The sequence below is a fragment of the Chlamydotis macqueenii genome, chromosome 2, assembly GCF_036417535.1.
Source record: "Chlamydotis macqueenii isolate bChlMac1 chromosome 2, bChlMac1.mat, whole genome shotgun sequence".
In the NCBI taxonomy this organism is placed as follows: domain Eukaryota; kingdom Metazoa; phylum Chordata; class Aves; order Otidiformes; family Otididae; genus Chlamydotis; species Chlamydotis macqueenii.
The window spans coordinates 138,056,226-138,200,404 of record NC_141557.1 but is presented as its reverse complement, the minus strand read 5'-3'; the positions used below and the strand labels follow the sequence as shown (position 1 = coordinate 138,200,404).

The 144,179-nt window shown below is 39.8% G+C and overlaps 1 protein-coding gene and 1 long non-coding RNA gene across 2 annotated transcripts; one reads left to right on the top strand and one right to left on the bottom strand.

Annotated features, from left to right (window-relative positions):
- Positions 1–72,866: 72,866 nt before the first annotated feature.
- On the bottom strand, positions 72,867–74,912 carry LOC147601835 (uncharacterized). The gene is made up of 3 exons (XR_015257944.1): positions 74,823–74,912; positions 74,150–74,270; positions 72,867–73,015 (listed from the first exon to the last, which is right to left on the bottom strand). It is a non-coding gene; the product is annotated as an uncharacterized LOC147601835 (long non-coding RNA).
- A 475-nt stretch (positions 74,913–75,387) lies between these two features.
- TRIQK (triple QxxK/R motif containing) lies at positions 75,388–140,192 on the top strand. Its single transcript, XM_086741009.1, has 5 exons — positions 75,388–75,476; positions 77,709–77,805; positions 93,131–93,211; positions 123,960–124,045; positions 134,931–140,192. The coding sequence occupies exons 3-5, from the start codon at positions 93,151–93,153 to the stop codon at positions 135,042–135,044; spliced, it is 261 nt and encodes an 86-aa protein (XP_086597135.1). The 5' UTR covers positions 75,388–75,476; positions 77,709–77,805; positions 93,131–93,150; the 3' UTR covers positions 135,045–140,192.
- The last annotated feature ends 3,987 nt before the right edge of the window (positions 140,193–144,179 follow it).

Genomic DNA, 144,179 nt, shown 5'->3' with positions numbered 1-144,179 from the left:
GCAGGGGAAGCAAAGGGAGGTGAGCCAGGGTGACTGTCCGGCTTCGATCGGAGGCTGTAGCAGATGAGACAAGTTCAACAGAGGTTACTTCTTCCTTTGGGGTAAGGTGTAGACCTACAGAGGAAGGACAAAAAGAGGGAACAAGTAGGCTGTTACCACCATTAACACAGACAAATGCAGCATGTGCAGTTTGCCTTATGTGGTGTAGCTGGGATTGCAGAGCCTCCATCTGTGTGTCACCGGATCTGGCCCACGAACCCATCTAAGAATGGAACAAGAGTTCATAAAAAGGAGGACAGAAGGGTGCTCCTGTCATTGACACAGAAACAGCTGGATTAAAATGGGGAAGCATGGCCCCATAGCCCCTACATACATGTGGGGGAAAAGGAACCGCTTTCTATTTTGATGGTCCCCAGTTGTGAAAAGAGAGTTCCATCTGAACAGAAAATCCTGGGTGTGGAGAAAAGTGCTGCCTTTAAGGGCAAGGAGTCTTACACACAGGCAAAGAGGAGCTAAGAGGAAACTCATAGAGGACTAGTGCCAACATCAAATTTCAGACAGTGAGCACAAGTTACGTTCAGAGCAGGGTCTGTAATGCACTCCCACAGCCCAGAAATGTTGGGTGGAGGCACCATACAATACAAAGAGGACTAAAACCAGCATTCAGCAAACGTTGTGTCACGTTTTCTTCATTTTATGTTTAAATCAGTTTGGCTCACTTCTTTTGATGTGTGATTGTGACTGTTGAAGAAATCGCAAAGGTAAAGCTCACATTGTGCTCCTACATGGTGTGTGTCTCAGAAACCATCCCACAGCTGAGCTCAGGAGAGAGACCAGAGGTCTTCTCTGCTTGAACTGAAGCAGGAGCACTGCATTAAAGCTCTTGTGAGTTAGATTCTGTGAAGTTTGCCACTCACCTTAAGCAGGTGTTTTCAATGTAAAATTTTTGTGTTAGAAATAGCCATCTCCTTAAGAGCACTAAAATAGTCTCTTGTTTGTTCCTAGGATATCAAAATATATTTAATAGGGAAAGTGAATGGTGTTGTATAAAAAACTTCTATGGCTGAGAGAAAAATATTGTCAAAGATTTTGTTCCAGTGTAGTGTAAAACTGCCTCAGTTGCCATCAATGCTTGTCACATAGGAACAGGAACACGTTCTAAGGTCTGAGATACAGAATACAAATTGGTACAGATACCAGCAGTTTCCTCATTTTTCTTTTAAACTATTTTTGGCTGTTAAATTATCTTAAAACTGCTTCACAAGTCAAAGACTATGGAATGCCAAGAGCAGGGCACCTTGAATTCTGTTTAAACTTGCACTGGGAATGTTATATATAATTTTTCAAGAAATATCATTCAATGTTTTTAAATCCATCTTCTGTTCATTTAAGTGAAAGAACACTCACTAAATTTCTAGCACAACACTGTCTCATGTGTTTGTTCATAAGCTTTAAAACCATAAAGTCTTCAAAATGAAAGTATTTTAAACTGTCAGATATTTTCTCTCACCTGTGGAATGAATTAATTTTTTTATTCTCTGATTTATTCTGTGAAGTCCAGACAGCCAATTTCACTTTGATTTGGAATTATTTTCACATTTGATTTTAGCAAAGCTAGCAATATCTGTTTTCCTTACTGAACTTTTCTTAAGCTGTTAAACCCTAAGCTCGCAATAGCTAGAAGGTCGTCCTCGCATTAACGTCACTTACTTAATATTGTCCCCGATAGCTCTGAAACCCTGAAACAATTTTACTTGATTATGTATAGTTTTATCTTGAATAAGAAACAATCATCACATGAGATGTTTTGACAGAATTGGGTACCTGGTTCCTTTAATTATAATTTAGCTCTTCAATCTGACAGCGGAGAAAAGGGGAATCTTCTGCCACTCCAGAGGCTGTGTCACACAGATAATAACCCATTACAGCTACTCAGCTAGCTCAGAGACAAGAGATCTACACTACGAAGCTAACCTCAGCTGACAGAGCATGCAGGGATCCAGCCGCTGGCATTTTGGTGGAGAAAGGGGAAAGTTCCATTTTCCCTTTTTTAAAGGAAATAAGAAAATTCAGCCCAAGAAACCTACACAATAAACTCACCTTTTGACTGGCTCTGTAGGTGTCTTATTGTGGTGGAACCTTGTAGTTACAATACATACTATGCCACTTTCCCTAAACTGTGGTTATGTTTTGGCTTGAGGTCTGTACAGCTTCAGATCTAGCTGCAGACTATAATATAAGGTTGCTGTGGGGGTTTTGTGCGTGCATGTGTGTTTTTGTTTTTCCTCAAGCAAGAGTTTTCATTTCTTGTAATGGATACTGTTGTGCTCTTACAAAAAGGTCTGCGTGGAAGTGCTGTGATCTGGCTGCCAACGCGTGCCCCAGCCATGAATCAGGGCATAGATATTTAGGATCACAAAGGCAACTGGGAGGTATACTGCTACACAGTAGATGGCACAGAAACTGGTGTAAGAAGGCATTAAAACCAAAGGGGAAAAGTGTTGTTTTAAACCTTCCTAGGGGGAGCTCTTTGACCCTGCTAATTGATAATAATAAAGTGTGAGAGAAAGCAGACGTCAGTTGTTGTAAAACACGCCTCTGTAAAGAAAGCTGGAAAAAAAAAAAGGTTACATTTCAAAGCAACTGTTTAAATCTGTATTTGCAATGGATTCAGTCTGCAGTGAAACCAACTGGTGCATCATAGCATTTGTGATTTATCGCAGCATCATAAGGTGAGCATGAGTTGGCAAAAGACAAATGCTGCAGACTGCATCAATCAGAGGGTTCTTTTGGGTAAAGGAGATTTTTTTTCAGATAAGCTCATTAAGTCACTGAAAGATACTGGCCACTCATGAGTGGTGCAACAAATTTCAGTGGACCTACAGCAGAATCTGGTTTTGCAGCTGTCTACTGACACTGCTCTGCTCAGAGCCAAGGCAGAGCAAGATATTTATCGCAAGGCATTTTGAGTCAGCAGTGCTGCAGAGACAGAAATGAACATCATAGAATCATAGAATGGTTTGGGTTGGAAGGGACCTTTAAAGGTCATCTAGTCCAACCCCCCTGCAAGGAGCAGGGACATCTCCAACCAGATCAGGTTGCTCAGAGCCACATCCAACCTGGCCTAGAATGTTTCCAGGGATGGGGCATCAACCACCTCTCTGGGCGACTTGTTCCAGTGTTCCATCCCCCTCAGTATAAATTTTTTTTTCCTTATGTCCAGTCTGAATCTGTTTCCTTCTATTTTAAAACCATTACTCCTCACCCTATCACAACAGGCCCTGCTGAAGAGTTTCTCCCCATCTTTCCTATAAGCCTCCTTTAGGTACTGGAAGGCCACTGTAAGGTCTCCCCAGAGCCTTCTCTTCTCCAGGCTGAACAGCCCCAGCTCACTCAGCCTGTCTCATCTGCTTGGGAAGTGCTTGCTGCTTGTGAGAATAGCCAGTCTAAGAAATAGACTGTGTATTGAAACACTGATAGATCAATATATGTGATATCCAGCCATTAATTACTTGTATTGGTGCAAGAGAGCAATGTGTTCGTAAGTTTTAATGTGTGTGTGTGACATCTGTTCAGAAGATCCTAATGGACTTTATGTTTATCAGTCTAACAGCTTTTTCAGGAGGTCGCACATGTGGTGAGCGACCTGAGTTTTACTGTTCTGAGGCAGATTAATATTCTAATTTGTCTTACGGTTACTTTGAAGCATCTATAACTCCTGAACAAGGCTTTGGGATGTATATCTGACAGACAGCAGATTGCTGTGCACATGTATAACATGGGTAGATTCTTCCTATATAATTTTAAATTCTAAATTTAAAGGTTTGATACCTGACTTTGTGCAAGGGATTAAAGTGTGTGCTAAGAAACAACTAAAGCAAATATTGCAGCTGTGATTGAAAATGAAAATAATCTCAAGCTTGTTACTAATCCAAGATACAGGAAGGGTGTCCTCCTTCATTTTCACTGGGAGATAGACAAGGCAGCACCAACAAGTCAAGAAAATTCACTCCATTCTGAATTACTGATAAATTAGCCCACTGGCAGTATATTTTTAAGTTAATGCTATTAAGTATTCACTTTGAACCCTCCTGCTATGACTCAGTCCGGGGGAGACTTGCAGAGAAGTGTGAGCTGACATCATCAGATATGATATGTTATAGTTTTCATGTTTCAGGCTGGTTCCAGTTGGTCTCAGCAAAGATCATAATAAACTGCTTTCTTGAAGGCAAAATGAATGTGACTAAAAATACTGAAATGCTGGGCAGAATAGAAGCAGCTGCAGAAAATCAAAATGCCTTTTGTTGGTGCCTGCCTCTTACTCTGTCATCTCTGAGGTTTTAATCTAGCCAGGTAACATAATAGGTGTCACCGTCTAGCCAGATTATACCATTGTGGGGATGGAGACAGTGAAAAATCACAGAGAAAGCCAAGATCTGCCTAGCAGATCTTCTGTGATTGGCAGGTTTCATGAGTTCGACCTACTGCCTTGCCAGATGAAGAAAACCCTTGTTTGCCAATGGAGTGATGTAAGGCGCTTTCACAGCTTAGTTTCTTGTCCTCCCCAAGGAAGGTGGAGACCAATCCTCCTGTGGTTAATTGAGAGGCCATGGTTTGCCAAGACTGCCTCTTTAGAGAGCCCAGGCACAGGGCCAAGGGTGCCCTCTCCTTCACCTTGCAAGCTGCAAGGAGCAGCGCATGGTGGAAATCTCTCCCAGGAGCCTCCACAGCCACTCGGCTCCTCCTTGCTGCTTTGTGACACAAGTTGTTTTTAACAAGGTAAACACTGTTACGTTTCCAGCAACAGATGTGCTGAGGGAGCTAGAAAGCATCAGGGGTTCCTGAGCAACGTAACAGTAAAATCCAAGTCTGAATATGGTCTATCATCTCAAGCCTTCAGCCACAGTCACTTTCTTTCTGAAGAGTCCCTTGAAACACTTTAGTCAAGGTTTCTACCTCTTTGCTCTAGTGAGCTGGAACAGCAACAATGATTTGCTGTGCAGAAATGAGGAGAAGAGGCATGATAAGGTGAGCTGATCCCCAGCAGTACTGGGAGATGCCTCTTTGGTCAAGCTGCTCTTTCATAGCTCTCATCCTTCCCTTCTGTAACTGGACTTAAGCAGGGGTCAGTCCACTGCCTTGATTTCTGGTCCCACAGTCCCAGAACGCATTTGCAATGCCTTAGTTTTCTGGAAAGTAGGTCATTTCTCTTGGCAAGGTTGTGATGAGTAGTAGAAACCTTGGCCTTGGGGAAGGGAGTCAGCCTTGGGCACTGGGGATGCAGAGAGTGCAGCGAGGTGGAGATTCTTTGGCAATGATGTGTGTTGTTTTGGGACACAACTACAGTGAAACTGTAGTGGAATAGATGACTTCAAGCAGCAGAAAGAGCTTGAGAAAGATGAAGAATATGGATGTCTCTTGGGCTGCTTATCTGCTACTTTTTGGACTCAGGAAATTCATTCAGGAATACAGCTTTAGGACAACATCGTTAGTTTGCACAAGTGTAAAATGCTGACTTTTTTTTTTAATTAAAAAAACATAAATCCTGAAAACATTAAAAGCCCAAAGATCTTTGGACTTTAAAACTCAGACTTATTTTGCTGTCTGAGAAAATCTTTGAGGTTTTTGCATTAGATTGTTTAGATGCAGATATTTGTTTAGATGCAGATTTTTCCATAAGAGCTGGATACTTCTGGGATCTCTTCTGATTCCAGCACTGAGGAGCCCTTCCACGTGCCAGTCCTCCTCTCACTGAGACGGAGGGATATTCTCCAAGCCACACCATCTCTCCTTGTTTTTCTCAAGAGCAAACACAGCTTTCTTGCAGGTTCTGGTGGAGACAGACAGTGGCCTTCAAGGGCTGAGAGGAGGTGAATCTGCAGTGGGAAGGATGCATAGTGTCCTTGGAGGATCTTAGGTGCAAACTGTAATACAGCCCAAGGCTGTGTTATGTTTCTCATGTAGCCTCCCACTTTGGGGATTACACTGGCTGCGTAGCTGGGGGGTGCCCCCAGAGTGTGTTTTGGCAGAGCGGCGCTGCCAAGGAGAAGTGTGAGGGCAGTCCTAAAGGCTGGCTGCCGGGCATAGAGCCAGGCCAGAGACCCAGCTCCCTGGCGATCCGCTCAGAGTGAGAAAAGGCAAGACTTTTTAACAAATTAAGTGCTTCTCTGATCAAAATAAAAAGTTCCTTTTTCCAAATTCTGTTTTATAATGGTGTGTTTCTGATTTTAGGCCAGCATCTCTCATGATCCAAAGGATTATATTTTTCACTTGTGGCTCCGCTGTTCAGACAGGCTTATTTTGCTAGCAATTAAAATCGGAAAATTATTTTCAACAAAGGGAAGGAGAGAGAAAAAACGAATCCATTTCAAACCTTTCGAGATGGAAACGACTCGTATTTTTCTGCCAGGAGCTCTGCCTGGACTCCACCAGATGTGGGGCCTGGTCCCCGGTGGAGAGCAAACCTCGCCCTTTGATGGGATCCATGGAGGCCTCCAGGAGGGACTGCGGGATTTTCTGCCTCCAAGCCCCAGCTGTCACTTCTTCTGCCGCAAGGATGAGCCGGGCCGACGGCAGCTTTGCTTTCGCCGTGGATTTCACGTAGGGAGTGTTCCAAAAACCTGCTGATGGTAGCAGTTTTAAAATCCACGGATCGATGGATGGAAATGACTTCTGGGACAAACCAAGCGCATTACCCATGTCTTCCTTTCTTTCACAGGATGAAGCCCCTCACAGTACAATAGTTCTTATTGTTGCTCTGATTATTTGCTCAAGACACCATTTTGTTCTATTTTGTACCTTGTTTATGTTTCATAGTTCAATTTCCTTTCCTTCCTAAAATTCAAGTCTTATCATTCACAACCTTATTCTCTGACATGGGAAGTCATATTTCCTTTTTGCAAAAAAAATCTATGCCTTTGAAAGTCCTGCTTGAAATCCCCTCTACGGATTCAGTGGCTCTTTATTAATAGCAGAGAGGCAAATCTTTAGCACTTCTCCCGTGTGGGAAAGGTAATAGCCCTTTGCAATACAATGCTTCTCCTCTAATTCTTAACACATGTGGGATGTCCTCCGCAAAGTGAGTGAGAAGACAACTTTGTTTTGTTTTTTTTTTCAACTTTACTGAGATAAGCAATTTGCAGTGGCACAGACAATCTGCTCTGTTAAGAATCTGGCACCATTTACAGTGGCTGGAGCAAGAGTCTCGGCAGTAGATTAGTGCTAATTTCTCTTCACACAAACAACGGCACTGATGACTCTTGACCATGTGACAGGTTTGTGAGTGATGAGCCCTGAGACTCCAGTAGTGACACTTTTCTTTCTCCACACTGGTAAATTATTCATTATTGGTGCAGCCCTGGGAAAACATAAAAAGAGAGAGCGGGAGAGAGGAGGGATTATGTTGCTAATGATAGAAACTGCTGACACGTCCATTGGGGTTGGGGCTGGGGGTTGGAAAAAAGCTTGCAGTATATGGGCAGGTTGAGGCATTGTGTTACACCCATTTCAGAATATAACATCCAAGATTCATTTCAATAATCTTCTTGAGAAGTGCAAGCAAGGATAAGTGTAAAACTGGCAATTTGGGGATGCATAATAAAAATGCAGGTGCTACTGGTTTACACCTTGATCTGATATTAATTCTAAGTTGGTTTTTTTTTTTACTCTATTTATGTGAAAATCCCATTGTACTTTTATTAGACTCCTTATTTGTAGTGCTTCTGAGTGAACACCGTTAAAGATTTTCTTCATTCCAGATGATGACTGGATATATTTGAAGCTGGACAAAGAATTTCTCTAATAGAGAATTTGTGAGAAGCTCTGAGCTGAGGTTTGCTGAAACCTGTCTGAGTGATAGAGCATCATACATGTGAGATCCCATGGCTGCTCCTCTGGTATGTGTGCTGTGCTGCTTGTGAGTCACCACAGGTTTGAAGTGTGTGTCGTTTCTTCACAGTGTAGCTGCTGAAGCACTAATTAAGCAATACTAGACTTATCCAAGCAAGACAATGGGGGATTTTACCTGTCTTTCATTCCTGGCTGCTAATTTTCCATGTTCTTTCTTTTTTTTTTTTTTTTTTCTGGAAAAGTACAGCACTTGGTGCCATTTTTCTCACCAGCCTGCATGCAGTAGTGATTATTTTTAACAAGCTCCTATCTGAAGCATCTCTACTCTGCCTAAGATTGCTCTTTGCTTCCTCTTTACTCCCATGGGCACACAAAACAAACCAGGAGCACAAAAGCAGTGGCAGCCCAATATATGGAGCTGCAAAGCTTTGTATGCAGTAAGAGAAAAACCCACACTGCAAATAGATTGGGATGACCTAATGGGAAGAGGATTTCTGCTCCACTTGTACAGAGTACCATGCTGGTACTCAAGCCTGCAATACTGTAATAAAGTCAACCCTGAACATCTTTGATAACTGATAACTTTGATAACTGATTTGGGCATAATTTAGGGGAAGACGTGTGATGTGCTCCTGCATTCCAAGAAGTAGTGAAGTGGCTCCTCCATGGCTGGTAGGTAGCAGTACCTGGGGTGCCCTGACAGCAGCAACAAGAACCACTCAAAATTGGATGTGGAAAAAGAGTACCAAATTTCCAACTCTCTCAGCCAGTCCATAGTAGTGAAGGAGTTTGGCTATACAGTTTCAGGGGCTCCCAGCCTGGAGAAGACACCTCTTTTCAGGAGATGCTATAATCTTTTCTCAAGGAAACAGAGTTTCTTCCATGTTTCCCACCCCCTCACATTGAGCCATGGTGGTTTTTACCCCCATCTCTGTGAAGTGTCCATCTCCAGTGCAGCTCTCTGAATGTCAGGAGCTATTTTGGTCCTCTCTAGGAAGAATTCCTACATCTCCCATCTGTGTCTGCACCTGATGGCTGTCTGTCGTGTTGAAGTCTAACCAAGAGAGTGCTTGGAGCTCAGGAGCAGCCTCGCCAACCCTCCACACTGCATATAAATGCACAGCTTCACTTGCCTGCCGAAAGGACTGTTGTCTGGGCACAAGAGCTCCTTTCAGATGAATTTATTCTGTTCCCGTTCTGCATCCCATCTCCATACGCTGATTTGATGCCAGATCTCACGCTGAAGGTGAAATGGTCCCCCTCCTCCTCTGAGCTTCCGTGTGGCAAGATCAGAGGGGAAAAGGCAGCCTCTTTCAGTACCTCCAGAGCCTAATCTTGATCAAAGCACTTCGGAGGATATTGCAGTCCCTCAGTATCCCATAGGGTCATCGCTGGCTCTGCCAGGTGATGCAGCGATGTTCAAGGCTAGCACAGCTGCTCTCAGACCTGGAAGGGCTTGAAAGCAGAAGCAAAGCAGGCAGTGGGCTGATGAAGGGAAAATCTCTATGAAAACAAATTAGAACAGGAAGCCAGACAGTAACAAACAAAATCATTGGCGGGATGCCTTCCCTCCCTGTATTCCCATCCTTTGTCTCCTCCGCAGTTCCTATAATCTTACCATGCTTGCAAGGCAAAGGAAGAAATAAAATCTCAAAATTAACTCCTTGTTAACTAAAGAACAGAAAATATCAAAATACCTTCAAACTTGAAAATGTTCTGATGCTAAAAACAGCCCTGGTGGGTTTTTTTTTTTATTCCCTCTTCTTTTTTTTTCTTGCAATTAATTATTACGAAGAATTATAAAAATCAGCCTAGTTGGTTTCTTTAAATCCTTGTTTAAAGACAGTTACTTCAGAAAAACAACCCTTGATTCCAAACATTGTTTTTTTTAATATAATAAATTGTAATTGCCTTTACCATACCTGGAGAAAAAGAGAGATGGAAAGACAAGAGAACAAGGGTTGGTTTCATATTCAAGGGAGAGGGACTTGGACATGGGAGCCCCCTTTCTGCTGCAGGCTGTCTTTATTGGCAACGGTAGCACTATAGAAACCCTCCAAACAGCCCACAACATGGTGGGGGCAGCTAAGGAGGAATCTTCTCCATCTACTCCAACTGAGTTAACTGCTTCTACCTGTTGCTTTGGGAACAGAGGACATGTTACTGCCATAACCCACATTCCCATTTGATTTCAGGAGGAGTGGAAACAACAGTCCCTGTATCTTTTCTCAGGGTTCTAGCTAGGAGCTGGCACAGATCAAAGCTCTATTTTTTAATACGCTTGAGTGATAAGCACTTGAAAACGGAGGCAGATGAAACAAGCGCTTGGAGCTCCTTGCTACTGTGTCATCATAACTATGCAAATCTGCAAAAGAATTGATTGCTAAGCGGAGTAAAGGACAAGTTACAAGCATGTTGTTCTGTTTAATCATGCAGGTGTTTTTGTATACAAATATTTGCCAGCCAAACCCTGGAAAATGCTTATTCCTTCAGACTATAAACTACAAGAAGAAGAAAAAGAAAATGATGACACAGTTCTCAGGCAGTGGAAGCCAGAAGGAACTCCATTTTTCATTTTTAGTACAACAGTAAAGGGGTTTTTTTTCTTTTTTCTTTTTTTTTTAAAGTTCTTCAAGGTGATTCATAGTGTTGGTACTTAAAGAGATATATGAGCTCAAGGCTACCCATTTAAAAAGCCTGAGAAACTAACTACAAGGAAAGATCTCTGAACAATCCATTTGAGCAGGTATGCTGCTGCATCTGGGTGGGTTTGCTTATTTATTTATTTTATAGTCGAAGTGATATGATAATGCTGCAGGATTGGCTGAGGGCTGTTTAAAGTTTGAGCTGATGTCAGAAAGCGCCAGGCAAAATGACAGGGGAAAGTGCATCCCTTATTCATCTCATGCAATGATGGCTGTTTTGTTTGGAGCCACTGAAATGATGCAAATAGAGCTATTTTTTTTAATGTTTCACAGCAGTCTCTTCCCACGCTCTGATGCTTGAAAGGGCACCCCACAGACAAAATTTGATTTATACTATTTTTGATTTATATATGTGGTTTTGTTTACTTATTTTATGAAGCTTTTTAAAAAAAAAATCTTTACAATTCCCTTACCCATGCAGTATCTTTGTGCTTATTAGTACATATAACAGACAAATATTTGTCTACTATATGAACAGCCATTCGGTTTAATTTCTGAAATGTTTAAAATATACCAAAGTGATTCAACACAAAAAGCATTTTAAGAAACAACATCAACAAAACATCAAGTTGGTTTGGCCAGGAATACAATAATAGCTGTTTGTTTGCTTTGCATTTCCTTTTTTTTTTGTGTATGTGTAAGTAGGAAGAAGTGTTTCAGTCACAAAATAGGGTGGAGAAGGCAGAGCTGGGGGTCTTCTTTATCCCCTTCTATCCATGACCCAGTATTTAGAGCACATTAGATGGGAATTGCTGTATGAAGCACCGGACTCAGGATTTCCCTTCTCCCAGGAGGATCAGGCGAAGGGCTGCTGTAAGGTATGGGGATTGCTCAATCTGCCCTGCTGACACTATGTTACTAGGGATAAAGGACAAAATATTCACTAGACTGGGCTCCAAAGCACAAGTATCTCATCTCCTCATTGTTTCTCAAATACCAAGCTTGAATGTCCTTCTTTTTTTGCAGGGTGGAGTAGGGGGGTTTTGTTATCTGTAGCAGCTGAAATAGCATCAACAGGAAGACTTAAGTAAAGTTTTGCCCAGGAGAACTCAGTAGCATGTTGATGCTGGTGATTCTCTGAAAAAAAAAACAGGCTCAGGTGCCCCTCAGGAAAGGAGGGAACTGATCCTGAGTCTGACACCTCTCGCCTGCTTGGATCTCAGGGGTGGACCAAAGGGACAACAGAGGAAGAAGTGGCATTTGTGTGGTTCCTTGGTTTCTATCCTTTCTTTAAAGGTGGCATAATAAAATGTGCATTTTTTTATGGATTTAAGAAAGACTGGAAAAGAAGTAAATCTTATACTCAAGTCAATCTGAAGTGATTTGATGATAGTTGTATTCAGAAGGGCATACAAACCAACAGTCAGTCAGTTACCTGATCCATCATATAACATCAGGGCACCAGAGAGAAAGCTACAAGGAAAAAAAAATCCAAAAAGTGTTTGAATTGCCAGGCAGACCAGCAGTGCTATGTCTGTAATCTGCCTTCTGTGGGTAAGAGGTATTCAAGGAGGCACTTACAGCAAGAGGGCAAAGTTGGACCAGACTGGCTCCCAGGCAGACCACAGGAAATGAGAAAGAAGAGCGTGCCCCAAAAAACCTCAGCTTTAAAATTACATTTCCATGGAGTGTGAAGCAAAGGATATAATTTGTTCCTTCTCAACACTCTTCATGCCATTGTCTGTAGCAGATTAATTATTCTATGGCCACAAGATTACAGGAAACTTGGGGTGGTCGATAAAGTGTTTCAGTTATTGCTCCTTATAGGCTTCTGTTATTTTTCTTTCTTGCCTGCTCGAGGTAATATCTTGATTGCCGCCAGTTTGTTTGATGTCAGGGCCAGCACAGTGCTGGTTTGACATGTGCACTAAACATGCTGACAGCAGCTAGGAAGTTCATTGACGCTGGTATGGCAAGAAATGAATGGACTCCAGGAGCAGTAAAATGCACTCTTAGTACATCACAGTGGAGGCTTCACTTTCCCGTGAGATACTGGGCTATTACTTGTCTGTGAGACACACTTCAACACATCATGTCAAACGGCAGAATCATGAGAAAACTTGCGAAGTATTCCCATTAAGGCTAATTGATTTTTAAATACTCTATTATCCAAAGTTGGCATCTAATTATTTCTTTCAAGATCCTGACACATTTCTGGTAGTCGTAAGAAGCAATGATTGTTCAGGACGTAGCACTGCGACGGGCAGCAGAGCATCCGTCTGAAAGGGAAAGACGAGGCTTTTTGTATTTTTTCTTACGGACATGTCTGAGGCTGCTGCAAGAGGAATTGTGGTGCAGTAAAAGACATGTGAGATGAACCGATGGGAAGCTTGGGGATGTAGTCAGGCTCCAGCTGGAGTAAGACTTCTATACAGAGATCAAACTGTTCTGGCAGATAATTTATTACCTTTCTCAAACAAATCAGGTTGGCCTTAGGGTCGTTAATGTTTATAGTGAAGTCCTAATTAAGCAAATATAAACCTTATGCTCAGCAGAGATCACATTAAAAAAGAAAATAATCACAGACTCTTTCTTGTACTTGCCTCTCCCTCTGATTTCGTGATGACAATATTAACCAACTAATGGTAACAGAAATTAGATCAAATGTTGGCAATACATCAGGGCCACCTAGGGTCATCGTATACAACAAGCACAGACTAAGTACAGCGAGCCGCCCAACCCGGCTCTTCTCTGACTTGTGTTTTGAGCAGTGGTTTCTGTCTGTACAAGAACAGTGTGAAATGCCATTAAATCAAGAGGCTGCATTTCACATTCTGCAAATGACTTCCCAAGGTGTCCATGCTGTGAGACCGGCGACTGGGAGCTGTTTCCTCACTGCTGCTCTGCTCCTCCCTGAGGAAACCACCACTTGCGTCTCCAGGAGCTTGCTGCTCAGAACTCCTTTTGGTAATAAGAAAGTGGTAAAGGAAGAACAAAAGCAAGTAATCTGTGTGATGATTTGGCCCTCCTTTGACCATATATGTGAATGATGCTCCAAAAAATGACAGTGCATATGTTCTCTGTAGGGGGAAAGGACACAAAATGGCAGCTTTGTAGCAGACTTCTTACCATTAAAACACATAGAAAAATAAAAATATGCTAGCTACCTAAACCATTGCTGTAAAATATGGTTGTGTAGCTCATATTTAATCACAGAAAAAGACAAACAAATTGAAATTGCTCACATCTTAACAATTTGCTCTTTGAGATACAACAATTTCTTCTCAATGTCCTGACTTGCCATACTTGCTGCTTCATACTTAATGTTCACTCATGCGGGCCAGCCAAAAATAAAGTATTCCACAGATTAAAACTGCCTCAAACACATATGGGTTTGGTTTAAGAGAAATAGATGGAGTTTGAAACTATAACTATTTCAGGAAATGAAATACAGTTTTGCGTTTTTGTAAGGTCTTTAAATATTTTATGAAGTACCAATGTTTGCTTGTATTTTTAAAAAAAAACACCCTCTTATATATTTTATTATGTACTTTAGTTGGAAAGACACCAAAAGGAGGGGGAGGAAGAATCTTACACCTATGTACAGAACTGAGTTACCAACCTGTATTACTATAACAGGAATATAAGGACATAACAGGGCAAATAATGTTAATTTATTGTGTTTATTTGTTACACACGTTTCTTTGATTAAAAATACACAAATATTTGGTAAGGGAACATTGCCTTGGGTAAGATGAAGTAACTGTGTAGACTAGGTATGAAATAAATGTTCTGTAAAAGTGTCCTTTAATCCAATTGCCTAATTACCTTTGCTCTTTGTCTGGAAAGACTCACAAGAAGGTGTTCAGGACAAGTGATCATGCTGGGCTGGTAGGAGTCTTTTGGATCACGCGACGGTAGGTAAATGGGTAAGACCAGACCAGTTTTGGCATCCACATGCAGAGGCATACACTGTAACTACAAAACAGCATGTTCTGAGTCTGTATTTTCTCTGGGTAGCAGTAGCAGGAACACTGTGTTCATTTAAATTAAACCAGTTCCTTGGATAATAACAAAGTAATTAAAGAAGCCACCAAGGAAAAAGAGCCAATTTATTTGAATCATGTTCATAAAAACTACAAGTGCCTGAAGGTAGAAAATAATGTAGTTAAGATGGCAGATTGATGATTTTTAAAAAAAACATCTTGATATTAATTTAAATTATTGTCCCTAGTCCGAGAATAATAATGGATGTGAATATTTAATTTTAGGACAGAGATGATTCCATTATTTAAGTCAAATTCAGAGAAAAAGCTGTCATGTTTGTTGTAAGTCCACTCGATCTCCAAAACACTATATTAAAATCTGGTCATTTTAATCTATTCCTATTTCCATAACTCTCACTGTAATTGCAAGAGAAGTAGACACTTGGCTAGATGACTCCAAATTAATATTGTTTGATCCTGCAAATGTCAAATGGAACACAAGAAAAATTCCACTTGAAATCATGGGGAACCTTCTATTCTGCATAAGGTTCCCTACAGTGAATTTAAGGTTCTCATATCAATCGTAACTAAAGGCCTAAACAAGGGCGAAAGGAAAGGTTTAACATCTTGCACCTCTCCAGAGTTTCACTGGCATTCCTCTGGTTTCATTTTGTTGTCCACTCATTGAATCACAGATGATAAGACAGTTTTGTTAGCCAATTCTTAACAGTTTGCCTGAAGAATGGGCCATCTATAATAGCCTCACATCAAAACACAAATCAGGCTGACTTATTTATATTGTTTGTCACCAGGATGAGGTTGTCTTATATGTCTGTTCCTTCTACATATGCTATCCAACCTTTTTACAGGAAGGTGAGCTATTTTTGTTCAGAGAAAGCTCTTACCTTGGGAATAGTGGGCTCCAGCCCCACCAGAGCTTTATAGACTTTGGTAAAATGTTTCTTTATTATTCTGCGTTAATGGTGACAAAACACAATTGAGATTTGAGAGAACGCTATGGTGCAAAAGAACAGTGACAACCATTACAAGTGGTAACCTGTGAGCCACCTTGTAACCCTCTCCTACACGCCTCTTTTGGGGCTCAGTCTGAATTACAACAACTAGCTAGCATCCATCCATTTAAAAAAAAAAAAACATTACTAGCACATGTTACAGCAGTCGCCAGTGCTTGTGTGCCTGTGCAGTAGCCCTCTATGGAGATTTCCCTGGCTATCCCCAAGCTTGGTGGTCCCAGCACAACTGTGGGGATTCCCAGCCTCTAGCAAATTAGACAGCTTGCTAATTTATACTAACATTACACACAACATGACAAGGAGTCAAAGACTTGGGGACTCGTGTATCATTATATCTCTAATGAGATATAGCTAAGCAGAAATAGCTAATGCTTAATTCAGGGAGGGAATCTCAATATTTCCAGCAGTACCCAACCTCAGTTTTTTCTTCTCAATAATCTGTCCCGAATACATAATTTCAGTTCATCTGCCATCTACCGTCAAACCTGGTATTCTAAAGCAAGCTCACAGAGAACTCCCTTACAAGTTTATTCATGTTAATCTAGGGTCACAGGCGGTACAGACACAGGCGAGGGCAGGGAGCTGAATCTGTCTCACTGGCACTGATGGATGACTGGCACAGAAGGTCTGTTGCTGTCAATGGATACAAGGGAGAAATCTATTCTTATTCTCCTTAATATCTTTGCAGTATTTGGCACTGGTGACCTTATGTCAAGTCTGACAGGTGGCATGAATCCAAAGTAAGTCTTCAACTAGACAAAGACCCATTCTTTCTCTAGTCCCTTTCAACGTCTACATGCATCCAGCTACTAAGTGAACTGGATTTAAAAGCCAGTGATATACAGACGGCACAGAACTGTACTTCTCCTTCCCTATGCACAAATTCTTTGTTATCGCTGAGGTTTCTGAGTGCTTGGATATGGTCCAGTGCCTTGCTTTTCTAGAATAACGACAATCTCTGCAGTAAGAATAACTTATTGCCACAGAGGAGACAAAGCTCATCCATGCAGCTCAAAGCCAGATACAAATAATCTTTCAGTTGTTGAAAATTCTTTTAGGGTTCTGGTTACAAAACCAACAAGAAAAAAAAAAAAGTAATTTCATGTAACATAGTACGAACTAGTTATTGGAAGGATACATGCAGTAATTGTTGAGGATAAAAGAGGGCATAGCTCTACTGTCTTGAATATTTAGGGCAGAAATGGATGCTTCACTATCACATTTGGGTTTCATTATGGACAGTAGGCAGAAATATCAGACATGCTCAAACAGAGAAATCTGAATCTAAATATTTTCACCCTATTGCAAATCATACTCTGATGAACTGCTTTATTACTCCACCACTAAGCATTGCGTACTGATTGATGACAGATAAAGACTGGCCCCAAAATCTCATCTGGCTGCCCACAAAAAAAGGGCAGAGAACATTTCATAGTAAAGTGCTGCCTTGCATCATACAGGTTTTAATCCTAAATAGCAAGTAAAGACAAATTGCTCTGGGTCACTGCTACTCTTTCTTTACCTTCCTGCATTGTAAACCACAGGTGTCCCACACAGAGCAAAACCCAGTGTCAGATTTGCTGTCTAACCTTGATCTGGCTCTGTTCAAGCCCAGGGTTTGTTTAACAGTTGTACTGAAGTTAAACAGGTGAAGTTCTTTGTCCTTAACCCCAGCACTCACTAGGTATGAGCCACTGTCTACAGAGCTTTTAGCACAGGGCACAAGGCATACTTCTGCAAAGTTTTACTCTTTGGCACATAATTAATTCTGGGTTAATTCTGACCTATAAGGCCCACCCTGCTTTGAATCCTGTATACATTAATAAGCTCATTGTATCTCAACTTGGCAGATACAGAACCTAAAGAGACAAGACTTGATGTGTACATCTGGCTGGGGGTGAATGCACATGGGATGGGCTTGCAACTGTGCAACTGCCAGCTAACCATCTGGTATGATCTGTAAGTGAAGGTGATGTCAAAGTGCACCCTCCTTGCCGGGTCTTCTGGAAATTCGCACCTGCGTCTCAGTACGGGACAACTGCAAGAAAAATAGTTCCATTATCTAGAACTAGTTTCTCACCCTATGCTTAACATAGCCTAGGTCTGTTGTTTCTCAAGACAAGTTTTAAGACTAATTTTCTTTCCCTCAGGTGTTATTTTTCAGTTTTTTCAGTAGAGGTTCTTGTGACGAACAAAGGTTTTCTTGCATTGATGAAGCAGGTTTGGCTACACTGGCTAACACAGGATTAGCATCTGTCTAGCAACAGGGATGCACTGTGTCATGTCTCAAGGACAGCTGCAGAAAGAGTACTTTGTACAGAGATTTTATACATCTCTGTTAAAGAGTGTAACCTTCTGTACATGCAGTCTATATATACACAGGGTGAATAGTGTCCCTTTGTAAAGTATTTCTGTAACTCTCTTTCTCTCACCTCTGCTACCTAATGGTTCTGCTGTTTTTCAGGCTCTCTATATCCATCCAAGTGAGACAGGATTTCCTGTAAAACTAACACCTCTGGAGCTGTCTTTTTTTTTTTTTTTTAATTTCACTGGAGCAATTTATTTACTTATTTTAAAATATTCCCTTTGTGAAGCCCTTACACAGGGACTATCATTAAAGTTCCTGCTACCTTTGGCAGAAGGTGGGTTTTACAAGTATGAAGAACACCATGAAAAGACAGTCTCTTTTCCAAAAATTGCATTTAACTGAGGATTCCAAGTTTTCTGAAAGCCTTGCTGTTCCCTCACACTCTGTGAGCCCTTTCTTCGTTGCCAGTATCATTCATAGACTTTTAAGGGAATGATAAGGGTGACTATGCTAGTCAAGGTATCTGGGCTTTTGGGGTACCAGCAGCCCTTCCTGGACCTGCCCAGCCTCCCCTGTCCTGGCCCTGCCCAGCCTCCCCTGCGATCTTCCCTCACCCCTGACCATGGCCCAGGACCCCCTTTCAGCTCAGCCCCAGGCCACCAGCCCTTGCCCTGTAGCTATGCCCTGCCCAACTCTGCCTCCTATTGTTTTGCCCTACAGCTGATTTTTCTAAGATACCCCTCAGGAATCAATTCAGTTTTAACCTTGCTGATACAATGCCGAATGTTCCTATTATTCATAAATATTTCCAGTTCTCTTCTAGAAAGAAAAAAATCATGCTCCTATATATTTGGGTTTGTACTACTTCTGGTTACAAGGTTTGTGGTGTAACTGCACTTTGTGATAGGTAAAATCATGTACTAGCCAATGAAGACTTCAGTTTCATGTGCAGTTATTAGGATGTTCAAAACAGGATGGAAAATTATACGGATAATATATTGGAGTACAAATCAATGTTTCTTTCAGAATGCTTCTCTCCTACATGAGCTTTCTCTTCTTATATGGGGTGCAACAGGCCTAGCACGGATATGGAAAACACAGACAATACAGATATCACAGATATCTGCAGTGTTAACACATTTCACGTTGATCTGTTACACTGTACTTCTGAAACAATATAAAATCTCAGGCATTGGTTTTAAGTCAGTCTCTCATTTTAGGGTGTTGGATAAGTGTTCTGCAGAACAGAGTTTTGCATTCACCTTTCGCAGAAGTTGTTTCACTTTCATTGCCACATGTGGGATACTGAACAATGCAATCGGACACTTGATTCTGTATTCCTTGACACTCACTGACATTTCATTTCCGGAAATATATGTGTGCTGATTTTGGGGGGTCTTTGTTAACAGAAGAACATGGCTTTTCAGGACAGGAGAAACAAAAGGAGTACTACCTTAACTGTTGATTTGCAAGACTTTACTCTTAGTGTTATTTCCACTTAACTACTATCCCGTTCTAGTATTAATTTAAGAATGTTCAGATTATTTCCTTGCAAGAATTTATCATTTAAACCTAACAGAAACCTTTTTGTTTCTATTATTGCACACATTTTTGTCATCTTCCCTGCAGTGATTCAGACTATTCAGATATAGAACAGCCATCGATAGCAGACAAAGTATTGAATATAACATATAATTATTGCATGCAGTAAATAAATAATAGCTGATTGATAACAACTAATAAAAATAAAAATATAATAAATTATTAGCCCAGATTTTATGTGGAACAAACTCACATTTCAGGTCCAAAAGCTTTGAATTTTTCTTTGATAGTTCAGCAACATTATTTGCCAGAGACCATAATGAAAAATCAGGAATTGTACTGGGCTGCAACTCCATTCAGCCCATGCTATGAACTGCAGATAGTGTTGTGCAATATTGAACTGGGCATCACTTTTTGGGACAAAGTAGTGGAGCAATGTAACAAGAAACCTCATCGATACGAGGATGCCATGAGATCAAAAGCTACCAAATTGTTTCAAACTCCCAGCTATTACCAATTCCATCTGAAAACACAGAATATGCAATGCCTTCTGCTCAGCGCGGCCTCTCATAAGACTGATAATTGTATTTGGTAAAGTTTGAAACACCGGTTAAGTGAGAATGGATACCTTTCTGTGCCCTTAAGGAGAAAGTGCCTGGGACTCAGACCAACTGCTAACATTACCAATATGCATGATTGAGAGACACACAGGTTATTTATAGATGCAAGAAAGCAGAATTTTCAGCTTGAAGGTAATTCATACACTTCAAAGCATGTTTCAGAACTAAATATTTAAATATGCTTTTCCCTAGAGAAAAAGAAAAGAACCCTGATAAATTTTCCCTGTGGAAATTTTGATCTTGCAGAAACTGCTTTTCTGTCACAAAAAAAAAATTGATTGAAAAAACTCTTGAACTGCTCTGGGTGCTCACATGAAAGTAAGGAAGAGAATATGTATCTGTTTAAGTATTTTATATGAATGGACACAAAGCTTTGGATTCTTTTTCAAGAACAGAATCATTCACTTTCAAGGCCATTTATTTCTTTGCATAGGAAATTTGAAAACAATCTAATCCTCCATATTTTTTTCACTGAATATTATTTTTTTCAACTTTAAATATGAAAGTTGCTTTTAAAAAGCAAACAGTCTGTGAGAGTACTAATTGTAAAAAAATGTTCAGCATTGTTCAGTGTAGTAATGTGGGAATGAGGAATTACCAGGACACAGTTCAGAAATTCTGTTGTTGAGTCTTTTGCAATAGGGAAAACATATCAGATTTCTCATCACATAGGGTTAACACCATATGAATGAATCCGTAGGATAAAGTGTAGCTGATTTCACTTTATTGCAACATGTTTTAACTTTTGTCATCTGTTGATTTTTCCATTGACCATGTGCAGTAATTTGGGTAAGTTTTTTCAGCTGTTTCACCTCCTTCACCAGAACTCGAGTTTTTTAAAGGGCTGAAAATAGTGGCTTTTCCCTGTGACAGTAAAAACCACATCTATTAACCTACAGCAACTAAATCAGTCTTTCAAAAATTGTGGCCAGAATTTAGTAACATGAATTCTTTGCTTGCTGCCAAGCAAAACTCGATGGAAATGTAATGAAAGTATCTGATGATAGCAGATATGGGCAGTCTCCCATGAGTACTTTATCTATTTGGAGAGACTATGTATGGCAACTGTCTGCCCTGACTTTAGCATTGACCTGATGAACAACCTTAAACCAGGTGTCTTGACCTCTCTCCACCTTTGTTTCCCCTGCCAATCTTTGTCTGTCTGGCTTGCTAAAATTATGCACATTTTATCTTATGTGTTTGTGTAGCATCATTTACGCAAAATTCTGCTTATGCTCAGAGCTACCTGGTGAAATCAATCTATGCTTAATGAGGGTAACGGTTGTTCCACAGAGATGCCAAAAATTTAGTTCCTTCTCATGCGAGATGCAGTCTGGCAATTGCCATTACTAAAATGTTAATCTTCTTTTTGGGTGGGAGAAACCACAGAGGAGAAACAACCCTGTGGGAATTGCTGTGAAGTCTACATACATTAAAGCTTGTTGGTACAATCTGTGCTATGGATTTTGCCCCAGTTTGAGTCTTAACTTTGCCTCCTAATGCACCTGTTGATCATAATCAATTTCCTGAGCCTAGGCTGCACACCCTGAAGTTCGAGTTTGCAGCCCTTTTTGGAAGGAGAGCCCAAGGAGATGTGGTTCACCACATCGCTCTGATCTGTTTGAATGGGATATCAGGACACAGCTGAATGGATGCATATGAGGTTTGTTGCAATGCCTTGTTGTCTAAGTTTGCCTTTTCCTAGAGAGCAGCCTAGGAAAGAGGAATCATAGAATCATAGAATCATAGAATGGTCTGAGTTGGAAGGCACCTTCAAAGGTCATCTAGTCCAACCCCCCTGCAAGGAGCAGGGACATCCCTGACTAGATCAGGTTGCTCAGAGCCTCATCCAGCCTGGCCTTGAACGTTTCCAGGGATGGGGCTTCCACCACCTCTCTGGGCAACCTGTTCCAGTGTTCTACAACCCTCATTGTAAGAATTTTTTTTTCCTAATATCCACTCTAAATCTACCTCCCTCTATCTTAAAACCATTACCCCTCATCGTATCACAACAGGCCCTACTAAACAGCCTTTCCCCATCTTTCCTGTAGGCCCCTTGAGGTACTGGAAGACTGCTATAAGGTCTCCCCAGAGCTTTCTCTTCTCCAGGCTGAACAGCCCCAACTCTCTCAGCCTGTCCTCATAGGAAAGGTGCTCCAGCCCTTTTATCATCCTTATGGCCCTCCTCCGGACCTTCTCCAACTGGTCCATGTCCTTCTTATGTTGGGGGCTCCAGAACTGGACACAGTACTCCAGGTGGGGTCTCACATGGGCAGAGTAGGGGGCGGGGGGGGGGGGGGGGGCGATGCTCCCACCTCTCAGGAGTCAAAGCAAGGCAGAGCACACAGGTAGTAGGCTTCAGTCTGCAGTGAGATGTGAGGCTGTTCATTGCCACCTCCCAGCTGATAGCAGCACAGGCTATTTCTTCCACTCCATCTGTATCTGCTGTCAAGGTTAGTTTAGTGTCCTGGAAGAACGGAGCAATGTCAGAGGAGCTCATCTTGCCCAGTTCTACTTGAACAAAGAAGCAGTCACTGCCTCTCACCTTTACTACATCTTGCCTGTGTGAGTCATTCTCCATTTAAGACAAACTGTTTGACTGATAGCAGCACTTTTGGTGGAGGCCTAGGGCATGGTGCCTCTCAGAGGTGACCAGTGGAGCACACCAGGACTGTTCACACACAGAGATCCTGGGCTTGGTTGAGGGGTGGTCATTTTGAGTGGTTCCTGCTCTGGTGAGACCCATGTTTGAAAATTTGTGGAGTGTCAAACTTTTACAGACTGGAGAACTGCAGTACAAGCATATGCAGAGGGCATGAACTGCTCCTGCTGTTGCCATAAACTTGCAGAGCATGGCTCAAGTTTTGCCAGTCTCATGTTCACAGACTCTAATTGAAGACTGACTCCTTGAGCCTTCTCTCAATCCTGCACCCTGACACAGCATACAGAATAAACTACCTCCATGCTCTGTGGCTTCTTCATGACCTCAGCCTTTCTCCCACCCAAGGCAGGTTTCCTGAATCTCTTTCAACAGCACATCACATTATAATGGAATGGATTTTTTTTGTCAAACTTTTTTTTTATTAAATCGGACATACTGTGAAGTAGATTTGTATTTGCTTTTTCATCATTACTTTCTCAAGCCTAAATGTATGAAAAATTAAAACATTGCTTATCAAAAAAGAAATAATTTCATGTAAATACTCTGAATTCAACTGCACCAGAGTTGTGCAGCCAGAAAACTTGGGTATCATTCTTTCAGGCCTGTAATGCAGGCCACAGGCACAAGGTGACAGAAAATGTACTGATCATCTGTACAGTGAGGCAAGCCCTCTGCAGTGTTTCCATGTGCCTGCTAGCACATATAAAAATTAGCCAGGCCAAATGAAATGGGTTAGAGCAAGACTTGCTAGATGTTTAGTGAGTCAATGTACCTCTTGGGAATGCTCTTCATGAGATACCCAGGGCTGAAAAGCCATTTGCACTTGTGCAGTTGCCCTGAAGTGGTAGCAGGATATAATACATGGTAACTCAGTTTGCCAACTTGTTACCTGGCGAAGCTTTAAGCTGTTCTCAGTTCTTGCCTTCCCTTCAGTTTTGGTTACTCTGATGTCTATGGGAAGTGTCACAGCTGACATCTGAAAGTGCTGAGTGAACAAACTGGGCAGAAACAGCAGCAAAATGGGAGCAATGAGAGGACTCTGTCCTGAAGCAGCCTTCTAAGAGTTTCCTTTGAGCTCATCAGGTATACAGCCTAAAGGGGCACTCAATCTCCCATATAACATCTTCTATTAACACTTAACATTTACCCTTTGCTGTAGTTTAGTCCCTCTTGGGACCAAGCTACACAGTCTCACATTTGCTCTTCCCATCTTCTATGGGGAAGATAAAATAAAACAAAAAGCTCGAGGTTTGAGATAAGGACAGGGACAGATCATTCAGGTTACCATTACGGGCAAAACAGACTCAACTTGGGGAAAACTATTTCAATTTATTATTAATAAAACTAAGACAAGATAATGAGAGAGAGAACAAACACAACTTCCCCTCACTTCTCCCTCTTCCCAGGCTTAACTTCATTTCAGTTATCTCCACCTCCTTCCCCTCCTGAGAGGCACAGGGGGGAATAGGGAATGGGGGTTGTGGTCAGTTCATCACACATTGTTTTCTGTTGCTCCTTCCTCCTTGGGGGAAGAACTCCTCACATTGCTCCCCTGCTCCAGCGTGGGGACCCCCTTTCCTTGGGCTATGGTCCTTTGTGAACTGCTCTGTTGTGGGTCATTTTTCCACAAGGTGCAGTCCCTCCAGAACCAGCTGCTCCGGTGCAGGCCCTCCACGGGCCACAGCCTCCTTCAGGCATCCGCCTGCCCCAGCATGGGGTCCTCCATGGGCTGCAGGTGGATCTCTGCTCCTCCATGAACCTCCATGAGCCGTGGAGGGGCACAGCCATGGACTTCACCACAGGCTGCAGGAAAATCTCAGCCAGAAGCAACTTTAATCCTTCCTGTCCTTCTTCACTGACCTTGGCATCTGCAGCCGTTCCTCTCACAATAAATTCTTCGCAATCAGCTCAGGCAGATGCCTCTCAGGTTCTCTTCACATCTGCTCTCTTCCTTTCTCTCAGCCAGGCCGGGCCAAGTTGGGCCCAGTTGGCCACCCAGCGGGAGGCCAGAGGGTGAGGCCTGCAAGGCCCACAAGACTCGTGCCTCCCCCTCTCTGCCCACGCTTCTGCTTCTTCAATCCTTTTTTTTAATTTTATTTTCCCCTTCTTAAATATGTATCACAGAGGCATTATCAGGGAACATTCTGCCACCAATTGGCTCAGCCCTGGCCAGCAGTGGGTCTGCCCTAGACCTAGCCGAGTACACTGGACAAAGGGGAAACTTCTAGCAGCTTCTTGCAGAAGCTGCCACCATAGCCCCCCCACTACACAAAACCAACACACCCTTACACTGAGAGTTGATTAATATTTGTGAAAGGGTGGCTAATCAGGCACCTTCCAGGCATCCAGTGTTGACTAAGCTTCATCCACAGTGTCAAATGTTAGTTAACTTACATTCTCAGTATGAGTAACTTCAGCTATTATTTTCTGTTCAATTAAATGGGGAGTTTAAGGTTCTTTGGGATTCACTATCCAATAATCTCTCTACTCTCCATGCTATTTTTCAGTCTATGTTGTTTTAAAGAATCTGAATTTAAGGAATCGCATTTCTTTGTGACGCATCTTCTCTAGCCTTCACATAAAGTTTAAGACTTTTTTCAAACCCTAAAATTCCAATTTAAAACTATGTGCACAGGACCTGAACACTGTGTCCCATATTAATCTTTTCAGTGTACTGAGAGATATAACCTCTTTGGCCCATCTAGTTACAAAGCTGAAACTAGTTTCCTCATGGCACTGCATTGGAAGCTCTTGTTGGGTTTCTTGTCTTTTCCCACCTTTGATTTCTCTTCTGAGTCCCTAGTTTCTAAGGTGCCATCTCTCATCCTACAGATGTATCCTTCCTGCTTCTTAAATGTAAAGAGGGTGTAAAACAGTGGATTCAAATAAGTAAGCAGTCCAGATTGATTTGAGCGACTTACACTCATCATCAAATGAACTAAGTAGGAAATGCCTTCTTTGGAGCATCAGAGAAGAGAAAAAAATCTTCATTGCATAAGTCCACATGTGATCAAAACACTGAATCACAAATATTTGTAGATATTTGAACAGGGGCCACATCCTCAGCTGGCATCTTACCTTTGGATTTCCATGGAGGCATGGAGGTGGTCCATAAATATGTGGAACATTGCAAAGCCTGAGTCATTAGGAATTTAAAGGACTCTCTGCCTAAAAGCACAACCTCTTTTGTATTTATTGCATAGTTTATGAAAGAAAAATAAATAAGATTTTGTTGATTTTCAAGCTATATATTTTCTTCCCACTTCTCCCCCTCCCTGATTTGATCAAATTTACTGAAGTGACACATGAACGTTTCCCCATTGTGACAGCCATAGTTGAAACATGCAAATCCAAGAAGTTGTTCCAGAGAAAGAGAAATGGAACATTAAAAAAAAAAAATCCGAGACAAGCAGTCAAATATTTATGCAAAATGAGTGTAGCTTTATACACTGGCACTGAACAACACAATGCTCTGTCTCACACAATACTATCATTCGTGTGTGTACGTACTGCCACAGGCAAAAGTCCCACACGATGTATTTTTATACAATTGCTACCATATTTCATTACAAGTTGTTTCTTTTAATTTCCTTATGCAGGGGATTCTCTTGATAGAGACATTCTGTCTCCCCAGAGTTTTCTAAAAGGAAGAAAAGTTACAATATAGAATCTAGAGAAAAATCATGGAAGAAAACACTAAATTTCAGTTGTAAATAGTGTTAGGAAAGAATATTGTTATTAATAACAAAGGAGATGGAAAGAAACTTTTCCTTCCCTTAAGAGAATTCAGAGCACACAGAGTTACATTTTGTGTTCTCACAGCTATCATGTAAACAATTAGAAATACAATGCAAAATAGACAGAATTGCTAGTATTAAATTGATGACACACAGCACATTAGGACCTTGAAATCTGTTAGTGTAAATAAGAACTGGAGCAAACCTGTGCAAGTGAAGCACAGGGCAGAATGACCACCAACCTCTCTACCTCAAGAAGCAAATACCTGATATCATTCTATCCACCCAAGTACCAGTGATAGGATTGGATGTGATAGGATGAGAGGAAATAGCCTAAAGTTGCATCAGGAGAGGATAGATTAGATTGGATATTAGGAAAAAAATATTCACCAGAAGGGTTGCCAAGCATTGTAACAAGCTGCCCAGGGAAGTGGTAGAGTCAGCATCCCTGGAGGTATTTACAAGATGTGTAGGTGTGGCACTTAAGGACATGGTTTAGTGGTGGACTTGGCAGTGTTAGGTTAACAGTTGGATTCAATGATCTTAAAGCTTTTTTTCCAACCTAAATGATTTTATGATTCTATGATTCTACCTCAAAAGAATATGAAAAGGCAAATTTCCAAAGACTGAAAATTTGGGGAAGGCTAAAGGAAAACATATGAGATGTTTCACTTTAGTTCTCTCACATGTAGTTGTGATGCAGAAGCCATGGCTGAACACATAGTAATGATACACACGAGTTGAATCCTGGACTGTGGACTTTCTGTTAAACTGAAGCCCTCTGCACACCATGGGCAGTCTTTCTAGGGCAGTGGTAGTGGCTGGCCTCACTGCTCCTTGATCCACCACTTGGAAGGCTTGTGAGTGAGGAAGGACTCGGATAGGCCAGAAAATGATGTGGCTCTTGCTGTTCTACTCTTCCAAACTGGACTGATCCTCTTCACTCAGCATGGTTAAGAAATAGGAAATATGGAAGCATTGCCTGGTTCTTTCCTGTACAAATAGATCAGTAGTTTCCTGGGGAAAAAAAAAAAAAGAAGAAATAAAAGAAATAAAATAAAATAAAACAAATCCTCTATGGAAGCATCTAGTGAGGACCCAGCTGTTTGTTGTTCTTTGAGATACAAGAGACAATGAAATGATGAAATCTGCACACAAGACAGAGTCTGTATCATAAATTAATAAAACATTTTTTTTTAATTCCTCTGTGGGGGCTTTTCTGTGAAATCCAGGTGTCCTTTCCATTGAAACTCTCAGAAGAGGAAAAAAATTATACTATTCATTATCCCAGGCACAGCATTTGCATAGAACACTCTTCACACAGTGGCTCCTGTCAAAATATCCATCACTCTGTAATGTCGGCTCTCTGGCCACCATGCACCACTTGTGACACCTTGACATGCGTTTCCTATGTCCACTACACTCCAGCATGCTAAACATCCTATACCACACATCCCCTTCCCCTCTGCAAGACAGTTAAGGTTTTTCTTCCTTCCGCTCCCTGGCAGAGAAGCCATCTCATCCTTCTTAAAAGCCATAAATCTGTATGAAAACTTCAAGCCTTTATTAGAAGGTACACTCCAAATGATTTGGAAGTGGGCTCACTTTATAGGTGATTTTTGTCAGATCATTTTTCTGTGACATTTTTCCCAGTGGTCCACAGATACTCTTTCTGGGGCAGACAGTTTGTTTTGTTAAATTACAAGGGGTTAACATAGATTTCAGTTTCATTATGAAGCATGGAGTAGGTAGTGTTTAAACAAGCCTGCTCCTGTAACTTCATGCCATTTAAATGCACTCCTCTGCTTTACTATCCTCTTAAATAATTTATGTATACATCACTATTGAACATACCATACTTTACATTCCACATGTAGCCACACAGGACAATTACAACAATGCAAGCTAATTAAAGCTACAGGGTAAAACTCTGACCCCGTTGAAGCCGAAGGGAGTTTTGCATCTTACTTCAATAGAGTAAGCCTTTCAGCCTGAGGCCCTTTCTGTCCCCCCAAAGTTTCCCTGGCTGTTTGTGCGAAGAGTCTTGGAGAATATCAGGTCTCAGAGAGCCAATTAGCTAGAGATAGCAGCACAACAAAGCTTCCCCCCCGCCGATGCGAAGCGGGCAGCCCTTTGCCTTCAGGAAAGGGGTCCAGGCTGAGGTGGGGCTGTGGCTCCAAGTGGCAGCCCCCATGGGTATACGGTAAAGGCGGAGGAGCTGCTCTGCCAGCGCAAGGATGCAACAGGGGCAAAGCTACATGAAAGTAATTGAAGGTGAGGGGAAAGGGCCTGAAGCTGTGTTGCAAGGGCAAGTGATCTGAGCACTTGAAAGCCAAATGTTTCCCTAATTGCTATTTAAAATGACCACTCCTGACCAAGAGTGCTCAACCTTCCTCACTGGGTGGGCCACACAGCTCCCTCCAGTTCGCGCCAAAGGGTGATACACAGTGGCAGGTCCCCTGGGAAGGACCAGATGTCCAGCACATGTAGAGCACACGTGATCTTTTGCTTTTCTTTTCTACTTTCCCAGGGGCTCCTCAGCCCAGGACAGAGAGTAGGTTGCTGACTGAAGAATTACTCCAGCAGTGTAATTCCTAGTTGCCCTGTGTCCCATGCAGTCCCTCGGCCTCTCCCATGACATTCGAACAGATGTGCACTTTCCAGGAAACAGGGTCCCAGGCAGGGCTGGAGCCATGGGCTGACTTATCTCCATCTCTGCCTGCCAGAAATGAGATGCCACATGAGATCTCTAATCACCAGCACCACTGGTCCACCACTGGCTTGTGAAGTTTTAAAATGTCACCTGAAGAGATAGATGCTCATATGTTCAAAATGTCAAGGTGATTGCTTCTCAGAGGATTGTGGAGTGGTCTTAGTAGCCCAGTAGGGTTAGTTGTTCCAAGTGTAAAATTAGTTTTTGAAGAATGGAAGTCCATTCTTGATCTGAAATATTGAATGAAGATTAGGCTTTTCCTTGACATATTTTGTTTCAATGGAAAAGAGACTTTTTCATGATCTGGCCTTAATATTGGATAGTACACAGATCATGGAGACACTGATAAAATGGAAGAATCGTAAGATAATTACAAGCTGTTGAAAGGTTCTTTCTGGGTGAAGATATTCACACTCATAGAATACTGCACCAGGACTACTGTTCTTGGACTGGGGTAACACAGTGAAACTGAACCTAGACAAGAAAAAGGATCCTTGAATTTGGTATTAGATCAAGGCTTTTTGGAGGTTTTCAAAGGTCTTAAGCCTTATGAAAACCTGAATCAGACATTGTTCACCTTCCAATGGCAATGCTATTGCCTGAAGGCCTCCTTGGTGACTGAAGTTCCTTGCTATTTTCATAGTTCAATTTTCACTGTGGGAATTGAATGTGAACAAACAGTGTTCATTTGGGGATTCCTGTGTTGCAAAAGGTCAGGTCCAATTCTATAATTCTATGTATTCATCTTCACAAAGAAGTGTTTTGTTCAATCTGGACACTGAAAGATCATGAAAGCTCTTTAAACTGGTTAAAGGCAGACACAAATTCATTTATCTAGTCAATTTTGTTGATTTTTGAAGAATAGTGAGGCACTGCCTTTAAAAAATCTTTGCTGAATTGCCTTGAGGAACTTTAGTGAAATTAAAATCAATATATTTGTGAATACTTAAAAAAGCTTCCCATGCCATGATGACACAGACTTTTTTTGTCTCTATACTTCAATCATTGAAGAGGATGATATAGAAAAGGAGTTCCACTATATTCTTATCCAGCATTTTGGGTTATTTTGCTGAAATGCTTTAGCAATATAGGGATATGTTAGTCAAAACGAAGTTCAGATTCAGAAAAATAAAGGTCTCAAAATTAATGACCATGAGCTTGTCTATCCCTGACACTGTTTCTGATGAAATGCTGGAGCATTTAATAGCGTTCGATAAACTGGAAAGAAATAACTGTATTCTAATCCATATCAAGTGTGAAACAATTGTCTAATGGTCCCCTTACAAAAGCAGACAAACTAATGAGACTAGATAAACCTACCTTCTATTAGTTCCCTTTCTAGTAACTAGCTAGAAACAATAATACTTTTTTTTTTTTTTTAATGGTGATCTGTTTTGGGACACAGTAACCATCTATGAAGACTAAGAATTAGTTCTTCTAGACAAGCATAACTGGGACATCATCAGGAGACCATGACAGATGGACAGAGGTCTCTTCCAGGTATTACAACCACAGTGTTCATGGATTCAGCATGTCATGAACTAGAGGCATTTTGGAAGAGGAGCAAGAGCACCTTTGACTGAAATGTTTATGCTGGGAGTGTGACTTTCTTAAAGCCTCTCCCTCTGGGGTATGTCTCAGGTTTATATTCACTGCATTTTGGACAGATGAAAGAAAAATTGCATAAGCAGTATCACTTCTGCTCCCAGTGGTGTGGCATTTTCAATCTGGAGCTGTTCTCTAATCATCTCTCTTGTGGCAAATAAGTGGAAGTAGGTACAAGGAGGTGTCTCACATGCTAACCAGGAAGAAGGGAACTTGAAAACAGCAGCATGGATTGTGCTAAACAGGTTCCCATTAGTATCTGCTGTACATTTATAAGTCCTTAAGGTAGGATGGATGGATGCACTGCATTATAGGAACTGATAAGGAAAATGTAGCACATCAGTGGAAACACAAGTCCATTTACAGAGTCATTCAAAGTCAGTGGGTCAGTCCACAGGAAGCACGTGGTGAATGTACAGTGCAAAAACATTCACTGTTCATAGCCTGTGATTGCTCTGTCATCACTTTCCACATGGAATCTCACTACTATCAGTCGTGTTCTACACTTCCAAAAGTTACCTTCCAAATAAGAGTTATTATACCACATTGCATTAAGGAATTGGCTTGTTAAATGGAATGCTGTATTTCTCTGTTCCCTGGCTGCTGTGAAGTATTGATCTCTTAAGTTTAAATATGATCATACTTCCTTCTTTGTTCTGACATAATCATGGAAATCACTGTTGTTGCAAGGCTGTAAAGGCTTCAAACGTGTGACAACATTTATCCCTTGTAAAATGGCAGTTGTACCAACACGTGTTTTTTGCTTAAGCGATGCTAGCAGCATCTTATTTTGCATACCGTGTTGGTGCCTTTTTTATTGAATGGCTGAAATATAATAGAGGCATGTCCTTGGAAATGTAAAGTACTATTTCCTTTCTCATGTGTTTTACACTTTTCTGATGAATACCACCCAAACCCTAGCCTTCTTGACTGCTGACAGTTGATTTGCATTATTGGCTAAGGATGGTTCTGATGGCCAGACAGTCAGCTCCAAAAGGCTTTTTCTTTCCACCCTTTCTAGGTATTATAATGAAGTGCTCTGGAGTAATCTAAATTATGTAAATACTCTTTCCTATCAACTATGCTTCTCATATATTCCCTTAGAGCAAGATTAAAACAGTGTAGGAAGTGTGCTTGATAGTCCCTCTAAAGTGCTATGCACTTAAACTGTACTTTTAATGGCTTTTCTACTGGAATGAATTAGGCAAAGCAGAATTAACCTTGTCAGTCACCAAGTTAGCTTCCATGACACAGAGTGCTGTAACTAAGAATACAGAAATAACAAGAGAGCCCCATGCAGTCATCCTCCGCTGATTCCTGCATAGAATATGTAAAATGCTTTGGGGTGCTCTAAGAAGATAGACCCAATACAGATATAAAGTAATAGTTACCAAAAGAAAGCCTTTTTGCCTGGAAGTCAAGGGCAAGGGAAAGCATTCTCAGCCAAATGAAATGTGTTTTATGTCCAATGAAAGGTTTTATGTCCAAAACCATGGATGGTGGGAGCAGCTCTGCGCAGACCTCAGACACAGAAACATTGAGTTGCTAACTGGAGTGTGTGGTGCGAGCAGAAGTTTAGGGGAAGGAAACAGGCTGCTTTAGCACAGGGCAGAAGAAAAGTGGGTGACCAGAAAAAAAAAGGAGTGAATTAGAAGGGAGAAAGGATGTGCAGAATGGTGTGAAAACTGAGTTCATATGGTAGCAAACCAGCATGAATCCCAGAGAACAGTGGCCAGATCTTCCTGTTCTGGCTAATTTAGTCTGGTAAAGGCAGATGATAAATGGGGGCAAGGCAGCCATGTGCTTCTGAAAATATGATGTCTGCCTTTCTGCCGATGCAAGGTCTTAGGAACGTCCTCTGGGTTAGAAGAGGAAAACATTCTGTCTTCATATGTACCTTATCTCACTCTCTCTCAGCTGTCTCAAAATCCTGAACCAAGCCCCGGCTGTTATTCCAATGGACTGTTCCCAGGCAGAGGGCAGGATGAACACAAAACACAGCATTCCGGCTGCTTTTACCAATGCTCCTGGAGCAGGGGCAAGTGGAGGAAGACTTGCTTCTTCTCAGACTGAGGAAATCAGAAGAAAAGAGGAAGAATAAGAGGAAGCATCCTCAATTGTGAACTGCTGAACAATACTATTAGATGTATATCACAGAGTGCAAGGGGCACTGCATTAAAGACACCCAAGCAGCCTGGTCCACGCTGCTGTTGAACAGTTTGCACAAATACCAGCTGAGATAATAAATCAGAAATGTCATCCCGTGGTTGGCTTGGGCACACTGACTTGGTTCCAGGCCTACCACTGCATCTGACACTATCAGGAACCTCTGCATCACATCCTGTTGTATGGTGAAGACAGGATCATGGCCCACTGGTTACCAGAAGCTTCACCAGTACAGTTCAGTGATATATTTGCTTTAGAAACCCAGCTGAGTTCCTTACTAGTCAGGCTATTCCTGCGGTAACTTGGTGAAAACCATTCCTGCAGTACACTTAAGAGAGAAGACAGATTCTCTAAAACAAGAGCTGAGGTTTTTGTGGTTTTTTAAAAGCAAGCAAACAACATTTCCAAAACTGTGGGGGTTTTAACATTATCAAACCTTCTTCTCCACTCCAGACTTAGTGTTTTCTGTTGACTGAGTTCCTGCTTGGTAACTCTGAAAAAAATGATGCCCTTTAGGCTTTGCAAAATTCATAAACTCGTCACCTACTAGAGAACTTTGCTGTCACAGGATGTTCCCCTAATTGGAGATAAAGTGAGATGCTATACCCATTAAGTTATCGTGAATAACTAGTCATTTCCGTTTTGTGGTGTTCTTTCCTTGCCACATCTGGTTAACGGAGGAAGGAGGTCCAGAAGGCACTGAATGGGAGCTATGGGGGCAATAGCCTTTTTTTTTAGGAGCTTTTTCTTGCGAGCATTTCAGTGCAGCTCAGATGAACATCTAATTGCTAATGCACAGAGCTGACTGGCATAAACGAAAGTGCCTATAGTCAGATGGAGAGTCCAACAAGGCTCCATGTATAATTGCTTCCAAAGAAATAACAGATGACCGGAAGATCTGTCCTACAAAATTTAGAAATTAAGTAGATATAACTATTGTATCAGAAACCAAGTACTCCCCATTAACACTGGACTGCATGATGAAGCCAAGTGTTTCTGGCAAGCTTTTCTTATTTCTGTCTTTCTAATAATGATTAAAGAAAACTCCTTTGTGTGGCAGGAAAGGAGATAAACTTGAGCAAAGCGAAAGCTTCAAGAAAAACATGTCATTTCAAAAGGGCCTGCCTTAGTGAGCTTTAACAGAATAGCCTAGTTTTAATGATATAGTGCTGCCAAATGAGAAGAAAAACATATCTCTAAATACTCTTTGTTCTATGAATGCCTGTTCGTGTAACAGCAGCAGCATTGTAATTCTGTGTCATCCCGTGTTGACAAGCCTGTTTGAGTTCCAGTAATGGAAAACTATCATGTTGATTTGCTTCAGATTAACCTCATCTTCTTGTCATACCACAGGTATTTTCCATTACAAGAAACAAATATATGGTGATAGATAAATGATTTTGATAATGTCTGACAAAGATTTTAAAACAGCTGCATAGCTGCTTATTTTATTTTAGAAAAAACAATAGCATCACAAAGATGGCATCTGTCAGATGTCTTTGGTAATTTTATCATTAGGTGTTGTCATGACTTTCTACATCTGGCTGTAAGCAACAAATACTTTTTTCCTTTGTTATAAATACTATTCTGAATAACTTAGAACTTCTAAACCAATCAGTAACATGAGCTGAAAATAGTGAAATCACCAGCAAAACTAACACTAAGGACTGTAAATAATTGCTCTAACCAGTTCTGGTATGTTAGCTTCAGAATACAATGATTTTGTATCCCAGGCACAGAGCTGCTGATTGCTTCTTTTGTATTTTTCCCTTCAGATGTAGGACTTGGGAAAAGTGAATTATTCTGATCCTATAATGACAGTACTAGTGTCATGATGCAGAAAGTATCAAAGCATACAGAGGTATACATTTGTTCTATGCAGAGAATGGTGTTTACTTTGCAGTTAGCAATTACCCAAGCGACTCAAAGTCAGCACCATTTCTGGCTGTAACAAGACTTACCACTTCAGTCCCTTCCAACACAACAATAACTCGTGCAATTGAAAGTTCAAAATTCTGTTTCAGAAGGTAAGCTCTGTGCTTGCTTAAAAAGCGTAGATGTTGCAAGCCTATATTTACCACATACAAGTACTGTGGAGTGCACAGTAACTGCCTGTTAGGCAAATAAAATACAAATCCACTTGCGTTAAATGCTACCAACACAGGGCTGCAAGTTGAAGGTAGTCGCTGCTCTTTTTCTAAAAATTTGCCCTTTCAGCTCCTTTTGTTTATTAAAGGATGGAGAATGTTTGCCTGGTAACAAACTCTTGTGCTTCCATCCCTTTGGACTGCAGTGTGTGGCAGAATGTTGCATTGTGTTTGTCTATGTTGGGGAAAGACCTTGAACAAAAACGGGACTATGTGTAAAGTCTTGAGAAGGCCTCTACATGCCATAATAATACTGACTTCAGAGATGATTTTGGAATTACCAGGAAAACTTATCAGAGAACCTGCAGGTTTTAGTCTGGTATGAAAAAAATTGCGTGCCCAAATGACAAACTATGTCTCCATGTCCTACCTGTGTGAGGGAAGTGCTTGGAACCAAATGAGGGTTTCTATTATCTCCTCCTAGGAAGATTTAGTGTATTTTTTTTTTTGGTGGCATTATTGGGCAGTTCAGGCACGAAAGTAAGGTCAGATCTATTCCTAGGGTCCTGTTGGCATCTATAACTGCCTGAGTTGTACTCTAACTGTATATGACACCCACTGAGTGAATTTATTGTAGCAATCACTTTGAGCACATCTCAAGGATTTCATCATGATATTTTGCTGCTTGCAATACCAGAGAGAGAACAACAGCATGAAACAAAATGCACAGAACTTCCCCTCTTATGAAAGAGAAATGGAAGAGCAGAAAATAGTCTGAATTTCTCCAGGGTAATTTTATGTAAAAGAAAGACCAGCAACATCCTTTAAGGCCTGAAATGTCAAGCTTGTAAAAATAGTATTCTTGGGAGTTGTATTTGATCATTTGTTAAATACTGTGATACAAAATGTAGAAATCCATGTGTAATGCCTCAAATCCCTAATCTGGTTTAAAAGGTCAGTTGAAGCCTAAAAGGACTTGACATTTTCCCTTTAAAAATCTGACTTTTTGACTCAGAGCTAACAACATTTGAGCCTGAATGACCTGAAGGATAAATACAAAAGCTGATTTCAATTGAACTATTTAGAAAGCAGGGGATCTTCTAATTTGTAAGATAGCATTCAGGGAGGTTTTTCCATTAAGAAGTCAATCGACTGAAAAATTATTTCCTTGGGTATTCCACAATCTTTCAATGCTTGTGTAAATTTTACACAGGAGGGGCCAGTGAGTGAGGCTGAAGATATATAACATAATGCCAGGAGAGCAGAAAGTTCTTTATGAAACAGAGGTAACTGCTGTTTGCGTAAAAAAAAAAATGTACTCTTTCCACCTCCTTCTTCACTGCCTTGGAAGACTTAGTATACTTCAAAATCTTTACTGTCTGGTGCAGATGAGCCTCGCTTGCTAGTATTAATGTCTCGATAAGCATGATGATAGTCCCTTCCACTGACACCCTGTCCCATGCCTCAGATGTGGCTTGCAGTGAGTACTACATGGGGGTCTGATGGCTGCTTTCATGGAGATGTGCACTAACTGCCTGCCTGGCTGTGTGGGTGTGCTGTACAAGTGTGCTTCCTCCCAGAGACTCCTCAGGCTCTTCTCCTGCCCTGCTCCAGCTCCACCAGAAGGTCACCACAGCAACTGAAAGCATGGCCCCTTTTTCCTCCACTGCTTCCTGATTGTCTCCTTCTCTCATGACATCCAGCACCAGATGTCCTCCTACTCACTTTATACCCTCTCATTCATTTTTCCCAGAGCAATGATGGGAGAAACTAGGGTTGCCTTGTGGTGGGTCAGGCTCATCGCTCAGGCCTCTCATGCTCATGGCTGTTGGCCCTGCTCTGTACAATCCCCCAAGGGGCCCATGAGGCTTGAGGCAACCTCCACGTCCAGTGCTACACCTCAGGGGGCTATGCTGAGCCTTTGGCCATGGGTGTCCCCAGCCTCTCTAGCTGCTCCACCACTGCATAATCTGTACTTTGTGTCCTCTCCTCCAGCTCTGGCAGTTGGAAAGCAACAGGGCTGGTGACCACCATCCAGAAGCTGGGAGTGAGGTGGAGAGTGATGGCGGGGTGACACTGTGCAACACCTTGCAAACCCCCCATAGAAGTTCCCCTCTGACTGGTGCAGGTGCCTACTCCCATTAGGCAATCACCATGCAACTCCCATGGTGCAGTGAGCAGGACCATTGTGTCATGTCAACATCCATGAGACTGAGCGGTTGCATCCCCATCAGTCACTCGCTGGAACAGAAATACCACCAATTTAACAGTGTTGTCCCAGGTTCAGTGTCTCTCAGCTTCCCTCGGTGTTTATTTTTGATAAATGCCTCAGTTTCGGCTCACATCCACCCAGCAGCTGGCGACTATTATACCGTGACAACCTTCTATTCCATTGTCACAGTGTCAGATGCCTGAAAAGGATAATAGGTAGATATTTCTATTCTTTGTATGTTAAGAAATAAGTGGCATTCCTATTCCTTATTTAGTTACTTCTTAATTTTAATGAATAGCTTTAGTGATAATTACCAGATTCTTATATTGATAAAAACTGGCACATTCTGCATGTTAATAATAGCAGAAATTTGATATTTATGAACTGCTGTTCTTTTGCAAATATAGACATTTGGTAAGCATCATTATGATGATAAAATTCATTAAAATTTGAGAAACAACCTATTATCCCTTCTGCCCATCATCTTTTAATTAAGTAACTCAGAGAGGTTTTGTAAGACCTTCCTAGTCACACTGCAAAGTATTGTTTCTGTAAGGGAGTTTCTGTGTATCAAAATACTTTCATTTCAGTTTTGATAGACTTAATGTAAAAGACCGAAAGAAAATTGACAGAATACTTATTCCAAAATATATTTCAGACATTTAAAAAAAATGTATCCACACTTAGTACGGCACATACTTGAATCTTATTTGGGTGTAGACTGGAGTTTGGGTGTAGACTGGAGGCTATAACAATGTTAGAGCCTATATTGTCCCTGCTCACTGCAAGGGGGTTGGACTAAATGACATTTAAAGGTCCCTTCCAACCCAAACCATTCTATGATCCTATAATATTAGGATTTGGTGGTCTGGAATAGGACAAAATCTTTTTCTAGCATTGTGAATGTTGGAAAATTTGTGAGGCCAGTTGCTCACACGAAAAGTTCAGTTGCATCTGAAATTATAAGTCCCTTTTCGAATTTGGATTTGGCCAAGAACCAAAAGTGTATGGGGAAGGGTTAGATTCAGACTCATTCAAACAGTTCAGGCATTGGAACAGGTTCAGTCAGAGCTTTTAGTACTTGTCTACTCCTAGTCTGCATTATAAGTAAAACATTTAAGATGTATTTTGAATGACATAAAGATATAAGCAGTATTAAAATTAATTTTTACTTTAGATCTCTTAGATATGAATATCTGGACAGAAATGTTTCCTTAAGTAATATCAGTGCTTTGTTGTTACATCATGACCTTTAGGACTACATCCACAATAGGCACAGTTTCTATTATTTGATAATATCCTAAATTGAAATCTCATCTTGTTGACACACACCTGATGTTGTTTCATTTTTAAGGCATTTATTTACCTGACTTAACCAAACATTTATACTAATTTCCTTTGTTTCTACCTTCGTACTCAGTAGAACTGTGAAAAATACTGCTGAGAACTTAATTTAAGAGTCTTTATGTATTTTCTTTTTATTCCTGTTGATATTGATACTGGAGAATACTCATGTGGTACTGACAGCACCAGTAAATGTTTCAGGGAAAGATGCAGCCTGTGCATATCTTATCTTTGCCTTTCAGTCTTAACTAGTGCCTAATATACTAACAAATCTGGGCAGATTCTCATGCATACTGTGATATATCATCACTGTGTTCAGCCAAGAGTGAAGGAAGCAATTTTGTGAGGTCGTAGGATGGTCAATGCTCTTCTATTTGAGTTTTTCTTGGGTTCATCCAGACAATTTTCATCTCAAAAGGTTGTTCCCCTTCTTTACATAGTTAATTCCTTCCTCTACAAATCTGACATAAGTCATTTGAGGAAAGCTACATAGGAGTTTCTTCTTCCAGATACAGTCTGGTATCGTGCAGAGGCTATGATGACATGATCACAGAGAAACTAATGAAAAAATCCTCATGAAACAGGGAGCAAAATATTTTCTCTTACTCAGTCCAAACTTACCTCTCACATTCGTTTGGAAATTACTGGAGCTAACTGGAGTAGTAAAATGCCCATTTTAAAAATAAAAACTAAAACGAACAACCACACACCACTATTTTAACAAAAAAAAAAAAAAGTAGAAACTCAAGAACTGAGATACTTTGCCATAAATTAAAAAATTTAGAGTTGAATATGATGCTGTACTGCTACCTGGGATTTGCTTCCCTTCTGTTCCCACCATCGTCTGAGGGTAGACTTTCTCTGGCAAACTGGAGTCTCCGGTGATGCATGAGAACCACTTCTGTTCTTGAAGAGCGGCAGTACTTCATGGAAAATACCACCTTGCCCACTCACACATCAGAATGAGGCAACTGGACCACAACATCCAAGATGTACTACAATTGTACTACAGAACTGGGGGAAAAAACCAAAGCAAAACAGTTTGATCCCCAAATCAAAGTCTCTTCTGGAACATTTGCTTTACAAATAGACAAATCAAAGCTCAGTTAGAGAGGACTGTCTTTCCCTCAAAATCACGTAGAGTCAGAAATTTTAGACGAATCCTGTGATAATCTGCAAATCAATATAAACCTGCTGGAGAGGGGAGAAGAGGTGAAAATATTCCCCTTTCTAAGTTTCAGAGTCTAAATTGAAGTTACCTGGAATAATGCTGAATTCCTTTGCAAACATTTTACACAGCTTTTGGTGAATATACCATTCTATTGCTTTGAAATGACAGATAAAACAAACTATTTAAGCACAGACAGTCTGCCAATCCTCTGCTCAAGTACTGTCTTTCGCTAATAATAACAAAAAAGTGATGGAAATATGATTTATATCTCCAGAAGTTTCCAAGGGACTGTCAGATGTTGTCTTGGAGCACCCTGCTATTAGGCAGCCATTACAGTGAAAATGTTCCCAGCATCTTTCCAACGCAGCAAGCAGGAATAATGTAATACTCTTCCTCCAGATGCATTACATTGTTAAGCACTTAATCTCAAGGACCTTTTTGAAGTTCAGATAGTCCTACTTTATTCATCATCTAGTGTTTAGTTTAAAGTAACAAATGATTGAGCTGAAAGTCTTTCAGGAACAAAATTCCTTTTTTCCCCATACATAAACAGAGTTGCAGCCTTTGCATTTTTCGCCATCTGGCCCGCAGTGTGAAATGACATTAGTAGCATGTCAGGTTTATTCCCTTTTCAAAAAAAAAAGAAAAAGAAAAAGAAAGAAAAAGCATAATCCTAATCTATAGTATGAAGAGTATTAAAATGAAACATCTGCCTCACTGAAATGAGTGGATGAACTCTGAAGTCTACAAGCTGCTGGAGTTTGTCAAGTACATGTTTACATTGCTGACTGTTGTAAATTTGCAGGATGATGACAAGAAGTCTACAAACTAAAATATCTTATTCAAATGTTTTTAAACATCTGTTTCAAACAGAAGAGGCCAGAACAATGAAGTGGCATGGTGATCACAGGCAGACCGGGGACACAATAATGTTATAACTTGGGTTATATAATAAAAGACGATGGCAACGGAGGTTTGTAACTGCAGTTACAGGCTTGTGGTCTGAAGTCAATAGACTGGAGTACTGAGAGAGTTATGTTTGCCATCTAACTATGCAATTCCATCCAGAGTAAGGACAAAATACGGTCAAATGCCCCTTAAGTTTGCTTTTACTACAGCACCTGCTGATTATAAAGCCAAATAAACTGTGCTCTGGAGAAAAGCTTTGAACACCTCCTGGAGTTCAAAGACGGCAGATTTCTCAAACGCATTGTACAACCAAGAAGCACTTGACCAATGAGGCCATTTTATTTAGCAAACAGAGTTTACCCTTGTTATCAAAAGGTTTTTGTTTGCAGGACTTCAGATTCAAGTCCTAGGATATAGATCGTTTAATCACCAATATCAACTTGAGATGCTGCCATGTAGATATATTAATTCTCATCTTAAAAAAAAATCTAGAGATGGTTAATAAAAAGGCAGTAAATCTTTTTGCCTCTTACTTTTAGAGAGGCAGTCAAGAACGGCACATAAAATCCAGTATCTTCCTGGTCAATATTCTTTTAAAAAACACTTTAATAATAAAATTTAATTTCTTCTTACTTCTCAATTGACTTTGTGATATGACATTTTCTTCTGAAAATCATCAAACTCCTTTGGAGTCTGCTGGGACCTAACGACTTTCACTATAAAGCAGGAGGAATTCTGGGATTTAAGTCCTTAGCTTGAACAGAATTAAAATATTCCACTGCCTTCAAAATGCCTTTGAGCCAATGAAGCACAGTCCTGGGAAGCTAAGCAGGGTGGCCATGGCAAAAATATGGCCACAGTGTAATTATGCCCATGGCTGTCATTACTACCTATTGTTAGCACACTCCTGAGCCCATTTTTGGCACTAGTCAGCAGCTAACGTGTAGGTGTGCTGAGGGACATCAAACAGGACTAGGATTGTTCCTGGTAGAGATTATGTAGGAGGAGACAACTTTTGTTTTCTTTTTGGGGAATAGGAGTAGATACAAATTAAACTTAATGATATGAGTATGAGATGTGCACTTGCTTTGAAAGCTAGAAAATAGTCCTTGGCCCATTTTATTTCTTTCTAAATATCTGTATGATAATTTATTTCAGCTAGCATTATCACAAGCAACAGAATTTTACTGTGTATTTGATTAATTTGAATGATGCAATAATATATTTGCACCACTGCTTCGCCACGTTATCTTGGGAGGATTAATTCCCGGTGACTTAACTTCATGTTTATGTGCCCAGGGTAACAACAATTGCTTGTGTTTGTAAATGAATGGCACTATTATTGAATGCCTCAAACTGGAGCAGGATGAACCTTCTACCTGTAAAGGAAGTGTGTCCCAGGAGCACCACCTGGGCTGTCAGGAATGTTCGATCTATGTGCTAATGCATAGACATGAAGTTTCTCAGGGCAGTCACACAGCAGCACAACCTAAATTAATGTTGGACCTTCAAGGAGAGGAAGTACGAGGAAAGCATGAAAGGGAAGAAGGGTGATTTATAAGCTAATAATAAAGGAATGAATAAGGCCCCCTCATCCATCGCCCACTATAGGACATTACGGGTCTTTGTTCTGGAGACATAACTCAAGATACAGTTTATACCAAAGAATGCAGTTAAGCTTCATAGTTGTGTTCATATCAATCTTAAACATAGTTATCTGATGGGCTTTAGATAGCTTTTAGTGTAATGTATTTAATATTAGTGCCTGATTTAATGTATCTGCATATTATCTAAGCCTTGCTAAAATCGTGGTCAGTATTACTGACTGCAAATCCTATTCTTTATTTTCATGGTGGTTGCCCTAGAGTTCCTTTCAAAGGGAAGATCCCAGTAGTAAGTCTTCATCAGACATATCTATGTCAAACACATTCTTTTCTTAGAGATTTTACATGACTTAAACAAGAACTTGGCTATCCCTTTAAAGTACATCTTCAGCTTCTTTGTACTTCTTCATAGTCAAATCTGAGACTAAGCATTTGGCTTCTGTAGCGTTTCAGTTCATCTTTTAGGATCCTTACACAAACCTGGGCTATATCACATAAAGACAGCATATCAAAATAACAACCTATACAGGAAAGAACATGAGTCTTACATGAGTGGTTTAGATAGGGTATATTTAAAGTAACTTAAATGAAGAGATTACTTACCCAAATAATAAAAATTTCTTCTATAAAGAACCTTTGTATCTAGGAGGTTCTCAAAGTCTTCATAGATTTTGTACCATTACATGTTCTGTAAATATTTTTTACTGAGATTGAACAGAGAGGTGGTGGCCGTGCATTTCAACAGGGAATTTTAGTGGCAAGCAAGCTAGGATCTGATGGAGATACTGGAATAGGCTGTTTATAAAAGTGTCATTATACAGCAGTCAGCTAGGCAACTTGCTTAAAAGAGTCTCCAGCAGTGTTACAAACCACTGGTTAGTACTTTCTGAAATAAAGGAGTGCCATTTTCAACACTTCTGGTTAGCTGCCCCAGGCTCAGGTCTGTTTCTGTTGTAACATCTGGTGAGATCATCGCTCTTGAGTACATGGTCCCAAGTTAATGTGTAAATAAATTTTCTCCATCAAGGTGAAATTTTCTCTAACTCTTTTTTATTAATGTTTTTAATTTCTCTTGAAAGTAATACCCTCTTTTATCTAATTGTTCATTTATTAGGAAAAAGATTGCTATCGCAAACTTACGTACTGGATTTTCTGAATCCTTGGTTGTCAGTGAGTAGTGTTCCTAATTTAGCCTAGTTCAGCTAAAAGCACTGGAGCGAAATCTTTCAGTCTGAAAATTTAAGAGCTTAAGGGATATACTGAGTCCTCATTCACTTAGTAAATCTAACCCTACCAAAACCACAAACCTTACACAATTACCGAATGTGCAGGCATGCCTGATGATAGAAGCATGTCTCAAATTTAGAAACAAATAATCACTCCATAGTTAATGCTTTAAATGCAATTTAGATGAGAAAGCAAAGCTAAATACCCACAAAGAATTTTCATTTTCTAACTGCTTCTCACAGCAAATGCAGTCATAGAAACATAAAGCAGTCTTTACATGCGGAACACATCTTTCTTTAACATGTCTTTTGGGTTCCCAGCTCATCAGATTGAAGTCCAAACAGAAGGCCAGAACATTCAGAAAGTGCAGAAAATGTACAATCACAGAATCTTCTTCTGAGGCTATAATTCCAACCAGTGGTAATGTTCTGCCTCATTCTGTATAGGTATATAATATGTATATGTAAATACATCTTGTGGAGATAGGTGAATATGTCACATGCAGAAAAGGCTTAAGAAAAAATTCATTTATTCGATTCTATTTATACGGAGGGGTAAATCTACAGGGAAAGAACAAACAATCCACTTCACTAAAAATACGCTTCCAGTACACTGCTTAGGGGACGGAATGACAAGCCCTGGTACACAAAACTGCATTTTGTGCAGAGCTGCAGTGATGCTGACAAACGGAGCACAGATTTGTCATTCTGAGCACTCAGGAGCTGTGTCAGCTCCACATGAATGCAAGCACAGCACAAAGCCCATTGGATCCTCTGATGAAGTCAGTAGAGTTATACAAATATATAATTTATTAAAATCTTCAGCTAGATACATAGTTTCTGTTGTATGCAAGACATTCTAGACACAAGAAGCATTGTTACCTTCTCCATTTCACTCTCTGATGAAGTAAAAGGACTGATGAAATACATCACATGCTATACTGCATGGTTATAGAAGAAAGAAAGACAAACATTTGTGAGAAGATGTTGTTGGAGAGCTCATTCTTCCTTTGTGGATAGAAGATCTTTCCTCATCAATGCTAAAATAATTCAACTGATATTTAATGTTAGGCCTGTATTTTGTGTATGTGTACACTAATCTTCTAACACAATTTGAATCAAAAGAAGTAAATATTAATGGTAACGTTTTTCACTGCAAATGAAACAGTTAAAACCTTTGTACATGAAAAAAATAGTGGAAGGACCTGTGAACATCAAGATGAATTAAGTGGAGAAATCTTTCTTTCCTTTTCGCTGTTTTGGGGAAGACCAAGGAAGGTATGTATGAAACCCAGACTCCAGCCTGTGATTTAAAATCCACAGACTTCTCATTTCATCTACTGAATTCTGACTGAAAGAAAGCAAGTTCCTGATAGGGCAGCCTTTCAAAAGCACCAATGTTTGCAAAGAATTGGAAAAGTTAGGGGTTACTAAGGCTCTTGTAAAGTATCATTTTCTGAATGAACTAGAATTTTATACAATGGAAAAATATAACAAAATAGTATAGTATAGCCAAAAAATGATAATTGGCTTAAGGCTAAATATTTTGACAAAGTCTTCATTTTATATAAAAATATGGTAAAAGTTGAATAATACAGTGTACCTCAGAATCTATGGTGCTGTTGTTACGGAAAATATCCAATTTACCAAGCATCTTCTGCTGATCATGGGATCCTTCAGCTTGACTGTAACTTGATAAAACCCTCTGAGTTATTCTACAGAGTGCTTAATACTTCCCCACTGAACTCCCGAGGTCTTCTCAAAAGTAAAATATTTCACGAAGGGCCAGGCTTTTCTAATCAGGCTGCTTCTGCTTTCCAGTTTATCTAAAAGACGCATTATCAAAAGCCTTTTCCTTTCACAGGAATTTTGTCTATTGTTTACATAGGTATCACAGAGAGATATGTTTGATACAAATTGTTTCAGTTGGAAAGAGCTCTGCCAAAGAAAACAGACAGGCAGCTGTTTGCATTGCATATAAAAATTTTGTTAAATATGGCTGCACCTGTGTAAACACAAATTTATTTCCAAGAAGTACCCCTGCAGCTGCAAAAGCTTTCAGACATTGCCAGACAAGTTATTTTTATTAAACCATGTAACATATTAAATAGCTCTTTCGATGGTAGTCATGTCTTAAGAACATGTAACATAAAAAATCTTGTCCGTTTTCAGGGAAGATATTTTTCATTTTTATTTTTCAAAAGCTAATGGAGCAATGGGCTCACTTTATAATTTAGTATTATAATATATTAGTACAAAAACTTGAAGCAATGCATAGATGTACAACCTGTACGAACACTGTGTGTGTGTATGCACATATATGTAGAGTTTTAGATATTGTTAATGCCTCAATATCTGTGTGATGCAGAGTCTATCAGAGGTGATAGACAGATCACTTCTGCAGCCTGTGAATCAGCATTAAGTTGAAATGCCTGGATCTGGCACTGTATTGTATTTTCCATGCTTCACCTCCGGAAAACATAAACAAACAAGACTATTTAAAGACTGGGAGATGCTGGGAAAAATACGAGGCGGTGCACTGCATCTTCGCTAAGTAGGAGCTCTTTGCTTCCTCCTAGCCCATCTGGTTGCAAAGCAGGGGCTGCATGGCCACCACCGTCCTCTTCCCAAGGTGGGCACGGATGGAACCTGGGGAAGGCGTGGGTCCCTCCTTCCTGGCACCTGCCAACACACTTATACTGACGCTTCAGCGATAAGGGAGCAGAAGGGTAAAAAGCCTTCTGGGTGCATTGGAAACCTGCTTAGCTTGTTAGGAATCTGTAACCAAATTAAATGGCCAAAGAAAGCAGCACGTCCATGCAGTTGACAAGCAGGACAGTTCCTAGTTCTTTCTGGCTGTAAGGCGGAATTTCTTCCCCTGCTCTGGTCACCCTCGAAGACACAAAAACACCTCGCCAAGGTAGATGCAAACGAGTCTCTGGGGACTGCCTGTGTGACCAGGGGATGCAGTCCATGTTTATGAGTGTGCATTCTCCAACCTTTAGGACCCTCTGGGGTAGGATTAATCGACAAGGTGCGCCTGGGCTCTGGGTTTCCCTACGCAGATGCACATTATGTAATTTGTCAGGCATATTCGCACTCACTCTGAGGTCCATTCTGCTGCAGTGCCAGACTTGGACTGAAAATACATGTATCATTATTTAAATCTATACGCATACACGTTCAGTCTATGTGCAACACATCAAGAGGTCTACCTCTTCTTAATAAGTTCACAGATCTCCCACTGACATTTATTTTAGTTATTTATATTAAATCATTTTCAAGGAGAATAGAAGCTCTTTTATATACTGTAGGCTGTATGAATGGCTCCTCTAGAAAGCTGAAATCAATAGTGCTTAGTGATTCAATCAGTGTTAGGTGCAGCGCCGATTCAAGGGTTAGGGAGCCTCATTGGTGGGGGTAATATGGAGCCAATGAGCCTATCTGAGCTTAGCTCTCCTTCCTGTCTCTCCATGAGGATGCAAAGGGCAGGGTGTTGGGGGCACTGCTTGAATTACAAGTATAAGCTGAAGTAATAGCCTGTGTTTTAATTTGGAAAGTGATCTAGCTGTACATAATTCTTTTTAAAGGCATATTTCTTCGTGATTAATGTGTAAATGCAAACACACGGAGACACACATATATAAATACACTTTTTAGAGACAATTCTCAACCACATCTCTGTGCTCCCATTGGACCAGGTTCTTAATCACTTTAACAAAAATGCAACTGAAATCAGCAGCACTATTCTGCATCTTTGTAGGAAGAACAAACCTGAAATACTGAGAGAAGCAGTCTAGATAGAGCTGGCATGTACCCACTTGACATAAAGCAGCCCAGTTTCACATGCTGCTCCAGTTCTGACCTGCAACTCTGAAACTGTGGGGAAGATAGAGAGTCTACTTAGGAGAGGGGGAAAAATGAAGCCTACAGATGTAGGAAAGAGAAAAAAGTAAAGCAAGTATGATAAAAAGTGATCGCCAATGTTTGCTTCAATTCCAAAGGGATGCTGTTTCTCTTCTTCACAAGCAAGTTGCTTTTGGCTCCCACAAACCTTTGGAGAATGATTTCTTTGAATGTGTCTGCAGTGACAAGCATTTGGATCTGCCATGCTAGATCAGACAACCGCTGGCACATGGACAGCACCAGATGCATGAGAAAAATGTTTGTGGAGCCTACAGGAGGCAAAGTTAGAAATAATTTGACCTTCAGAAGATCTCAGGCAAGTAAAAAAGCAGGAATTCCCATAAATTTTGTATGTTGAACTTCCAGGTGCCTGCAAGAATGAAGTATTGATGTACTGTGATTCTGGAGAATATTGCTATTAAAGTGAGTTGCACATATGCATAAGAAGTGAAATTTGTTGTTCGCTACTGAGGAATTCTGTATTACTGTTCCATAATTTCAACAGCTGGTCAAGGAGAAGAAACTGCATGAAACAAATAAATGTTGAAGTATGTTTACTAAATCAGTCACAATTGAGAAGGAAATATATAAAAATGGTGAATCACACACCCACATAAAAAAAAAAATCAAAGCACAAAACCAGTAAGGGAGTAAGGAAGGGAGAAAAAAGCCCCTATCCAAAGAAACAGGCTCCCACCCTCTCCTACCTTGTAACAGATGAGTTGATGCAGTAAGTGTCCATCCCAGAATTAGACTGTAAATATAGAAGCAGAAGACTGGATTATATTGTGTCCAGATCCTGTGACCATGATGAGTGAAGAGTAACTGCTTTTTTTTTTGCAATTTGTGCGTGAGCGAAACTTTGACCCATGGTCTGGGAGTGGTTTACTCCATACCCAAGCTGATGGCTATAATTTGTGATGTATAGACTTGGCTTTTGTGAACAGCATGTTCTTTATTAGTTTGCGTAAGAGCTGGCTAGTTGGAAAAAAAGCACAATAAACAAACAGACAAATAAAGAGACAAGGTCAGTCTGTCTCCAGTGTTCTTGGTAAGTAAGACTTTCTTATTGACAAGGAGGGAGGCTTGTCTCCACTCAATGGCAAAACATTCTCCTTTGGCAATAAGGATGCAGTCCCATGTCAGGAGGCAGCAGGAAGGTACAATGCGGGACATACAGTTTCTGCAGTGGGAGGCATGCTGGCATCTATGATGGAAAAAACATGACCACCAGTCTTCTTGCTGAATGGCAAGCAAACTGATGGCAGTGATCAATTCACGGCTTTTCCAACAGACAAGAAATACCATTTTCCTAACTGTTTGCTGCGTCCAGGATGTCCAAAAGTCATTTTGGGTTCCTTATTTCCGGGAGAAAGCCCAAAGTGACTGCACAGCCAGCCCTGTGCAGAGCAATCATGAAATGTGTTGTCCATGTGTTAATTCATATTTTACTGAAGAAAGGCCTAAAATATAAAGTGTTGATTACGGGTAACCAAATCATGTTGGATGTCCATAAGCAATTATAATAAAATATTAAAAGAGTTTTATAGTCTAGTAAAAAAAGATAAAAATATAGAACCACATACTTTTGATGTAGTTGCTTCCATTTCCCTTTTCGTACATTAAAAATGTATATAGGAGCTGCCATCTCAATTGCATAGGCTATCAAGCCACTTTATTTTTTGAGAAACACCAACCTAAGTACAGTTGATTCGCCAAGTCACAAAGATTCACTCCAACTAAGCTACACGTAACTGAGTCACGCTCATGATCCCTCCTTAAATAATAAATTTAAAATCCTTATTAGGAAAAGTGTTGCTGTCTAGCACTTGGAGATAAACTATGTTGTAGAAGTATCTCGAAAAAGATAGAAATAAGTCTCTTAATAAAGTCTAAATCATTCCTTAGGTTAGCTAATAGAAGCACCCACGGTTATAAAATTAATCAGTCTCTGCTATTACAGCAAATTGGTGAAGATTGTATTGACACATCTTCATCTGCATGTCTCATCAGAGGTGTCCGTGCCATTTAGCTACAAAACCCTGGAGGCTTTACTCTGCACAGAATCTTATAATACTTCAATTAAGGGACACCAAGCTGCCAGCCAGACAGCAGAGCATTTATTTCTTGATGACTCCTTAAGTTGTGCCACAGGCCTATCATTAAGAGAATATTTTTCACAGCATGTTGCAAAGATCCTCATGCCATTAAAAGGAATTGAAAAAGCATCAATTTGTTGTTTCCACCTAACACAGATATTTTTCATTGCTGGAACAGCCATTAAAAACAATCTGTTTTATTGTGTTCTGAAAAGATCACAGGAAGTACACATTGTGATTTATTTTAAGTATGACATTAGTATTACAAGCATAGTGAATCTGAAGTACTTGAAATAAATACTTAAGAAAACAAAGTATTAAATATGCTTTCTTAAAAATTTTACTGAAAAATCCTTTTACACATTTGCATGAGAGACCTTCAAACAGAGATTCTTAAATGCCCTTGAGGGGATATTTGCTTTTTTTGAGAGAGAATAAGGCCCTTTTTCGCCATGCGATATTCAGAACTAATGAACAAACATATATAATGGATACAAAAATTAAAAAGTGAATTTTTGTCCTCATATTGCTCCTATGGCTGTGATCTTTCCTCAAGATGAAGTAATACAACCTCTAAGTCAGGCCATAGGGAACTTTATATGGAATAGAATAAATATATTGAATAAATTACATTTTTTTTTCTAACCATTTAAGGACTAATCTGCAAAGAGTTTCAGGCATTGCTCAGCTACTTGAAGTACTTAACTTCAGTAGTAAGAAAAACTGAGGTCCTCAAAAGCAACTAAATCCCCAGATGCTTACATTTCCATAAACACCAAGGAATTGCCAATACGTCTGCCAGTGTGACAGTCCAGGCTCACCTTACCGACCTATTGTGTGCCTCACCCCTGTGTAATGTAGAGAACAGTAAGTCCACACTGATCACTCCTGCAAACCCTCATCTAGGGCTCATTCCCAGACCTGCCTCTTCACTGGACATGACTCAAGACGTTAGGGTCTACCTGAGTGATGCTCAGTTTTACTGAATTGGTAGGTAAATGGGGCTCTCCTCTTTTTTTTTCTCATCATCAGTCTGCCTGCTTTAGAACAAGAACGTAAGCCCTGCAAGAGTCCCCCATCTGCCAGGGTGTGCTCTCCTCCAGGGTAGGTCACCTCTAATATCTCCTGCGGGAAGTCTTTTGCTTTGCATTGCACTGTAAAGGCAAATAAAAAAAGCAAGAGGCTTGCTCCCTCAACCAGTGTGCAGGAACCTCATACGAGAGCCACAAAAATGGGGATCAATGCTCCAAATCAGGCACTATGGGGTTTAACAGGAGGTTTCTTGCATCCTCGGTGACTCCTTCAGCCATTGTGCAACCAACGAACATGCTCCCACTTTACCAAGCAGTCTCTCAAACTCTTTTTTTTTAGCCCTGACTGTCCCACATGCAGTGGGGTGGATCAGAGCCTCTCAAGAGCCCATACCCTGTTTTCCTGCTTAACTCTGTTCCTGCCTGAAGGAAGAACAAATTAAGTTGTCACTAAGTGTTAAGCCTTTCCAACGCTCAGATCCCTCGTGACCTCAGCCCTTGCACAACAATCCTGTAGTTTCATGGGTAATTTTGAAGGAAGTGGATCCACCATTTTAAAGTTCAAGAGGAACATCACCCTCTGCCTGGCTGCTGGCACAGCTATTTGTGCAGTCATTGACTTCAGCTGGGCAAACCGTAAGGGTTAAAGCTTAGCTGGCCAAAAAGGAGTTGGTTAGTTTTCCAATAGATCAGTCCTTGACCTGACTGATGTATGTCTCCACAACTGGTTGGGTGGACATAAGCCAGGGCGGGCTGAGAAGGTAGGAACAAACAACATGGAGTAAAGCACAGCAAGAATTCTTTTACAAGGAATAGTGCCAAATTAAATTCTTGAGTCATGGAATTTTACTGCTAGTATGTTGTCCAGTTAGAGCTGGTAAAGTAAAAAACAACATATCCTGAATCTTGCAAAAAGTTTGCCTCCTGAGCGTCTCTAACACATAGAAATGAAAAGTAACACTGAAAACCAAGTACTTGTCACCCAAATCTGATCCCTCAAGTGGCTGCCTCAGTGTAAAATGTTTATTTAATATAGACCAAAAAGCAGTCAATTACATTAGCCACTGGTTTATATGGTCTTTATCTTGATCCTGGAATCATAACTCTCATGAGTAATCCCACTGAGTGAAATAAGATTCTTGACATGATTAAAACTTGCTTCCTTAAGTAAAAATTTCTAGGGTTAAGCCTCTTTTTTTGTACTAAGTTGTTTTGGGATGAACCATTAACAAGAGATATCTTTATTTTAAATCAGCACTAAAATATCATGTTAATACATTCTTGGGAGAGAGAGAGAGAGAGAAAGATATATTAAATTATTTGGCCTCCTACCCTTATTCATAAATGTGAATTTATGAAAATATATTGAAAGAAGCAGCATTTGCAATTTCATCTCCTCTCCAATTAATTTATTTAAAAATAACATGTATGGCTAGTGTCAATTTTGTGGAGAAAAAAATGCATTATAGAATGAGGGCTAGACTCTATAGCTCTACTTCATGTGAATAGTTTTGCTTGTGTGAATAGTCCCACGGATTTCAATGGACTATTCACACCAGTTCAATGGGATTATTCACATACATAATACCCTATGGTACTGGGGATGAAAGGAGCCATATAAATGTAAACTATTATAAAAATATTAATAATATGCATCTTTAGTTACAGCAAAATATGCGTTTATCCTGGTAGTCATTATAGCCGATAAGGGAAACCACGCTTGAGCTGAGAAACTCCTAGTACACATCCAAAACACTTATTTAACTGTGCTACTAATAAGTAGGGTTTTTTTTGTAAAAATACAAATACACATTTACACGAACGGAAATACAACATGTATTTATGAAAAAGCTTTTGAGAGCTTTCAGGTAAATACTATGTATGTTTTCTATTCCATAAAGGCAATTTATTTTGTTCTTTCTTTTTTAGAATAAACAAAATACAAAAGTCCAAATTCATCTCTGCAGTAGTTCTATTGACTTCAGTTGGGTTTTACCAAAACCAGGAAGGCAATTTCACACAAAGGGCATTACAAAAAAACTCTATTGCCAACCATTCAATGAGCCAATTTGCAATGTGTTGTGTGCAAGCAGTCCCTGCAAACCAGCATGGAACCCTTCAGCAGCTTCAGAGGAGCTGAATTGCACATTAGGCAATGTTCACATTTCTAATGCCAAAACCTAGAAATCCATAGTTATCATAGATCCACAGAAATTCATAGATATCATTCATAGATTGCAGTAATAATAATAATTAGAGAAAAATTGACAGACAAGTTACATCTGAAGAACCTTTCCCCAGTAAAATAGTGTATTAAAAAAACTCTGTGGGGGCACATCCACAGCCACTATGGCTCTGCAGTCTTCTATTCAAAGTCAGCCAACTCCTAAAGAATAGAAAAGGGGAGAGAAAGCGTACAAGTGATGTGCAGTTTTGTGCCTCCCAAACCAATAGCTGCACAGTGAATTAACATCACTTAGTCTAGGAAATCAGTCACTGTCAGGGAAACAGTCTCCTAATTTATTAAGTTTCTTATTACTCTATTTTCATATTTATTTATTTCTTAGGAATTCTTCAGGATGCCCAGTAATGCAGTGAGTATAATGTAAATCCCAGCGGTGTCCCTTTGGGTTGAGAGGCAGGCCTTTTTAGGTAACCAGCATGACAACCTAGTGTAATGCAACTCTAAGCTTGTGCTACATAGGGCAGCTCCACCGCCCTTCTGTGCTCTCTTCCCACTTCTTGTTGGCTGCATGGGAGAGAAAATTGGTCAGATACAATGTGGGTGGTGGCTGAATCTTCAAACCTGTGGTCCAGGCAGAGAGCTGTGTGCTCCTACTTCCATTGGTGACCGCTTGGGCTCAGCACTTCTACCAGTCTATTCCACTGATGTGTTTTTTCTGTTCTTCTATGTTGTGTTTTGACTGACAAAAAACAAGAAAGGAGGGGACACTAAGGGTAGGTCTACGTTACCAACTAGTATGACACAAAGAATGAATGACAGGGGTTTGATTTGCTGGGATCTTGTATGGGTCCAGTACCATAAGGGCTGGAGCACCTCTCTTATGAGGACAGGCTGAGAGAGTTGGGGCTGTTCAGCCTGGAGAAGAGAAAGCTCTGGGGAGACCTTATAGTGGTCTTCCAGTACCTCAAGGGGGCCTACAAGAAAGATGGGGAAAGGCTGTTTAGTAGGGCCTGTTGCGATAGGACGAGAGGTAATGGTTTTAAAATAGAGGGGGGTAGATTTAGATTAGAAATTAGGAAAAAATTTTTTACGATGCGAGTTATAGAACACTGGAACAGGTTGCCCAGAAAGGCGGTGGAGGCCCCATCTCTGGAAATGTTCAAGGCCCGGCTGGATGAGGCTCTGAGCAACCTGATCTAGTTGGAGATGTCCCTGCTCCTTGCCAGGGGGTTTGGACTAGATGACCTTTGAAGGTCCCTTCCAACCCTAACCATTCTATGATTCTATGATTCTGACTTCAGTGGTGAGGAGGTGTGGATGAGGTACCAGTTCCAGGCACACACCACCTGTGAACAGAGGACAAGCTGGTGTAGGATCCTGCAGCCACACTGTAGGTGGACCACCCAAATGGGGCCTCAGTGTGTGCGTTCATTTCCAGGTAAACTTCTTCAAGTGCAATGGTGTGTCTGCATGTATGCTGCATTACTCCATAAGGCATAAGGCAAATTTGGACCCCCAAAAAGCCATCCTATTTACTAAATTGACACATTCAATGGAGACTTCAACCTTCTCCCTTCTCTCTTTCCCACTCCCAGTGTTATGGTGATGGCACCAGATGATCTTCACATGTTGCACTTCTCTACTTCTTTCCAAATGCTCCACCCCATGTGTCAGACTTGAGAAGACAGAGAGAATGCACAAGGGGGAGAAGAAAGAAGCAGAAGCTTCTCCCTGACAAAAGGCCTGCCATGTAGCCCAGCCCCTGTCACATACCTCTCTACATATTTCTGTCATTAATTCTCCAAACTCATCCAAACTATGCTGGGCTTCCCAAACCAAATAACAAATTGATGTTGACCTGAATCAGAACTACACTGGAATGACTTCAGTCACAGCTGAACCTGAACCAGAAACATGCTGAATCACATACCTTGATTCATATCCTTTCCCTGGCTTGCCTTTGGTTTCTCGTTCCTCAGATACAGTTCTTCATCTGATCACTACACATTTTCTTTCACCTTTCCATCCCATCTCTTCATCTCAGGAAAAAAAAAAAACAACCCAAAGAAGTGCATTATTCTAACAAGTATTCCACAGCAAAATTCAATGGTCCCTGGGACTCTTCCTTCTTCACCTTCCTCATTTTGCAGTGTGGCCAGATGACTGATCAACTGAAAAGGAAAAAGTTAACACAAGGACAAAAAATGGATGGAGATGACAACCAAGAGCTGCCTAGCCTAGGGAAGAGAAAGAAGATCCAATCTAGTGGTCTGGACCTCATGCAATTTCATCCCTGGGCTTAGTGACTGGGGAAAGGCAGCTCCATCAGGCCATGGGAAGATAAGAGAGGCTAAAACGGAACTGTGCTTTGTACTGAAAGCCTGGACAGGCTTCAGTCTCTCAGAAAGATCAGGCAGACACATTCCAGTGGTTTCAAAAGGGCTCATGAAAGTCTGGTATTTTCATCAGCATCATATAGTGACTGGTATGTTCATCGTCTTTAGTGACTTTTTGTTCAGGGCTTAGTGCCTTCTATCTGAAAGCAAAGTAATAGGCAAATGGTAGGGAAAAGAAAATATAAACCACCACTTTTTAGTGACTTCTTAAGCTGAAGGTTCCTTTGGGTCAGTCATGTTTAATAGGTATTAATGAACCTATTTTACTTTTAAGTCTAATCTCTTTTTGAAAAAAAAAATAAATAGCACTTTTTATCTCCACAGTATCTTGTAGCAACGAGTTCCACAGTTTAAATACGTATTTTAAGTCTGCTGCCTGATCTCCCCTGAGCCCACTTTTGACAGTGACTTGTGAGTCACTTTCTTAGTCTCTGCTTTTGTTTAATCTCATCTTGCTCCTTCCTCTCACTACAAAAAGAATTATTTTCTCATCTTAAAAAACATTGTCCTTCAAGTACCATCTTATTTCTTTTACTGTCTTTTCCATTTTGAAAATCGAGTGTTTTTTCTGTCCAAAAATGATTCTGAATCCTCTTCAACCTTACTTCCACACCACTAACGCTAGCAAATGGCACTTGAGTCTCCCACGAGGCTCTTCTGACCACTGAGGCACTGTATAAAACAGAAGCAGTGGCAATAATTTTTCTTCCAGATGTGTTTTCTCTGGGAACAGCACATTTTCACAAAGCTGCACCTTATTATTCTCTGCACAGCCAGCCTAGAATTCTCCTTTTCTGTGAAACCCACAGCAAACAATGCTGAGACTGCTGCTTGTTTTAATGTTCCTTTTAACTTCCTTACATCCATCTGCCATATCTTCTTTTATCCTCTGAAACTTACTGAAACATGCCTTTTTGTCCTGTGCTTGTCCCTCTCCTTGTACACAGAACTCTGCTGTGCAGCTGAGATTCCCAGATGCTAGCAAGCTGCAAGCAGTGCTAATAACTCCTCATCCTGCACCCATTTTTTTTTTAATGTGGAACACGTACAAATTTCCCCTTCATATACAATGTGAATAAAATTTGGCATGAGTAGAATGTGACTTCACAAAACTTCACACCAGCATTTTATCCTATTCAATCACTCATTTTTAAAATATTTAGCACTCTGTTCATGCAAGGGATGAAGCTGAGATTTTTTTCACCTCTAATAATAGTTTTGGTGAGACCTAACCCCATTTTTTTTTCATTCTCGCTGCTTGTTAAGGGCATGGCCATTGTGACTGCTTGACTGGGGTTATCACCAAACAAGAGACTGAATTAGTGCATGTTGAGATGCTCATCATTCAGCTACTTGTTACCCCTTCATCACAGAACTCTTGTCCCTCACCATGTGCCATTTCTACTCCAGCGCGACTGAAGAAAAACAAGGGTGCTTAAGTCAACAGTGGGTCTCCAGTTCTTCAGTGACTCTTTTCCACTGTTCTGTGGGCAAATATCTTAGTCTCTAGAATGTTTCGGTTTCATATTTTTTTGTCTGATGCCTAGTTTTGAGACAAAGGGATATCTCCCTGTCTGTCCATGTCAATTGTGATTGTGACAGGTCTTTGTACTTTGAATGCCTTTCTTTGGTTTTCTGTGATTTTGGGAAAGATTCAAACACAACAACAACGATCAGCTTTGCTCCCAAACATAAGAAATAAATTTTATAAACTACTAAGTATTTGAACCACATTTACACACTCAAGATGAAATATATTGATTTCTGAAGCTCAAGTTCTACCTAAGCAGACAACGAGAGCGATAAAATTATACAATTACTAAATTAAGGAAAAGAAAGACATAAATACAGAGTGTGGGGGAATTTTTGACACCAAAAGGAGAAAAAAATATGAAGACCGATCCTGATCCCACAGACACTGATTTGAGTAACTTAGGTCTTCTGTGCAGAGATGTGTTTCAGCCTCTGAGGTTCTGAAACCAGAAATGTGAATTTTCAGCTGATTCTTTCCCTTTAAGAAGTCACTATAATTGAGTCATGAAAACTTTTTAATCTCTGCAAAAATGTGCCTGTAAGTAGAGTAATACTATAAACATAGATGAATGCTCATTCATGCTGGACCTTTAGTAATAGACTTACAAGTCACTGTCAGATGATTTGTTTCCATAAGATGCCTCATTTTTCTTACATTATTTAGGCAGCTCAAGGCATGAGAATTATCTTGACCTAAAAGAAAAAAAAAATCTCCATATACAGAATTTTGTCTTATTCTGGCAAAACTCCCCCATGAAAGAACTGATGTGCTTCAAACACCCCACTAATGGTACAGTAAATTACATTTTCTCATTTGGAACACTGTAATAGATTTTTCTACAGAGTGATTTATCATGCAACAATTAGGAACCCTAGGGAATTAGATGACCATTTTAAATTTTATCAGCTTGTTTCAATAAACTGTTAATGTGACCCTAATGTTTGGGAAGCACTTTAATATAATCAGATTTCAGTTGTTCAATCTACTGACATTAATGACTACCTCATTAATCATAGGATTCTCACTGAGACCTCAGAGGCTGTGCTAAGTTCAGTGGACCAGTTCTTACAATAATAAAAACAACAGGCAATTTTCAACAGGGAAGAATTCTCACTTTAACTGCAAAACATTGTTTTTGTTATCCTCCAGGAGTTGACATGGTCATTTAATAATCCCCCAAAGCCTGGAAAAACAACATTATTGTGTAGTTCAGCTTTATTAGTAAATTGGTCAATTAAAAATGATACAGTCAGAAGAACTGCAATCTTTTGCTGTAAACAAACAGTGGGAGCCTAAGATGTAGAATATGTGAGGAAGACTATGTAACAGCCTATGCACAATTGGGTGTTATGGTTCAGAATATCTATCTCACATATGCAGGGACAGTGATGGTTCCTGCCTGAAAGCACTTGTATTCCATAGTGATGGCTCTCACTCTGCTGAATAATTATTAATAAAGCTTACTAACCTGGAAGGCGTTGCAAGAATACTGCAGTGGTTTCCCTGCCATAACAACAAATGTTCTATTCTTTCAAAATATCTTGTTTTCCTGAGTAGTTTAATGGAAGACGATATGAATAATACCAAAGGTTTTGTCACTTTATCCTTTGATAAATCAGTGGCAATTCTGCTATCACATGCCCTTTGAGAGAGTGAAGAGATATGGTGTTAGAATTTGTGTCTCAAGGTCTAGGGAAATTTTTATGACTGTCCTTATAAGGGACTTGACCTTAGGTGTCCTTATAGAATATGTTAGGAAACTCTCAGGCATATTTCAGTGCAAACTTTGAAGAAGTCTAGGTATGATCTGAAGGAAAGCTGAGTCCTTTGCATGGGCAGATAAACAACCAACCACTTGAATATTTATTTTCTTTCATTCAGAAGCTTAGTAAGAAGAAAGGTGCGGGCACAGGATATGACGAGATATTAAAACAAATTCTGAGCAACTAAAACAGCAGCAAAAATTACTAGTATCATAAAAAATGTGAATTGAATTCAGTAGAAGAAGGAGCTTTTCCTGTCTAATTGCACAAGTTGTTTCAGCAGCTGAAGACCTGCTTGTCAGCCTTTGATGGACAGCAGAAGGGTGGAAACTTCCACTGCCTCCCATAGAAAGCAGTTTTTCTAATAAAGTCTATTCTGGAAATGAAGGAGCCAATAATTGCTCATAGCTCTAACACACAGCCTGAGAATGTCAAACAGCAGTAAGCATCGAAATAGTTACTTTTAAAAGTTGATTTTAATAGGTCTTGGTTTCTGTATTGATAATGCAATCTAACTTAGGTATATATAATTGATAAGTTATTCACCTGACAGTCAATAGGGTTAATGTGTACTTAGTTTATTTGCTGAGTTAATCTGTCCAAAACAGGAAAATGGTAGCAAGCCAAAGAAGATACATATGGTATTGACATATTTATCCAATAGGCTGTAGGGACTTCAATAAAATTAAGTTTACCAAGTTAGAGTCTGTTCTTTAAGGCATTAGCAAGGATCGTGTATTTTGATTCCTACTTTGTTTAGTAATGAAGACAACAAAGACAACTAAATTAAGTCTGTTTTTCTAATACATTTAAAATACAAAAAGATTACTTTGATCTTATCAGATAGACGTGTTCTGAGGAGGGAATGTTAGCAGTATTTTGGATAGACTGGAAGGCAGTGACGTAAGGCCACACAGCAGAGGTGATTGTTTATATAGCACCCAAGGAAGGGATGTAGCATTCTCAGATATGTTTTCAAGGTCACTGAAAAAAAGCAAGGAATAGTAAAGACCCCTGGATCAGTAAGTCTACATGCTGGCTATCACAAGCGCCACACCAGGCACTCTCCTTAATGCCTATATTAAAAAGGGATGAATTTCTTGCTACAAATACTTCCACTGAATGCTACTCCAGTCCTTCTGGTCTCAAATGGTTAGAAATTTTCTTAATAATCAAGTAAAAATAACCCATGGTAAGTTTTGTCATTGTATTTCTCTTCTACACAAGTATTATCATACTCTTTCTGTTATTTGACTAGCATTATCATCTAGCATGGATATTTTTGTAGCAGGCATTCCCATTCCTTTGGCATAAATCCCACCAAATTCCAAGTCTTCTAATTCACTGTCATATGAAATATTTCTTATTTCCCTGAGCATTCAAAGCTTTTCATTGTCTGTCCCAGATTCATCTAATTCTTCTTGAATATGGCTGAGGAGACTTGCAAAAGTGGTCACATCAGAAAAGAACATAATATTGGGGCACAGAGAGCTATGACAAATACATAATGGAGTGCTGGAGTTATAACCAGTATAAGAAAGAGGATTCTGATATTACAAGACTGAGAGCTGCTGTTCTGAACCAGCCAGATGCACATACATGTGGCTACAGCAGAAATTGTATGAGGACGGCAATTAGAGAAAGTAAACTCACAAGGTAAGCTGTTGTATGACAGTTCTCAAAAGCTTATCTTCTAGCTCTGTATAGATTTTTTTACTTACCAGAAAAAAATCCTGATATAATTTTAAAGGGTCAATGTGAGCAAGTCAGGATTAGCATTAAGGGCAGAAGTACTGCAGTGGCAGCTATCATTAGAAGCCACTGAAAAGCTTGAAAGGTTCTATAATGCAGGACCTCTCCATAATATACAAGTGCAGGAACAAAAGGGAGGGAAAGAGCTTCATGGAGGTGACTGAGGTGGGAAAAAAAAGAACTAGCAGAGAACATAGCACAACTGGAGGCACAGGAGATCAAAACGAAGATACAGGAAAATGAACAGCGCTGCAAGATTTGGAGAGATGGAGTCATTTTAATTTTGACTAAAATCCTTAAAAAAAATGCCAAGCCATAATCTGTTGGTGATTATATATGTGGCCTTGGCTGACGTTCCAGTGCAGGAGTGACCTGATGTATGGCTTTAGCGTGAAATGTGACATTTTTAGTACATGTTATCAGCAGTGATCCATCACGACATAATAGGTAAGATTACCCACTGGAAACCAGTCTTTTTGCTTCAGGTGATTTTTATTTATAGTTTGTGCAGGTGCAGATGAGGCAGTGAATCTTGTCTAGCATATGAAGAGTTGAACAAATGAATCACCTTCCTTCTGGACCGTGCTTTGAGACAGAGGAGGAACTGCCAGTCCAGCATCTCATGTTGAAAAGCTATCACAGCCGTTAAAGGGATTCTTAACACCGTGACATGGGTCTGGCTGCTTGCTCTGGGTTTTGGGAAGGAGGGAGAATAGTAAGGGTTGGTGTCTCAAGGCAGGATGGCGTTGTTTGGATTTCATTTATTTTGTTCTTTCTCATCACCATTCGGCAAGGAACGGCTTTGAACTCTTAATTGTATATTTTGTTTTTATCAGAACACAGACTCATCCTGTCCTTTCTCACTCCCCCTCCTTTTCTCCTGCAGTCCTCACTTTACTGCTTTCTTCCTTCTCTCTTTCCTTTCATCTTCCACCCTGACAATAAAAAGTCTGGAGCTGAATCCAGAGAACAGAAATGTCTCTGATTTCCTCCCCACCCAATACGGATCCCAATAAAACTTTAAAATGGCATCCAGATCTTAGCCGTGTGGTATAGAGTCTGTCTCTAGGGAAGAAGAAAGAACACAGCATGATTAGTCAAGGAGGAGGATTTTCCTTGAGCAATCCTCCACACTAAAGAAGGATCTCCCACATTAGCAAGAATGTTTTTGTATGAGGAAATGAGCACTAAGAATGAAAGAAACAGCAGCTTCAGAAGAGGTAGAGCCCATGCAGAAAGGATGATGAAGATGCTAAGGATTAAGAGCTTGGTTGCCTCTTGATGCACCAGGTATTTATGTCAGTAATTCTCATTAGGTTTAATGTGAATAACAGTCACAAATCTCCTGGGGACTGAGAGAAGAACAGATTCCTTAATGTTTCCATGAGGAATACTTTGAGACCTTCATGAAACATTCATATTTGATGGAAAGGAAAACCTGCTTTAATAAAACATGTTTACCACTATTATACAATCAGCAGTTGGTACTTTATCTACTTGAGTATCATGTAAAGCATACCTGCATTGCCATAAATTATAAGGCTAAGATCACTTTACTTCATATTATTGGTTTGTTTATCTAACAGTAACACTTCATTTTACCGTAGCCTCAAAATGGAGTATTTTAACTAAGGACGCCCGAATGAAGCCAAGTTTGCAGAACAGTTTCTTTTTTCTTTCTCTAAGACCCCATTTCTGAATGTGGCTTCAAAGGCAGACATCTGTACCACAAAAAATGTTGAGTTTCAAGTGACTGTTATTTAGGGTTTATTTTACTTCTTTAAAGAAGATCACAGGTTGGGGTCCCTTGTGCTACACACTGAACAAATGCAGCGGATATTCAGAGGGGTAGTTTGCTGACTAAAAAGGGGTGTCACTAGTCACCTGACTTGCCCTAGGTATTTCACTGGGCTGCTTCAGGTGGCCAAAATGTCCTGGAGGCTCTGTGCATGATGTGCCGGTCCCGTAGGGAGACTCTTAAGGCACCACAGCATGCGAAATGGCATCAGAGGCCTATGTTTAGGCAGCTTAATCCCATCTTTAAAACGTCTGCCACTTCCAGAATACATCTAGGGACATTTTGCTTGTGACTACGCACCCTTAATGTCCTTTGACTACAGAATGGCACAAGTTGTTCACAAAACAAGGCACACAGCTACTGAAAATACTCAGGGTTGCAGATTCACTGGTACAGAAATACATAGAAACAGTCCAGAGGAGGGCAAGAAAAGCAAGTTCTGCTCCATAAAAACCTTTCTCTGTCCTGGTGTAATTACCTTCATATAAGAAGAATGTTCCAGTTCAAACTAACGAGTATCTATTGTTGAAGAAATTTCACTTATCATAGGTTATTTTTAACTCACATACATACATTTTAGAAATCAAGGATAAAATCTGTCCAAGTTCCAGTGCAGCTGGGTAAGCACAGGTGTGTGTCATCTCCAGCGTTTTATATACCTTTTAATGGTTGCCGGCATTTCAGCCATTGTGAAACTAAGAGTAGTACACATTTAAAGCTCACATATCATGAGTAAAATCTGCCACGGTTCTTGAGGAAATGTTAAAATGTTCAACATCCGTGTTCTCAACAAGTAAATAACACATTATAGGGCTACATTATGACCAGATTATATCTAATAGTTACTGCTGTGCACCATGTAAATCTCCAGATTCCCCTGGGAAATGAGAAAATCATTTCAGACTTCAATAACTAACAATCAGTTATTGCTCTGGGCAATAATAAAGCTGAATGCAATTACCTAAAGTGAAGTTAGCAGTGTAACAAATGAAATACAGATTTCTTTCTCTCCTAAAATAAATGTAGCATCTCCTCATCACACACTACCGCATGGTATAATAGGGTCTTCTAAACAGTGTATTGTCTGAACAGCCTATTTGAGATTTGAAATATATGTGATTAAAACTTATAAAAGTTACTTTTTATGCCATCACTTGCGTGATTAGTGCTGGAAAAAGACTAACGGCTATGAAACTGCAAAAGTAAAGCACTCATTCTAGGAAAACAGATTTCAAAACAAGATTCTCTGCTCCCAGTAGTACTCCTCCTCGCACAGTAGAGACAATTTTCCCCAAAAGGGAAACAGAAAATTTCTGTTCATAAAATGCCTTTGATCAGGTTTTTCTCAAAACATGTTAGAGTTGTAAAGGCAGCAGTTCACTCTTCATACTTATCCTACCTCCTGTCACATTAATTTATTATTTATTCTGCTAACATGAAAATGTACAGTCTGTTAAGAAGGAAAAAACGTTTTTATTTTAAGCTGATTTTTAAATGAAGTGTTTGAGAAGTGAAGTCTCTAGAAGCTAGAACTTTTCTTAACTTAGCACTGGATTGTATAATACCAAGTATATACATAAATGTTTGCAGAATGAGGATTTTTGCATATAACTCTGGAATGAGTAATATTTTCAGTAAGAATAAAGAGATTAGATACTGGATGAAATAAAAATATGCACAAAAATATTCATAACTAAGAATAATATTGTTTTTCAGCTATGCTACCTTTTGCCTTGTTAGATAAGTATTAATTCTCCATGCTCAATTATTGCTAATGAATTAGTTGCATGTACTTCCACTTTGTCACTACAGAATTCAATTATCCTGGAACAGATTTCCCAGTAGAAAGTTAATCCTAATTCCTGATCTTTTGAGAAACCAGCTTTTTATTTATAAATACAGGTCGGTCTTGAACCAAGAACATTACAGATATTTCCAGTGACTCAAGCCTTGGTTTATGGATGACATTGAAGAAACAGCTTCTTATTATGTTATTGTTTTTTTTTTTTCATACCTTATCCTAAACTGGTGTTGGAATTTTTAACAGCTCCTTGGAAGCTAATGAATCCCCTTTCAAACTGTGTCCACTATTTTGTTGTTGCAATTAGCTCGTTAGTGTTATACAAAGCTAATTCTCAGAAACTTTCAGGCAAAAAATACATTTTTGTTGTCCATTTATATGGTGCATATCATTAATATTACCAGTATTGGAAATAATATATTTACAAAAAGTGTTGAAGCAATTCCAGACAGATTTGGCTGCCCTTCACTTGGGTAAATGTTTTATGGAATAAAGATATTGAGTCAGTGGACTCTCTAAGCAGATTAAAATTAAAAGATGTCTCACTCTGGCTATACTAACCTTGAAAATATCCTTTTAAGGTAATTTTAGCTTATATTTAGATCATTCTGATATAAATCTCATTTAAAAACAAAACAAAACCAGAATCCACCCAGCCATTAAAGCAGGGCAGCATGAAGAAGAGCAAAACCACATCACTTTGGTTCAGTATTTTCTCTGTTAACTGCAGCAGTGCCTGGCAATTATTTGTAAAGTTGGAGGAGTTCCAGCTTGTACCGCTCTACTTTTATGCCACACCCTTGCAAAAGTAGGAGGAGAATGCGAATCTCCATGAATGCTGTCCACCATTACGAGCTTAAGATTAAGCATCCAAACTCTGGGATTGATAACATTGAGATACAATTTTCATAGGGGAGAATGAAGGTCAGAAAACTGTATCGCAGTCAAGGGGAATTAAGGAACTAATTACCTTACGTCTTTGAACTTGTGGCCAGCCAGGAAAATGGGTTATGTCTGTACTTACTTAAGTGGTTTGAAGTGCTGACAGAGAAAGCATCCACCTTATCCTTGAATTCAGGCTGTGTAAAAATCCCATCTGCTTTTCCTAGCAGGTGATGCCAGGATCTTTCTAGGAAGGATCCTTCTGCCTTGTGTCAATCATTACCAAAGGGAAAAGGTGTTTGGGGGGGCAGCCCCGCCAGCACAGCATGCCAGCCACACATTGAGGGAGCTGCCATCATCTTCCCTCCTGGCAGTAGCAAAGAACCGGCAGCAAATGTGGTCCAGAGGATAGCCCTGAGGTCGCTCCCGCACTTCAGTGGCCTGTAGCCACGACACAATGCATCAATTAAGCAAAAGCTGTCAAACAAAAAGACCTGCTTTCTAATTGTGAATTTGTTATTAAGCTAATTAGGAAATTTTGGCAGTCCACTTGTGTCTGTGGGAAGAAACGGTAAAGCGTGACTTTCCTAATAACAAAACAATAGAGCATGCATTAAAGATATTAAGGAATAGATGCTATTATGGAAGATAAACAGAAATATACATTCATTTTGATAAAAAATGAGAACAGAAAGATTGGCAGGTAGTAACAAACTTTGAAGAAGGAATTAATATAGAGGGATAGGAATCTGTTGCTAATCTGGAACCACTAAAATATGTTTTAACAAAGCCAAACAAAGAATTACAAGTGATACCTAGAAAGGTGGGAGGCTTTATCCTGAAAACCAATGATTTGAAACTATTATGATCACTGATTCCAAATGACTCAGCACAGTTTGCCAAAACAAAGCTTTGACAAAGCACTTACTCAGTTGTTGCATATAAAATAATGTAACAAGTAACGGTCGGAGTTAATGACATCCTCTAATTCACAATTTGTCACCGATGGGATAATTTTTGGAATAACTCATGCACTTCCATCATCTATATTTTTAAAAGCATTTTGACAAATTAGACTGCAGCAGACAGCTGTAAAAATCATGTGAGAGCTGAAGGAAATTCCTAACAGTCAGAAATCTCAGTAAAATGTCCCAAATCTCAGTAAGTACAGTTTATTAAAAGGAGAGTTAGACTGTGGTCTCATTACAGTGTATAAGCACCTTCTCAGTGAAGAGATACTGAAGACTTCTCTGATAGACAAAGACAGAACAAGAGCCAACAGCTGAAACAGGAAATCAGATTCAAATGAGAAATTAGGAAAAAATTTTTTTGGCTGTTATTCATTGGGTTTCCTGATGCTAACTATTAAGGTGATTGATTGTGGGAGCAAACCGCAGCAGAAAAATGACTGATTCTCCATCTCTGGATTTCCATAACTCCTTTGCAGAGTGTACAACACGTTCATACTCATGTCCCTGTGCTCAGCAAATCTCAGCACAACAGTAAGGGGGCAAGTTTTAACAGAACATATAGACTGTGAGAGCAGATGATCTCATCTTCTCTTCTGACTGTAAACTACGTATCTGGGGAACATAGGCACCATTGTATAGGTGTCCATGACAAACTCTACTTTCTCTGAAATACATGTAACTTGTCATGATGAGTGAGACAAAGCTCTGCAGGAGCCATACTTATTATGATTACTGAATCATGTAATCATTTAATTGAACAATCTTGTTACCCATCCATAAAATAGACAAAAAATATAAAAGTCTAACACTGCCCACATAAATAAACATTAACTGAGAAGAAATATTTCTATGTAGCCTTAACTGCTAACTGTAATATAAATGCTGCTCTGATGCTAGTAACCTTAAAATAACACAAAACATGTTTTAAAAAAGAGATGAATGTCATATTTATCCACTTGAGATGCAAATCTACATGTATATGGAGTTTTACCGTACAGTAACGTATGGAATTTTGGGGTAAATTACAAATTTACTGTCAGGAAGGAGCAGAAGCAGGGCTTCTTCACAAGGCAGGTTGGCCAGGAGCCACCAGCGGCAGTAGGGTAGGCACGGCCCTCGCCCTACAGGACCCAAACCCACAGCACCTGTACGTGCTGGGCCGAGCAAGGGGAGATTACTGGGTCAACTGACCATCCCAGATAAAGTAAAGCAAAGAAGAAGGTCCATGGTCCAGCAGGACTTCTGTTTTAAACCTACTGCCTGATTTTTTCATTTGGTTCCTTCATATTTTTTATTTTTGGGAAGCAGCAAATCATTGCTCCTTATTTGCACCCTCTCTGCTAGCAACGACTTTGTGTTCTTTTCTCATGTTATCTCTTTTCCAGGATGAAAAAGTTCAATCATTTTAATCTTCTCTTGTACAGTACCAGATGTGATCACCCTTGTTACACAGCCCCGTAATGCTTTCTGGTTTTATGTGTCTTTCCTGAGACAGGGTGACAAGGCGTGGTATTCAAGATGCAAATACGTTGTTGCATACAGTGGTATAATGAGGACTTCTGTTTTGTTCTCTGTTCCTTTTCTAAACAACTCTGGTTATTCTATTTTGATGTTTTGACCTGTGCTAAGCACTGAGCTCGTATTTTCACAGAGCTGTTTTCAGTGACTCTAGGATTTCTTTCTTGAGCAGTAATAGCTCACTAACGCTGTAGCTCACTATAGCAGTACCTTGAACTTGGGCACCTGAATTTGATCACTTGTGCTACTAAACACCTGCAGTGGTTTCCAACACAGTATTGGCCAATGCCAGCTCGCTGTCTCCCAAACTATTCCCAAGCACGGCTGAAACGTCCTGAGGCATGGGGTCATCATCCACCAGGAATGGTTACTAACAGATAGCCTGTTTGTAGCCACACCATTCTAGAAGGTTGGAGGGAATATGAGATATTATAGTATTATGGGCATATGCCGTGACCCTGAGGTGAGGATCTTGGAGGTCTTTTCCAACCTTAAAGATACTATGATTCTATGATATATTCTATATATATATTTATCTCCTAAATACCCTGACTATCAAACAGCAGTCCTGGGTAAACCTAACATACAAGTATGTTTAGGTGACAAAAGGAAGACTAGAGAAAATGTGGGCCCATGGCTCAATGGGATGGCAGCCCTGGTTACACACGACATGGTGAGGTACTGAAGGCCTTCTTTGCCTCAGCCTTCACTAGCAAGATGCACCTTCAGGAAACTCAGGTCTCAGAGACCAGGGGGAAAGGCTGGAACAAGGAAGATGTACCCTTGGTGGAAGAGGATCAGGTCAAGGAATACTTAAGCAAACTGGACATAGATATGTCCATGGGACCTGACAGAATGCACCTATGAATGCTGAGGGAGATGTCATTGTGAAGCCACTTTTGATAATCTTTGATTGATTATGGCGACTGGGAGAAGTGCCTGAAGACTGGAGGAAAGCAAATTTCACTCCTGTCTTCAAGGAAGGCAAGAAGGAGGACCCAGGGAAGTACAGGCCAGTCAGCCTCACTTCGATCCTTGGGGAGATGATAGAGCAGCTAATGCAGGAAACCATCTCCAGGCACATTAAAAACAAGGAAATCACCAGGAGTAGTCAGCTTGGCTTCACCCAGAGGAAGTCCAACTTGATAAACTGCTACAATGAAATGCTTGGCCTGGAAGACAATGGAAGACCTGTGGATATTGTCTACCTTCAGTAGGGCCTTTGACATGGTCTCCCACAAGTTCCTCATAGATAAGCTGTTGATGTGTGGGCTAGATGAGCAGTGAGATGGGTTGAAAACCGGCTGAACGGTCAGGCCCAGAGGGTGGTGATCAATGGCTCAAAGTCTAGCTGGAGGCCAGTAACTAGCAGTGTACCCCAGGGGTCAATACTGTGTCCAGTCCTGTTTAACATCTTCATTAATGATCTGGATGATGGGGCACAGTGTACCCTCAGCAAGTTTGCACATGATGGTGTTATTTGCCATCTTTTTTTCCCATGGTGTATGTGCAGTTATTGCTGGATTTCATCAGCCATTTTAAAATGCAATCCCTGAATATCATGGTATGTTTCTGCTAATCTTTGAAGCTAGTTCTATTTTTGGTTGCTTTTAATTATTTTGCATAATAAGAAATTTTTGCTGCCTTACTACTGAGTCATTTAGGACTGTATTGAACAGCATGGATCCCAGATAGATCACTGTGAATATGCCACTACTCCACCAGCACAAAACCAGAGCTACTATTTTTATTTATTTATTTCTAGGCTTTAAACAAGAGAAGTAACTTTCCTTTTATCCCATAGCAACTTAGCTGCTTTGGTTCTCCAGCTATAACATTTTGACCAGTCACCCTTAGCCACATTTTTAGGCGACTCTTTCAACAAACTCTAATGGATGTGGTTGGCATGACCCTCACCTACAAAAATTGTGGGGTATCTGCCTCCATATGTGGCATCTATCAGTTCTGTTTGCTATTGTAGTTTCAACTGTTTTCCCTGGTACAGAAGTCAGATGTGCTGGTCTGCAGTTTCCCAGCTTCTCCCAGCTGCTCTTTATGCTTCACTTCCCCATCTGTAAAACTGTGATGCTGCTATCCCTTTATCTTTTAGGCCTGATGATTAATTAATTTTTGTTTCCGAATCACTCAAATATGAGTGATATGAATTACTAGAAGGCATTTAAACTATTGAAAGAAGTCTACTAATTAGCAAATAAAAAAGAGAGACCACATCAATAAGAAATAAAATACTGAACTACTTATTATTTGTAGTGTGCTGAGTAGAAGCAGAATGTAAAGCTGAAAGGGATGATTATCACCCCCTAGGTTGCATTACAGCTTCTGCAAAGCCAGGAGACACCCTCACAGAAAAAAAAAGTCTCCCCTTCCAGGAGGAAAAAAAATCTACTCAATAAAACAACGGAGAATCCAGTATAATGCATAGAAAAAGTGTATGCCTTATTTCTATTCTCACTTTGTATGGCTTGAACTCCCAGCTATTAGCTCTTTATATACATATTCTTTCTAATAGTATATAAAGGTGAGACGTTCTTTGTTACTAGATTTTGATTGCTTAGACAGCTTTTCATAGATGGTGATCAAAGCATCCAGTAAATCTCCATTGTTACATTAAACAGATTGAGGTTCATGAGGATGAGGTCTTACTGAGTCTCTTTGGCTGGGTATGTAAAGGGACTTAGGCATTTAACTGTCAATTTACGTGACATTGTTGTCCCATAGACACTAGACTCTCAGAGACTTGCTGCATTGCCATGCCAGTTTCATTGGCGTGACAGCATTCAGTCTGGTGGCACTTCTCAGATCACACCTTATGCAGTTTTTCAGGGACAGGACTCTTCACGGAGAAGAAAGCGGGAAATTCCTGTTTTACCTTGCAGTCTAGAAGAATTGTTTTCAACCACTCTTTCTACTTGGTTTGAAACAAAGACTAGATTTCAGGTCCCACATTTGCTAGGAGAGGTCCTTAAGGATTCTGCTGTTGGGCAACTGGGTGCATGATGAAAATCTCTCTGTTCCTCCTACTGATGTGTTCAACTCTGTATTAGCTAATGCAATAGTAGTATAGAAAGGAGGACAGAGTATAATTCCATTAAGGCACACACCTGTGATGAGAGAGAAGTAAGGTCAAGTACAGACTTGAAGGAATATTTTATTATTTGTATAAAATGGAGGAGATTTCTGAGGGGAATTGTGGAAAACACTATCAACCTAGTAATTTGGGGCACTGTCCTGCAATATGGAGAGCCTGGCTCCCTAACAAATAATTATTTGTCATATAAAAAAATATATGACGAATTATTTATAAAATTGTAAGGAGGTTTTCTTTTCCCAGGTGACCACACTAACATTTGGAGGCAGAGCATTTATTTGATTAATTTTGGCATGGAAAAACACACATTAATTCTTGGAGGCTGAGCTTTTTCTTTGATGTTGTAATAGATAGCTATTATGTTGATACTTAACAGGTTAGCTTTCTTTTTAAAAATGAACAAAACTATCATCTCAGTAATTTTCAATATGTGTGATTTTTTTTTGCTATACTAAATACATCACTGTAATTATCTAATTAAATCTGTAAATACGAAAATCATGTCTACAACATAGACAGCATGGTTGTTCAGGTGTAAGAACCGTACATAGAATCACATTTCCAAGGACTATATTAGAAAAAACCATAATATATCATAATGTTATTAAACATCAGTTGGAATCAGGACACATACACACGTGTATATATATATATAATTACCACTGAGGAGTGGGAGGGTGTTAGAAAGTGCAAACCCAGTTGATAAGAACAGACAATCTCGACCATACAGAAAATCTGTTAATACCGTAGAATACAAAAAAAAAAGTTTATTTTCATTCTGCAAGGTCCCCAAACAAAGCATAGCTTACCTCTGTCTTGTAATAGGGCCTATTCCAAAGACCTTTGAAGTTTTCAACTGACTCAACAGGCTTTGGATCTGGCCCTAAAGTAGTAAAACCTCTGTTGAATGTTTATAGATAACCACTTTGTCAGTCCTGGCTTAAGAAAAGAAAAAGGAAATAAATTAAATGCATCTTCCAGTGACATAAGCCTCATGAAGAATTAACTAGGATAAGCACTTATTCTAGTTGGTGCACTGTCGATCTGAACAATGCAGACAAAAATAATAATTAAAACATAGCTTCATGCTGAGATGAAACTTTCAAGAGTCTCTACTGTGTTAAGCTTACGATTTTTCTGGTTTTGTATTTGCAAGCATAATTATGTCCCAGAGGCAACAGGAGCTAGTGCTTGTCATTCCCCATTTCCCCCTCCGATAGGAGATTAATTTCTTTACACAGAAATCCAAAAGTTGATGCCAGAGCAATAATAATAATGTAAACAAGTCTTTTATTCTTTTAATCTGGAATGCATAATTTAATGGCATAGTTGTATAAATAATGAAAATACCACATCTACTTTAGACAATTAAAGGTAAACTGAAGGCAACATTTAATGTAGTATTGATTGACTGTATCAACAAAACGACGGCAGACATCTGTATGGATGATAGCAGTTAGGAAAATGCTACCAAGTCTATCGATATAGATTAAGTAGGGTGGGATGGAGCAGACTTGATGGCTCAGAGTACTGGTAATGGAATATGGAGCCTTTCACCTCCAGCACACTGACTCAAGCCAGCCTAGGTCAGTCTGTGACTGAAAGTCATTACCATCAGATGGCTCTTCAGCGAAATGAGTTTGTCCTAATGGCAGGCTGTCTGTGTCACAAAATGCACCATCTATCATGACTGACACCGCGTTGAGCTCTTCAGCTGGAAGGCTGGAAGGAGAGAGGATGGGCTCTGCAGCCCTTCTGCCCCCGCCAAGAGCGAGGCGTAAGGACAGTTGTCCAGGGTTGCTCTGCTACTGACTATGCTGCAGAGGTTTTAGGAGCCTCTGATTTTAGGGACTAAATAGTGATCTTAGGGTGGTAAGTACTAAATGAGCAAAGAGCAAGAGGAAGGTACCTGTGCTGAAGAGAATGCAATTGAAATGTAAGACATGACAAGAACTAACGGGCAGAAATGGTAAATATGGGAGAAGCATGACTGGAGGAGGCTCAGCACACAGTGGCCTCAAGTTACAATACATACGCTGTTATGCTTGTGGTTTTGGTTGGATTTGAGAGTAGTATTGTCACATGGCGAAAAGCACAACAGGATTTGTTCAAAAAAAACATTAATAAAAGCACAGTGGAAGCCAGTATCCTAGGTTATTCAGAGGCAAGAAGCAACATATTAAAGCTAAGTGAAAACAAGACAAGATAGGAATAAAGGATTTCAAAATGAAGGCAAAGTGCATACAGAGCCAGCGTAGAGATGAGAGGCACTGGAGAGATGCAAAGTGGGGAGTGACATGGACAGAGGGATGAACTAAGGGGATTATTTCTTTCAGCAGCAGTTCTGGCTGGGTATGAGCAAAGCAAGACTGTATCTGTCAAAGCCACCAGAAATTACATTGTTAGGAAGTGACAGGAGCATAAAGAGAGCTTTAGCTTTGTGGTTGGATGGGGAATACTGTTCCTTTTAGAAGTTCTGGGGAAAGGTATTACCTGAAAGATTTAACGATACCCTCAATAGTAGTACCAATTAAATTGCTGTTTTATTGGCAAAATGTAGGCTAAAGTCCTGGATGAGAGATGGGACAAAACTCTTACTCATAGTGATGGCAAAACGAATGGAACAAAAATAATTAAGAGCATTATTTCACATCTTTGAGCTTAACCTGGTGGTTAGACATACACGAGGAGACATCAGGTTAGACAGTAGACAAGTTGTTGCATTTTGGGGAGTTAGTTTTCTGTATGTTAATTTAATCTGTGTTGTCAACGTGGAACAAAGATGTTGAGCATAATTTCCCAGCCTTTTATGTACTGAACTGTAAAAGCTCAGGGACCGCTTCTGGGAGCCCTGCAAAAGATAAACAAGAAAATGAAGCCTATTTTCAGTAGGCTTAACTTCTATCCAAAAATTTTTCACAAATTATGAAAGTGAAAACCACTGCATAGAAGGAGAACAAAAATGGACAGATTCTTGTCAAACTGTCAGAGTAAGCTGAAGATCTTCTGAAGAAATGAAAACCAGGAGGAAAAAACAGGAAAGGACAGTCACTGAAAACAACAGCAGATATATTTTCTTCAAAATTTTGTGAAATAACACCATGTAAGTTTAAAAAAACACTTTTGCATTTTTAAATTCATCTGCTCAAGGGATACGGCACCAAATTGACAAGTGTGGCAATATCAATAAAATATTCCTCTGATATACATTTCAGTTACAGTTACATATTCAGTAATTGTATCCCTTGTGTATTTATACCTGTAAGAGAGAGATTATAAATATCCTGTGACACATATACTCCACCCAGGAGTGGAGTATCCTACGAAACACAGCAAGGCTGTCAGTAGTACCTTCTATCACCTAAATGTCAACCGCCTTTCTGATCATTCCACCAATATGCACGCCTTCTCTGCGGAAGAAACCTTGCAGTGGGAACCAAGCATTTTTCCCATAAAAGAATTCCTATTAATAATGAAGAAATTAAAGACAGCAAAACTAAAAGTGGTAAAAATTTCTCAGTGGTTGTAGAGCTCCTTCTCATGAAGTCATAATTCCTTACGACTTATTCTTCATGGATTCAGTACCGAGGCTGTTGAGTAATATGTTTATTATTTAGAATAACCTGGTGGTGAAATTAATATTGTGGTTAGATAAAATTAGGTGAAACTGAACTAGGACTAAATGTATTTTGCTACAGAGACTCAGAAGGACAAACTCCTCAGCAGTTGTTCAGATAATGCAAAACCATGTAGCCAGATACACTGGTTCTGAAATTCCTTCATGTTTATTTATTTTGGTTGTGATTACGCAGTCAAAAATAATGTGTAACAGCTATTTGAATGCAATTGCTGTTTTGCACATAACATTATATTCAAATGTCCAGGAGCATAATAATGAACTGGCTTTAACTGAATCCTATTAAAACAATCCAGGAATCAAAATACATTATTAAAATATTTTACAAATAGACGGTTATTGTCTTACCATTAAGAGTATGAATGAAATAAAAAATTGTTGAAAATTCTGAATATGCAGGAGTTGGAAAAATCAGCAGTGGTGACCACAGTGGGTGTGACATCCCCTGTCCCACAGGGGACAAGATATCCTGGGAAGAAAACATAAGGTTGTGTCCAGTGAGTGCCATGTTCAAAGCAGCTAAATACTGTGTGACATTTCTTGGCAGAAAAGGTACAAAAAATGCTTTGTGTCTCATCACTCAAAATCAGGACAAGCTGTATTACTAAGAAAGCTGTTTCATTTCAGCCATCCATTAAGCTTGCTACAGAAATGTCTGGAGAACACCCTGCGGTTTGGTACGCATGCCCGACAGAAATTCCGATTAATCAACTTTTCTGTAGGCTCATTCTCCTCTCTGCATGCATGTCATCTAGAAAGATGGGAAAGTTCAGCTGGGTATGGCTTTCACTTCCTAAGCTGCAGAGGTAAACAAATGCAAATATTTCTTTTCTGTGTATCTTTCCTTACAGGGGAGTGTTACACTTGGTTATCAACTGCCATTTTGCAAGAAGGCAAAGCGTGCAGTCGCAATACTAATCAGTAAGCTGTTCCATGAGTCAATGCCTCACTTCTTGCACCTAAGTAAATAAATTACCTGTTACAAAGGACCTAGCATCATCTCAAGGTGCTGAAAAGATACCTGATAGGGTTAATAATTTCCCATGTGTTGCATTTTTAGGACCGTAAAAGTAAGTTTCCATTGAAGCAGGCTTGTTATGATGATGATGATGATGATGATGATGATGATGTGAAGGTGGCCAATTGCTTTTCATGCTACGTGTTCGGAGCAACATTTCTGACACCGGCAGGCAAAAGGCCGGTAAAAACCGAGCGGAGGGTGTGAAGGTGGAATGCAGAAACCCTCCACGACTGAACTTTCAGCCTCCCGCGAAGTATCTCCCCTGCAAAACCCTGCAAAACACCCGGCAATCGCAGGCAGGCGGGAGCGAGGCCTCCCGGCGGGCGGGCAGGCGCTAGGGGGCCAGGCCCGCCGCCACCCCGGGATCTTCCCCCACGCACCTGCGGGCGCAGCTGCTGGGCACGGCGGGAGGGCGGGGGCCGGGCACCGCTCCCGCCGCCGCAGGTGCCGCAAGGCCCGGGCAGCCCCCCCTCCGGCGGGCTCGGCGCCCGGTTCCCTCGCAGGCCGCTGCCCGGCGGGGCGGGCGGGAGCGGGAGGCGGGGCGGCGGGGGCGCTCGGGCAGGAGGCGGCGGCAGCAGCGGCAGCCCCGCCAGCACAGGAAGTCGCCCCGCCGAGACAGGAGGGAGGAGGCGGAGCTCCGCCGCTCGGCCCGAGGTACCGCGCCGCTTCCCGGGGTGGGCGAGGGGCCGCGGGAGCCGGGGCCGGCCGGCACCGCTGGGCCTGCGGTTGTCATGGCAACCACCCCCCTCTCCCCTCCTCGGGGCGACGGGGACGCGCTGCCCCGCCGCTCCTCCGGCGCCGCCACTGGCCTGCGGGCAGGCAGCGTCCGCGCTCGGCCGGCCCGCTGTCCGGCGCCGGCCTCCGCTGCCATTGGCCGGGAGAAAGCGCTCGCCTCCGCGATTGGCCGGAGCCCGCTGCCAATCGGAGCGGTGCCGCGGGCGCCCGGGTGCAGCCCTCGGAACGTGGGCTGAGTGGCCGGGGGGAGTCTGCGGCCGCCGCGGCCATTTTGGGTGTGGGCGAGAAGGGCCGCCTCTGCTCTGCTGTCCTCGGCCGGCGGGCGCTGTGCCCGTGAGGCGAGAGCGGGTGGCCCCTCTCAGGGCCGGGGCCGGTGGTGCCGTCTCACGCCGCACCGGGCGCTCCGCGACTGTCCGGCCTGCTTCCCCTGTGCCCGCAGGTGGTGCCAGGCTGCGACCGGCCGATTTGAGGGGGAAATAAACCCCACGTCGGCGAGGGCTGTGTTCGAGGCCTGGCCCCGCGGCTGTCAGGCTGGCTGAGCCGACAGGAGTCTGCTATGCCTCCGTTTGAGGACACCCCGCATGTTTCCCTCATGAGCTCTGCTCATCATGTTCTGCCCACCAACACAGCATGGGTTTGGGTTTGTGTCTGTGAAACCCTGTCTTTGTGGGGTTTCCGGGTGTCTGGGAGCTGGACAAACAGCTGCTCTGTGTGTGTGTGTGCGTGTAGGCTGACCCTCAACACGCAGTGAGACTGGGGCGTGTTGGAGCCGCTGCACGTGCGGTGTGTAACAGGGCTGGATGTGGTGGGCTGGCTGTGCGTATGCAGTAAATCTGATACAGCCCTGGGCTTGTTGAGCTGACTGTGTTTAACTTGCAGGTGTGATGTGTTCCGGGTACATTGGACTTCTTTGTCTTTTCTGCAGAGTGCGTTGGTTACACTTATGCTCAAAATCCTGGACAGAAGTGTGGGAGCCGCAACATTTCTAAACAAGAAGTGTTGGCAGGGATTTCTGCCAGCGTATTAATGTGGCTCTCCAACTGCTCTGCCTTCCGTCAGCCTACATAGTTGTGAGGACAGAGCATAATACCAGGAAACCCCTTTAAAAGAGCTTATGGAATAACTGGGCTGTATGTACAGCACACAAACTCACACACAGTAATTCAATTACATGTATACAGCTCAAGTTCTTTCCTGTTGGGGACCAGGCTCATTCCTGAAGAGCTAATCATAAAGGAAGGGTACATGTTACTAAAGATATGTTGACTGTCTACGGTCAGTAGACGGTAGATCTACAATCTACAAGTACGAGGAAAATTGAACTGTTTCATAAATAGTGCTATTTGGCACATCTTCCTTGGCTGAATCACTTCACCTCTTGGTACAAAATGGGCTAGAGACAAACTTTGTTGTTTGGAAAATAGCTTGACTTCTCACTAAGGAAAAATTTGGCAGACACTTTTTGTTGGCGTGATTATCTTTGATCATGAATTAGTGCAATTTACCCTTCTAGAATTTGTTTCTTGTCTTCATGGAAGCCTACTTCAGGTCAGTATTGTAAGTGTGAGCATAGAGAAAACAAAATGTTGACTTTGAAATAAATTAATCACACCAATACAAACAGTTGACTTATATTTTTAAGAAAGGGCAATTGCTCACTTCTTTGTGTTATCCTTGCCTCGGTATGTGAATCCTTTTTGTAATTTATTTTATAATTTATATTTCTGTAATTTATGTGTAGTCTTCTAGCTCAGCCTGTTTGAGCAGGGGCAGATGAGCCCAAGTGGATAACCTTAAGAGGTCCTTTCCAACATCAACAATCCTGTAATTCTGTGAATTTGATTTATTAATTTAACCAAGTAGAGATTACTACAATGTTCTACAATTGACCTCTTAGTCTGTCTTAAATAGTATTTTGTATCTGCAAAAGGAATATAGAAAATACTCAGTTGTTTCAACACAGATGTTGGAGCTCTTCAAATATCTGGACTTTGAAAGATTACTTCAGATCAGATGACTAAAACAGGTTCCTGTTAGCATTGGTAAAACTCCACTTACAATTAACTTTGGATCTTGTATTGATATGCATACAAATACGTATATATGTTTCTATTACGTTCCATAAAACCAGAACTATCCCTTCTGTTTCAGATGCAAGCAGCTGAGTTCCTGGTTTTGATTACTGCATCCCATTGAATGAACAGGATTTTTCCATACATCTTTCCTTAAAAACAGACTTTAGCAAAAGGTAATATGCAACAAGATACATACTTTTCTCTGTAAAATCAAGAATAAAGGCAGTGCTTGTATTACTGTTTTTTTTTTTTTTTATTATTTTCATAAACTTGAACTGTACGTAGGAAGTTTATGTGCACTGGAAGATTCCACGTGCACTTCTGTCAGTTCCCTGGCTTCACAACTCTTGCTGTTATACTCTGCAGCCTCTTCAGAAAAGGAAGCCGATTTGTGTGCCAGTTTTATAGCAGGTATGGGAAAATCCTCTGACTCACTATTGGTCACAAATACAGAGCAAAGACTAGACATGTGAGCTGATATAGTAACCTATGATACTGCTCAGTGTGTATTTAGGATTTACTTTGTTCAAATATTTCAGACAAATCCTGCAGCCCAGTCTTAAATGATGAGTCAAGCTCAGTGCACTTCATGGCAGTAGCTCCAGGAAACATCCAGTTTTAGTAGAGTGTATATAGAAAACAAGATGAGGGGGTTTTTATACAGCACAATGAAGACATTTTCCTTGGATTTTTTCTGTGAAATTTGTTTCTTGGTCCCATGAATTAGTTTTGGTCTCTTAGATAGTTTTAAAAATCTTTCAAAAGAAAGCAAATACCATCAAGGTTAGTTATAGTTAATAGCAGTTGGAATTTTAGAGTTTCTGTGAGATTTTTCTCATAACTCAGTTGTTCTTGGTTTTGTTTTCCTTTGAGATATTTCCATATTAATCTAAATTTTTCATTAGGCAAGGCAAGCTGTGAATTATAGATGAGGATAGGATACTTTGGGAAGTCTTTATATGTTGCTAAAGCAGGCTAATGTTACAAAATGGTTAAAAAAAAATGACCCAGTTTAATATAATCTTGGAGAGTTGAGTCACTCTAGAAAGTACCTGTTCTTCATAAGTAAATCGTTATGTTTACATTTTGTGAGATACAAAAAGCGAATGAAACATAGATGGTTGTAAAGTGTAGACAAAGAAGCTAATGATTTTCATTTACAGTAGAAGTCTCCCTCAATTCTTTGACCCTCCTGTGATACCACTGTTGTAATGCAGTTGCTCCTGAGAAACAGAACAGCAGAATTATGTTTTCTGACACAAACTCTGCTTTACATTTTTCTTCTCTTGTTCATTTGTTTGCAACTTTGCTTTTTATTGAGGAAAAAATGTAAAGAGATTTACAGAACACAGACAAGCTGATCATTTTTTAAAATAAAAGATGAAGTGCTTTTCAGTGAATGGCTATCCTCATTTCAAATGAAATCTGCAATGATTAAATATTAAAATGATCGATGGTTTAAATTAATATAAAAACTTTTCAGGAGATTATTTCAAAGATTAACATTTTTAATGTTTTAATACTTCCATAGTTTATCAATCACAGGCACAGTAAAACTGGTTTTAGTTACCAAGCTGATGATCTCGTATATCATTGCAGTATTTTGTACAACATAAACATAATGATGTTGTTGGTAGAGGAGATGAAGAAACACAATTTATGTTACGGCTCTTTAATAATCAGTTTTAGTCTTGAAGTATTTTTTGACACACAGAAGAAGTAGTTAAGATTTTTTTTCCTCCCCCTCAGGGAAGAAGATAGAAGGAAAGATAGTTCCAGAAAAACTCTTCTTTTTTTTTCCATTTAGAAGGGAGCTCTGTTTCATGTGATGACAAACATAGATGGGCACTGGTACTGCTACAGAAGAAGAAAAAACACTTGCATGTGTTTTTCCAAGTAGAACTTGCATTAATGCAGCCTTAATGTCCAAAATTATCTGCAACAGCCTATGATTCTTGATACATTTTTATTTATTAGAATGATGTTTGAAGGTCATGGGAAAATGTCAAGGTACCCCAGGTGCTTTTATATGACTAGCTGTGCATAGATACCCGTGTAATTCAGTGGGCTGAGTAAACACTTACTCCAGGCATTCTTGACATGGACAGTGCTAATCCCGTTGTTTACCAGTTCTTCTGCATTTTCTTAGCAGCAAGGCTAAAAAAATCAGCGTTAGTGATTTTTAAGTTTGATTTTGCCTGTGTAACCACATATTGCTGTCACACAACAGGTGTTTATACAGTACAGTTTATTGTGTCCCGGGACTTCTTTGCAATGTTAAATGTGATAATTCATACATCAACAAAATATTCTTTATTCATGTGTTGTGATTGTTCTTGGCATTGTCCTTCATCCAGTATGTTTTTCCATCAAAAACAACACAGAATTGGAAAGACTGACTCATTGTAATGAATTAGCCAATGTAAACCCAATAGTGGATGCAAAGAAGGATAGGAGATAGCCAGGAGAGGAAGGGTGAAGTAGAAATCCAGGAATAGATGTTGAGCTGATGAAGTAAATAAATGGGGAAAGAGAGTTCTGACAGCAGAAGCTTACGGTGGAGAAGTCATTTATACCAGAAAGGGCAAGTATGAGAGAGGGAAAGAGCAAAGGTTAGCACTAGGTTAATGCTGAAAATGGTATTGGGAAGTTAAAATCCAGAGGGCAAATCAAAGCATGCTGTTTTGTACACAAGTTTGTTGTCAGCTACTAATGCTGTTATTTCTGTTCTTAAGACAACAAAGTAAAAGGTGGGGTTACATCACCTGTAGTTGGTTGCCTGTAGCTAGAAAGCCAAATTTATCCTCATGTATTTCAATTGAAATAAAATAAATAATGTAACAAAATAACCTTTTATGTTATGAACTGTTTTTTATAGTGGGGAAACAGATTGGGTTGGAAATGTAGTAGATTTCAAAGTTTCAATTGTTTTCTCTCCGGCTGTGCTGTGTGGTGTAAATGAAGAAAAGGTTAAGTTTACCCATGATAATTCCCTCTCACATTTACATTATCAATCAGCCTTTGTAGCTTTTTGTGCTTTTAACTATTGTGTTTTCATTGTAATCTTTACATATGAAGTTCTCAATTCTACAAACTCTTATGCTCAAATTTATTCACGAATGGTTCTGACAGATGTGCTCTGGAAGCCTTAGATGCTGTGGTTTAAGATGCTGCCAGCTGGTCGCCCTCTCCCCACCCCTCCAATTGCCATCTGTATGGAAGAGCCAGCAATACCTGCACCTCAGTTCGCTTCCCTCACCTTAACTTACATTTCTTTTTGGGTGGCTTGTGCTGATGTGTAGGCTGGGAAGGGGGTCCCCCCCTTGTTTTTTACAGGCTACTCACCCCTGGCAGAGAGGTGATTAAACACCTGCGGTCAGCAACATCTTAAAGCCTCTCAGACACCCAAAGCTTATTCATGAGACCTCCCTGTAGTTTCGAGTTGAACATGTTTTAAACTTTCTATTTTAAATTACCTATGTTTTCAACTTGTTACTGTACCAGGTCAGTGCGGAGGACATTTCAGTACTTGACTTTACCGTATCACTATCTCTACTTAAACTCTGGCCTCATGATTTTGTCTTCTCTTAAAGGTGATAATGACTAAAAGCTCATATTAAAAACATAGATCTTTCATGTAGTATGTATGCCATAGAAATTGTCCAGTGGGTGGTTTTAGTGTTGCACTCTTTGTGTGTGGAGCTGATTACGCTGCCTCCAATTAAGATTACCTCACTTATTTTGCTGCTGGACCAGTTTTGTATTACTTAGGTTCTTGCCAAAAGGAAACGGTTAACTTGAAGCAGTGTATTACTTGTTTTGTTTTTGTGTCTTGGCTGCCAAACTGAAAAGTATATTATTTGTCCAGCTAACATTTAAATTTGATTAGGTCCTTGATTTACTGTTACTCAACTAAAATTAATTTAAGAATTAGGACTGTACATTAACAATAAAGTGGATAAAGAGCTGGTGAGCTGCTGTCACTCAGAAGTAATGGCTGGAGGCCACTGTCAACAGATGAGAGCTTGTGGGGACTTTCCCCGTTGTTTGTGTCAAGGGTGATGCTTTTCCCTGTTTTAGTCAATTGTCTTAGTGTAAACATAAAAGCAATAGTGACAAAGGATGTGTGGGTTCAGTGATTGCTGGATTGATGAAGAAGGGATAAAACTTAAAGCATGGCTGAGATCATGGTAACATGAGTCTGTTAAAATGCAGTTTGTCTGCAAATGTGTTGAGGGAGAAGAATGAGGGAGATGTGTGTGCAGAATCAAAGAATTTATCTTGTAAAGCTATGACTACGGGAAGACTTGTGGTTTGTGAGGAAGCACCTGTAGCCAAAGGGGATTCAAGTGCAGGACAGTGGCAGGAAAGGCTGGTGCAACCTAGCAGAGGTTGGGGGGGGAGGTGGGAGGGTGATTTAAATCCCTTTAATATGATCAGTGCTGGAATGGTGCATCTAGTTCTGTTTCTATGAAAAACACATCCTGAAAAATTTGAAAGTATGATGAAAGTCCTAGAAGACACAAACTTACTTCTGTTAATGGTATTACCATTAGCAGGTGGGCTTGAGAGTGGGTTCAAGCTTTTCATGATGTTTCTGACCACACGTCTACCATACCTCACCCATGTTGGGCTTCAGCAAGCTCTATTAGCGATCTGTCCCACCTGGCTGCTGCAGAGGCCCTCCTGCATACTTAGTGTTGGGTGCCGTCGGTGAGGCTATGCTACATCTGTGTGAATTTGTAATTTTTTTCCTATTACAGAGGGTGTGGAAAGCATTGTTTCTTTTTTGTTGCATATACGCATAGTGGAAAGCTTTCTAGAGTATGTTTGGTGTGATTCAGCTTAAGTATGGTTTTAATGGAACCACAAAGAATTGCAGCAGCAAATAATTTGCGGGTTTTTTTTGATGCTGCAATCAAAAAATGGTCAGAGCAAGGATGAGTGTTGATTTCTTTGGATTTTTTTTGACATGTGGTATTTAATTTATGATTTAATTGTTCCATATTTTTGAGTGAGAAGGTTAGCAAAGCATTCTTAGATTGCTGTTTACCTTTTTATTCTGAAAGATAGAATAATTTGAAAGCCTGGATTATTTTGGTATCTTTCTGGGTATACAGAACAGCAGACCAACAGGCTAAATATGAAGAGGGTATTCTGAAAAAAATGATTATTATAGAGACAAAACCTATTTTTAAAAGCTTCAAACTATTTTCATTTTAAGTACACTAGTGGGGTTAAATAATATTAGTAACTCTGTTAAAATAGCAGATCATAATAATTTAAAACAAAAGGTCCCAGTACACTTGCTAATATCCTTTACAGCTTCAGTAAAATACATCTGAAATTATTTACAAAGCAGAGCTTCTGGATGAATTCTTCCAGTTCTACATGGGAAGAGAGTCTGTTTATCTTCATGCCTGTTTATATAGGCCCGTGGAAATTATGATCTAAATGTGAGTACCATACTAAAACATAGCCATATATGCAGAGTAAAGAATTCAAAGCGCTTGCATTCTGTCAGTTATTGCACACAAGTAATGTATATTGTATAGGCTCAGTTCAATTCTGTATCCTGACCATAGAAGGACTCTATAGAATATGTACTGTACATCAAGGAGACCTTCAAGGGGAGGAAATGGTGTGTGTAGGAAAAAGCTCAGTGCAATGGCTCTCTGACCAACCTTGTCTCTTATCTGGTTTTGAGCCTTCAGACTTAAGCACTGTCAGCCCTAGAAACAGTGAAGAGGCGGAAAGGTGTTTCCCCTGTATATATTGGTATAGAGTTTCATTGACTCACCTCATTAAAAAAAAAAGTATGGAAGCAGCTGGGATGGCTGTAAAGCTAAATGTATGGGATCGAGTATTTTGGAAGTTAAAAGCGGAAGCAACTTAGCTAAATTCCTTTTCAGGGTTGTCCCAGCTCTCCTTAAACTTCTTAAGCTTGGTTACAGGGTTGTACAGCTTTTGATACAGTAGTGGCTGGACTGAGCAATTGTAGCAGCAACAGAACAGACCTCCTTTGACTGTAGCCAAGGGCATGTGCAAACCCCTAGTGCTTAGAGAGATGCACTCAGGAAATGAGAGCAAATGGAGTGGATTGTCGCCTGTCATTTTGTCTCAGGCTAGGTTTTCTCAAGAGATCCTTGCGAGCTGATAGCTACACATTAAATGATCTCTTTGAAGAGTCTCATAACTATTCCATTCCTAACTAGTTTGAGATGTAGAAATTTCTCCATCTGAGGTATCTTTTAGGCCAGAGAAGGCTAACTTGTCACACATCAGAACCCAGGATCTTAAAAATGTGCCATCTCCAAAAGCAGCAACCCGTGAAAAAGTGTTAAATTTTGTATTTTACTCATATTTTCACAGTAGGTAGAATTTCATGTGTACTATGTGACTTGAAACATCCAAAGGAGTACTTTTTTTTTCCACTATGTTAGTCTCATTTCATGTCATTTCTTTTCCTTTGCATTCTCCTGGACCATGAACCTTGCAGCAAAATTCCTTTTGCCTTGTGGTACACATGCAAGCCATTCAGGAGTAGTGGGAACAGATGGGGACACAGTCTCCTCCCATCCTGTGGTCTTACAGGGAAACCCATGAAAAGCACCCAGGCAGACATTTGCACAAATGGTTGCATTCATGACCTTCAAGATGTTTACATGACTTTCTGCAATTTCAACTGCTACTTTTCTGCTAGTTGCTGATTTTTCTTTTTGCTGCTTTTTTTTTTCCAGCTGCACTCACACTTGTCTCCTCTGCCTTAAAATAAGGCAAGTAAACAGTTTACCACATTTTCTGATGGTTATCAAAGCTTATTTTTTCATTTAATACATATAAAGGTTTTAGCCTGATTTTGATCCACTCCTTTAATTCAATTTTTGTTCAAGATTCAGATTTTTGATAGATATCAATGATTTTATATTCCCTTTTTGCCTAAATAGAACATAAAGCTCCTCCAGAGATGGTATCATGTACACTATTACTTTAGTCTTTGTCTTAAAAATCATTACCTTTAATGGGATCTCTAGGTAGGTTTCAGGAGAGCCAAATCTTGAGCAATTTAGATATAATCTGCAGTGAGTGTGCTTGGCCTATTGTTTTGAACTACTTTGGAAACTACTGAGCTGATGTTATTTAAGTGACATTAAACTTTTCACCCAGTTATGGCCTAATCCTTCAAAACCAGTAGAGTAGGACCAGGTTTTGAAAATACTGCTGCTAACGTCTGTGGGCCTGTTCACTAAGCCTGACTAGCTTAAGCTTGTTATGGAGTGCTGTAAGGCTGAACTTTACATTTGATACGTTAACACTAAATTATTTACGGGTTTGTCTACTGGTTTTCAACTAGGGCAATTTTAAAGAAAAAATACAAAAAATTATGTATTGTGTTAAGGCTTTGGAAATGCATCAGCTTTATCTTCTGATCTTTATGGGGAAGATTTAACAGATTATTCTGTCTTTAATCAGTTACTAAAAAGTAAAATAAAACATAGATGCTGAAACAACCAAGTTAAAACTTAAAGTTTCTTTTGCCTGGTGACTAGAATTTTTTTTTTTTTTAAAGCTGAATTGCTTTCCTGAATGCCTAGTACAGCATGTGAGACAACAAAAGTGGGGTAAAACTATTTTTGTTCATTCATAAATCAGTCTATATCATACTTATCGAGCTGCAGTAGTTTCAGAGAAAGGAAAAAAATCCACGTTCATTCTGAACGCTGAATGGAAAGAATACCTTTTAAGTCCTTTTGAACACCAGATTTAGTAATGGAACTAATAATTCAGTTGTGCTCAAGTGTTATGATTAGGTCTACGTGTGCTGGAGTGTTATTTGCTGCTGTCATTTGTAGCCTGCTTTCAACTTGCATGCTTGCTCAGGGAAAGAAACAAGGCAATCATTAGGCTATAAATGTGGTGACCAGTTTTAGCAATTATTATGTCTTGGAGTCATGTGTGCTGCGACATCGTATTATACTACAGTCAAATATGTAACAGAAGGGCGCATTTGTCTGCCTCCCGGTTTTGTGCCTGTGTGGCTTATTTGTGGCTATTTTCTCTTCTGGTTTTCAGTTACTAGGTTGACTGTCAAGCAGGAACAGACTTTGCTGAGAGCTGGTTTTCTTCTCAAATAATAGACAGATTATAATGAAAATGGAGTCAAAATAAATGAGATATCGATATTAGAATTAATGGGGAAAAATTAAGCTGAAACTTAGCCTAACATACTTTTAAAAGTATTTTTCTTATAAACAGGGTGAGAGAAAAGGAAAAAATCTAGCAGTTTCAAATTATCTTGTTTTGATACTTTTTTCAAAGACATTATTTCAATTTTTAAATAACTTACTCAGAAATTTTGTAAATTTAAAAGTCCAAGATAATGCAAGTGAAAAAAGGCACAATAGAATAGAAGCAAAACCAAAAAGATCAATATGGAATTATTTATTGTTCTAAATTTTTTATATGTGTGAATAGCTTCAAAAGTTACAAGATTTATTCTCACTGAAGGTTGTTATCCCATTCTGCAATATTGAAGATGTCGTGAAACAGACTTTCTGTCCTCTGGATCATTGTGAACTGTATTTTAAGATGGATATGCTAAGGGGAAGTATAATTACTCCCTAAATATTTCTTCTCACTTAAGGAAGAAATAAGAATTTCATTTCCGTGAAAAATGAGCCTAAGCTTAAAATCTACAAATGAGGAATTAACAAGTGTATGTAATTAAAGCACCCAGGCTTATAGCAAGCTATGACTTGTGGCAGTCCTAGGAAAAGAGTAACATATGGAAAAAATGGAATTTTTGTCACTTCCCAAAACTAAAGAATGAGGAGAGTAGAGAGGTTATTTGCTGATTTAAAGAAGGGAAAGAAGTTGCTCTTCCCCTGCTGTAACACCTAGCAGGGCAAAACAAGGTTTTTGAGGTTTCTGAATAAGACCTCAGTGAAACCACGTGGCGCTCTATTAAATTCACGAATTGTAACTTCATAACATATTAGAAGTGAAGTGCTTAGGCAGACTTAGCTGATTTTGAAATTTAAGGTCTATGACCTCTAGCTTTATACCTGTTATTTAAATTATTCCCTACTTCATCAAAGGAAGTGAGTGCTGAAGGGGTGTGTGGTGGGGATCAAAGAGGGAATAAAACTGCTGGGATTTAACTGAACCACAAAATATTCACTGCTGCTGCTTCAATTACTGAGGTGGAGCAAATAAGTGTTTCTCGCCATTGCTCTTGACTCAATGAACTTTTAGCTCACGAGGCAGAAAGCGTGTGCTTTGTTTCCATCTTGTGCAGGCGTGGCGGTGGTAGTGGCGTCCTCCGTACTTACCTTCAGACCATATAGGTGTTTGTACAGCGTCTCTGGTTGCTCCCATGGAGGCTGTGTGCATCCTTTGTGGATGTGCGTCTGGGCATCAAGGTGGTCTGGATGCTCATTCTCTTCCTACCCTGTTTACTTCGGATTTCTGCCATAGTCCACCCCCCAAAAAAGTTTAAACAGATTCTGTTATTTTGAAGAATGTTATTCTGAAATACTGCATATGGTGTCATTTATTGAGTAATTTCCCCTTTAGCAGAGATTACTCTTTCCTCTGGGAAATGCTACATTTTGAACTGTCTGGCAAGGCAGAATCAAACCACTTGTATGCTTTTTTGCTTCATGAACTTCTTTAAGTATATTTTCTTGACACACCAATGCTGTCATATATTCATAAAAGTGAAAAAAAGAGTTCATCTTTGAATGTTTGGAATTTTAAATTTGTTCAGATGAAGATCTGTCTTCATATTAAAGTGAATATATGTTTCACAGATGGTATAGCTCTAGTCGACTCTGAAGTGGGTAGGCCATTTGGTTCTGAAGACAAATAACAAATCCTAATAATGGAAAGTAAATACAAAGTGCATAGAATCATACAAATAAGAATATTTTTCTGCAAGATGTCATACTGTTTTTATAACAAGTATAACACCAATTGCTAAATAGCTATTTTCTGCATAAGTAATGTTTTTATAAGTGAGTTTTGGCCTAGTACATTTTGATTCTTCTTCCTGTAGAAGCTGTGACAAACTGTACTGTACTGGGAATGGAAAGAACCTTTAACACTTCTAACAGCATCTTTTTGCTTAAAAAACCCCAAATTTATGCAAGTATAAAGTCTTTTTAAAAAACCTTAGTCAGGTTTTGCAATCTTTGAAATTTTCACTTGTTTCCTGGCTGTCATGAATAGATTTAATGATAATCTTTTCAACTCTTCAGATATTTAAAAACATTTTACATCTAGCAAAAGTAAGTAGACTTTCTGCTAGAAGAGCAAATGCAAATATTTAGGCCTAAATAGTCCCACTAAATGTCAGGTACTTAGGAGAGGTTTAGGAGTATAGTGAGAAAGCAAGATTGCCGGAGGTGATTTGGATTCCTTACCATTGCACCTCTTTCTTCATTCACTGTAAAGGGAGCAGAGGTGGCCTCCTGCATAACTTGGGTGTCTCACTTACCTTCCTGAAATTAGGTGGAACTAATCTAAGTTGTTGATGAAATTTATTTTTCATAATACGTTGCCTCAGGATTTTGAAACAGCCTGAAGAATACACTGGGTATTCATAGAAACTAGTACCTGTGTACTACTTTTGTTAGATAAATTTGAAGCTAATTTCATGGTTTTTGTAGCCACTGTATAACTAACCAACAAGAGGGCAGTTGTTTTTGCTCTCTTGTAACTTGTAAAGGTCTTAATATCCATTATTTATTAAACTATGAGCTATGAAATTAACTGGTAAAAGACTCATTCTTTCACTGACATCAGTAAGCTTTGAATCATATTAAAAATAATTTGTGTTATGAGTTTGAATTAGCAATCTGCATTGCGTTCAACACCACCAACAAAAAAGGATTTTTAAGTTAGATGTCCATTTGCCATTAAGGACAGGGTACTTCTGCATTTGTACAGATATTCGCTGTCTGTCTACCTGCGTTTTCAATTGCAGCTGAAGACCTGACCTGGTACTTTTACATTCTGTAGTGGTTCTTTGCTATGCTGAATTTTTACGTGCTTTTCTCTCAACTGACTAGCTCTATTTCAGCTACAAAACCAGACATTTCATTGATTATGTTTCTTTCTCTAACATGCCCTCTATTAATATTTAGGCAGCTTCTTGTTGAAGAATACAGACATACTATCAAATATCACTGCTAAGAAAGTTTGTACACATGCACATATGTAGATCTTTGAGTGTTCACTAGTTCACACTTTGTCTTGTCACTGTTATTAATCATTTGTGTTGCATCATAAATGCACAAAGTGAATCTTTTGCTATATAGTCCCTGTACTTATTTTTTATTAGTATTTCTTAAGTAATTCATGATATGTTTTTATTTCACTGAAGTAATTTCTTTTTTTGTTTGATTGATACAAGCTCTGTACACATCAAGAACAATGAGTTGGGATTTAAACACTCCTGTGACCAGAGCTTGAATGGACTTTCAGAACTAGTTTTTATCCCACAAAATGCTATTGACAGTTGGAGATGGATAATAAGATAATAGGCAATTTGTTGTGTGTATTAATTATTATGAGACACTGCTTATGAACAAAAGAGGAGGACAAGAAAAATCATGTGTTCTTCCAAGGATGTAAGCCTTCAAAAATGAATTACTAGAGGGGAAGAGAAAGAGAGTGAAAAAAGAGTGAAGGATACCACAAAAACAAAGATGTCTTTTGACCTTGTAGTATCTCTGAAATATAGATAAACAAAAAATAATTCCACTGAGCCTCACCTCTTTTTCTTAAGCCTGTCTATTGTAAAAGCTTAGAATTGAGGAGGGCTCACATTGCCTTCAAATGATCTGAAATTCCTCCCGAAATATTTTTAGTAACCTGTAAAAAAGAGCAGTGACAAGCTCCTTTACGTGTTTTTTAAATGGTTCTGTAGTCATTAAAATTCCAGAGACCCGAAGGCTGCTTGGGGTGCACGCGGCGCGGCGTGCTGCCTACCCCTTCGGTTTGGCAAGGAAATGAAGGAAAGGCCAGATCCTCCACTCGCTGACATCGGAGACAACGGAGTGGCCAGAGATAACTGGGAACAACTTGAGTGCAAATTTCATTTACAGTAAAGTTAAGATGACCATTTATTTTAGGATGACAGCTGCTGTTTTAAATAGGGAAAATGCACTTTTCAAATCATTTTGTGACTCATAAAGATTCCAGGCTTTTCCTTTATGGTAATCTGATCAGAAAGTTACATTGGAAAGCACTCCTCCAGCAAGGTTCATAAATAATAAATATTATCTCTTATTAATCCATATTTTAGTTTAACTCTGGCTCGTGGCAAGTTGCTTCCTCGGGGAATGCAGGATTCTTTACAAGAGAAGGTGATGAGCCACAGTCCCTGAGGAATTAAATTGTGAAAACAATCTTGGTTTCGTACATGCTAATATAGACCTGTTATTCCCTTTCCACATCTATCACAACACATTTTAAATTGTGGCTGATCTTTTATGCAAATAGCTGTCTTATTAGACATTGTGGCTGTATCTGCTAATGTCTCCGTGGGTTTCTCGGGTGTTTGCTATCTAACCATCAAAGCGGAGGAAATGAATGATGATTACTGCATCCCTGTGAAGAACAAAGAGCAGTCGAGGTTCTAGATGTGGGAGTCGGTGACACCGAGCCACACGGGCAAATGCGAGCACCTCTGCGGCTTGTATTAAGTTGGGAAATAATTTTTGCCTGTGTTTTCTTCTTGTGTTTTATTGGCACTGCTAAAACTGCAAACATCTTTCACAGCTGACATTTTGTTACAAAACATTAGTAGGCTATTGAAATTGCAAAAGGCAAGTCAAAACAGTCTCTAACAGTGGCATAAAAAAAGCCAAGAACTAGTTTTGCAGTGTAAAATGTATCTGTTATCTCCCAACTAGCTCAAAGTTCAAATGTTACTTTTATTTCCCGCTCTTGTTATTATGATGTGAACGTTATGTGAGAAATCTAACACAGTCAAGAAAATAGCTGGAAAGCATAATAGAGTAGGGGAGAAAACCCCAGTGGATTTTTTATGTGTTTTACATAAAATGGGAGTATTCTCTGAATTAAACCAAAATAGTATATGGAAACATTAAAACACTGTAACTGAGTTTTCTGTTCAGATTAAAAAATAATTATATTCTTTTATACTGGGTTCTTACTTCTGAATGCCTTTTAAGAAGCTTGCTGATTTTTGAGAATCAAAGTCATTTTGTGCCCTGTGTCCCTCACTTTAAGTTAAGGAGCCTCGTTCCATCTGTATTGTTTTGGTTTTGTCACTTGGCATTAAATGACAATAGTTTGTGTAGAATAAATAAAAAAAAAAAAAAGAAACTTTGTGGGTTTAAAATGCAAGAATCACTAATGACATCATTCCTGCAGCTATACTTTGAACCGTGTTTGAAGTTATGAAGGAAGTAATGGTGAATGTTTTAAGGTTGTGATGCAGGCAGTAGCCCATTCAGCAGCCCACGTCTTGGCATGTTTTTGTGCCTGTGGTTTGGCATCACAGTGTCCTCAAGGGCTGCACTTCCCATACAGTGTTTCTTGTCAGACTGTGCGGAAGAAAAGTAAAACTGCAGATACTCCAAGGCCATACGTGTGCAATCTGCAGATGGTTTGTGGCTACCCGGGATGGTTCAGCCAGTTTGCCCTTGGCACTGTGCTCGCCAAGGCTGGTTGGGAAAAGGCAAGTGTTGGCTGTTTTGCATCTTCTGCACTGGAAAAATCTGACACTTCTGGGAAATGTCAGTCCTCTTGTGAGCACAGGCGTTGATGTTGGGACGCTTGTGTCATAAAGATGGTCGAACAGTGGGGCTTATAATCGCTGTGATGAATGATGTCTTCAGCCTAGCCAAAATATTTGAAAAACAGTGTTTTGAGCAACAAGTGTGACTATAAAAGCCAGGTATTTTTTGACTATGGAAAAAGAGGTGAAATGAGCATGTTTGTAGAATCTTACTGTCTCTTTTGAGTGGCAGCCCTGCGAGGGGATGAATAAGAGACCATAAGGTTGTACACGTATGTTGGGGGTTTGCTAAAACACTGCTCAGTTGACACTTATTCAGTTACATGGATGGTGTGGGAGCACCGAAGTACCAAAAAGAGCATCTTTGCATAAATGATAGTGCAGTTCCCCAGGCAATCCTAGTGTCACCTGCTTGCGCTGTGCAACGTGAGGAGCCTATGCAAGAGTCAGGATGGTTGTTACCTAAATGCACTGAAGGTGATTCAAACTCTCAGTATTTTGTCTGAGAGGAATAAAATGAGCACAGCCACAGCTCTCACCTTTATTCTTCACTTTCTTTTTGTTCACAGATCTCTAGAGCCCATGGCAGGATAGGCTCTAGAGGGCCTATGAAAACACGTAGAATCAGAACAGTTTGAGTTGGAAGGAACCTTTAAGGACCGTCTAGTTCAACCCCCCTGCAAGGAACAGGGACATTTTCAACTAGATCAGGTTGCTCAGAGCCCCATCCAACCTGGCCTTGAATGTTTCCAAGGATGGGGCATCCAACCACCTCTCTGGGCAACCTGTTCCAGTGCTTCACTAAGCTCACAGTAAATAATTTCTTCCTTATATCTAATTTAGATCTGTCCTTGTTTGGTTTAAAACCATTACCCCTTGTCCTATCACTACAGGCCCTGCTGAAAAGTCTATCCCCATCTTTCCCCCTTTAAGTGCTGAAAGGCTCCTGTAAGGTCTCCCCAGAGCCTCTCTTCTCCAGGCTGAACAGCCCCAGCTTTCTCAGCCTGTCCTCATAGGACAGGTGTTCCAGCCCTATCATAATCTTCGTGGCCCCTCCTCTGGACCTTCTCCAAGTGGTCCATGTCCTTCTTAAGCTGGGGGCTCCAGAGCTGGATGCAGTACTCCAGGTGGGGTCTCACGAGAGTGGAGTAGAGGGGGAGAATCACCTCCCTTGACCTGCTGGCCACGCTTCTGTTGATGCAACCACACAACTTTTGATGCACTTTTAGGTAGCACGTTCCTCTCTTTTGCTCAGGGTGGCTGGACAGTTGTGCCTGCAGATTGACTTCCTGAGCGATTACACCTGTGGGTGCCCCGGGTGTAGTGTAAAAGTGTTTGCCAACAACAGAAACAGCTCACAATACTTACATTTGCTCCTGAGTTTACTAAAGAAAAAAAATTCTATAGGAATGCAATTCCATGGTACCAAATGAATTACAGTGCAGTCGGTTTAAATCCTACTTCTTCTTTTTTTTTTTTTAATTCAAACTAACAGACATTCTGTAATGTTAATAACCCATGCAATGGGGAAAAAGGTATGTTTAGAATTTATCTAATAGAATAGTGATGATTAACTGCAGTGTCTCATTGTACTCTCGGAAGGCTTATGTCTTTGTGTATGATCATGTAAATGTTGCCTGTTACAGTTTTTTCTCATGTTAGAAGTAATTAATTTCCTTAATAAGTTATTTAGGAATAATGCATTTTTTTTTTTCTGATACTGACAGTGATTTTTGAGTTGAAAACGATGGGTAGAAAAGATGCCTCTACAGCAAGGACTCCTGTTGACCAGTACAGGAAACAAATAGGTAAGAGACCTGAAGAAAAGTTTGTGTGCTTAAATAAATCTCTGGTTTTTGCAGCCAGACCAACTTGTCTAACAAAATGTATTATTCCTCTTCAAAATGTTCATGTTGCTTAGAGTGATATGAAATAATGCATGCTGTTGACTAATTCATTCAGCAAAACTTTTGTGCAGCCAATGTTTCGTGTAACTTGAAAAAAGTCCATGGTCTGTGTTTAGAAATGCTAGTGGAATACTGCAGTGCAGCAGCTACGTGATATTTCTGAACTGTTGGAACTTTCCTGATTTTCCTCTTTGTCTCCAGTGTAAAATATGGGCATTTCTGATAAAATACTGTTGCAGCTTCATAAAAGTTTTTGGTACACTGAACGATACAGGCCTTTACATTATATAGTGCCATTTATTCTCACATTGATGGAATACTTTATTTATTTTCCAATTTTTTTTTCCTATTCTCACTCAATGTAAATGCAAGTAATTTGTATACAAAGTACACACGTGCACACGTGAGTGCACACACATACACTCACACAAGTGTATCCATGGCAGACACAAATCCATATTTGTTTGCTTAAATGTCAAGGTAAGTGACTTACTTTTGGAATCCATATATGAGGATTCTGTCTCTCTACATGTTAAATAATATTATAAAACACACAATGTTTTAAAAGTACATATATAAAATGAAGTAACTTAACCTATATGCAGTTATTTAAGTAAATGACTTTGGTTTGCAGTTGCTAAGCACCAATATCTGTGTTTAAATATGCAGAAGAATAGAAAATGTCTGGGGAAAAAAGGCTGTTTATAATATATGTTCTCATGGTGAAAAAGCTGGAGTATGTGAACAATCTTATTTTTATAATTTCTTAATTTTTGTAGTGCTACCTTACTATTTTAATATAAGTGTTTTAATGGTCTTTTCTGCATTTAAAGTTGAAAGTAAGGGACTATTTTTATTTATTTTGTATTTTATTTGTTTTAGATAGCTGTGGAATGCTCTGTTTTTCCTAATCTTGGGCAGTTTGTGTGGCTGGCTTCCTCAGTTAATTTTCTAAGAGACAGAAACATGGCTGAAAACCTGAGTACCTTTATGGATGGGAAGCAGATACGCTGGAAAAACATTTAAATATATGAGCTTTCCGCTTTTGTGCAATTTAGGTTTCATGTGGAAAAGATTGCAAGGAAACTATTCCCCAACAAAAGATGACACCACAAATATTTCACCCAAATGGGTTTGGTGAGATGTGGGAGCCCTGCAGCTCATCTTCGGGACAACTCATCCTGTGTATCTGGGTGTTTGGAGAGAGGATGATGGCATCAGCTTTCTGGCATTTTCTCTGAGTGTTTTTTTCATCTGAGTCACTTCTTTTTCAGCCACCTCCTTTAGAGTTGCTTTTCTTCCTTTTGTGAACACTTTCAGGTGACCATAGTTGGAGTAATTTTTTTAAGTCCTCCGTGGGATGAAAGACTGGTGATCTCCAGCGGGATCCCTGGAGAGCAGGTTAGGCTGGAGGAGGACCAGAGGGGTGTAAAGCTGTGTCTTAAGTATGAGATTTACAAAATTGCTTCCCTCTTTTCCACAGCTTGGGCTACAAGATGTAGCCTGTGAGATGCCAGGACTGAGTAGCTGTGCCTTGAGCAGGGGAGGCGACTGTGCTGCAGCAAGGGGGCAAGAGGATTTGTATTGGGGTCCAACACTCAGAGGGATCCTGTTATGTAGCTGACTCTCTGGTTTTGGGACAGTGTGTTGTCTGAACAGTTTGGCACCTTCCCTGTTACATGATGCAGCGCCAGGAACTATTGGGTGCTGCAAAATAAGCTCATTTTCCTTAGATGCAACACATTGCTCTTAACTTGGCAAAAGCAAGTGTTAAAAATTATCGTAAAGAAGAATCTCACTCTGGCAGGCAAATAAACTATATAACCTAGGAGGTGTTTCTGTGATTGTAGTATTCCTTAGAGCACAGAGAGCAAGAACTAAAGTAGACTCTGCTGCCTTTTGCTCTGATGATGGCTATTTCAGCTCCCACTCTGGTCATTCACTGATAGAGCCATAAAGTTTGCCAATGGAAATTAGTTCTCTGATCTCATCAGTGAACTTAATGAATGTTGGAGGGAGGAGTTGAAAACTTATGGATACAGTTTTATACTTTAGTGTTGTGGGTGTGTTTGAGTTTTACATATGAGCATTTAGGGCTAGTTTTGGGCCTGGTAACTGAGCTTAGTGAACCTATGTCTCTATTCTCATTATGCTCTTAGATGCAATAAATAAAAATATTGTCCAGTAAATAACTTCTTTTGCCGTAATGAATATGGAAAACTTTCCCTTTTTTGACATTACTTCTTGATTTTTTTCTTTCTATATAGTTTTGTGCAAGTGATGATAATTCATCTGTTTGTCACAAAATCACAGGATGATGGAGGTTGGCAGGACCTCTAGAGGTCATCTGGTCCAACCACCCTGCTCAAGCAGGGCCACCTTGAGCCGATTGCTCAGGACCATGTCCAGATGGCTTTTGAATATCTCCAGGGAGGGAAACTCCACAACCTCTCTGGGCAACCTTTTCCTGTGTTTAACAACCTTCAAAGTAAAAAGGTTTTTTTTCTGTATATTTAAAAAGAATTCCCTGTGCTTCAGTGTGTGCCCATTGCCTCTGCTCCTGTCACTGAACACCAGTGAGAAGAGCCTGGCTCCATCCTCTCTGCACTGTCCCTCCAGGTATTTATATACATTGATGAGCCTTCTTTTCTTCTGAGTAAACATTCCCAGATCTCTCAGCCATTCCTCATAGGAGACATGCTCCAGATCCTTAATTTTAATGACTCTTGATACAGTTCTTCACGATCTGATTTCATCCAGATACTTATTAAAAATTATAGAGGAAGAATTTAAATTTTGTTTTAAAACCTGTTCATCAAATAAACTCCAGATTTGGCAGCTTAGGTACTTTTGCAGGGATGGTTTAGTGTGAGGCTGTTCAATAGAAGACCCCCCAGAATACAGAATGCCACCATGCTCCAGGACTGGGTAGCATGTGGGAGAAGCATTCTTGTTTATAGGAGAACAGAGACAGAAGACTCATCTGTTTTGGAGATGGTTGGTTGATGATGCTTTCCCAGAGAGGTTATATCTAGAAACAGTGAGCAAAGGGAAGCTGCATGGGGCCTGTCGTTAAAAAATTAAACCCATTTAAATCCATGCTTGGAGTGATTGCCATCCTTCCTTTCCAGACATTCGGTATCTATGGCTTCTTGAAAATATTATGATGGATGCTGGCTGAACAACTATCTCTTGCTGACTAATGGTGTGGTATTATTTTTTAGCTCACAATTTAATTTTTTCTAGCTGGAGAAAGGGTAACCAGATTGAAATGTTTTCAATACCTTTTTTTTTTGATGGAAAATGGCAGTCTTCAAGGAACAACATGTCACAAAGTCATGTCAATTTCAACACAATTTTCAGTTGGATGTTTAGTGGAGTAATTCGAAATAAAAGCAGATTTTTAATTTCATTTTGTTCCAAGCTTTCTGTTTTGTTCTGAGTTTCCATACGGCACGCCACATGTTTGCCCTGTGCCACGGTTCAAGTTCATATTGATCACTTCAGTTCAGCCGTTTGCCTTTTTCTCTCCTCTGTGAGTACAAGATCACTCGTGTCTTGTTTGCCACTGTGCCATTAGCGGTTGCCATTTGCTTCGGTAGCATTTTCAGAGGATTCCCCCAGCATAGCGATTGATATTGCTCTTCTCCGTCAGCTGGCTTTCAGCCACCTCTCCTGCCACCAGCCAAAAGTTGTAGTGCCTCTCGTTCAGCAAGTGCTCCGGTATCCAACAGTGGCACTGGCTTTTCTGCGGGGAGCAGAGACAGCCTACTTATCAGACCAAACTGCACCGACTTTGTGAAAACTGTCCCCAAGAGGGACAGAGATCAACAGCAGCAACCTTTTCAGACTGGCTTAGACAGTGCCTGGAGGAGGGAGGACAGTGCCGAGGGAATCTCTCCCCCATCAGTTTCCCATGAGCAGCTGAAGCTCTGGAGGAGGCATGAGGAAAAGTAATTTTAAGGCTCTTTATTCCGCTCTCTCACATACCCAAACATACCTGTGGTGCAGCAGCAAATGGGGCAGCCCTTCTGCATAGCATTTCTTTCTCACTGCTGCTGTTTGTGCTGCTGTGCTTAATCTGCCAGGGTTGGAGAAAAGGTGTGAGGCAGTATGCATCTTTCTGCATTATGCGGCTTTGCTCGGCAAATGCTGTGAAAATAGCAACAGGTTTTGCACCATATTTGCTTTGTTTACTGTTATGTGTGCTTTAAGTTCCCAGAACAATTCCACATGTATATTTTCCATCCTTCTTCATCTGGTGTGTCGCTCGCTCGGCATGGAAGCCGCAGGATTTGTGGGTAGTGTTCATGACTTGTGTGATTGCGGGATCCTAAGCAGGCATACTGAGAGGATTATAGCATAACTAAAACCTGGTCTACAAATCAGGAATAGACATACTTTTGGCTCTCATTACTATTGTGTTGCTGTAGCATAATTTTTCATGAGGAGAGGTTGTTTGCCAATCACTCAACCTCCAATTTGTAGTCTCAAAGGTCTGCTTATTGTCTGCACTGTCTCTTCTGACTTGCCAGCTTGATCCTTTAGGGACTGGAGCTTATATAGGCATAACCCAGGGGATTTCTGGAGTAAACAAGGCTCTTCACATCCCCCAGGAAGGAGCAAAATTTATGAATGAAAATAAATTCTCTTTTCTGTTTTGGAAAGCACAAGATGCTAGGCTGAGCACAATGGCTTGGTGGTGGTGGTGCTCATTGGCGTAGCACACGCAGAGCAATGAGATGCTGAAGGGGACCAGGTGGGAGCCCTGAGACCCCGGCTGTAGCAGTGCAGGAGGGGAGCGAGAAGTGCACACCTGAACTAACAGATAAAACTCTGTGGGTAAAGTCACCCCTTTTTAAAAACTCCTTGGTGTGGGGAACTGGTAACTCATCTAGAAGAAAAGCACCTCATCCTAGTGCCGGTGTAAGCATGGTGGGCAGAGCTGGGCTCCGTTGCCTGCCAGCCTCCTGTACAGAGCAGCTCAGCTGTCAGCTGGGTGGTTGCGAAGGAAAGCAGTCCCAGTCTCCCAAACCAGGAGTTGTTTGTGGTAATATGGATGCACTGACAATATGAAGGAATAGACCTTGGCGAGATGGATGGATGCATGGGGACCAGCAGCAGTGAGAATGTTTCTGGGGTTCCCACCTCCAGCCACCAGCTCAATCAATCGTAAGCATGGACCTGTTGTCTCCCTGTCTCCAGAGGGAAGCCCTTTGTGTAGCAGATCGCCATCTCCCCTTGCCTCTACTGCTAAAAGAAGTGTCTTTACCTTCTACCACCTCACCTTTTTCTTTGTTTTCCATTATTGTTCACCTTCTGCCTTCCTTATCCTGAGTAGTGCTGTTACATACTCAAATCAAACTGACCGCTAACAATCTTCCTTTTCAGCTCAAAAAAAAAGGAAAAATGTTACATTTTGGTACTTTATTCTGAAATCTATTGCATACTTTGATGTGAAATGTGATTGTTTTGTTTTGTTTTGGATCAGAAAATGTTTGTTATCAACATCAAAAATTTTAGATTTCATTTCTGAAACAACAGCAACAGCAGCAACAACAAAAAATGTTTGGACTGAATTTGTGCTGAAAATTTCAAAATCGCACCAGTTGTCACAAACCAGGAATTCCTATATCTTTTGTCTGTTAAGAAAAGACACAGGACCAGAAGGCAGCATTTGCATCATTGAGATTGCTCTCTGCTGTCAGAAACAAAGATGTAGCAGGACTGATGTCAATGGAATGAAAATTCTCAAATCTATTTTTTTTAATTAGTCATCTTTTTTTCCCCATATTTGATGTTAATCATTTATTGGGGGAAAAGTAGGGAGGGAAAAAGTACAGAAACAAATACTAGCTGTTCTAAGCTGAGACAAAAAGGGAAGAGACCTCTCCTCTTAATTATTTAGGGTGTAAAAAACAGCCCAAGAAATAAGCAATTCCAGTGCATGGCGTGCCCTTTTTTTTTTTTTTTTCATATGAAACATTACATTTACTGTCTTGAATTTTTGTAATAAAAATGTGCTATTAAGCACATAATAAAGAGAAGTAGGGGAAAAACCCTCCTTTTGCTCTTATGTGTGACTGTTGGCAAGTTTTGGAAGCTTTTCCTGAGTTTCATACTTCAAAGTCATATGCCACAGATACCACGTGTAGTCCCTTTTCTTTTGTTTGGGATGAGGTTTTATGAAGAATAAATTTCTGTGCACAAAAATTGAACTAGATCTTTTGGTCAGTGACTGCTGCTTTGATTTCATTTTTGTGCCAGTGGCATCACTTCTTGGAAACTAAAGCAGGAGCAGATGAGGAAAACACTGCTGTGAAGTGAAGCCTAGTCTGACTATACTAATTTAATCCACATTTTGTGATGATTGGGATGTTTTAAAATATGTTCTGTGGAGGCTGATGATGGATTTTAAGCACATACAGTATGTGATCACTTATTTTTTAAAGTCCAAAGCAGTAAAGCTGTATTTTATTGCCCTGGCTTAGACCATAAAAGGTGATGGTAGATCTGGATATGCACTTATGTTTGCGTGGATATTATTTAGTTTTCATGTGCTGGGCAGACACAGCCCCAGCCTGAGCAGGGACAGAAGGGCCGGCTGCAGAGCGAGGGGGCCGTGGGAGCGTGTACGCACACCGTGCAGAGATGCTGAGGGAGAAGGTGGTTTATCTAACCCTTGGCTCCCATCCCCTCTCCACCCCATACCCTATAGTTTCTTTGAACTTGTTTGATTATACTACTTTTACTATACGTTTGTACTGCACTTGTTTAGTACTTTTATACAGATGGAGGCTCATAGTCTGCTCTTATTTTAATCTCCTCAACAATATCACCATTGCACTCAGTGGAGTCGCTATGAATTTTTTGTAGGTGTAAATGAGAGTGAAATTTGACACGCTGTTTCCAGTTGCCGAACTGCATTTCAGCATGGTGTTATTTCAAGCACTTGCAATTCCTGTAAGGGCTCTTGCAGTGATACGTATTTGTGCTTGTACTTACTCTCAGCTTCTTATGCATTCTTCAGTGGATTCATTTCTTCAGTAAAAAAAAATCAACCTAAACCAACCTCTTTGTATCCTCTCCCAAAATACATAAAAATTTCACCATAGACACATAAGCATATATATCTTGCATTCAGAGACAGAGCAGTTTAACATTTTTAGAAATTCTTGTACCAGGTTTTGGAAATCTTAGCTCATATGCGTGAAGGATTGACTTCAAAGTACTCATATCTGAATGTGAATCTGTAAATCTAACTTTAGACACCCATTTCTAAAAAATCTCAGACATAATTTCACTGTGTATACAGTGTTCATATGTACACATTTTCTGCGTGTGGTGCATGTGCTTATATTTGTAGGTAATGTTATGTAAATATAAATGCAAGGAGAGTTAAGCAGTGAACTACAAATCTGATTTCCTCTAATTTCATCATAATGCAGCAGCGCAGAAGGTGGAAGAATGAAATGTCCAGTGCACATGCACGTATCAAGGTGTGCTTGATAGATGTTTAAGGTGGACATAATGCATAGTTATAACTGCACTTCTTCAGTTACAATGCTGTGAGATGTAGTGCTAATTTTTTGGTGCAGTTAAGTTTTGTCCAGCCGTTGTCCCACAATGGAGGGTTGCAGTCTGTTAAACCTCCACTGCTCCTCCCCTCTCTGAACTGGCAGAAATGAAGGCAGCAAGGAGTCTGGTGAGCATTGCAGGGAGCACTGATCTCAGAAGAAAGACATAGAATCCCCTTGGCTCAAGAGGTTTAACCGAAAAGACTTGGTTGTGACCATGTGTGTTATGTAGTTCAGCAGGTATTGCACCTATTTATGGCCGTAAGAAAATGTGTTAGATATCTGTGTTCAGGGTAAGCATGGCCACAGAACAGTCATCTGGCTTTTGTAATGAATTTGTTCACATTGGTGATTGCTATCATGCAGTCCATTAATTGCACGTTGTCAGGGATTTCTGTAACTGGTTTGTATTAAAATATTTTTTCAGTGGAAGCTTTTGCTTCTATTATGCCTTATTTTGGAAGAAAGTTAGGAACTGGCTACATTGTGGTTTTTTCAAGGTCTTGAACCATTTATGGGATTGCCTGCTACACCCTACAGCCAAGCTTTAAGTGTTGGATGGGAAATGAAGCACCAGGGCAGGAGGAGAATGATCTTAGTAAGCTCACACTGCTAGAATGCAAAGGTAAACAGGCAGTTGCTTAATTTGAATTACAGTTACAGAAATTGCAAACATCATGTGACTAGCTTTTGCTTTTACTTGATGGTAAAGGCTGATTAAAAATAAGCACTATTGAAAGTATTCACACACTCAAAGTTATTTTGAGATGTTTCATTTGTGTAGCAGTTGGATCAGTACAGGAAAGCACCATGAAGTGAACAAAGAGCTCTACAATAAGTGGCATGTGGGAAATCAAATACTCTGCCCTGATGGAGCACTCTGGTTGCAGTTAATAAATTTACAGATAATATAAGGCAAGTCACTAATCTGATGCTTAATCTGAAATACTTTACTTGAAATCTGGTCCTTGTCATCATCCCAGCTACATAGTTAGTCTGTTCACTATGGGACTGACTGAGTGAGTTTTGCTCTGCTAAGCTATTGGTACTGTTCTAAAATAATTCATATATTAAATAATAATATTTTCAAGAGTTTTCACTGCCTGTTAAAAAAGCCTGCCTTTTCCTTAGCTTATTTTCTGTGAATATCATTATCACTGTATCTGCATTGGTGCTGTAAGATTTCTAACAATACTGATGTCCTTGATTGTGATATTTGATTTTTCATTAGCAAAGTAACAGTAATTTTAGAATGCAATTTTATTTTTTTTTTGTTAGAATTGATTTTCCTATGGTATTTTAACCAAATTCCTGTGGGCTTTCTTGTTCATAAGAATTGAGGTTTGGATGATCTAGGCTGTGATAGGTAAGAGGATGTGACACAGCTTGTCACTAAATCACTTGCTCAGGTTCAGCCTAGGTGATAGTCATGGGAAGATGGTAACTGCCTGGCAGATGTTGGGTGGCATTTATGATGCGGTGTTTGTGCATTCAGTTCCTAGTGGAGAAGTGTGGAAAAACATCATTATTTGTTGGCAGTCAAAACAGAGGGGAACTGGATAATGAACTGGCATATGGAGTAAAACAATGTCTCGGCATTAGACATGGTCCTTTCAGCCCAAGGTTACAGCGTAGTGACGAGAGTGTGGCCCAGATTCACTGAAGCTGTTATGAGTAAGCCTGAATTCAGAGGGTGCATTAAATCCCTCAGCTTTGGACCTGGGATTGACCTGCCTGTTAGCAGTGCTAATCACCATGGCTACGATTCTGTGTATTACGACAGTGCATCGCCTGGTTTGAAGTTGGCTTGCACCTAACCAGTTTGCATCACAGACAGAATGAGTGCAACTGTTTGTGTAGACCTGGCCTGAGGGACCTTCAGTCACTGTCTTTGAAGAGCTGGAAGATGTTTTAAGTTAGAGTGCAAGTGGGGCCTTCTAGAAGTTTTGCAGGCATTGAGTGGGGAGTTGTAAGAATCATCTCTGTAGGCTTCCAGTCTAACTGGTGAAAGGTCTGAGTTTGGGCTGGAGATTCACATCTGCACTCGTAGGTTAAACAAGCCTCTAGCACAGAGGCCACCTGGTATCGGATGAGCCAGACCATACTATTAAACTCTTTTATCCCTAAACCAGAGTGTCTGCTTGCAAACTGCTTATTGAAAATTGCTCCAGGCATATATTAGCTCTTGAGCCATGTGTGGGAATGGCTTGGGAGAGGGCTACTCTGGGCACAAACTGTGCCAGGGACTGTTGTAACAATTGGAGTGTGCAGACCATTGAATTCCAGTTCCTATTGGCATTGTATGATGTATCGGTACACCTGCAACCGGATAGCCAGAGGGTACAGTTTGACATTACAAAGTGACCTTTAGCAACACCTACCTCTCCCTATTTGTTCCTGTCCCCATGTCACAGTGTGTACTATACCATCCTCCGGGATGGCACAGCTGTTTGTGGGCCATTTTGATCCAGCTTGACAAAAAAGATGTGCTGGGCAGTTTTTCAATTGAATCAGTTCCCTGATCTGCTGCATCATCTGGCTGCGTGCACAAACTGAGCTAATATGCATTGAAGAGCAGGACAGCAGACTGCAGGGACTGAAGTCTGTAGCAAAACTCGGGCCAGCAATTGCAATAAGCCAGTATTGCTGTTGAACATATTGCAAAGCCAAGCCATGTCTTGAGTGAGTCTAGGAAGAGTCTTTATTCATGTTAGAGGCAGATTGAACAGATTAGGAAGTGTAAGAAGGATTTGCTTCCCGTGTAGGCTACCCTTGACTTGATAGAATCACTTTTGATTTCAATCAAGTGGCCTCTGTAGGTCAAATGAGTCCTACTGGCTGAATTACTTTATGAATAATAACTATGATAGTTTAAAATACTAACTATGATAGTTAGTGTTTTAGAGGTATTTTACACTATCTACAGTGAACAATGGTGTTGTCTTCCATACATGTGGAAGGCACAATAAAACCTGAATGCACTTCTTTTTTTTGGCGCAGCCTTTTCCATAATGTTCAGGTATAGTACAGTGTATTTTGCCTAGCGAACATTAGGAAGAAATAAATTGACTAGTGGGATTCTCTCTGAATAAATACTTTTCAAGAAAAGATAGGCTGCAGTCCGCTGTGTCTTTTCTGGACTAGATGGGGACTGTGCAGACTAGAATGAACTCCACAGGGAGAAACATTGAATAAATTGCAAATCAAATAGAACTGAAGGTACAATCCGTAACATACGTCATAGTGCGAAGTGTCTCAGAAAATCAACCTGTTAAGTACAATACCAGATGGAAACGATTGGTAGAGTTACAAGAAAATCAGACTCATGTCTGTAACGCAGGAGGCTCCATGTGTCTTGATAGGCAGCTTGGAAAACCACAGACCCCATAGCATATATTCCATGGAGGAGTTTCTGTCCAAATGACTTAATGGAAAAAGCAAATATGACCTGTTGTGTTTTTACAGGGAAAACTATCAAATTCTAATGAGTAGTCATAATGAAAAGGACAAAAAGGGGAATGCTTTCATGTACTCTTTAGAGAGGGAGAATAAAATATTTTGGCTGTAGCAAAAGCAGAAAAAAAATGTAATCCACAGAGGACTGTCTTCCCCGTCTTACTTCTGTCACTGATGTAAAAGGAGAAATTAAAAAGCAGAGTTCAGTGTTAGCTTTTTTTTGCTTTACCCAGCTACTTTTCAGGTAATTTTTAGTCTGAAGAGAAACACTGCCTACAGTCAAGAAGCCATGAGTAGGAAGGTTGGATTTTATGGTGGTGGAGATTTGGGACAGGTATCACACTACTGAATTTAGCAAAGTTATTTGAGATTTTCATCCTTGTAACTGGGAGGAAAATCCAGTCCATAAGTGTGAACATAAAATGAATAATGTTTAGATACTGCAAAGGCTTATTATGTTTCTTCACAATTTGTTTGTTGTTTGTTGCCAAAATACTGTCAAAGAACTGTGTATGTTGCTAACTGAGTAATAATTTTAGAAAAGTTCCATGATAAAGGAGGCTAAACACCAGTACAGGTTGCCCAGAGAAGTTGTGGGATTTCCGTCTCTGGAAACTTTTTGAAACTGAGTTGTACGAAGACCTGAGCCACATGATATAACATGGAAGTTAGCATGGCCTAGCTTCTGGCTAGAGTAGGTAACTTCTAGAGGTCCCTTCCATCCTGAATTATTCTGACATTCTCTGCTATTACTCTCATTTGTTTCTGAAATGCGGGGAATATTTGCTTAGAGTGGTACCAGCATAGAGTCCTACCACAGAAAAGGTTCTCAGAGCTGCTCAGTACACTCCTGTGCATGGGTGGATAAAGAAAAGCTGGAGATCTTGGAGGAAAGGTCCCCTTGTTTCCACTAATCATCCCTGGTCATGAAAAAAGTGTACTTTATCCTTGTGTGTATTTAAAGTAGAGTTAAGAAATTCTAAAGCCATTAAATAGGGCAGTGGAGACAGCACATCTGAAGTACTGAGTACTGCCTTGCTCATCCATGTTTAAGAAAGATGCATTGAAAGTGAAAGAGATGCTGAAAGAACTACTAGGGTAACCAAGAAGAGCCTTGTTTAGCACAACTGAACACAAACTAGGCAAATATGGTTCCTTTCAGTTAATATTTTGGGAGTAAACACTTGGGAAAGACAACAGTCCATATATATCCAGTCTGTAACTGTGTATAAATTGTCCATAAAAAACATAACTGGAAATTAGAAGGCAGTTTCTTGCCAATAGGAGGTTGAGCTTCTTCAGTAATGTCCTACTGGTAGGGCTAAAGACAAAAAAAAAAAAAAAAAAAAACCCAAATCTTTAACTTGTTTTCCAGCTGATCATTTTCTATGATCAGTTTTGAACACAACTGAATGATACGGGTGCCTTGACTAACAGAGTACTGGATTTCAGTAGTTCACCAAGTCCTTCCAAGTCATACGTTCCATATGGACAAAGTTTCACTGTGAAGTGGAGCAGCTTTCTGAGATATTTATAGCTAGAAAATGCATTTGGAAGGATTACCATAACTTTCTGACTGTAGTTTTACTTGTGGAAAAATTAATACTGAGTATTTTCACAAAAATCAAGATTTCAGGAGAGCTGAAAACCTAATCTTGAATTTCACAGGCTTTTTCGTTTTTGTTGAACAGAATATGAAATTCATGCTGCAAGTCCAGGCTGAAAGGAGAGAGAAAAGGGAAAAAGGGCATATTACTATTGTAACATTAACTTTTGCTTTTCAGTGCCTCTGCTCTCAAAATAGTATGGTGAAACTACCAAAACATTTCCACATCTTTTCCTGTTTCCTCTGGGTTGTTTGGTTGTTTTTTTTTTAATAAACTACTGAGTGCACATTTGGTTTTGCTGCTCTTTTGTTCTTTATATTATAGAAGTGCAGTACTTAACAGTCTAGTAGTAAGTATAGCATGCAGTTTCTCAGAGGATCTCCAGTTGTACAGCTTTGACAGGACTATCCGATGTCACCCCTTGGCCCTAGCTGTTGCAGCATGTCCCACTGCTAGGAATAGGATGTGACTCAGGCATTCTTGGGATGAAAAAATGTCAATGGGAAACAAAACAATGGTTCGTACAAAATACTTCTAGCAATTAGCTCATCTCCAGGGGGACAGAAAAGAGAAAGGCGAAGTATTTGTAGGTTATCAAGGAACCTGGGAACATATTTCATTCAGTAAGTAAATACGAAGAGGTTGGAAACAGTTTATAGCAGGTGCCAAAGGTTGTGGAATAAGGGCATGGTAATGTGGGCTGTCTCTGCTGCATACATCACTGACTGAAGTGCTTTCTTTAGATGGGGTTTTCCTTCTCCACCTATCTATTTATTTATTGAACAGCATGTGCAAAATCAGTAATTTCCCAAGAATTATTTTAAACTAACTTAGCACATTTTGAAAGAAATTCATGTGGGTGTGCAGCACTAAGCATTACTGAAATCTTTGGCATAAAATTGCTCAGATCTTGGAAGTGCACATTAGTTTGGGGGACATTGAAAGAGCTTTGTTCCCAGTAGGTCTTGGAAAAGGTTGATATATTGACTGGAGTGGGTTATAGTTGGGTAAACACATGCAGTAGAAAGTGATCAAGGCACATGTATTTCTGTGGACTGTCGGTCACTAACACTTCACAGGGACATATCAACTAAGGCTGCCATTTGGTCATGGCATAGGATGCTGGCCTCAGAGAAGAATGAGGTAAGACTCGATAGTTTTTATCGTATTCTACCTGCCTACATTTCCTAACCCTAAAGAAGGAAGACTGTTATCTAGGACTGCCTGCTTGCACATTTGATGAATCAAAACCTGAATGTCTTGTCCGAGGTCATACTCAAAACATGTGACTGAGAGAGGAAAAGATATTCTGGTCTGTTACCCTCACCATAAATGCATTTGTCATCTTCCATTGGTCCCTTGCCTCATTTACTACACTTCATACAACTCGATCAATGAGTCTTATCATCCATATTTACTTAGCTACTGAAAGAGGAAGGGACTTCTGAGCAGCATACATTATCATAAAATGATAAAAATTCATGAAATTCTGTAATCTGGTATATATGTTGGGAGCAGACAACTCTATATTTATTCCTTGACTTTTCAACGCCTGCCTTTGAACTTGCTGGTATCCGTATCTGTATTAAAAATACAGGTGGGTGCCTCAAGATTTTTCCTATGATATTTCTGTGAAGAATAACAATAAATATAAAGCTGTAGCACACCATGGAGTGAACTCTCAGTGAGTTCTTTTGTCACATTCTGTAGCCCTTTCATTGTAAGAAAAAAAATTACTGATTAGAACATGAGTGTTACATTAGCATTGTATTTCTGCCACACCTTTGGATTTTGCATTGAAAGAACTAGGAAGTAGCTGAATGTAAATCTTCATTTCATGCATCTTTCACTCAAATGGTAGTTGCAGTAATTTTGTTTCAATAATTTAGTGTCCTGTGTTCTGCATATGCAAAATCCCTTTGCTAAATTCTTAGAACTTGACATAATCAGATCCACTGGCTTTTTCTTGGATCCTGGAAAAGTACGTCTGTCATAAGGACTGTGGTGTTACTGAAAGTGAAGTTGTGTCTCTTTTCTTCTGAGGAAATGAAGTGTTAAAAAACAGGCCATAGGGAGGGCGTGTGGCTTTGTTTTGTTCTGTGTTTCTGTATCTATCTATCTACAAAATGAGACATTCAGGAAAACAATACACTCTGCATGTGAGACAAACTTCTAGGTTGTGAGGAACTGAAAAATGACTCTGAAATGACTGCTTTTCACTCTGCATGCTATATATATTAAATGTGTCCTTCCTGGGATGTTTAAGGAACAGAATCAATCAGAGTGAGAAACGTCAAGAGAGAACTGTTCAAGGTAGTTTTCCATCCTGAGTGATGCCTGTCCCGTCTGCTGGGAGCCCACCGGCCTGGGAGGTGGGGAGTTCTCTCTGCTGATGCTGCACATCAGGACTCTCCCACAGGAGATGCACTTGAACTAGGACGAAGTCATTGGTCACCAAATGGAGCTTGGCTGACGTTCTGTGTCCTGTATCGCGTGCTAGACCTCGCTAGGTGACTCTAGATGAAGGGAACTTCTTCAGCAAGGGAAGCGAGAGGGAGGTGTGGGGTTATGTAGGACCTTTGTGATCAGAGCAGTGTCCATATAAACAGCTTGTGAGGAAACAAGCATAGCTAAAAGTTAGTTTTCTGTTTAATTCTGTTTAATTTTATATGCTTTTAATTGCAGAACCTGAAATTGCTTTGTGCATGGGTTTATAAATATTTAACATGCATGTTTAATGAATAAGAAACTTACTTTAAGGGTCAGTAGCAAATTCAGTTACTTTTTCAGGTACCTTTTTTAATTGTTTCTCATTATATTTGTAAATGTAATTTTAAAATCTTTAGAAAGAAATTAATATAGGCCATCAGAGAATCATCTCTAATAGATAACATTCATGAGTGCTTTTCACCTCTATTACATGATTAGACCAGGATCTCAGAGTTTTTGATGAGTAGCAAAGTCTTGCAAGGAAAAGTGATTTCCCAAGGTCATACAGTTATTTTATGGAAGATTCAGGAATAGAAAACAGCTCCATGCTTTATCTGCTCTAATCGAATAGTTTTCCAGATGGTGGACTATTTTCCTCAGCAGTCTCTCCAGCTTTTGTATGTTTCCTACAAGAGGCAGCATACTTAAAAGGTCTTCCTGTGGAATAAAGTTTTGGAAAAAAATTATACTGAGAGCAATCTTTGTTTCTTTGAATAAATTGTCCTAAAAAATGACTTTCACTATTGTTTGTAATATAGTTATGTTCAAAAGATGACTATTACTGGAATTGACTGACTTTATTCTTTAAAACATCAACAGAGCACTGATGCTGGTGCAAATGATGAAGTAAAACTAAAAGGTCTCAGATAAACTCATTACCATCACTCTCATGGCAAAGTGATTGGAAAAGTACAACATTTCAGTTACTTGACAAATTTATATGCCTGAAGAGAAGGTGTGAAGTAAAGCCCAGCTATTCTTCATAATATATTGAAGATTGCAGCATTTGTGGATGATACCAGACATTCACCTGTAAGGCAGCACGTCCAGTCCTAAAGTGAGGAGTAAGATGCCATTATTTTACATGTTTTAATGCGCCACATGCACACACACATTTTCTATGAGCTTTCAGAAAGGGAAAAGAAAAGGATAGAGGAGTATGTCTGGAAAAATAAACATAAATTTTAAAGTTAGCCAGGCTCCTCTATCCTATTATCTTAACACAAACACAGATATCATCACTGGCTGTAGCCCAGTTTGACTTTTGAAGGTAAAATTGTGTCTCCTGATACGCCTTCAAGACATTATTACACCTTTAGTTCTGAGGTCCATAAACCATTACTCTGGGTGCTCATAAATATGCATTTCCTTTACACTTCTAAGTAAGCTGCTATTGCTGTCATTCACTTTTAGTTAAGACCTGTCAGGTGGTGTTTTTGTTGAAGGAAAGGAGTTTAAATTATGGGCGAACTGAAGATATGTAGTTCTTAGGAGTGCTAAAATTATGAGTGAGTTGGAGAGATTATTCCTCACAAGTAATTTTAGGATCCCAAGGGATAATGGTGATGTGTACAAGAGATGTTCCCTTCTCCGTTAATTCCATTAAAAGCCTCTGATTTCTGTGATGCGGAAGTGAGACTCCGAAAACCTGCTTTTCCATCTTACATAATCACTTTCACAGTATCCTGTAACATCCATCTCTGCTAAGACTGTCAGTGCACTGACTCCGGGAGTGACAGTGATATATAGGTCTGACAAAGCATCCTTTGCAATATGCTTCAGTGAAGTGAGAACTGCGAACGCTGACAGTATTACTGGAAACCTTTTACTTAGGCAGAATTAATAAATTACAACTTGTATTTTGGGATGGTCTTGTAATATACAGCTGGTCCAGAATGATATGACTTACTAGTAAGGAATTACTGCGTCTTGGCAGACAGCATCCAATTTATTTTCAGTTCTGAGAAAAGCATTATCCACTGGATAAGACTGGATCAGGAGTAAGGCATTCAGGATCACAGTTGTGCCATTCTTCTGGTGCCTGGTCTCATGCGAGTCTCTTTACCCAGGTGTCTTTTGTTCCTTCCCTGACTCTTTCCCTTTTTAAACTGTGCTGTTGTCCTTGGGGTGTGATGTGGCTGTGATTGTTCATAGAGTGTCCCCCTCAGCTCTTGCAGTCCTTCCACTCTTAGGTGAACACCATGAATCCCATACTTGGACTAAATCTGTAAATTTAATCTGTTACCCACAAGTTCTATCTCCCATCCCGGCTTTGTTTGGGGAAGCTTTTCTTTAGCAAGTTGTGACCAGTTGTGAATTAACAGTGAGTCAATCTGAAGCAAAGAATGTTTTTAATCTTGGCAGCAAGGACACAGGCAGACATTAAAGGGGATTTCAGCTCAATAAGGCAGGCATTAGAGAGAAGTGACCCTAGCTTCTCCGGAGCTGCACTGTCTCTGAGGCTCTGTCCCTGGCTCGTCATGCGACTTAGTCACTGCTCTTTGTTTGCCACAAGACTTTTTTGCTTTTCACAAAATTGGATATATGATTTAACGCTGGGTGATGTGCTAATACTGTTCAAATACTGCCATCCTCTTGTGTGTGAGAACAGAAAACTGAAACTGTTAGAAATGGATGCGATGTGGTATCTTCAGTGGAAGTCTTGTACTCTGTTTCGTGTGGCCTTGTCCCTTCCCCGAATTGCTCAGGTTTTCTGTGCTACCCCCAAGACTTTGCTGTTCCAGCTGGGGAAAAGGAAGCAGTGGGTGACAGGGTTGTGTCCTTCCCTTCCTGGCTTAGCTGTCCCCATCCCTCCTCTAAGCAAACAGCTGGTCAGGTTTGGTTGGGGAGGTCTGTGGCTCCTGGGAGGGTGCTCGTGGAGGAGCAGAGGCGTGGGAGAAGGGATGACTCCAGACCTATATGGTGCTGCAGTCCCACTGGGACATCCCCCAGGGACTGGCACTGGTCACCTAGCAAGGTTGGACACATCAGGCAGTGTGAGGTTAACTACAGCAGAGGGAGAGTGATCCTTCTCTCTTGAAACACCACTGACCCTTTATCCAGAAAGTTTAATATTATTATTACAGTGGTTGGTGATGTTGTGGTGCTTATTCAGCAACCACTGCTGTGAATGACTCAGTGATGTTGTCTGGCAGTAGCATGATATACACAAGTAATTGGGCATATATTTCAAATTACTGGTATTGAAAACGTTTTTCAAGCACTGGCTGGTTTGGTCCTGTTTGTGTACTTGAGAAGTTAAACTTGTTGCCAGAGACGTGGTCTGGAAGAGTTTCTTGCTGTTTAAGATAGGCTAGGGCTGTTGAAGGAATTTTCTTCAGTGCGGAAAAAGGGAAGGGGATGTTGCTTTCCTTTTGATCATAGTCTTATGATCATTTACATGTGTGGGGTTTTTTTCCTAAAAAAAATACCCCAGTGGGGAATCTTTGACTTCTCCTGTGACCTCAGTTGCTCCTGTTCTGTTTTAGGTGAAAATAAAGTAATTTATGTAAGACAATGGGAGAGATTTCTGGCTATGTAGTTATGGGGATGAGAAGATGTTTTGTGGAACATCTGTTACATGGATATGCTTTATTGTGGCAATTGAATTGGATGACCTGGTCATCAGTGTCTATATTTTCCTTTATTGTCTTTAAGTGCTCTCAGTGGAGAACTATTAGTATTATTTTCCTACCTTCCTGCCTAAGCACAGGCTAGCTTTTATTGGAGCTAACCTCTAGTAATTATAAAGCTAACATCACAATAACAAGCAAACAGATGGGACGTATAATATTCATAAATTATTGAATGCAGCTTCCCCCATCCTTCACAGTAAGCTCTTCAGGACAGGGACAGACAGTGTCTTGTGCGCACCTACAGTGCAAAAGGAGGTAAGCAACAGCCACCGTGATTTGTCAAATCAATTGCATTTTATTCTCTGACAGAGTAGCAAACCTTATCAATGGGGAAGAGGAAGAGGTGCCATATGCCTTGACCTTGTCAAGGCATTTTGACAATGTACTCTGGTAAACAAACTAGAGATGCATGAATATGAAGCTACTGCAAGGTGGGTACCAAATTGGTATGAAAGCTGCTCTCGGTAGTCATTGTCTGTTTGTAAAGGTGTCATGAGGGATCTATAGCGGTCTGTCCTGGACACAATATTTTAATTGCAAGTGATTAATTTAGTTTGCAAATTATACCAGTACGGGAGACAGTAAAGAGATAAGAGTTTAAGATAAAAATTCAAACTACATTTGAGAAATGGGTGAAATTGCTCAGAAAAATAGAATATAGTCCAACAAGGAAAAGGGCAAGATTCTTAACTTTGGTTTAAATAATCAACCTACAGACTGAAATGCTTAGGCAATAATTTTAGAGAAAGGGTTTGAACAGTGAACAGAATCACAGGCAGGCTGTGATTGAATGTATAAGGAGAGTATACACATAAAAGATACCAGTAAGGCCTCAGAAGAAGTGCTGTGTTCAATTTTGTACAAAGGTCAGAAAAAAAAAAGTCCACAGGAGAGCAAGAGGAGCCTAGAAAACAAAGACTGAAGGACTGGGTCTGAATGACTGGCTCAATCTGGAGAGCAGAACACTTGAGAGATGTAATGTCAATCATTAAATATATCAAAGCCTTATACAAAGAAGAAGAGAATAAATCAGCTGCCCTCCGAGTCTGTGGTGGATATGACAAAAAGTAATGTGCTAAGAGTTCAATACAGGAGCTTTGAGTTAGATATTGGACATGAGGAAACTTTTCATGATAAACCTAGTGAAGCATCGGGGTAAAGCTAGTGAGGCTGTGCCCTCTCAATTTTTAAGGACTTGATTTGCTGTGACTCTGTAGTCCCTATGTGGAACATGGTTACTGGATGTGTCCTCCAAGTTGGAATCTGTGATAACAGTGTAATCATCTCTGTTTCTCTTGTCTTTGCTACTTAGCTTCTATCTGGCAGATCCCCGCTTGTTCAGCATTTTCCAATGTTAAGTGAGCTATGGGTAGACCTTCAAAAAGAGTGTATTAAAAAAAAAACAAAATCTGCAGACTGTAAGGGACAGAGATGGCAAAGACCAGAAGAGCACACTTTGGACTTGTGCAGCTCTGGAAGGATGGCGCTGCATGCTACCTCCGTCTTCCTAGAAAGCTCTAAGTCTGTTTCCACTCATTTTGGAGTATATCATATTTTCCTCTATTTGCAGCCAACAAAGTTAATAAAATCAGCCTAAGCCAAATTGGAGCTGGGCGCAGTCTGTCTCAGAAAGACTCTTTGTGTGCTGTGTGTCCCTCTTGCCTTTTTCACACCTCTCATCATCAAAGAAATAGTGTGATAGTTTCCCTTGTCCAAAAGTCATCTAATCAAATGTTTGGTAAAAATATGGCTTTTAATTGCATTAATGGTGCATACTTCACTCCTAAGCAGTAGCAGTTTTGTTTTGCTTTCCTGATTTTCAGAATTTGTACTAAAACATCGTTGTTCGTGTGAAAGTGCAACTGTTAGTAGTTGTTCCATAGCAAAGTAATAAAAATGTGCTCAACACTACATGTGCACATTAATGCATGCATAGATTATGTAGGTGGAGAACAAAAGAAGCGAAACACACACTCAGTGACCTGTTTCAAATTAATTTAGTTAATTTATTTTTAATAAAGGTATTTAATGTTTTCATAGTTGTCTATTTGAGTAGGAAATGTTAAGGAGGTTGTTGGAAAGGTTAATTGAAGAACTGCCATCGTGTGTGGAAGATACTCCCTTTACATGGAGCTATTACTTTTTAATGGCTGTGGGCAGGCACCTGTTGGGCTTGACCAAAACATTGTAAATGGTGATTTAGCATTGAAAGACGGGAAAAATGACTGCCCATCAAATAGTGTCTAGTAAGCATCAATATTTTGAGTGCTGTTCTTCAGATCTTTTATTATGGTCTTGCAATTAATTGACTATATTCTACAGGTATTGAAAACAATGAAATGACCTGACTAATTAGCTGATTTAAAGTGTTTATGTTATTTTTTTTGTTTTGTACATTATTGATGACCAATTTTTTTTAATTTCTTTTCTTGATTGCATATATAGATTTTTAAAATATTCCTTAAAAGAAGTATCAGCAAAGGTGCTAATTTAAATATGTTCTTAATTACTCATTATAATCAACATATGTCTAATATAGATTTTAAATGTAAAGTACTTCTTTAATGAAATGCTGTGGGATTTTTTAAGGGATTCTGTTTCCAGTCAGAATATTATATTTAACAAATATTACCAGATTTCTGTTTTGGAATCGGGGAAAGATAGCAATAATTAAATTGATATCTTTTGGTATACTAAAAGATTTATATTTTGGGGTTTTTTTAATCTTGCATGCAGCATAAAAGGAACTTACTCATTTTAATGCATCCTTCTTGTTGGCTTAAAGCTGAAATATAGTTGCTTGAAAATTAATTTACCCCTCATGAATGACTGGTTGGATTATCTTTGTAGCATTAAATGTCAACCCTGAGCTCAGAGCACATTGTGTCTACGGTAAAAAGTTGTCCCTGAGCACTTAATGTTGTGTTAAATGATGATGTGTCCTTTGCAAATGTATTATTAGTGTCAAGCTGTTCCGTCTCTCAAGATTGAAAAATGGTCAGTGATTTGAGTTGCCATTAAACCTGAATAAAAAAGGGAGAGGCTGTGGGGGGTTTTTATGCCTTTTCTGAGTACAGACATACTCTTGAGTACATATAAGACATATCAAAATGTTTCTGTTAACGTAAGACTCCAAAAACTCCATTTGGAATCACAGCAATTAAAAATAAGAATATCTCACTTCTGCTTCTCAGGAAAAGGATGGTCATTGAGTACATCTGTGTGACACTAAGAGCACAAAACCCAATAATAAATACTTGAGAACTTGGTCTTGTTTCTGTGGACGTGAGCTGGAGTTCTGGTGCTGATTCTCAAACATAGATTATAATACTGTTACTGATGTGTTATTTGCTGTCTGATTATAACTGAGGTTAGGCTTTAAATTCCTTTGGAATTTTGTTTTTCTTTTTTTTTGTTGGCTTTTTTTTATTCTTCCTCTGACATCCTAAGCAAATAGTTCTTTCCGGTTTCATAGTGTTATGGATGAGGCATGGATGTTTAAGATGTGTCATGTTGAGTAGAGTTTCACTGGACTGAAATTCTGTTACACAGTGAATACACAGTGACTGGTTTAAAATCTCTCAAGATCATATACTTCTGTATACACCTTACAAGCTAGGTGCCTAGGTACCTTTATGGATCTGGGTGATGTCACAAAGCACTTGAGAAAACACTTTTTTCCCCATGCCAGATACCTAACTTGCTGTCATTAATAAAAGCACTTAAATAGGAATTCTGCTACTGTATATGAGATGATAGAGCCCAGTTTTGAGGAGTCCCAGAGCGCACAGGAAAAAAATATATTCCCTCCTATTAAAAAACAAAATACTGTAAAGTTATGGAATTGTTGAAAGTACAAACTGATTTGATCTTTTTAGTCCATTGACTTGCTGTTTATAAACCCTTCTGAATTCCTTGGGAGCACTTTTCTTACTTTACTACAGTTACATTAAGGTATTTCAGACAATGTGATTTTACCGCCAAATTCTCCGTGAGCTGGCAGCCATTTAGCTGGTTCCAAGGAGATGTTCCCTGATGAGTGGAAAAGGCAAATACCATGCCTGTCTTCAAGAAAACTGGGAGGAGAACATGGACACAGTAGAGTGAGTCCAGTGAAGGACCAGGATGACTATCTGAAACACCAGATGTACTAGGAGAGGCTGAGAGAGCTGGTTTGTTCAGCTCTAAGAAGAGGAGAATCAGCGGAGATGTTATTGCTGTCTACAAATATTTAATAGGAGGCTACAGTAAAAGCCTAACTTTTCTCAAAGGTGCCCAATGGTAGGACAAGAGGCAAGTTAAAATGTGGAAAGTCCAATTAGGTAGGAGAAAAATGTTTTTACCAGAAGGATAGTCAAATGTTGTAAAAGGTTGCTCAGAGGACTTGTGGAATCTCCACCTTTGGAAATACTCAAGACTCAGCTAGACAAGCTCAGCTAGACTAGGTCCCTGAGCTAACTTTCAGGCTGGATCCAGTTTAGAATTTGGCTCTGTTGTGAGCAGAGGGTTGGACCAGATGACCTCCAGAAGTCCTTTCTAACTTCAACTATCCAATTACTCTACAGCTCAAAGCGCCAGGGCCCATAGCTGGCACAGTTCTGAAGGAGCAGTTCTGAAGAAGCAGTGTGATAGTTATGGTACATCTTCACAACAGTGGCTCTGTAGTACAGATGTAGCTAACGGGCTTGGGAACGACCACGGCATAGCTGAGTAAGGATGGAATTCACTGGGAACCAGCTAAGCTGTGATTTTAGATGCATTTTACAGCCTTTTCATGGCTCTGTGATGTTCTTTCTATAGTGCTGGTAATACTTCAGATAATTACTTACCCACAAATGTCCCGAGACTTCAGATTAAAAAAAAATCAGAAACTGATTCTCCTTCTCCACTTGTCCTTTATATCTAATTTCCTTGGCACAGAATCATTCTGCTTAGCCTCAGAGGTGAAACCAACCCTCCTGACTTGGATGCTGAACATCTCTAGGCTCTCTCTGTTGTTGATGATAGTAAAATATCCCCTACCAGGGAGCACTTTAGGCTGTCCTAGACTGCAATCTCTCGCTCTTTGGAGAATCATAGAATGGTTTGCATTGTAAGGGACCTTTAAAGGTCATCTAGTCCAACCTCCCTGCAAGGAGCAGGGACACCTTCAACTAGATCAGGTTGCTCTGAGCCCTATCCAACCTGGCCTTGAAGGTTTCCAGGAATGGAGCATCCACCACCTCTATGGGCAACCTGTTCCAGTGCCTCACCACCCTCATTGTAAAAAAATTTTTCCTTCTGTCTAATCTGAATCTACTATGGCAAGTAAAGAGAGACCTAAACAAGTAATCACCTAAAACTGAAGTCAGATGCAATGGCTGTGACCTTCTATGTCTTGCATGTAAGGAGGTTGTGGAGGACAGTGTGACCGAGCCCCTGCCCCTGCCAGTGAGATCTTTCGCCCTATTACAGCAGGGAAAAGGAGGAGATGCTCGAAGTCAGACTGTGGAAACCCTGAAAAGATCAGAGGACCGTTTTCTTGTTCTGTGTTTGTTCTGTGGGGTTTTGTGGAGGGTTCCTGGAACCTTTGCTAATTCAGATAAATAATCATAAGGACATTGATTTCAGCTTAACTAGGTGTGTGTCAAACTTTTAGTTTTCCAGTAAAGCTTGCCACAGTCTGTCTCTAGTTTCTAGCTAGCGATGTATACATTTTATTATAGATTTCAGCATCAGTTACATTGATGTACTTTAGTTAAAATACTACTGGTAACTAAAATTTACCCAGTAGTTGTAGTTTTATTACAACTTAAACAATGCTCTAACATATGAAATGGATTGCTACTGCATGGAAAATGTCTTACTAATGTTTGATTATGACTATAATACCAGCACAGAAAATTCAGGACAGCAGTTTCTTGGTTGTTACGAATTATAGTGAAAGTGTTGAAAGGAATTTTAAATCTGTAATGTTGATTAGCTAATTTTACTATCTGTCAGGTTTTTTGGCATGCTGTAAATAACTCATCTTCAAATAATTTGTCTGAGTAATTAAATTTACATTGCACATTTCTCCTTTCAAATATTTTGACTCTTATCTATTTGCTTTTCCATTGTGGCTTAATTGGTGTGGTCTATATAAACGGACAATAAATTTATATACCTTTGTTATAAAGATCAGTCAGTGAATAGAACTTGGTATTCATCCCGAACAGAATTATGATTGAATGTATTTGCAAGATTAAAGCACCGAATTTACTTTTTTCTAATTAAAGGCAATTAAAGATTTGCAGACATAAATAAAAGACAATGAATTGAGGAATAAGTGTAGGAGCAAGTCCATTTGCAGGTGAAAAGAAGTGCCTTTGAAGCAGAACCAGCTGTATTTTCATTGAAAGAATAACAGTTTAGGAAGCTTTTCTGCATGTGCTTGCTTGATAGCATAATGTACTCATAAGCAGCTTACGCAGTACAGTATTCAGAAAATAGCAGTGCATTAATTTTTAAAGTAGCAAATGCAGGCAAAGAGCAATGCTGCCACATGATGATAATGAAGGTGGATATTGTAAAGTCTACTGAGAGAAAAGAAAGCAGAGAGCTCCTGAAATGTGAACATTTATAAAACAATAACTAGATATTCATATGATAATAAGCTTGGACAGCAGCATCAACAAAGGCCAAAGATGCAGTCCTGTTTCTGCTTAAGCCTGATGAATTGAAAAGCAGAGAAGCAGTCTTTAGTCTGTTATTCAATTCCAGTAATGAGCTATTGTTAGAATGAAAGAGTAAATATCTAGGAGGGTTGGGAATCTTAATTTTTTTTTCTCGTGAAGTTATTCTATAGGTTTTTTTTCAAGTTGTATCTCAAATGGCATTATCTTTAAACAATCTTAAAGGTAGTCAGTTTTCTTAAATATAGTGCTCAACACGTTGCATTCTCAGTTACATGTAAACAGCGCTGGGTATGTATGCAAACATCCGGTATTATGCGTACTACCTGGTAATGTCTCAGTCTTTCTGTAGACTAAAAAAAAAATGTTCACCCAGAACTTAATGAACTCGTCTAGCTCATATGTATTATTTAGTTTACATTTTGCATTAATCATGGTGTCATTGGAGGTTTAGTTAAAAAGAATACTGAATATATGGGATCTTAGCTTCCTTTGTGAGTAGAGATAAATCACAAAAATTCTTGTGAGATCCATAGATTTTTAATCCTGGTTACATGAGGAGAAACAAACTCATGTTGCATATTGTATGAATCCCTGATATTCCCTCTGAGGGAGACACTTTGCCATTTTTCACAATACAGCTGTGTTTAGTAGCTCAAAAAATCCCTATATTTCACCCTTATCTTCACCCTTTTCTAATCCTACAGCTACCTGTGAAAGTTTTCCAAGAAGGATCTGTAAACAGGGGACAACTCAGCTCAGCTGCTGCTGAGGTCACTTTGTCACCAAAGGAGTGGGAAAAACTGTGCAAGAATGATGGAAGGAAGGGGTGGGAGGAAAGGTGACCTCTGGAGAGCTTCCAAAGGGCAATGGCAACTTCAGGCACTGAAATGGTCTTTGCACCTGGTCTTGGGAGGAACTGCAGGAGGTATGACAAGCAGAGAGATGATGGCTGTAGTCAGTAAGAAAAGTTGCCTGATGGTGGACTAGTTCTTTGGCCTTGAAAATGGAAAGAAAGTGATGGAATTGGGAAAAGTTGTAAAGAAAAAAGTGGCAAATTTGTAAAAAAAAAAAAAAAGAAATTGAAGTAGTTATAAAAAGAAGTTAAGGAAGGCTGACACTGAAGTTTGAGAGAAGAGATGGAGTGATGATAACAATAATGAGAAGTAGAAGAGGAAGGGATTTTGCTTAAGTAATATAAAAAGTAAGGTTTGGTCTGGAAATTTTCCAGTTCTATCTTCTTGGCTTCTTCTTCTTGCCTTCGTATGTTCCCTCAGGAAAACTCAGTGTCTTGAACAGACTTTGGGTAAAGCAGACAAATGGGGCTTTGTCTGATGAGTCCATCTTAACTGGCTTTGATGGTCACTTCCTGGGAAGAACAAATGGCTTAAGCTGGTGACTCTGACAGATAAATGTACAAGAAAGCTTGGAGGATAAGTGAGATAAAACTAGAAGATATTGGGAGCGTGAATATACGTATTCCAACTGGTTCAATTTGCAGGCCCAAAAGAACACAGGGAGCCTGTATAATTTATTTCTGCTTGTTTTCCAGGCGGTAATGATCAGTATTCATGCGGTAGGGGCTTTGTATTTCATAGTTCTTTATAGTCCTGTAGTGCAGATGTCTTTCCCAAGGCCTCAGAAAGTTCAGATGCTTTAAGAGTCTTTTAGTACAATTGCTGAGTCTGGTTTTCATTACAAAGGACTCCACAGATGCCTTTTTTAAACTTTTGCACTTGGTGGAGTCAGGCTGTTTCCCTACCGTATTTTTTTTTCCCTTTTGGCTATCACATTTAGCAAGGAGAGTAGTAAATTAATGGCGGTGCATAGATTGGAGAACTACCAGCTCTAAAGTAATTATTAAAATAACCTATTTGTTATATATTTGTGATATTCTTCATATCAGATTTAATATAACAAATCTGGAAGTATTCTCTAGATAAGTAGAATCCAATCTTAACCATAGCCACAATGCTGGAATAAACAGTAGCAGAGTGCCTGAAACCAAGGGAGAGAACATCAGCTTTCCCTTTTCTAGGAACACACTTAGTGCTGCTGGTAAATGTAGCTCACAGACTGGGTCTCCTGTGCAATATTTACCCCTGTTCATGTCACCTTCACAGCTGAGTCCTAGAGAGGAAGAGGGAGAATGGGCAAAGGGAGGAAGAGGAGGTAGGCTTCAGTAGCTGACTTGTTTCCCATTCCTGATAGGTCTTACAAAGCTTTCTAATTTTCATTATCTAATGCTGTTGCATCACTAGAAGGCAAGCCTCTTGACTGTCCTGCTTTATTTATCCCAGATGGGAGAGCAGCAAACCTGAATTATGAGAACTGAAACTGAACTTAGTCCTTGTCAGTTATATACTTCTAAATGAAGGTATCTTTCGTGCTTAAAACATCTCTGATGGATAAATTTCTATAGTTGTTCACAAGTAAGTAAGAACAGCTGCATCACTTTATTGAAAGTTGGCTCCCAGCAAACAAGCAAAAAAAATCAAAGCTGGGGTATGTCTATGCCAAATTTCAGCCTGGAGTGAATTTTTATAAGTTATAAACTCCTGCCATTTATAATGGAAATTCTGACAGTTCTTTGACTATTTCATAGCGAAAGTACGACTGCAAGTACATTAGGGAAAAGCAACACGTTCTCCTTCTGGCTGGCTTAATCTCATGCCTTAGCCATTTTGATGGTTCCTGCGATTCTTTCCCTAGCTGTTAAAAAAAAATGGCAGTACTCCTGATGCATCCTATTATCAGATATCATTGACTTCTGAAGAATAATGCTGCAGTGATCCTGTTCTGCAAATGAGATAATCATAGAATGGTTTGAGTTGGAAGAGACCTTAAGGATCATCTAGTTCCAAGCCCCCTGCAATGAGCAGGGACACCTTCCACTAGATCAGGTCACTCAAAGCCTCATCCAACCTTCCTTGAACACTTGAACACAACTTTTCTGGGCAACCTGTTCCTGTGCCTCACCATTCTCACAGTAAATAATTTCTTCTTTATATCTGATCTAAATCTACCCTCTTTCAGTTTAAAGCCATTACCTCTTGTCCTGTCACTACATGCCCGTGTCAAAAGTCCCTCTCCAGCTCCTGTAGGCCCCCTTTAGGTACTGGAAGACCACTATAAGGTCTCCCTGGAGTCTTCTCTTCTCTAGGCTGAACAGCCCCAACTCTCTCAGCCTGTCCTCATAAGAGAGGTGTTCCAGCCCTCTGATCATCTTCATGGCCCTCCTCTGGATTTGTTCCAGCAGGTCCATGTCCTTCTTATGTTGGGGACTCCAGAGCTGGATGCCGTACTCCAGGTGGGGTCTCATGAGAGCAGAGCAGAGGGGCAGAATCACCTCCTTCAGCCTGCTGGCCACACTTCTTTTGATGCAGCCCAGGATGTGGTTGGCTTTCTGGGCTGCAAGCACACATTGCCAGCTCATGTTGAGCTTCTTGTCCAATAGTACTCCAAGTCCTTCTCCTCAGGGCTTCTCTCAATCCATTCTCCACCCAGCCTGTATTTGTGCTTGAGATTGCCCTGACCCATGTGCAGGACCTTGAGATACATTGACTGGAGCATGAGACAAAAATAGTCATTCTGTCTTTTTTTCTTCACTCTGTCTTCTAAGAAGATATATGTGGGGTTTTTTTTTTCCCAATAGACATAGTTTCAGTTATTTTTCCTCTCGTCATTGAGTATTTTCTAAGTTATTTCAGATCTTTTATGAATAATATCTGACCAAAGGATAATACAGAGACCTTCACAATATGTAATCGCTAGGGCTGAGGGAGAGATTATACAATGAAAGCAAATTCATAATGCGAGTTCAGCATCCACAATATGCTACAGCGAGGAGCTCAATATTGAAGATGAGCCGAGTGACAGAAAGAGTAGACAAAGGCAGAAGTGTATTTCCATGAATCCAGTATATCACTGGAGAAGACCTTTCTTTTCCAATTCACATTTCAGAGTTTCACCACTGCACTATAATATCCCAGTTTTGAAGGATACCATAAAATGAGAAGATTGCACTATTGATTATGAATCTAAGATTGCATCTGGTTGAGCAAATGGAAGCTTTGCATGCACAAAACTACCAGGCACGGTTTTAGAGGAAAGGTTAAATCATTTGAATGTAACAATAATGAAAGCTAATGTACAACTAAGAAAAATTAGTGGTTTAAAAATGGCCAAACATTTCTGCTTTAAGGATTGTAACTCAGCTTTGGAAATAGGCAGAAAGGACAAAAAGACATATATGCATTAGCAGGGAAAAAACGGAAAGGACTTTTTTGGAAAGCCAAAGCGGTCGTACTGAGGCTTTACCTCTGAGCAGTTTCTTCACAGATTCCTCTTTTATTTCTCTTCCTTTTGTGACTGTGTCTGTGGCTTCTGTTGACTTAAAGCAGCTATGGTTAATGGTACGTAGTACAGCAGTAACAGGCCCTTCAGACAGCAAAAATATCTGTGAGAGATATCAAGTGTTTTGTGCTTTGTTAAGCTGAGATGAATGATTTATGCCATTTTTAAGTATTTGCATGTCCTCCTCTGAACTCATGTCATATGAACACATAGTAATCAAGCATTTGGCTGCACTCTTTGTGGCTGCAAGAGATTGTCCCTGTAACTTTTTAAAAGTCCATCTAAGGCACTTCTAGGAAATTCTGTATAATGTGTTTCTACAAGCAGATAGTGTGAAGCAGTGGTTTTATTAGTTCTTACTTGGAATGACCTGCATGTCTCTGAGTTCTGATAATTGCAAGTAACGTTCAGAATGATGAAACATTTACACTCACCATAAAGTCCTGTATTACACATTTATATATGCATTAGAGATGACTAACTAACAAAAACTGTAATGAAAATTTTGCCGTGATTGAAATTTGAGGGAGAAATATCATCCACCTTTACTCTATTTATTTGCTATCTGATGCTTACTGAACAATTTAATAAACATTGTACTAGTGGATGGCTGTCTGTACATGTATTTTGACTTCCCTCTGGAGTAATAGGTTCTACACTGGTTTGTTGACTCTTGCTTTTTACTGTCATTATCTGTGTTAAGGACCATTTCTCCATGGATTGAGCCCCTCTCTTACAGAGTAGCTCCTGTTTAAAGTGCTGGACTGTGGGATGTTTTCAAACTGCTAGATCTGACTTTTCAACTGAAATAATTGCTGACATTCCTTATATTCTTTTTTTGCATCATTTTCATTAAATGTGCTTTTCTACTCTAGGAAAACAAGATTATAAGAAAACCAGGCCTATGTTAAGAGCTACAAGATTAAAAGCAGAGGCCAAGAAAACTGCACTAGGCGTAAAGGTAGAGATCTGTTTGGTAGCTTATACCACCTTTGTGTGTATGTTGTTTCTTTTCCCCATAGATGTACTATGTGAATATTGATTTCTGAGAGATATTGTTTATGACACTTCAAAATCTAAGTGGAATGCCAAAATCTAAAATATTTATGATGGATTGCTTTTACTTAACCCTAAAATAACTAGAATAGTTGAAATGCTAAAAGATTTTAAGTAGTCCATGTCCTTGTTATGATGCATACTTACTTTAAGGTCAATAAAGTATGGTATGCTTAGAAAATTGATCTTTTCAGGGAGCCTCTCTACACACAAAACAAATGCTTTAACGATTTCATCTAGTTATAAACATTACAATAAACATCTTCCTTCTTCCTCTTCCTATCCTATACCCAGGAGTAATTTAAAGACTGGGTTTGTTAAGTATTGTAAATTGTCAGCATTATTATCTCAGCCTACATCCTTATGGCCTGCCTCTGACTTGGAGAAAGAATGCTTAACTAACAGCAAAACACATGGAAAGGCATTGAACTTTATTTTGGGAATGTCCCTTTTTCAGGTAGGTATGAATATAACAATGACTATTTGATTACAGCTGTGAATATCAGCAAGGAGGACACTTAGGAATATTTTGTGCTATCTGCTACCCAGTGTGCCATCAAAATGGGATTTGTCTGAACATACATTGTTTATTTAAGTTGCAACTGGTATTTTTCCCTCCAATTTATTTTTGAATCAAATTGATACACGGTTTAGCTTAGCAGCAAGGGTAAAAACTAAGCAAAATAAAAAAGTGGATCAAATACCTGGGTATTCCAGTGAAAGAAACTTCAGAAATGTTAAAAGGAGAACATTTTCTTGTTTCTGGCAGATGAGAAATCAATTTTTTCAAGTTATAGCTTATAGCAAATGCCAAGGTATTACTACCAAGCTGTAACAGCTGTTGAGCTGCCAGATGATGTATTTGGTTGTCTTCCAGAATTTGCTATTATAATCACAAAACAGTGCTTTCTTTTTGCTCCTGATTGCTGATCTCGATCAAGCATTACCATGCGATGCAGTATGTTTTCACAACATAATCTCTTCAGTTAGTTCTGTGTGTCAGGTTTTAATGAGAAAAAGTAGATTGCCTTTTTTGTTTAAAGGATAGATTATTAACCTTTTGAGTTCAGCGGTTTTTTTTCCTTTCTTTCTTATTAGATTTTACTTTTTCTTTTCATTTTACTTTCAATGACATGACCTTTTAAAAGTGGTGTTCTACTTGGAGACTTTTACTGTACAGCCTAGTTCTTTTAAAATGGGCAAGTATTTTTGCATGTCTTTCACAAGTGAGAAAAATATGAACCTTGGTCTTCAAAACCTGTTTTGTTTCCTTATGTTTCCTTTTTTAAGTAATTCCTACTTAAAAATGAAGAATAGGAAAGCATACGTGTAATAATGAAGAATCAAGTATTAGTGACTAAAGAAATTAAGAACAGTTTATTTTGTACAAATATATTCCTGCATGTTATAGCAGAACACCAGCTGATCTCTAGGTAAGAATGAGTTTTGCCATCAAGGCACACATGTGCTCTCCAGGTCATGGGATGTTATGTCTCTAGAGTTCTGCTAGTTGGAATGTGCAATGTCTCGGGTTTGCAGTTGTGCCTCTGCCTTTAAAAAAAAAAAAAAAAAAGGAAGAAGTCCTTTAAAATATTGTCTTCTGGCTGTAATATTTTTTGCCCACCTTAAAATATGACTCTGGATCATCCCCAGACAGATCACTGTCATTTGCTTTATTTTCTAATTGCTGAGAAAAGCTGACAGAGCTGAAGCAAAAGGGAAGGTGAGTTGGGCACCTTTACCTCCGGGGATATGCCTGTGGGAGAAGGAAAGCAGGGCCTTTGTGTGCATCCTTCTCACTGAGCCTGCTTAATGCCAACAACCTCAGGCTTACTAAATGTTACAATCCTTCTACCAGAATATGGGCAATCCCTGTAGGATAAAACCCTGCGCTTTTACTGACAGACCCTGCCGCGCTCAGCACGGATGCGAGGCATTTTTAATGTCTTGGGGTGAACTTGTGCGTCTTCCCATCTCGCAGCAAGGACTCTTCACCCAGCTGTATCCCTCCAGTTCGGCAGAGCTTTACCATGGGCAGTGGATGCGCCTTGGGTGTCTGGAGAAATCACCCTCCCTACCCGAGCAGAGGCTGCTTAGTTGTGAAACCCCAAAACCTCTCCCCCTTTCTCAGGCAGGGCTTGTTTTGCTCAGTCCATTGTTGAATTCCTCCAGCAGTCCAAGAGCAATCCTCTGTTCATTCTCCACACCTGTCCCAGATACTCCTCTGTTGTTTTCTGGATAAATTTTGAAATAACAATTTCTTGAAATCTCCAGCTTACTGTGACAGCAGGGTGTTAAACTACTCCTTTTGTCTGTGGCTGTCAGAAGAGTCAGCAGAGCTGAGGTCCCATCAGGTTATGTATGTTCATGAAATTATTTTGAGGCTTGAGTGTGTATTTCTTTAATTGTTCCCTAATATTCAGAGCTTTTGAGTGTGCCTGGTATCTTCCTTTGGGAAGGTATCGTCACAGTTGTCACTTCATATTAACAAAGTTTTCTGATGGTGATAAGCAACATGATTCACCTTCCAAAGGCTGGGATTTTACTCTTTTTATATGATGTAAGCCCCAATTCTGTGCTGTGACACTTGATTTACTTCAATCTGTGTTGAGGAAAAAAAAAAGTGGTGTTACTACAGTGCAATGTAATAAGTAGGCAGCACTTTAAATAGAAATGTCCAAAATTCTTGTAAAACTTTGAGAAAACACGTACATATGTGTATTTACCATATACTTTATTTGTTTATCCAGGTTTCAGTACAGGATGCAGTATGCAGCATTTCAAAATATATTAACGTTGTCTTATAAACGCTGAGTTGCAGTTAATAAAAATATTGTGGAGGAAGGATATCCTTATTGTACATGTGAAAGTACAAGCTCTCTGGGAAAGAGGAATATTTGTATGATTCTATGAAATACCTAACACAATAAGTACCATAGTGCCATTAAAATGATAGGGTTTTCAGTGCTCATTGATACCTCTAGAGATGTTCTGCACCAGTGTCCTGGATTCCTGGCTGTACACTAAGACTTGGTGTAGTATTTAGGAGGAAAAAAAAAAAAGACGACTGGAAAATAGTGAAAGGATTTTAGTCCTTAATTTCTATGAAGATAATGAAATTCAACTGTTGTGTATTTCACTATGAGAGCTGACAACATTCACCTAAAAAAAAAAGGCCCTATAAATGACATAAAATTTTTCAGAACCAATCCCCTGGAGATCCTTCACATTTCATCGCTGGCATACTAATTAGCTTGTCTTGTCAAACTTTGATTGCCTTGTCATTTTAATGCAAGGTTTAAAGTAACAAAGTTTCTTTCTGTCACTGGCATTTAGTACTTTTTAATTTCCCCAATGAGAGATTTTATCCATGTTGATAATGTCAGAGAAGCAGCTAAGCACTAATAACTATCAAAAGTTAGTTCAAGCAGGGTGACCATGGTAGTATTTGGTGTATAAACATGTTTAAAAATTAAATAGTGTAGCAGAGCTATTGTGCTGACTCTGTATGTGTGACAGTAATGCAGACAGTGCCAAAAATATCTGGTGTTTCTTGGAAAAGCAGGACCCTTGTCTCAATAAACAACTCTAAGAGAAAGCAGTGCGCTGTATGTCTCCTGGTGTTTGGATAAGACAAAAAGGGGAGCCTCTGAACCTTCTCTGTGTGGTTGTTTTGTTGTTCCCTCGTGGGGGGCTCGTGCTGGTGGAAGCCCACCTGTTCATCCTTACCAGGTGGAGCAGCAAGGGGTCTGCACCATCGGTGCTAACTCTGCTCTTGGTGGGTGAGGAGGAGATACCAACAGGAGAGTGGCAAGCAGAAAATGGTTTGAGGAACGTGGAAACTCACCTCCAAATAGCTGGGGTTTGGTATGCAAAGGCCAAAATTAATGCAAGTTTTCGGGGAGAGATTTTTTCACAGGCTGCAAGAGTGAATCAGTGGTCCATGGGATAGAGGATGAAGTTTTCTCTCTTGTTGAAATGTAGGGACAAATCTGAACAGTAGTATTTTACACCCACTTGCAAAAACATAATCGACTGCAGAACACCGCTCCATAGAGAATCATTAGCAACATAGTACATCAACTGAGCTAAGGAAAAAATGTTTCCTAAAAAGTGAGAGCTTACTGTCTGTCATTGTTTTGTATATCCACTTAATCTATTGTGTAGCTAGCTAGCTGGCTATTAAGAGTTTATCTCATCTGGAACAACTTATGTATGAATAGATAACAAGACATTCTGAGTTTATTTTGGCAAAGGGTATTCTCTGATATCACGCTGTTCATAATCTGCTAATTTAGAGAACTACATTTGCCAAGATAAGTTGGGAATATAGTTTCATGGCTTTGCAGAAGTTAAGGCCACAGGGGACTATTAGATCATTTGATCTGGCCTTCTATATGTTACAGACCATAAAGTTTCATCCAAATACTTTCTAGGAAGTCCAAGCACTTTATAAAGACCAAAATACTGGGTCTTCAAACCGGCTTATGTCCCTCACATAAAGAGCAGGACAACTTAATGTGCCACCAGTGAACAAAGTCTGATATTCCCAGTGATCCCAGACTTTGACCCCTAACCTTGAAATGGAAGGGAGGGGAAAAAACACATACAAAGAGAGAAACAAAATCAGATTGCTCCCATGTGACCAGGGCCTGACCTATACATGTAAATACAGTAATCATGGTGGTTTGAGCATGTGAACAAGATGCACCACGCAGGAGCTTAGGAGGATTTTCTGTACCAGCTCAGAGCAGTAAATCCATCTTTCTCAGGCTTTGGTCTCTACTTATGACCAATCTCTAACAGTTCAAAGGATAGATGACAACAATAAAACCTCAAATCCCAGAAATGAAATCAATACAATTAGAGGAAAATTTCCTGTAAAAGAAGGAAACTTCTTTTGATCCTATATAGAAAAGTCTGGAGCACTGAAGCATGAGGTGCTATTACTTTCAACAATCTGGTACTTCAGGTTCGGAACACAGCACTGGCCGTGTAAGTCATCCCAGTCTTCCCAGGGCCCTGAAGAAGGGGAGCAGACTGGAAGGCTGACTTCACTGACTCCAAGGCTGGCAGTCAGAACTTCCTTTTCACACAAGCCGAAGTTGAAGTATTCTTCCCAATAGCTAAATAAAAATGTACTTTTTCTTTGAGAGATCTGACTGTAAAAAGACTCACAGCCATGGAAGTCTGTATCTTCCCTAAGAGGTAACTGGAATGTTCAGTCATTCTTGTTCCTAGGAAATGGCATCTTATTTCAAGACTGAGCTTATCTAACTGCAGCTGGATGTTGAGGGGCTGTTGTAAACAAGATAGAAGGACCCCACACTGTGAAGCACCTTACTTAAATATAGATGTATGGCATATATAGTTATATGCTGCAACCAAACCACCTCTCATTCTTCTCCATGATACAATAAATACCAGTCATCTCCCTACTGGAAATCCCTCCACCTTTGCACATCCAGAGATCACGCTGAGGAAGTGGTTACCCCTCAAATCCAAAGACCTTGTTAGAATCACAGTTTTTCAAGGCAGAGACCTCCACTTTGTAAGTACTATCTAGGTCTGTGATACCTGTGTGTATTATCTTGCATTTAGCTATATTAAAATGAATCTTGTTGCTTTGTGATCATATAGCCAGGCCTTTTAGATAACTCTGTAATAGTACCTTGTTTTCATTATTTGAAACAATAATGATCTTTGTTCCATCTGAAATTTTTGCAATAAAAAATTTCTAACATAAAAATTACTCATTGTCGTAGTTCAGCCCCGATTGGGACCAGACTACATAGTCTCTCTCTTGCTCCTCCCACCCTCCGAGAGAATAGGAGGAGATGATATAGAAAAAAACGGCTCAAGGTTTGAGATAAGGATGGGGAGAAATCCTTAAAGTTACCGTTATGGGCAAAACAGACTCGACTTGGGGAAAAACACTTATTTATTTCTAAAACTAGCAGGAGAATGAGACAGAGAACAAGATAACCTCCCCCCACCCCTCCCTCTTCGCGGGCTTAATATTATCTATACTACCTCCCCTCACGAGCGGCACGGGGGACGGGGGGGGGGGGAGGGAATGGGGGTCACAGTCAGTTCATCACGCGTTGTTTTATGCCGCTGTATCATCGTCAGGGGAAGAACTCCTCGCATTCCTCCCCTGCTCCAGCGTGGGGTCCCTCCCACGGGCCACAGTCCTTTGTGAAACTGCTCCGGCATGGGTCATCTCTTCCACGGGGTGCAGTCCCTCTAGAACAGCTGTCCCAGCGGGCCCTCCACGGGCCACAGCCTCCTTCAGGCCTCCACCTGCTCTGGCGTGGGGTCCTCCACAGGCTGCAGGTGGATCTCTGCCCCTCCATGGACCTCCATGGGCTGCAGGGGGACAACCTGCTCCACCATGGTCATCACCACAGGCTGCAGGGGAATCTTGGCCAGGAGCCGCATTACTCCTCCCCCTCCTTCTGAACTGACCTTGGCGTCTGCAGCCGTTCCTTACAACAGGCTGGCAGACGCCTCTCAGGATCCTTTTTACATCTTGTTCACTTCTCATCTCCTCTCCACTTCTTGCAGCCAGGCCGGGCCGAGTTGGGCCCAGTTGGCTGCCCGGCGGGAGGCCAGAGGGTGAGGCCTGCAAGGCCCACGAGGCTCGCACCTCCCCCTCTCTGCCCCCTGCTCAGCTGCTTCACATCTCTCCTTTTTTTTTCTGTTTTCCCCTACTTAAATACATTATCGCAGAGGCGTTATCACGGAACATTCTGCTACCAATTGGCTCTGCCTTGGCCAGCAGCGGGTCCGCCCTAGGCCCGGCTGAGTCCACTGAACAAAGGGGAGCGACTTCTAGCAGTTTCCTACAGAAGCTACCACCTTAGGCCCCCCCCTCACTAACAAAACCAGAACACTCATAAAAGTTAAGAAATTATTTTTATTACCTTGTATTACATGTGGAATGTCCTGCATTAAGGACGTAAACATCCATTTTTAATTGTGATTTTGTTGAAACTCTAAGAAATGGTCACAGTGAATGTCCAGTTAAAGTCTTCCAGTCAGAAGCATCTTTGATCAGCATGGTTTTCCTTTCATCTCCTTTCAGAAATAGCTAGGCATAGTTTAGCATTTCAAAGACAGCAATTTGTGGTGCTCTCTCACCTATTTTAGGCTGGTTTCAGATAAAAAAGGTACAATTCTCTTTGGAGGAAAATAAAAAAATAAGTAAACAATCCAAAATTTCCTGAAAGTATGATATTTATCTATATCTGTAGGATATGATGCTTCCATACACAGTGTCTAGATTTGTGTTATTATGTTCAACATTTTTTCCTTACCTCTGTTTTTTCATCTCCAGATTAATCTTCTTTAAATCCCAACTCTGCATCTTGCTCCATCAGGGTGAATCTGAGGACATTATCCAAGTATTTTGGCATGAGAGACATGAAACTAGACAAACAATGATAGGAAAATTTAATCTACGTTATGCCGTAATGGCATGTGTTTCCTTTATGGAAAAATTTCTGAAAAACTTAACCAAGCTGAAGGGGTTCTACAGACATTATTCTAAATAGAAGAGAATATAACAGAAAATTCTGTTCCTTGTAAAGGCTTCTTTGACTTTGTACTTTGGGATGTGAGAGCAGGGGTGTTATTTCCTAGCGTTCTGTACCATGTTAGAAAAGAAAAAAAAAAAAAAGAAGAAAAAGCCCTGTGATCATTTTAAGTTTATTTCTATAGGACTTTTTCTATATTGGTTAATTATTCATGGTGAAATCCTCTGAGTAAATGGATTTAGCAGAGGGATGATGGGGATGATCCATAAAGTGCAAGAGAAAGGGAACTATATATGCCAAGCGGGGAGTATTTTAACATTTCATTTCTATGCATGGCTTAAAATACAAATAGCAAAGCCTGATAAGTATAAAACAAATTAAAATGACAATATATGCTGTTGTTGCGAAGACTGTGTAGTGGTGTAGCATCTCATTTGCTATTTACATTGCAAAATTTATGTTTATAAAAGTTCATAAACTGGATGCAGTTCTTAAGAGACTGCATATCCCTAGCTGAGAGCCAGGTGTCCTTTGTTAGGCAGTTTATTTTAGATTTTTGTTACTTTGCCTTCTTCAGTAACTCAAAATTAAGGTTCTTGCATAATTCTTAGACCTGGAATTTTAATAAGGCTTTTCATTCCCAGGGTTAATAAATACTGATCCAGCCACCCAGTTCCTAATGCCTGTGTAAGGAGAGTAGTATTGTTATCTCAGTGTTAGTCACTGTAAAACTTAGGCAGAGGAATTAAGGGACTACTCCCATCAAAGCAGTTACTGGACAGCCTGAGAATAAAAATCAAGATTTTCCCAGTTCCACTTCCAAGAAAAAAAAATCTTTAGTGTGAACATTCCCCAAAATTTTGCTGCTGCTACCACAGCATTTCATAAGGGAGACTGGGGAGAAGGGAGAGAACCCATTGTAAAGCAGAAAGCGTGGCAAGTGTGGCATCCAAACAAGGGAAAAAAGTTTTTAACACTGGAATGAATTTGCTCTCTGTGTCAAGTGTGAACGGTGCCTGCATTGTACAGCTTTGTTGTCCACTCTCCTGAGCAGATGGAGCTTGCAGTTGTATGTCACTTGTTTATTACATCCTCTTAAGATTAGTAGCTGTGTGGCCAGATGGGTCTGGGAGCACAGCTGTGGATACAAGGAAATAAATGAAACCTGTCTGATGCTGCCATGCCCTTTTGTGAGATGCTGACGTGTTGCAACTGCAACAAAGCAAAAATCACTTTCCTTTAATATATTAGTGAATTAGATGTACTTTCTTTTTTTTAATCAAATCATATGAAATCGAGGGGATGAGGTTCAGAGGATGATATAATTCTAAGAGGAAAATGTACTTGAAATCTGTCGCAAACAACCTCAGCAAATTTACAGGAGCAATTTTAATGTGGTAAAATAAATTTAAAGTACAGCTCAATTAATCATCCTTATAAAATGTAAAGCAAAGGTTTCTATAGAACAAAGACTCCTATAGAGCATATGCCAACTAGGCAGTAGCATTTCAAAGTTTATTAGATGGCATACGTTGAATTATTGATCCAACATTCTGATAAACTATATAATGCATTCATGTAAATGCAAATGAAATGCTGTTCTATAGAAGAATGCCAGATTATGGGCTAGACTTTTAAAAATGATGCTAACGCAGTTTTAACTCCTTCATGGCAGTGAACACACAAAATTAGTCACAAAACTACCACCAATCTGGAGATACTGGATGCAATTCATCCTGAAGTGCAGGTCTCCACACCAAAGGTGTCATCTCTGCTCCCTTTCTAGTCTAAAGGGAGAAGTAGGCATTTTTAGGAAGAATTCACTTGACCTCTTTTAGAGGACACAATGAAGAGAAGGTTAGATTCTGTCCTTGGACAGTAAAGGGTGTCTGATTGTCAAGGTTTGCTGTAGAAGTCTCCTTTCAGTCGCACTGGCAGAGCAGATTGGATGTGGCATCTTCTGTTCCAATTCAGAGTAGTTGTTGTAAAGTTGTTGTAACTATTTTTCTTCTCTCCTTTTAAGTATACAGCTGGATTGTTCTCATATAGATAGACGGTTTGTGTGTTAACATGAAGCTGAGGTTTGGAGGGGAGGTTGTTGCTTCTTTTTGTAGAGGGAAAAAGGTTTTGGGGGGTATAAACTAACCTGTTCCTTCTGAGCACCTCAGCGCATGATTTTAAAAATACATCTCGATGATAAGGAATGAAGCAGTGCACGTTGTTAGCTGTGGAAGTGGCACTTTCTGTGAGCTGAAGGAACATAAGGATTTTTCTCAAATTTATATTTTTCCTTTCATTGTCTAGCAAAATGAGAGTCAACACTATAGGAAGTGTGCTGTGCTTTCCAGGAAAGTAAAAACTTAAAAATGTGCAGTACTGTGATTTTGAAAGAAGTAGCGTTATGAAGGGGATGATCATACCGTGATTTATTATATCTGAGATCTAAAGTTGGAGCTTAATGGAGTCCAGCCTTAAGATAGAATACGACGATAGGCAGTCACATAATGAGTGTGACGTGTAGTACAAAAACATTTTTCTGCTTCTGAAAGCTGCTATAAATCATGTATACTTTGGAAGACTCTTTTATGTTAATTAAGGAAGATGCAGCAAGTTGCAATATTTTATGGGAAGAGAGGCAAGTGCAAGTGCAAATTGTTGTGCTTTTTGCCTTATTGCAGAGGGGAAGGAAGAAAAGTTTCATCCAATTCTGAAGGATTTTGTAGCTCCATATTATGATGCCTGCCAGGAGGTTGGGAGGTAGAGGTAGCAATTTTCATTGACTTCCACCATACTGTGTTTGCTTCATTAAAAAATTACAAATTTGTTGGCAAAAAGCAGTAACATATTGCTGGAAAACATCAAAATTCACAGTGTAAATTCATAACTTAAATTTGTGTTCAAAACTGTGGTTTGTGAATTCTGTCTTTTCTTTTAAAAAAGGAATAGCATAATAAAAGGACATAAAGCTCCTATTTTTAGGTCAGACCAAAGATCTTTAAGCCAAATATCCTTTTTCTGGCAGTATATCAGACTCACTAAAATTTCTATTAAGAGAATGGATTTTATAACTTTCTGAAAGGGTAATCACAAAGAAGAAATCATTGAAGTATCAATGCTTTATGCAATTATATATGTCTGATGTTATATTGATTTGCATTATAGAATGGAAATAATCTTTATTCTTTATGCATCTGAAAATATGGTACTATTTCTAACAGGTTTTGTTTTATTTTTTTTCTTTCATATCTGCAGGAAGTTGCCCTTGTCCTTGCAGCTATACTGGTATTTTTGTTGGCTTTCTATGCTTTCTTTTATCTTAACATTTCCAATGAAGTTGACCTTGATCTGGATCCAGATGAAAACTAGCAGATGCAATGAATCTATCATCAAGATTTCTTCAGCTTGAGCAAGACTACGTAGGAACACCCAGTTCCTTCACTGTGAGACAGTAAATGATGCCATTTCTTGCAGTCCAAATTCATAAGAAAGTTTTGCAATACGTCAGTCACTTTTACATTCCAGATCTCCAAAATAAGAGAACACTCATGCCCGGCAAGTATATTTGGTTTGCACCAGAGCCAGGAGCAGCAGTACAATACATGAAGTTTATTGTTTACATTATTTTTTTCTCAGGCAGAGAACTTTGATGTCAAAAGACAGGTGCTATTATTATCATGGGTATTGATACTGACTTCACAGGAGGAGAGTCTGCCTTGACTAAATTTAGGAGTCAAAGCTTCCTAATAGCCAAATTACGTTCCTTTTCCTTTCCCAAAAGAAAGCGGAAATACCAAATAAAAAAATCTTTTCTTGATTTGTATTTAAAATGTATCAAAACCCCCTCATCCTTTCTCTCCCTTTTAATCTTTCTTAGTGCATGTGTGCACACACACACACGCACGAAGATGGAAGAAGTTGTAGGAAAAAAAAAATCTTTTTAGAAGCAGTCTGTCACCTCCTATGTGGACTTAATTTTATGTCATCCCAGATTCTGTGTGCCCATGTATCTGCAGTAATCTTTTTCATTCTTTTGCCAACTGTTCAGCACACATGTGTTCTGTCAGAAATGGCACCTGGATGACAGAAGCTCTAACATTCGCATATGCCTCTGAAACACAGTTCTTTGCCTCCTGTGCTGTCTGAACTAGTGTAAATAGAAAGTTCAGTCGATGTTGGTTTTAATTAGTGTATTGCTCTATTGTTAATATAAAGTCAAAATTGTATTTTAATTATACTCTTCCTGCTGGTTGTGGTATCAACTTGCTCTACCTGTTAGGGGGATGTTGTAAAAAAATTGCTTTCCAGTTATACAATCATTTGAATCATCAAACGAATGTGAGAATTTGTAAGTATTAAGGAACCTCTTTTTTCATGCGTACTAATAATTGGGAAAATCTTGGCCCCATGACATCCTTCAGTTCTTGCAAAGTACCTTGCAGAATATGCGCTGTAGATAACATTTCTGATTCCTTTGATAACCACAAGCCACTTGAAGAAGTCGGTATGTCAAAGCAGCTGCAGGGAGCTATAAAATTCTGGCTTTATCCTCTTCTGCTTTGGCTTTGGCATATAACTGAGCTTGTGGTTCTAAAGGTTCGGTTTTGTTCCTTTAAAAAATGTGGTCAGTCTTTCTCTAGTTCAGATTCACTCTGATACAAAGAAAAGCATAGAGCCATTGGTGCTGAATGTGGCAAGGGAGTTAGGCAGATTGACTTCCAGAAAAGTTATTGTAATTCTGAAATTCTATTAGCAAACTAGCTTGGCTTTATCTTTGATACCAGTTTCAGGGCTGAATGTTAGGTTTAGTTGCAACTGAGATATTTACTGACTTGTTCCAGAAATATCTGACTAAGATTTCTTACAGTGATTTTGAAGACAAAGGAATACAAATCATAGCAAATATTATAATGGAAAATATATTTATTTTAAAGTGACACAGTCCCATTATCACCACTTAAAGAACTTAGATCAATACAGTTAATTTTTAAACCATACAGTAACTATGACTATTATGAGTCTCTAAGGATCCACTTCTTATCTGTCATATTCCTCATTCACTTTATGCAATGCAAAACAACTCCTCTAGAAATTGAGAGTAAAACAGTCTTCCAAGAAGAATATGAAAGAGAAGCATAAACATATATGTGCAAATATTTCTCATTTTCTCATTATGACTGTGACAGACATAAAATCCTAACAGTTGTGCATTTGTATGACGTATAGTCTGCTAATACTCGCACACATGACCAAACGCTTTGCAATATGTTGCATTTATGGTGAAGTATTATCTGACACATGGCCTGACTTTCAGTGGAGAGAAAAGCATATTACAAGCTGTCTCCTTGGATGTCACATGCCTTTCATTTCACCCGTACCACACCACATGTCACAGAAGCTGCAGACCTCTCCTGTTACTTTGCATGAGCAATTTTCTTGTTTCATAAAATGCTGAAAGGATTGCTTTCTTAATGTCTGCACGTAGCTCTCTGGATGATGCGTGGCCTGAGAATGGTGTGTAGTTATCCCCTTCATGCAGGTTGTCTCGTAACTTGCTTTCTGAACCAGTTACATGAAAAAGCAAGCTATTCTTACTGTCAAATTTATGAACATGAAGTTCCTAGAACAGGAAGATTGCATTTCCCATAATTATGACTCATAGACAAAATTCCAAGTGTGTAGATGTGTGATTGAAGCAGCTTCCCTAATTTGTGGCTTATCAGTCCATATTGCCCACAAGTGCTGTACTTCGCAGTTTGTCTGTTGGCTTCATTTAGGTTAGACCTTTCATTCACTTGAAAGATATTCTTATGTAACAAGAAAATTTCCTTTTTCTTTGATAAACTGGATAGAATTCTGTTCAGTGTACATAGAAATACATGACAAATATTGCAGCAAATAAACTTTTTCTCATATCAGTACAATAATTTATAATGGGACTATGTCAACAGTGTTTTAAAGCTAGAAGCTCTCACTTTTCATCAAATTATTCATCCTTGGTTTTCTAAAAGGTACAAGCACAACAATATTAGCAATCAGGTCTGATTCTGAGGTTACTAATTTGTGACTCCCCTGAGTTCACTGAAATTCCAACTGATTTACTCCAAGGGAAAATCAGAATCTGACCTGAAGTTATTTCTTCTTTCCGGAGCGCTACATTGTCCATGCCTGATATTTTAAAGTAGAGACTAATTTTAATCTTGCAAACATGTGGCTTATTTTGTTCTTAATTGTATCTGAGATTGAATGCCTCTTGGTTTTTGGACCATCTATCTTTGTATGAGTGGCTCGGTGTCTATTTTAGTAATAAATGGATTTTTACTATTTTTGTGCTCTTATTAATGTTGGATTTGTCACACTGAATTATATATACATTTGAAAGGACATTAAAGCCATCTAAACAGTATAATGTTCAAATGTGACCAGTAATACTCACCAGTTTTAGAATATCTGGATTATTCTAGGCAGTTCTAACCCCTAAGCTCATATTAAAACTAAGTGTACTTTACGAATACTTAAAAGACAATAAAGAGAACTTCCCTTGGCATCCAACCCAGTACCAATAGAGCCCATCACTTTCTACAGACAGAGTTGTTCCCTGTAGCTCCTATCAACTTTGGACAGATTGGCTTTATTATAAAAGTAATACTTACATACTCTTTTTTCAAAGAAAGATTGCTGATCAAACTGTTCACACAGTAGCCCTGGCTCAACAGGGCAGGTTTTTTCAAGGATATTCACCTCTAGGGAAAGTGTAGATGTCAGTATTGTTGTTGCCCTCTGCTTGTGCAGTAAACTGAATTTCTTTCCAGCAGAGGTTGTGGAGGAGATGCCTGTACCAAGTCCTCATACTGTGAGTGCGAGCGAATTTCCCATCTGGAAGAGTCTGTAGCTAGGAAGGCACAACAATCTTCCAGCAGTGATTTTGCTCAGTAAATCTTTCCTCGACAGTTTTCCTTTTCCCTTTGATCCTACAAAAACAGATCTAGCATGTAGACCATCTCAGGATAGAAGCCTCAATATAGTAGTTTTACTAGTGCTGCTGGTGAACATTGCCAAGGAAAAGCTTTAACTCTAGCTCCTAGAGTCCATAAATTTATTTTACTGGAAGCTTAGGAGACATGTTAAGCATTTCCCTAATGGACCCTAGGGATATAGTTAAACTTTTCTTGAAGAACGCTTTATTTAAAGTTCACAGTTGCATATCATATAGACATCATGTGATCAGGGTCTGTCATAGCTCCTTCCATGCATCAGACCAGCTGTAGCTGGGATGACACGTAGACTGTGAGATTATGCCACAACACATAACTGCGAACACACACAATGTGAGCAAACTCATCTGTTTAGGTGTCATCTAGAGGAGCTGACCTAACAAGTTGTGTTTGAAAACAAACGGTTTTTAAACCACCCTACTAAATGGAGGAGCAGTGAAAGCCCTACAAAACTGCTTGTCCTGTTTCCATTACTACCATGGAAGAGGCTTATCTGCTGACTTATGGCCAAGTTTCCAATGCTGCCCTTTCAGGGAGGAAACTGTTGGTAGCAGCTCCCGGTAGAGTGATGATTCATTTTGCTCTGATACGGGATTGTGCCTATAAGGCACAACTGAGCCAGCTGGTGAAGGTCAAATGCATTCAGGACAATTCTCAGTTAAGGACTGTACTTGAAATGCAGACTAGGCAAGTTAGAGTGCCAACAAACAGGATACTATAGATCTTGATTGCATTTCAAGTTTTACTTACAGTAGCATAATAATTAGTGGTGCTTATGACTAAGAAAATAACAATATGGCACATCAATAAGACAGCAGAAATGTGATGTTGGAACTGCTTCTTAAAAGATTTTGTAGTGGATTATGCCTGCACTTTGGGAAATGAATCCATGAGATGAATAAACTGGCAAAGATTTTCTGTGATCTTATGCTTAGTATATTTTTCCCTGAAAGGACTGACAGAGATATTTTGCAACTCTTTTTCCCATCATCCTCTTAGTTTGCTGTAATACATTATTTTGTGGATGTATTTCTACACTTTTCCAAGAGTGTAAAAATATTTTTTGTAGTTCATCAATGCATTTAATTGATAGAATTCTCGACTCTTCTTTTATCCCCCATTAATCACAACCAAATTGGTGAGGAGACAGCCAAAATGTTAGGTACTAGTGTCTCTCAAGCAGATGTCACACCACTATTTTTTAGCTTGTTTAAATGAATAAACACGTTAAACTGTGAAGTATTACATTTTAGATTTTTTCATTTAAAAAAAAAAATGGGACAATCTGTTTGCTGTCCTTAATTGAGACAACAATCCTGGTGGTTGCCAGTTTTGGCAGTTGTAATGATGAACTATAAATATTGGGACAAATCAACTAACTAGTGACTGTGGAGGATAGTTCAAGTAAAAGCCTCATTCTGCATGAATACTTTTTTCAGTGCTATATTTTTTCTAACTTCTATAATTGTTATACTGGTTTTGCATGTTAGAACCACAAATAAATACATAGCTAGTCAAACAATAGGCTTGATTCTGTTGTCTTATTCCAAATCACTAAAAAAGCAGTGTAAAAGCTGACAGCCCTGCAGCACAGTTCATGCCTTGCCCAAATTTTCCATGGAAGGTGTTTGTTAGGTCAGTTATAAATCTGAGCTATGAAGAGCTTCATTTTGCTGATCCTTGGGAAAACTGAGCAGCATATAGATCTTTGGGAGTTTGCCATTTTATGAAGAGATTGTAGGAATTTTAAAGAGTGAAGCCACAGGAGGTGATTACAGAGTTTGGTGACAAACTGAGGTCATTCTCCTGTCATGGTTCCTCCAGGAATGAGAGTAGAACAAAATTGAAGTAAAATGGACAGTTCTTCCAGGAGACAACCACCTCAGAACTCGCTGTGTTGCTCAAGAAGAGAGTGGAAGAAAAGCTAATTCTGATATCAAATCAGAGCTACCTCAACTTCTTGTTTTTCGTAGGGAAAAAAAAATTTTTTTTTGAGGGCGAGGAGGAGATAAAGAGATCTCTGATAAGACCTTATTGCAGCCTTTCAGTACTTAAAGGGAGCTTATAAGAGAGATGGGGAGAAACTTTTTAGCAGGGCCTGTTGTGGTAGGACAAGGAGTAATAGTTTTAAAGTAGAATGAGGTAGATTTAGACTTGATATAAGGAAAAAACTTTTTACAATGAAGGTGGTGGAACAGTGGAACAGGTTTCCCAGAGAGGTGGTGGATGCCCCATCCCTGGAAACATTCAAGGCCAGTTTGGATGGGGCTCTGAGCAACCCGATGTGGTTGGAGATGTCCCTGCTCCTTGCAGGGGGGTTGTACTAGATGGCCTTTAAGGTCCCTTCCAACCCAAACTATTCTATGATTCTGTGCTTCTATGGTTCTATGATTCTATATCTGAAAAGAAGCAGCTTCTCATTGGATCAATGGTTCATTTATTTAAGTAAAGAATACATAAGGTTTGAGGGATTTACACAAAGCGTAAGTCAGGCTAGTTGCTGTTGCCTTCGTGTATAAAAATGTCACATTATACCAAGTTAGTGTAGCTTTGTGTGTCTGTTATTGAGGTAAATGTACTGATGCTGGCAGTGTTCCCATTTCTCTAGAGACACCTTCTTCTCCTGTGAGACTACCAGCAGAGAGGAGGGACAAGGAGGGAAATGGCAGGGGAGCCCTTTTGCTGATTCTGCACTGCTGAAGCATCACCCCTGCTCAGTGGGGAGCTGCTGGTGTTTAGAGTAGAACTGCAGTCCTGGATTGCTTTGGACAGGCTACAGAAAAAGAACAGAGCAGAGCTTAACCTACAGGGCGAGCCTCCTACCATCACTGGTGCCTGATTTGTTACCACAAATAAAAAGAAGCTGAGATGTTCAGGCTTTTTACTTTTATTTATGAGATTCTTAGGAAGGTGCCAGAAAAATTGTTTTTTGATGTCCTTTTGAAACTTGTGTCTGGGTAATTGTTTTCCTTAGTGTCAGTGGGACTGCTTTCCAGCCAAAGGGTGCCAGGATCTTGCCTACTGCTTTTCCTAGGAAAACTTGAGAATTATCCTTTTGCAAGGAGGGGCTGCTGCCATCTCCCCTGCTCTCACCTGGCTGAAGCTGAATAAGCCTCAAGTAGCTATTACTGTGTAATGTAATGAGACTTGCTCTGGTTTGGGAAGGACGACAAATTCTGAATTCAGGGCAGCTTTATTTAGCCTTTCCTGCCTGAGGAGCCTTCAGAGCAGCCCACACGGTGTAAGTCAGGTTTTATGTCTTTATTTGCTTGCTTGCCTTTTGATGGCTTCCTTCAGATTCTCATTTTAAAAGATGAGCTAAGGTGCTGTGGTTTTCTACTTAAAGCAGGGCCATTTTAACAACGGTATCATGGGTTCTCACTGCCCTAATGAGCTCGTGAATGTTCCTTCTTAAAAGGCAGACAATCTCATTTGTATTTATCTGTTCATTAATTGTAGCTGCACTTCTCAGGCAGTACTTTACCTTTGTGCAACGGTGTCTCTGCTGCTCCAGTAATAACGGGATGTGCTGAACAGAGAAGAGAGTAGAGAGGCTTCTTCAGATCATTACCAAAGCCACAAATTCATTTAAAGTTGGGCAATATATGTGGGGAAAGTTTTCCTGGTGTGCTATATATATTTTTATTTTGAAGAGCAGCCCTTTAAAACCTGCTCTCTTCTCACGAATGCCATTTAACAGTCTTTGCCCTTATATATGAATGCTTGCAAGTTCATGTTAAAATAAGACAAATTATAAACATGATTATGTTATTCATGAGAGTACATTAGAATTTTTTTCTCATAGAACAGTCATCTGCTGTTTATAATTAATAGAAAAGTTGCTTTACTTGTGGGTGATACATTTTGGTCAAATGTAGCTCCTCATCTGAATGTTACAGAACGATATTTACATCCCTTTGGTTAAGGGTGTCCTCAAAATAGGACTTACTTGTCATATGTATGACTTTTTCCTGAGACTGTGATGCTGAAATTTGTTAAATTCTCCACAGAAATATCAAATCTGTGACTCTAACAAGAGCAATGATTTTGAAATTTTTCCTTCTCAATGAGTTTTACCTTCTGCATTAGGAAATTTTCAAGTTGATATTGTGATGGAGGGGGTAATGCCTGAAGGACAACAAAAAGAACAAAATAAATGCTTAAGAGACCCTTCACATGCATTATTCAGCCTCTTGTTTATACACTGCTATGACTGGACTATGTCAGTATTACGGGGTGATGGCGAGGCAACGCATCCAAGACAATCATCTACTTTGCACCCTCAGACTCATGGGGGTAAGTGTTTCTGCTTGGCTATTTTATGCTCTTATACACAGAAGCGATGTCTCTTACCAAATTTATTCCTACATACAGAAGAAGATAACTTCTGTTTTATACATCTTCATGTAAAATATACAGATAGGAGAAAGAAAATGCTCCCTGTGAGCAAGGGCTCACAGAGCAAGGGCTCTTGGAAACAAGAATCATTCCTGCAGCACAGGAGATATGCATAGGCATAGAACATGTTAAATGTTAAAGATCATATCAATACAGAAAGGAAGTTTTAACCACACTGCACCTTTATAAAGGAGAAAAGTAGGCCTCACTCCTCTGTCATATATTCATCATTCCTTACAGTACAGATCTCCAGAGCAGTTTCCACAAAGCTATTATTCCCCCTATTCCACCACTAGTTTGGGGATCATCATTGCCAAATCAGAATGAAAAGTGATCTTGTATTTCCCAGAATTTAAACAAGAAAATTAAAGTATCCTTGGTAAGCACTGAGTTATTCAGTTTCTTTGAAAGGGTCTACCAGAGGGTATGTACTATAATGTATAACACAAAGTGATGTAGAATAACAGAAAAAAAATTATAACTGACTTTCAGCTGATCAGCTAACTACGGAGCTGGCCTGGAGGCCTTCAGCGCTTCCTTGCTGCTTCCTCGCAAAGCCTTGAGGAAGAAGTCTGTCACATCCACTCATCAACATTTATCTCAGTTACCATCTTAGTTTTTGTGTCCTTTGTAAAGAATTAAAACTTCAGGGTCATTGGTCTGGAGAAGGCTGGTTTTGATCTTTGCACCTAGATCAGGCCTTCCAGCTTGCTCAGATCAAGGCTCTTCGGCAAATTCATCCCAGACAGCTGTAAGCAATTTGAAAAGAGGGTGCATACTCTTCCATCATGTTAGCAATGAGATAACACGAGATGAAGACTCTGAAAAAGTGACTCAGCCTCCCTTGGAGAGAGAAGTATTTGCTGAGCTTTTCTGGCAGTAGGGTACCAGATATGTTAAGCTCTGTTCAAAGGGAGGAGTGAGCCCGGGCAGATGGATCTCAGGATGTCAGCAGGGACTGGATGCAGATGTACTGCCAGATGCTTCTTCTTATGCACTCCCACCTCCAGTGGCACAAACCCAAGGAAACTTATAAGAGGACCCCAGTGCAATCTTGTTCTTCAGGAGTAAGAGTTGAGATCATGAGAAGTATCTCTCATGCTAAAGATGA

Excerpts from the sequence above, each read along its gene's own strand:
- TRIQK (XM_086741009.1), top strand. The coding sequence starts at position 93,151 with ATGGGTAGAAAAGATGCCTCTACAGCAAGGACTCCTGTTGACCAGTAC. Across the intron at positions 93,212-123,959 it reads CCAGTACAGGAAACAAATAG|GAAAACAAGATTATAAGAAA; the intron begins GTAAGAGACCTG and ends TTTCTACTCTAG. Across the intron at positions 124,046-134,930 it reads AAACTGCACTAGGCGTAAAG|GAAGTTGCCCTTGTCCTTGC; the intron begins GTAGAGATCTGT and ends TCATATCTGCAG.